Source organism: Tyto alba, unplaced genomic scaffold (genome assembly GCF_018691265.1).
Source record: "Tyto alba isolate M040663 unplaced genomic scaffold, T.alba_DEE_v4.0 Super-Scaffold_20, whole genome shotgun sequence".
NCBI lineage: Eukaryota > Metazoa > Chordata > Aves > Strigiformes > Tytonidae > Tyto > Tyto alba.
In genome coordinates, this window is record NW_024881283.1 from 3,753,881 (window position 1) to 3,897,027 (window position 143,147).

Sequence of the window (143,147 nt, forward strand, 5' to 3'; positions counted from 1 at the left end):
GGCACTGGGACCTGGCGGCTCCGGCCCAGCCAGCACTGGGACGGTGCTGGTGTTTATGTGGCAACGGGGTCCTGCCAGCGCGGGGACCTGCAGTGCTTCCCTGCCAGGGATGCTGCTGGGGGAAAAAAAAAAAACCCGGTGAGCAGCAAAGAGTTGCTTTGGACAGAACCAAGCCCCGGTTGAGGCTTCTGAGAGGCGGAGCTGCAAAGAGCAGGAGCCTGGGGGTTGTCGGTGGGGCAGAAGCCGATGCATCTCACTACTGGCACTGTTGGTCTGTTTCCCTCAGCCCACGCGTGGCCCGGCCTCCCACGCAGAGCCCCGGAGGGGCAGGGCAGCAGCAGCCGGGGCTCGGCCTCACCGACACCCCGCTGCCTGCCCCCGCGCTCCCGTCAGAGCACACACACCCATCAGTGCGGAACGCAGTTATCCTTTTATTTATAAACAAATCAACGTAAAATAAGTGCAGAGGAAAGCACTGGCTGACCCCGGCACGGGGACCTGTCTGCAGCGGGATCAGCGTCGGGTATAAACGAGGGGTGTCCCCGGGCCAATGCTGTGAGCGATGGGGCTCAGCGAGTGGCCAGAGCCCCACCTCCCTCCGCCCACACTGCTGCAGCGGCCGGGACTGCAGCACAGCCTTTGCTCTATAACAAAGAGCTTTTTTATTACTTTGGGGTTGTGGGTTTTTTTTTTTTTTTTTTTTTTTTTCTTCTTTTTTGCAACTTTTCCCCTTAGGGGTAAACCTGACCCAGTGCAAGAGACTGGAGGGTTGTTTGCCACGGGGGCCCGCTCTGCGGCTGGCCAGGGCCCTCAAGGGTGGCAGGGAAGAGGGTGCGAGCCATTGCTCTGGATGCGCAGAGGGTGAGCTGAACACGGGGGAGAAAGAAGTGCTTGCAGCCGAGCTGCCCGGCCCGGCCCTTGGGGCACTGCGGAAGGGCAGCGTGTGGGAGGGTGGGAGCCGGCTGGGGGGGGTGGGTGGGTGGGCACCCGTGGGCGCCAGCCCTCGCCTCTCGCCCCCCGCCCTTCCCCAGCTGGTCCCAGCCCCGGCGGGTGACGCTGCCCCTGCTGCCCCGGGGACACGGCGGGGCGGCCTCCGCTCCGAAACTCCTCTCACAGCTGCAGTAACACGTCTGGGACAGCAAGTTACCGCTCAAGTGCCATCAAAAATAAATACATTAGACTGTCTGAAACAAACAGGTGCCAGCGGGCAGGGCCAAGCCCTTGCAGGAGGAGCAACGCAAGGACAGGTCACCGTGCCGTGCCGGGACCCTCTGACTTGCCAGAGCCAACACCCTCTTGTACGCGCTGAGCTGGGACGGACCAAAACTCCAGAGGACTGGGAGGGCCCCTGGGAAGACGAACCTTTGCATCTCCGGCTGTTAATCTCCAAGAGTTGCAAGTTTAACGACAGGTAGAAAAATCATTTCATCGTTTTAAACAGACAACTCCTTATAAAAAAATAAAAAAAAAAAAAAAAAAAAACTCAAAAAAAAGGAGAGAAGGATCAGTCGAGTCCTACAGCATCCAGCCAGCCTCTGGTGCCGACCCAGGCCCATCCTCACCACAGGAACGTCAGACCCAGCCACGCTCCTCAGCTCACTCCACGCTCCCAGGCAGCGCTGGGTGCTGCCACACGGCCTCCCCACTCAGAAATAAATACAAAGGGCTCCATCCCCGGCCCAGCATCCGCAGCTGGAGGAAGGCTGGGAGCTGAGGGGCAGAGCTGGGGATGCGGGGGGCCCCAGGGCTGGGCAGCCGGGCTCCCGCCAGGCGTGGAAGAACAGGGCTGGGGGTGGCCGTCGCTCGGAGCTCACCCAGGCGCTGCGGGAGCCAAGCGCGGGTCGGGGGCACCGTCCCCCCAGCCGCCCCGCGAAGCACAAAGCATCCAGCCCGCTGCCCCCCCGACGGGATGGGAGCCGAGGGCAGCCCTGAGCAGGCGAGGCTGGGAGCGCCCGAGTCACAGCGCGAGGGAGATGAGCCCAGGGCGAGCGCCCAGTCCCTGCCCAGAGCTGCTGCTCCATCCCGGGGAAGCGGGACTGGGAGCCCCACGGAGAAACGCCGGCTGGGCAGCAGGGAGAGAGGCTCCGCTTCCAGCAGCACGCCCACGGCTCCAGTCCTCTGCCAAGCCCCGGGGCCAACGGCGCGCCAGCCTCTGCCCGAGTGCCGCCCGCGCCTGGCCGCGGGCGGGGGGCCGGGGGGGTCCCTGCAGCGGGGCTGGGGTGTCAGCGAGGCGTCCGTCTGCGGCGTGAGTGGGTGTGTGTGCATGCGTACCTGTTGGCAGGCGAGCGTGGGTATGGATGGCCGGGAGCGGAGCTTCCAGGATCCGCCCTGCCAAGCGTCCTCTCAGAACTTGCCTTGCTTTAGCTTGTCGATGTGGTAAGTGAGCTTCAGGGCTGGCCCCAGCTTCAGCCCCATGTACTTCATCATCATGTCACTTCGCAGCAAAAGCAGGGCTTTCCCATCGATCTCCTGCGAGGAGGGGAAACAACAGCACTCGTGACTACACCTGCGAGCCCCACCGCTGGGCCGGGCCGTGCCCAAGGTGGTGACGGCTGAAGCAGCACGGCTGGGTGTGAGAGCGCTGCTCAAGAGCGGAGCTGGGCTGGACATCGCTGCAGCATCCCAGCGCAGGCCTGTGGGGGGGGTCTGGGGAGGTTTGGGTAGCAGGGAGGGGGCTCCGGCGGTGGCCCCGGTGAGAAGCTTCTCAGAGCTCGCCCGGCTCCACGTCAGACCCAGCTCTGGCCAGGGCAGAGGCAGTTAGCGACGGTGGCTGCGCCTCTGCGAGAGCGTATTTAAAAAGGAGAACCTGAGAGGGGGGTTGGGACTTGTGAGGAGGAGTCATGAGAAGGACGAACACCCAGAGCAGTGGCAGGAAGGTGAAGGAAGGTGGGGAGGTGTGCTGGAGCAGACCTCTGTATCCCGTGGTGAGACGGCAGGGCTGCCCCCCCGTCACCCACGGAGGTCACCGGTGGAGCAGAGGCCAAGCTGCAGCCTGTGGAGGAGCCTGCACTGGGACAGGCATCTGCACTTAAAGGAGGCCGGGACTCTGAGGGGAGAAGCGGCCCCCGCTGTTGTAGTTCGGTGCTGGGAGCACTGCAACACGTGGGGGGGACCCACAGCAGAGCAAGTTGGGAATGGCTGCATCCCTGGAGAAGGTTCGTGGAGGCCTGTCTGCAGTGAGAGGGGAGCCCCGGGGAGCAGGGGAGGGATGTGCGGCGTTCCCCCCACCTCCTGAGAAGGAAGGAGTGGCGAGCTGACTGTAACCACCATCCCCTTCCCCTGGCTTTGCTGGAGGGGGTAGGGAGATGGGGAGCAGAGCTGAGCCCGGGGAGAAGGGAGGGGTGGGGGAAGTGGTTTTTTTTGGATGCGGTGGTGCTTCTCACTGTCCCACCTTGTCTGTTAAATGTTGCTTTTGTTAACGTTTGAATTGATGTTCTTTTTCTTCCCCTAACGAGTCTGTCTTTTGCCCATGACCATAATGGGTGATCCACTCCTCCATGTCCTTATCTCAATTCCAAAGTCTTTTGCTTTCCTTCCCAGTGCTGGGTGGGAAGGGGTGAGTGAATGGCTGCGTGGTGTTCAGCTGCCCCCTGGGCTCAGAGCACAACTAGCATCCCTGCATCCCGCCCTGCCTGCAGCATGGGGCTTCATCCCTGGAGCCCTGTGTGGTGATGGGAAATGTGCTGGGTGATTAACACCATGCCCAGCTGGCCAGCAAATCCTGAAGGGAGGTGGGGAGGAAGAGAAAGTGGGGGGTTTCCCTGACAGGGGAATGACGGAGGCAGTGGCGGCGCAGGGGAGTGCTCACTCGAGGGCCTTGTCATCCCACTGCAGGAGAAATCTCCTGGTAGAGGATGCGCTGGCACCGACAGCAGTCTTGCCGTGGCACATGAGCCCTGAAGTCAAGGTTGAAGAAGGAGGCAAGGGACCAAACTCTGTAAACCCAAAGAGACTGCCGCTGCGTGCAAAGCAAATTTCTGGAGTTTCTAAGCAAAGTCCCAGCAGCTGGCAGAGCAACAGTGGAGTATCATCTCCAGCATCACAGCTTTCAAAAGTATGTGGTGCTTTACAGCTGAGCCAGATGTGTCCCTCACCGAGGCCTGGGAAGGGAGAGATCGCAAAGCTCGAAGTAACTGGAGAACAGCTTTGCACTTAGCATCTGCAAATGGAAGTTTTTCAGTCCCCTGTAACACTGTTTTCCTTGACGTGGTCCAGGCTTGGCCCAGAAGTTTGCAGTGGACAGGTTTCCACGAAGAAGATTTTAATGGACTTATAAATGAAAAATAAAAATCACAACTTCAAACAACAGAAAATCATGTCCTATGTTGATGCACAGTTAGGTCTCACACTTGATAAGATCTCCAGTAATTTCCAGTAACAGGTTTGTTCTGTTTCTTCTTTCTTCAGATGACAGTGAAGTTCTTCCTCAGGACTGGCAATACAGGGGACTTTCATCCCTTAGCAGAGTTGAGCACTGTGTTGCATAATTAAAACTAAACATTTTTCAGTTACTGGTGGTTCTAAAATAGAACTAATAACAAAAAAAAAAAAAAATAGAGAGCGTTGTCTGTCTCAGCCCAGCACAAAGTAAGAAGCATCCCATCTGCTTCTTCTGCCCGGGGAAGACAGGTATTTTCTCCTACTGCTCTTCTGACTTCATGAGCACCACCAGGTATAACATGGACTTAATCAAAAGGCAGAGGGAAGATGAACTGTGTGGCAGAAATCAGGACGTGGAGCTGCCAAGATTTTTGTAGCTTTAGTTGTACAAACTCCATGCTGTATGTCTGCAGCTATTTCACACTTAAAGGCTTGCACAAGAATCAGAGCCTTCGGAGACTTCTTTTTATAGGAAACGGGAGTTTAGCAGCAATGCACTCAATGAATTCCACTTGAAACATGTTTCTTGCCAGGAGAAATTTGCTGTGAGGTGAGTATTAAGACTCCAGGATGAAGAGGGTTTTGTGTTTGCAGCGCTAGGGTTCAAATCCAGCTAAGAGCTGAGCTCTCTGTACGCACAAAGGCAGTGGTGCTTGGAGCTATAGCTGGGCTGCGATGTCCTCCCCTCAACGATTTCTGAGTAAGAGGATCCCAAGCCTGAACACAACACGAGCAGGATTTATGAGGATGTTTTTCTTAGCACAAAACTCCAGCTGGTACAATCTGCTGCTGATCTTCTGACTCTCCTAGATTTTCCTTGTGTGATGATCTGCCCCCTCCCATATAGAATATACACACGTATATACACATGTACATACATATACAGACACACTTACATGCTTTCGAAAGAGGTCAGCATGGGGTCCCAGCTGTGGATCTGATTCTCGTATGAACTGCATCACCTCCTCCACCGTCCAGGACGAAGGGTCGCGGCTGCTGAGCCGTGAGACGTCTCGAGATCCAAGGTATCTATCGGAACCTGGGGGGAATTGTGAGACAGCAGCCATTACTCCGGGTATCCCCGCAGCGTCGCTCCAGCAGTTATTCACCCTGAATCTACCACTCGGTCTCCTCTCTCAAAACAGAGGCAGAGACAATGCAAAGGGCACGTCCCAGTCGTGCCCGAGAGTCCTGCAGCACAGGCCTAGCACCAAAGCCTTATTCGTTCTTCTTAGGCCTTACTTTTTGGGGCAGCCTTCTATACTGAGCCCTTTCCCTTACTCTAAACCCCAACTTCCCCTTGATCCCCTCCAGCAGGGTTTGGCTCCCACGTTCCCACTCTTCCTCGCCCATCTACTGCTGGTTCCCACCTCTGCAGAAGACAATCCTCTTCCATTCCCACTTCTCTCCCCACACACCGTTTCTGCCCTCGCTCCCCTACTCCAAACACCTTTAGCAGGGCTGTTTTACGTTTTCATCAGCTGTGTTTTCTGACTGACTGAGCCCATATGTGAAAATCTGTTGTCTTGAAGCATCACCTGAGCTACCAAAAGTCCTGCTCCCAACGTGCCGGCATCGGCCCAGCCCACTCTTACAGCTCTCTGCCTGCACACAGATGTGGGGGAAGGCAGACAGATCAAGGCATCAGCGGCATCAGCAGCATCAGCTTTTTAGAGGCTTATATAGATGCCGTGCACCTAAAATTACAACTTTTTTTGCAAACACCCGAGTTGACACGTGCTGATTTACTGCAGCGAACAGCTCTCCAGCCCCTGTCCCTCCACACAGACAAGTGCCGGTCACACATCCGCCGGTCCCCCTGGCCACCCCCCTGCTCCCAGCCTCATCAGGCAGTTCTCGACTCCCTGGCCATTCCTGATCCATCCTCATGGACTCAGACACCCCTTTATCACTTTGACAGTCCCCTGCCCGTGCTTGCAAGTTCAGCTCCTGCCTACCCCTTCCTCTCCACTGACTCCAGGTCTACCTAATCACCACACCAAACAAGGGACCCTGCAAGCATCACCTCTCCGCATTTCCACCCACCCCTCTGCCATGTCTCTAGAGCTACCGTTAAACCTAACAGACTACCTGTTTAACAGTGTAGAGGCCAGTCTCTGGTACTTGCTGAAGTTAGAAAGGTGTAACTGGAGTTAGAAAAGCCCTTTATTGCCAAATTTACAATCGGCGGGCTGGCTTCTTAACTCTCTTACCCCCAGAGCTAAGCCTACGCAAGGCAGAGGTACTGCCCTGGGTGAGGCTAGAGGGTTGGTGCAGGTGCCTGTATCCTTGCAGGCGATAGTCTCTGGAGCTCCTGCTGTGGCTGGATGAATTGACAGAGTTCAAGGCAGAGTCCATGGGGTCCAGGCGAGGCTCCAAGGGCCCTGGGAGGCCATCTCCCAGAACAAAGGTTTCACCTGGAATGCACCAAGCTGCAGTCAGTGCACCCGAACGCCACGCAGCCCGAAGGTACCGCTTGGCGGCACAAAGCAGAACCGCGGCACAGGCAGCGCGCGGCCGCGGGAGCAGGGCCGAGCCACCCAGGCGGTGGCCTCCTCGGAAGCGCAGACATTAAAACAGGCCCTGCTAAAGCGCTGCAGCCTCGCATCCGCCTGGTCATTGCCAGTCTAACCAGTTAGCAGCGACAGTGGTCGGTACCCAGGCCGGAGCGACAACCGCGCTGTTAATGCCAGCACCAGCTCAGGGTTGCAGTCCCGTGCCCTGACGGCTTCCAGAGGCCCTTCCACGGGCGCGGGGCACCGCAGTGCTGGCTGCCCGAGGCCAACAGCCCTGAGCGGGGAGAGGAGGCTCCCCAGGGGGGACACGTGCCGCACATCACTGGCGTTAGCGCGCAGGGTGACGGGCCAGGAGGTTGGGATTGTGGGGAATATTTAGCAAGACTCACGCTGTAGCCTGGAGAGCAGCACACGTGCAGAGCAGGAGGGAGCAGCAGGCTCCTCGGAGCAGCTCAGGTGCACTGTCACAGCCCGGCAGCGCGCTCACACCGTGCTGATCCTCTGGCCCCCAAACGCAAAGTGCTGGTGACCTGCTTGCTGCTCCCCCCTCCTGACCTCCTGCTGGGCCCTTTTTCATTCCTAACCAAGTTGGTGACCAACACCCTTTGCTGGGACATGAGCAGGAGGGACAGGGCAGAGGGCTCTCCCCAGGTAGGGGTCCCAGTGCGAGTCTGGCTTCCTCACATTCTCTTCCAGAAACACATTTAATTTTCAGCTGTCAATAGCAGCATTAAGATGGAGGGGCTGAGAAAATTATCTGGGGTGCTAAATGGTATGGTGGAGCCCACAAGATCCCCCTTTGTTGTTACACCATGACAGCTTCATCCTAGGACCACGTGTTTGTAGATTTTACTACAGCACGCACAACCTAGTCTCAGTCTAAGTGGACTCGATGCTTCCTGAGTCATCCTCAAATATCTGTGTTTTTTATTATGAAATACCTGGTAAGTTCATACAGCCGAAGAAGAAAGCAGTGCCTACAACAAGGGGTATTGCCTGCACACTCTAGGCTGAGCCACCACATCTGACTGGGAGCTGAAGCTTCTCTACCAGCAGCTGTAGAGACCCTGAGAGCAGCTCCCAGTCCCAAGCTGCTGTCACTCCAGCACCACAGCAGGTGACAAGGATGAAGAAACCTGAGCAACTGCCCCAGCCAGGCCCTGGGTTTCTTCCCTGGGACTTCCCAGACCACAGGAGCAGCAGGTGAGAAGCCAGCACAGTGAGGTTGTGCTGAACTGGGATGGTGGTGAGGGTGCAGAGTCGATGTGGCAGCCCATGAGACCCAAAAACTGTTGAAAGCTTCCCAAACTTTCTTGCTAGGCTGATGCTGCCGTGCTCCACTGGAGGGAGGTGCAGCTTGCCAGAGCCCAAAGCAGTATCTGAGTGTTGCAGAGGCTGGGCCCCACCAACTGGGGCCACCTCTCTTGGAGGCACGTTATTTTCTTTGGTGTCTATGAACTGTGGAACTATTCTGTGAACTGGGATCCTCTGGTTTCAGTGCTTCTGCCATCTGTGTTTGAGCAGAGATCTCAAGAGGTGAATTCAGGTGGAGGCAGCCAGCCCATACCTCCCCTGGCTTCATCTCATAAGGTTACAAAGTGGAAGCATCCCTCTTGCCTTTTTTGGGGGGGAATTCAGTGAAGTAGATGTGAGGTTATCATCTGCGTTACTGCAACATTCCATCTCGTGGGCTACGTTACTCTGCACTTGATCCATTTCTGCCTTTCTTTGCTTCTTAGGTCTCTGGGATGCTCTCAGAAAGCAGCAGCACATGCTTGAAATCTCATGTACCAACAGTACTGGTGTGAAGACTCTCCTGGTGACTCGTGCTGTGTGCTGGCCCGCATGTCACTAGCTTCCTGCGTGGGTAGGTGTGTTTTCACCTGTTCTCTATGCATAAAAGAAGGCTTTCTGACTCATAACTATTCCTGAATAACTTTGGATGCTTTCCCAGCATCCCATTTCAGCACAAGACTGGATGCAAACCCAGCACTGAGCTGGCTGCTCCGGCCCAGGGGTGGATAGAGATTAACTGGCCCAGGCCCAGACAGGCCCACACAGTGGATGCGACTTACACCAGTGGCACCCCCAGAGGACCTTCTTCACATCAACTACATTTGGTCTCCTTGCCAACACGACCGTTTTTCTTAAAACCCAAACCACTTCCCATTAAACAACTGTGCTGATGTCTGACTCACAGGAAAGTGCAGAAGCATGAGAGGGGTCAGTGGGCACAGCCCTGTGCACTGGCTGGGATGCTTTGTAACGGGACAATGGCTGTGGGCAGGGGAACAGGTCTGTGCTGCACATCTCCATCTTCCAAGGAGGCCCAGCACCCTCTGTGAGGTGATGCACAGCTTCAACTTGCCAGGAAGCCCTGGGACACTCACCCCAGATGGGCTGGGTCAGGAAAGTGTGCGTGTCTAACTGCTCATGAAGATCCCAAAGCTCACACAGAGGGGATCTGAGGCAGCAGAAGGAAGTTCTGGGCTCAGCTAGTGAAGACTACAGCTTGGGAGGGTGGGAGACCACATGCACAAGTTCATGTCGGTGCAATGCTACGGAGACAAAACTCACCCTCAGAAAGTATTTAACAATTAACACACTGTCGTTACTCTGATGTGAATGCACTGTGATGCTTTCTACAAATATGTGATCATGTTCTCACACATGCTTATGATGATACATCTGAAGAAGAGGACGGGGCCATACAACCAGGGAGCACTACTTTGCTTTGCCCAAGAGGTAGAATTGAAGCTGCATGTTCGTCCTCAGGTTACCCATCTCTGGACTGGTGAGTGCCTGGTTGTGCTGTAAATATTGCAGCAGAGCTGGAGCCTTCCCGGTAGGGTCAATGCAAAAGAGATTAAGGATTTTCTTAAAAATGCAAACACACAGAGAACTACTCAGATGAATGATACCTCCGGAAAGGGGAGAAGGATACAAGACAAGAGGGGAATGATTACTAGCCCTGTGAATCATCTGCAGCAGAAGACAACATGCTTCTGGAAGTGGCAGAGCACTGTGTTCAGGCATATACACGAACCAGAATCCTTCTGTCCTTGATAACTAGCTTTGGAGTGAGAAGGAGGTGGTTAATTCTTAGGTAGATTTTCTTATACAAACTGCTAGTTTTAAATAAAGGCTTGCATTTAGAGCATTGTAGGAAAACATGCCACGATTAGTGGCGGAGAGGCAGGGAGCAGATAATTAAAGTTTAATTAAACAAATAGTGCTATAGATTAAAGAGTGTTGCTTTACTGCTAAAAGATGGAGTTTGGCCACAAGCATAAATCTGATTTGCACAACTACTAAACACCCACTGTTTCCAAAAAATTATAGTCTTGGAAAAGCAGGTCCCCACTGTGCTGGAACTGCAGCTTCTTAGCAAAAAGCTACATAAATGCCACTGGATACAAGACGAAAAACAATGTAAGAAGTGAGATCCCCTCCTCATCTTTCTGACTTCTTGCCAAAGGCATGATGAACAAAGACTTCCCACTGCCTTCAATTTGGCAAATTGCAGGTACTGTTGTCTATCACACTGCTGAAGCCAGAATGTGCTCTGCTGGGAGAGTTCATCACCATGAGAAGATGTACGTCCTTGCTCAAGAAATATTCAACATCTGAGTATTTCAAGCTCATATTCTTAAAATATATCCTCTGAAATGCAAATATTTCTGTTTGTACTTAAATTTCATGGTGGAAGAGGATGAACAGGCTTTTAGCTGTGGGATAAAAATGAATTTCTAGATGGAATTTGGAACTGTACCTCATCTTCCCCTGCCCTGTACACCCTCTCCTTGGACCAAGAACTGAAGAAGAACAGAACAAGTTACTGTAGGAAGTTCACACAGCAACATGATCATCACTGTCACCTGGAGGCACACTTTCTGCCCACTTGTCTCTACTTCTACAGAAGAAGCTGGAGTATTCCGGGCATCCAGATGGCATGACCCATTCAAAGGCCAAGAGATAACTGAATAGACTTTGAAGCAGCCTAAGAATCAATCTTGTAGACAACCTAACATAGGTTTCTCCTTTGAATTGCCCATGATGGAAGCCTTCTGTCTTCACTGACAATACAGAGAGTGTACAGTATTCACCACCTTAATCTTTAGAGCACACCACCGCGCTTCACGAACAGGCTGAACACTTCACGTTCTGCCTGCTGGTAGAGGAGGAGCTGACAGGCTTTGCTAATGGTCACCCAAGTGCAGCAGCTGATGTATTAGAGAATATCAAGGAGACCAGCAAGGACGTGTGTCTAGAGGTGAGAAATAGACTGGGCCTCAGGGAACAATTTTTGACTTGTCAATACACTGGAATAGATGAGAGACTCCCACAGGCCACCTTGTTCTTCACTTCAGCTATGTGACAAACCTACAGTTTTAATCACAGTAGATACTAAGGTCACTAGAAACTGTCCATCACAGGGTGCCAGTTCAGATCAGCTGTGCTTAGATATGGGGTCAGTAAATCTGAAAAGCACAGGGCACAGTGATGGATGGAGACTAAAATGACACCAGAGTGTGTGGGAGGCTGCGCACTCTCAACTCTGGGCTCAACAGCCCAAGCCCAGCAAACGGCACGAACCAGGGAAATGGGCCTTCTAAAGGCACAGACACAGAGCACAAAGCCACCGAACTGTGAGCCCAGCCAAGAGTCTCCAGCAATTTTTCAGGGACATATTACAAAGAATTGAGACTATCACCTTGGCAGATTTCACCATCAATTAATTAAAAGGCTTCCGTAAGGCTAAATCTCCAGGCTGCATTATGGACTGTTTGCAGTTCAAAACAAAAGGGAAGGTGGAAGTGTATTTATTGAAGACTCCTGCTCAGGCAGTCCTCTAGCTGCCTGGACCCCTGGAAATCTCCCACCTGCACATGCAAGGGGACCACACACCAAAGAGGACACTTCTGCAATTGCTTTTGAGAACGTGGTACAGCAGATGTGCACCAGCGTTGCCCAACGGACACTGCAGGAAGCAGCAGCACTGTGCGATGCGATTTGATCTGGTTTAGCTGGTGGAGCACAGGCCAGTGAGACCCTCCCTGCTATTTAGGATGGATTGGGAGGAACAAGATGGGATCCTGGGAAAGGGCAGCAGGTTCTTGGCCGTGCAGCTGCATGCAGCATCTGTACAATACACTGCTGCAAACCATCAGGGAAAAATTCAGGGGAAGATTGACTGAAGCAACTGGGCAGTTTTATGACTGCTAATACCACGCATAGCAATGGAAGCTAAAACACGGGTAAATAAATCCCAGATTATATGGTATTAGATGATGACTATCAGGGTTAAAAGGAATTCTCCCTGCGTTCCACGTGCATTACACAACTGCTTGGGGAACCTGTCTTGGCATAGAGCGGTTTCTTCACTTCTCTCTGAAACTCCAAGCACCGACCCATGCCAGAGACAAAGCAAAGTGGCCTTCTTAAACCCAGGGCTCAATTCGGCATGGCAAATCTAAACCTGCTGTATCCGTTACAAGTCACTCTAAACAGCCAGCTTTGGGAAGAGACGCTGTGCTCACCTTCCAAAGGGTGACGGTCATTCTTTGGTAACTTGGGGGAGAGAGGAGCACTGTATGGAGGGGAATCTTGGGAATATCGCTTTGTACCCCGGCCTGGTCCCTGCAGAGTGCCGTCTAACGAACTGCTTCTGTCTAGGAAAAGAGAACAAGCCCTATTTAGGAGCGGATACTTTCTGGGAAATTCAGTCTTGCCAGAGTCACTTGAGACTCGCATGCATTGCCAGCCTGGTAACAGCCTGTTAAAACTGCAGTCCAGCACATCCGTCAGTGCTTAACATTTTATATTTTGCTTTGCAAGTTTTATCAGAGAAAAAGGGTGGCGAGAAACCTAAGAATCTTAGCCATGTTTTGCCATATTTCACCCCAAATATCACCTCTGATTGACTTAATTCCATTTCTCCTCGTTCTACCCCTTGGCTCATCCCACATGATTCCTGCTCCTCCCCGCTCTTCACCTTTCAGACGCACATAACCCTTTGACGACTTGCAAACAACCCTTGGATGATCTGCAAACACTCTCTGCCGTGCGCAGTGCTTGATTAAACCTCAAATTTTCAATCTTCCCCCAAATGGATCCCTCAAGCGTCCCAGCTGTCGCTGCTGCTCTTCTCCAAATGTCTCCCAATGGTGGGGTTCTTCATACTGCCCGCAGCAGACGAGACATCAGGCTGGGCTGCGAGAACGTCTCTTTGCAGGCGGCTAAGGGCTGCGCACGAGCTGTCAGTGGGTGGATGAACATGGAGAATGGAAGCACCAACAGGGATGGGAACAGCAGCCGGGCAGGCGGTACAGTGGGTGGCAGACCATGGCCCATCTGGACAGGTCATGGTCAACTGAGCAGCAGTGAAGAGGTTACCCACCAGCCGCCGCCTGCCCGGGCTCCTGGCTGGCCCCTTCCAGCTGCCCCAAGCACGGCGACACGCGGGAGCCCGCAGCGTTCACGGTGTGCAGGGGCAGAGCGGGGGGAAACGCCTGTGAACAAATGCTGGGAGCTGGACAACAGCACAGAGCAGCCCCGACTGCCCGTGCAGGGCAGGAACGGGTGCTGGAGGAGTGACAGAAATACGGCGGGGAGCGACTGGGACCAGACACCAAGGGAGATGCATCACACCAAACAATGAAACAAAAGTACAGACGGGTGAGAAGCGTCAGATGGTCACAATTTAGTGAACTAAAGAGAAATACAAAGCTAGATAAAAGTATCTGTTCTATTAAAATCCCTTGGGGAAACAAAATATATGGTGCTTATACCGAGGCCCTCCTACGAGTATGACCAAAAGTCACTATAATGCTGTCAAAAAGACAAATCCTGTCCTCATGAAAAGTCACTGTAGGAAACATTCACTGCCCAGACAGACGGCGAACAAATGTTCTTACTAGCGTCTCTGGATATCTCTAAATGTAAAACTGCATGATCTTCTTCACCAAACAGTCCAGAATCACAACAAAAGGTGATGCATTTTTCAAGTTTTATCAGGTTTTGTTTTGGGTTATTTTTAAAATTGGTTGATTTAAAAAGTACCACAGACACAGAAGGTCAGGTTATAGAAGATAATCCAGGGAATCGGAAGTTAGGCCAGTCTAGATTAATAGAAGGATAAACCAAAAGTAGGTCTGTACTTAAGGACTCTGATTTTAAAGGACAAATTTTAAGAAAATAAAGAAATGGAGTAATATAAATAGCTGCACTCAGCAGTTATGATGTGGATCATTAGACAAAAAACAAAAATACCTTCAGTTCAAAAGGTGCCATAAGCGTCATGAATGTGTATTATCAGTGAGAAAATAATCTGGGAAGAAAGGATGCCAGATCTAAGTGGATAAATGGTCGCTTTGAGAAAGATGCTGAAGAAAAAGCAGATTATTTACTGGAGATGAAAAGGACCTGCTCAGCATGGAGTCGTGTATCTAAGAGAATGGTGAGTACAGGGACGAAGTGAACTTCTTAACTCATTCTGTTTTTTGCCACATTGCAAAGGAAAAGACAGGATCACGTTTTCAGCTACAGAAGTAACAAGTGCATGGGAATGGAGTGAGAGGATACTGTGCAGAAAGGTAAAGATTGACAAAAAAAAAAAAAAAAAAAGGTTGACCTCTCCTGCAAATAATGAAACAGCTTTGAGGAATATTTCACCTCATCTAACTTGGGGGGTTCTTGGGAAGGAAGAGACTCACATCTGCCCATGCCTGGGTCTGTGCTGCTGGCCACCCCAAGGCAGTCAGGATGGATGCCTCCACAGTCAGTGAGTGTCTGCTCACCCCGTTTCATATCAAGCCAAAGTCAAGGCTCCTACTTTAGGATGCTGTAACTTGAGCTGACTGCACCAGTACCTCCTCCCCGACTGCAGAATGTGCCTACACAACTAGCTCAGGTGTCGATCCCTCTGTGACATCCACCTGCATTCAGTACAACAAATCCCACCCTGCAGTTCCAGTCGCAGCCATGCTGAACACCGAGGCAAGGCTCAAAGAATAAAAGAAACGGGACAGGAAGGAAAATATACACCATTGACTAAGAAGTGGAAGTCAAATAACTGACCGTATTCAAACTGGGGATGTGAGGGTGCAGAGGAAGCCAAAAGGTAACTTAAGAAAGAAGGCGCACATGAAACCCTGGGTCTGTTGCAGCAAATTCTAATAAAACTCAGTGACGTGCTGCTCAGAGTGACTGGAAACACGGTGCTAACAATTAAAAGAGGTGGTGAAAAAATGGTTTTGGCAACACAATGCTCACATCTGACCTGAGCAGTACCACAAGGCTTGTAAGAGGTTCTGAAGGAAAGGGTAGGGAAAACACTGCAATTACACATGGAACATACTGCAGTAAGCATTTACCAGAGGAGACTAACCCAAAAGCTTCCTTATCATAGGAAAATAACTGATAGATCACCGAAAGGAAGACTGGTCAATCTCAGTTACCTGGAATTCAGCAAGGCATTTGATATGGAGAACCACCATCTGAGACAGAGAACACGAGGATTACCAGAATCCTTGTTATATGCACAAACACCTGATTTGAGGGGAAAAGCAGTCAGCAGAGCACTGAACAAGAATATGAAGTTGGAGAGCAATTGCTAATGAATTTTCTTGAGGATCATTCTTGAGCCCAGTGCAATTTAATATTTTTATTAATAACTTTGGCACAAATTTTAGAGATTCACCGATGAAATCTGCTGATGTCTTCCCACATCAGCCCAGATCTCATTTGAAATTACGCAGAAAAAATATATATAGAACAGAGTACCCGAAAGGAGGTAAATCCAGCAGCAAAACACAGATGTGTATTTGAAGCATTGTCCCATAAGCTGGGACCCTGCAGTTGACAATAACAGGTGAGAAGAACAGGTATGTGACCAGGACAGGTTGATCATCACCTGCTACAAGGATACAGCGACAAAAAGAAGCTTCCAGAGATGTTTCTTGCGAACATGGTGGTGCCAGTGCTGTGGCACCAGGTCCCCACGAGCTCTTCTCCAGAGTGCTGGGTGGCACTCTGGTCACCTCATGAAGTTTAATTCAAACCAACACCAGATGAGGAGAGTAGAGAGCCTTTTTTACCAGAGCAGCCAAAAGGCAAGCTCCCCTGAAGGATATGACTGCTCTCTAATTTCTTCCAGAAGGAGGAGAACTAAGTTAAGCTAAAATACAATGTTAAGACAAGGAGGCACAGATACCAAGTTGCCCAAGAATAAAACTGGTCTGGAAACTACACCATCGTTTCTAAAAATTCAGCAAAAACCTTGGAGCAGCATCCAGTAGAAAAGCAAAATCCCCAACTCCAGAGTTAATTAAACCAACACTGTACATTGTGGAGCCTGCAATAACAGGCTCAATGGTCCAGAAGGTCCTTCCAGTCCTCTGTTTTCAGATGGCTCCAGATTAGATCTACCTGCTCACATTTCACAGCCCAGACCTGTTCCAATTAACAGCAATCAAATTCTGTTTTCTTGCAAATCCCTGATGTGCAACTTGATCTATTTCCCCTGAATTCCATGATTACGGTTTACTTAGCAAGACAGAGTGCCAGGATGCAGCTGACCTAAGGGCTGCTGCAGGCCTTCCTTCTTCTGCCCCAAGCACAAGCCTGAATTCTCCACAGCATCCACAGCAGCGCTCCTGTAAAATGAGTTTGTTCTGGGAATTAAGACCAGCTCCCAGTCCTAACCAGTGATCATTTTCTGGAAGAACCAGCCCCATTCAGACACACGAGCACCTGTATTGTAGAGGAGACAAGGCAGGACACACAGAGCTGGAGGTCAGACCATAGCAGCCTTGACACTTGGTGTGATTTAAACTGATGCACAGCTGCATCTTCATTCTTCCATTCTACCAGCCCTAACCTCTCAAAAACACCGGTACTGTTTCTTTGTCCTCATCCGAAGCCACTGTAATGTATAGATAACAACGTTTATCATCTTCTTTCAGTTTCTTGAGAAAGGCGTTAGATGACCAGACGCTCAACAATCCTTGAGACATCAGTATGAACCACAGGACCAGGTGTTATCATTTCTCTGGACTGTGGTTAATCTTTCTTTAATCCCTGCAAACATTCTCAAGAAGAGTTCAGGATGGGCAGGTCTCAGCATCGTGTCATATCTGGTGCTCTGCCTGACTCTCCCTGAATTCTGACTTTGCTCTTTATACTTTTCCACCCTGCCAGGCAGCCCAGCTCTTTGCACAGATGCCACTGACAACTCATGGTGGCTAGAAACCACATGTGTGAGCTACAGGACCCTCTCCATCCAAGCCTGCCGCCGTGCCCAGACCCTGGGTCCTATTCCTCCCATTCTGGTTTTGCTCTTTTCTCATGACAACAGGGTACTTAGCCACTGAAACATGGGGATTTCTTCTAATTGAGGGTTCCATAGAGGGGTAACCTCTAGTCACAGTAACTAGACCCGCTGCTCCTGTACTTGCCACAGCAGCCAACCCACCTCCCACAGCTCCTTGTCTTACAGCACAGCTCCCTGCTCCCGGCATTGCTGGCTCCAGCACAGCTCTGCACAGCCCCGGCCTGCAGGCAGCTGATCAGCCATGGAGGAAGCAGAGGACAGTCACTCTGAGATCCTCACACCCTTTACACTCTTGCTAATCCCTTCCCGAGTATCGGTGCTTTCAAGACGCAATGAAGCACTGTGGCATTAGGCTGTTGCCCCTAAGCTTCACACTTAGCAACTTCTCCTTAGGCAGTTCCTTCTAAGTGCTTATCCTTTTACATTAGAAGTTTCTGCTTTTCTTGTCAGAGCCATAATTATCCAAAAGATTAACTGTGGAAATAACTCAAACAGTACAACAGCTATTTGCTGACTCGGGGGCAGAAAGAAGCAAGACAGGAGAGCAGATCAGCACAAGACACTTGTCAGCTACCTAAAGAGGGGGCAGAAAGCCTTTATCCTCTCCACGACTGGCATTCCCACTGCAGCAGTTCCCCCCGAGCCCTAGAGCCAGCCCAGGGAAGCAGCTATCACCCCCGTGGCTGCTGCTACCACACAGCACTGCAGGGCAAAATATCGGTCGTCTTGTTTTCCACCGCTTTCGCTTAAGAGCAATTTTGCAGCTTGACGATCTGCATTATGGCATGAACTATCTTGCCAGGGGTGTGTTGCTTCAATACAGTGGAGTGTTAGTCATGCCAAGAAAAACAAAGCCACCTATGCCTCAGATCGCTGCAGTGTGCATCATCCCTGAACGGGCTACGCTTTCACTGAGGGCTGGTTGTGCTGTCTGCTGGCAGCAGATGCACAGCCAGTGTGGAAACCGCTTTCCTAGGTTTTAATTCCATTTCTAATTACAGTTTACCTGCTGTATGTTACCCTTCTTCACATGCAGTCTTTCACCTTAATTCCTAACTGGATGAAGTCACTATAATCAGATTACAGGAAGCGGGAAGGACTGGGGGACAAGGAGAGGAGGGAAGACAAGGAGACAGCACGGATGAGCAGAAACCTACAGGTAGAGATGGAAATCAGACCAACAGGCAGAAAATACGGCAACTTGAATCCTGCGCAAAGAGAGCCCTGTGGACACGTGTATGACACTAGGTGTGATGCAACTGAACCCTTTGGAGAGGGCTCTGAAACACATGCCTGCCTCCCGAGATAAAGATAAAATCTGGATTAAGACACAGAGCACCTGGGGTCCCTACAACGCCACCCCCGCCCCAGCTCCTACCTGGTAGATACCTGTCGTGGTCGTACTCGTGTGAGCGCTGCATGTGGCTGTTCTGAGTGAAAGGCTGGTTCCCAAAGAGGTTGTCACTGCGAAGATTGTGGCAGAGCTTCTCCAGGAAGCGGAGGACGTAGGTGATACTGTTTACTGCTGGCAGGTTCAGAGTGTGCTGTTCCCGATCAAACACAGCTGGAGACAGAAACAAACAGAGCCCAACACGTAAACCCCCAGCAAAGGCAGGAGACTACGCCCAGGGCTGCACAGCCAGCTTCTGTATCTCAGCATCGCTGGTCTAGACTAGAGCAAACAAAAGCCACTGCCTTCCGCTGGCTGAGCGCTGGCGAGCTCGCTTCCCCGGGACAGGCTAAAACCAGTCTGCTGCACCCAGCATCAGGTACGGGGCTGCAGCGCCTGGGAAGCTGCGTTCAAGGGAATGGAAAGGCATTCAAGGAGGGGCCTGCACGCCCAGTATCTGGGTAAGCAGGGGCTTAAAAGCAAAATTAAAAACCGGGGTATTTCTTGTCTTTCTGTCAGGAGCTCAGAAAATCCCACCCGTTCTGCCTCCTCCTGGGGGCTCGAGCAGCGCTGGGGGACGATAGGTGAAGCATAATGCTGCCCAGGCTGACACCAGGGCTTCGTGCTGCCTTCTCCAGCAGCTGTGCCTGGAGGCCACACTAACTGCTCTGCTCTGAGTCAGCCGCTCGCTGTTGCTTCACTGACACAGATGTTTGGCAAGAAAGAGAAGACAGAAATCTTCTGTCTGCCCCTGGCCCATGACTGCACCAAGCTTCAGGAGAGACATCTTCCAACAAGTGAATTCTTGCAATGACATCTCTGAAGGCAAAGTGCTGCAGGCCAGTTCTCACCTGAGATGACCTCTCCCCCGTGGCCTTGTTTTAAGAAGGAGAAGACTGTTTTCTGATGATAAGCGCAATCAATGCAGGCCTGTACTGCTTGCTGCAGGACAACAGAAGCTCGAGCTGGTCCAAAATGGTCTGGCAGCTGCTGAACTTTCTTCTTGTCTAGGTGGGGCCCAGTGCTGCCGTTCTTGTTCAAATAAATGCAAACTGCCAAGATGAGAAATGTGTTTGCCATTAACCCACTCAAGAAAGCAAGAAACAGATGCCTAAAATCCAACCTGAGAGATGCTGAGATTTTAAGACTGTCAAATCACTCACAAAGGGGAATCCACCACGACTGCCTATCTGCATCCTAACAGCAGAGCCACTTATAGAGGGGAATCACCTCCGAAATCTTCCTGCCTCACACTGACCTTCCAAGCTGCTGCTGTTTCTCCTACACCTTCCCCAGCACTGAGGCTCCCAAAGACAAGGCTGCAGAGTGGTTCCCATGCCAGCCAGGTAACGTAGCTGCGATGTTCAAAGGAGATGAAGGAACGCCCACTTTTTAGGGAAACTAGGTTCATTAGGTTCCTCTGAAAATGGGCCAGTTATGTTCTGAGGAAACAGAGGGCTCAGCCCGTATCCAGTGCTTGACCAAACATACAAAAAGCAGCTTTGCATTAGACTTTCCTGCTCAGATTCGTCTTCATCTACATCTCACAGCTGTAACAGAGCATTTAGTTTGCACTGCCACTCCTACTCCTCCCCTGCTCCTTCTTGTCCCTGTTTGCCTCCATATCCTGGCTGAAGCAGAACAGATCATTGCCACTGTTGTTCAGCAGTTGTTCTGCATCTTGCTGTAGCTTCAGCAGCTGTGCCTGGCATGGTTTGGGAGAGCTTGTGCTCTGGACTCACGAGAGGTGCTGCACACCATACTGCCTCTAGGCATGATGGGCCACGAGAAATGCCCTTCGAGAGCTGTGGAGTCACTAGCGTGCTCGTGCTAACTCAGGAAAAGGGGTTCCTGCACTGAACAGATGGACTTGCAATCTTCCCATGACTTCGTTATTTCCAAAACGGACAGAGAGAAAAACAAACTGTTGACTTGAACTCGTGTGCCTCTCTTTTCCTCCTGACATACTCTCTATTAGGCCAGCTTTTCTGAAATTGTAACCATTTGCTGGTTTACAGCTTTAGGAATAAATGCGGGTGCCTCAGTGTGTTGCTCTCTGACTGATGCAGCTCCTAACTGTGCAATCTTGTCAAGAATGTGGTTTGAGACCCTTACCTGTGGGAGCCTGCATGGCAGAGCTGGGGATTGTAGCAGCATCCTGGGGAACAGTGCTTGTGTCTGGTTCTGGGGTACTGGTTGTTGGAGAGGTGGGTGCTGGGTTCAGCAATGTCCTAGGTTTCCTCTGCAGAAAAAGAGGAGATATTTCTCCTTTTATCCCTGCTCTCCTTTACCACCCGTGATCACTACACTCTCTCCTCTGCATCCAACAGACAAGGCACTGTGGAACATGACACACTTCTGATGATGATGACGGGGAGTCTCAAGAACCTAGTAATCAATATATGTGTGTTTTATAAACCACAATCCTGAAAAAAAATAACAAGCCTGAGATCTGCCACCTCTGCTTGACTTAAGACTAGCTACACACGACGGATGGAAGAGCTTATTCCACTGTTTGGCCATCCTGTCATGATCACAGCATCTGCCATGCTACTTCACAGCTAATGAAGCTTTGCAGCTCCAAAGACACAGTTTCTTGATGGAAATGATCTTTAGGACACAGACATTCTCTACAGCTCTGGGGCTGGACTCTGAGGAATATTCCCAGCCCACATACCCCTCTGGTCTCCTACTTGCTGCAGTCATACAGCCAGAGGCTGAGACAAACGTGCACAAACACACGCATGCACCATCCCATGGCAGAATTTGCAGCACCTGCTTTTCACCCGCCTGCATCAGCATCAGCTTTTACCTTACTGCCAGGCTTGGGGCCTCTCTTTCTGGGGAATTTCAAAGGCTCCACTGACTTGGAGGGTGTAGGCATGGGGTGATGGATTAGCGCTTTGGTCGTTCGACCACGCTTCTTCCCTGTTTTGCGACGCCTTTGCCCTTGTTGATGCCCCAAAACAGTCTTTGTGCTACTGTGCATGCTAGGTTTCTCCGAGTTTACTTCGGAGGCAGGTAAAGGGCTCTTTGGAATCACAACTGAAATAAAAAGAGAAAAAGCAAATATAATTAAATCAGGCGAGAATCAAAACAAGAGCAGCCTCCATCTTTATACAGTGTCACATGGAAAAACCTGGAGTACTCACAGCCCCCTGAATGGAGGCTATTGCTCTCCATGTCAGAATAAAAACCAAATGCACTGATCCTTGGTTGTGCTTGAGCTGTGGGACACTGTGGCTTAGCCTGGATGGGCTGAACTCCAGAAGGATCATGCTTTCAGCCATACCTTCCTTCCTGAAAATAACTGGCACCTACACCTCTTTCTTCTGCAAGTGGTGACCTGTCAGCGACCATGTAAAATGCACAGAAAGCATTCCTAGGGGAAGGATCAGTCAAGACCTGCCTGACAGTCACAGAGCCAGTGCTGTGCTGGAAATCCCCTCTCTCAAGGCAGGAGTCAAATTTGCCCTGTCCCTAAATTACCAGTGAACTGCAGTGGAAGGTACCAGCATCAGCCTCAGTGGCAAGGACTATTGCTCCTGGTCCTCAGTAATAGCTCATCTCAGTTGTATCAGCTGACCTGCTCCTCTCACGTACTGCCAGAGGTAAGCCAAGTGCCAGCACAGAGCCTGTTCCTTCTTATCTTCTCATGCTTTCCATGACAAAACCAGGTTTCCGGTGTATTTAGCCACAACTCCCTTGAATTTGGTCATTCATCTTTCCCAAGTCCTGCTAAAGGCTAGAGATGAGCTGATCCAGCTCAGCAGACCAATATTTCCTTTAAACTTCTGCTAAAAAGAAACAAAACAAAACCCTCCTAGAGTTGGAAAAATGCACAGAGACCTTTAGAATATCTTGTTTCTTAGACCTGGAAACCTCACTGTGTATTCAACACAGAGGCTCTGAATTTGAAAAAAAATAAACACTTTTGAAGTGAGGGGCTTTATAGTTAAGGAGAAAATCTTGGCCAAGGAAACAGTGCAATAAAAGATTGTTACCAGGATGGCAAGCAGCCTTAACAGTGGCACAACTGTGGGTATATAAAGAGATTTTTAAGGTTTTTCTAACGAGGGTTTTATGAGCAGTTATTGTGAGCAAGGACTCATTCCCTTGGCACAAAGACACTGTTTCCTGCTGACAGCTCAGAAGCAGCAAACCAAGCCAGGTCCAACTTCCTAGGGGTCTGGAGAAGATCAGTGGGCTTCGAGGTGACAGCAGCAAGCCCTGAGTCAGGAGATACTCCAGGGATGGGGCAGTGAGCTGATGGCTCTGTTAACTACTTCACTGCTAACCAAAGCACAGATCAAGCCAACAGTATAGAATCATAGAATCATTTAGGTTGGAAAAGACCTTTAAGATCATCAAGTCCAACCATTAACCTAGAACTATCAAGTCCAACACTAAACCATGTCCCTAAGTGCCACATCTACGGGTCTTTTAAATACCCCTGGGGATGGTGACTCAACCCCTTCCCTGGGCAGCCTGTTCCAGTGCTTGATAGCCCTTTCGGTGAAGAATTTTTTCCTAATATCCAATCTAAACCACCCATGGCGCAACTTGAGGCCATTTCCTCCTGTCCTATCACTTGTTACTTAGGAGAAGAGACCAACACCCACCTCACTACACCCTCATTTCAGGTAGTAATAGAGCGATCAGGTCTCCCCTCAGCCTCCTTTTCTCCAGGCTAAATGCCCCCAGTTCCCTCAGCTGATCCTCATAAGACTTGTTCTCCAGCACCTCAGTGTCTTTCCTGTAGTGAGGGGGCCAAAACTGAACCCACTCTTCGAGGTGCGGCCTCCCCCGTGCCGAGTACAGGGGATCGATCCCTTCCCTTGCCCTGCTGGCCACACTATTCCTGACACGAGCCAGGATGCCACTGGCCTCCTTGGCCACCTGGGCACGCTGCTGGCTCACCTTCAGCCGGACGTCACCAACACCCCCAGGCCCTTTTCTGCCCAGCAGCTTTCCAGCCGCTCTTCCCCAAGCCTGTAGCGTTGTGTGGGGTGGTTGTGACCCCAGTGCAGGACCCAGCCCTCAGCCTTGTGGAACCTCATACAATTGGCCTTGGCCCATCGCTCCAGCCTGTTCCGACCCCTCTGCAGACCCTTCCTACCCTCGGGCAGAGCAACACTCCCACCCAGCTTGGTGCCATCCACAAACTCACTGAGGGTGCGCTTGATCCCCTCATCCAGGTCACCGGTAAAGTTATGAAACAGAACTGGTCCCGGTACTGAGCCCTGGGGAACACCACTCGTGTCCTCCTGCCAGCTGGATTCAACTCCATTCACCACAGCTCTTTGGGCCTGGGCACCAGCCAGTTTTTACCCAGCGAGGAGTACACCCATCCAAGTCACGAGCAGCCAGTTTCTCCAGAATGCTGTGGGAAACGGTGTCAAAGGCTTTACTAAAGTCCAGGTAAACAACATCCACAGCCTTTCCCTCATCATAGGAAGGAGATCAGGTCTGTCAAGCAGGACCCATGCTGACTGGGCGTGATCACCTGGCATGGCTGATATGGGGAGTTATGTATAAGGTCCCATCAATGGCAGTTCATTTTGACCTTATGTGGACAGGCCACTGGAGGTGGAGGATCCTGCTCTGCTCTTCTACTCTAACTCCACTCATCAGCTTTGATCTGGGGTACCATATGCTCTCCATGGGGACATTGGGCATGAACCTGGCTGCCAAGTCCAAGAAAACCTGAGGAAATGGTTCATTCAGGCAGCTCAAAACCAGGACTGGTGTTACCTCACAGCAGCACTAGGCCACTTCACGCGGGTGGACACACTGGCCAGGCACTCCTCCAGGCCCACGCAGCCACGGGGACTCCCAGCCCCATGCCACATGTGCGTTTCTGTCTTGCTGGCAGCGCCAAGGACGGCAGTGCCGGGGGCAGGAGGGCAGACAGAGCTGACCCCCAGGAGCCAGCTCAGTGTCACAGTGTGCCTGGCCGGGGCATGTTTAGGATGTTTAGGACGCAGAGCCAGGCCAGGAACAGCAGACAGCACTCCTCCCGCAGCCGGGAACGGCTGCTGCCACTGGCAAATCCTGTGTTCGCTGCCACTTGCCGCGGCCAGCGGATGAGCTCTGCTGCCCCTGCCCTATCACACTGAGCTCCGGGGTGTTGCTACAAGTAACTTGCACAAAAAGTGAAGTGCAGAATGTCCTGCAGCTGTCTTCAGGTGGTTTACACCCACCCTAACCTCACTTTGCACAGGTGGAAACAACACAGTGCGTGGTGCATCCAGGAACCAGCCCCATTCTGCTTGTCATGGGGGCAGGGTAAGATTTCTGATGCCCTCATTTTTTTGTTTAGTTTTAATTTTATTTCCTTGCTTTTGTGCATTAATTCTGTATCAGCTGCGGGGGAGAAGTACACAGTCATTCAGGAATCTAACTTCACAACTAATGTCTTTTTTATTGTGTGTCTGGCAGATACAGAGAATTGCAATCGAAATAGGGTTTTACTACTCCTTGTTTGAGGTGTTAATATTAATGGCAAGGCTACTTTACTGGCAAGAAAAGGAATACAATAGCTTAAGTGCTTTTTACAGTTGATGGTTTTCCAGGACAGCAAGTGTCACCTGCTACGGGTGACATCTGGCCCCGAGCTGTCCTAGCAGAAAGGAATGGCACAGATAGCACAGGCACTGATCACTGAGCCGCTGTGCCTCCTGCCTTACATGGGCACAGCTGATCACAGAAGAGAAATATTTACATTAAAGGATTTATTGGAATCCCACAAGTTGATAGAACAAGGATAAACACAGGTGAAATGCTCTGTACTTCAAAGAAACTCTTAAACAAAGGGATGTGTAAACCAGTGCAAGGGCATTTCGTTTGCAAAGTACCGATTTGTACCAATGCGAAGTGTCTATACCAAGCTGTGCCACCAGGTTTCTCTAAACTGGAAGAAAAATTGAGGACTCTACAAACAAGCTGTGAAGCAAACACACGATCTCAGTTCTACTAGTGAAAAACCCACAGAAATGGTGCATTTGGGAAGTTGGGATGCAGTAGACAAAGCAGCTGAACTGCACCCTTGGCTTCCAGGCTAGAACCACCTCGCAGAGAAATCCCAGGGCCAGGGAAAAGGAGAACAATGTCAGGTGAACTCCTGACGTGTAACCTTTCAATGTAAAATTTTATAATAAAAAATTATTTCATCTTTTGGTACAATAAATTCTAGAAAGATCTATTGTCTACTTCAACCATAAAGATATTATGGGTAATGTTAATTTGCCAGGGTTAAATAATCAGTTTTGGCTTTAGGGCAATAAAAGCCCATAACTTGGTGCAGGCAGACTTCATTTCATTCAGCCATGCCAGAGGAGTTTCCACTGCGCCTGCTGTCCCTGGCAGCATGTCCCTGCCACGGCCACTGCTCCTGCAGGGAAGGAGGGGCTGCTACAGCTCAGGAGACCATTCAATGAAACAGGCCAAGAAGTTACATCTAAATATGCAGACAGCTCAGGGCATAAATACACAGAAAATTGCCTAGATTGTTGCTTTGTGCCTAACAGTATTGCTCAATACAATGCTGAATACATCACTGAATATGCACTAATATTTTTTCCTGTAGCTGCTTCAGTGAGACTGATACAATGCACAGACATTTTTCTGACTCAGAGCAATTTAATGAAATGAGGTATTATAACCTCACAATCCAACACCATTCAGCATACTTGCCTGGCTTTTTGTTTGATTTTAACCAGAATCTGAGAAGACACCAACCCATGATAATTCACTTCTCTTGCCCTTACCAGATATACTGAGCTGCATGCAATCAGCATGGTGAGGAGACACCAACCTCCTCAGAGCAGAGCTGTCCCACCACCTGCACCCGTGCAGCAATGGCACAGCCCCAAAACCACACAGTTATAGCTGGTCACACTTCTGTCTTGTCACTGAGGCATTTATAACTACTTCCAGTGACTGGATGCTTCCTAAAGGAGCCTAAGTTTTTTGCTAGTTGCCTGGTAATTTTCCTTCAGGATTTCAGCCCCTGATGTTACAAGGACATGGTCAAGAAGCACAGGATTGCTGTGGCAAGGAGCAGTGCAGAGTGCTCAGCACTGCTTGTACCCAACCCGACACCCACCGAGCTCCAGCAGTGGTAACAGCTGTGTCCAGCAAGCAGGCTCATCCTGCAGCTGCAAACCATTCCCCACATGCCCTTTAACTGCCAAAAGCTTCAATTTACTGCATGTTATTAAGCTGTCAACAGTGTCAGCCCAACAGTGAGCATCTGCCAGGGACATCCCCATCTTCTTCTTCCTTGTACCACTGTCTTCACCCCACTGTGAGCCACTGGGAGGAGTCAAATTTTCAGAAAATCAAGTGGGGCCCTCTTAAAAAAATCAACAGTTTGCTGTTGCTGAGAAAAGCAACATGTCTCTGCCCTGCAGTTTTGGTGCCCACATGAGCTCTGTGCAATCCAATGCAACTCCAAAGCTGCCCTTGCTTTAGGCAAGGAGTTGGGCCATACAACCTCCAGAGATCCCTTTTCACCTGAACTTTTCTGCAATCTGAACTTGTGGTTAATCATTTCAGCTCACTAATGGCACAGAAAACTAACCAATGAAAGTTTTCTGCTGGCTGAACTGTCTTGTTTTGGGTCATCCAGCGCAAGCACGGACACGGAGGAATGGGCCAGCTGCTTGTTGGGCCGGCTGGCATCAGATCAGTTTGGCTGCAGTGAGAAACATCACCCTAAAGATACAGGATCAAACAGTGCTGAACTTAGAGCCAAAGAAAAGACGGGCACTACTGACTGGGCTATTAATCACTGAAGGATTAGTTTAAACAAGAGTTCTGCGCTTCCTGCAGAAACAAAGAGACTTGACAGAGAATTCAAGACATGAGGTAATGACAAAACATCCCTTGCCAGCTGACACAGCGCACCAGTAGCACCTGCAGCTGCCCACCACACTGACTCAAACTGTTACAGAAGACCCTGTCCACGCTTTGAGGGTTAGCCAATACTAGAAAGCAGCATTTGTCATTCATCAGCTTATCTCAGGCTTGTCACAGCTTGAAGAAGACAAAATAATGTCCAAAATATGTAGGCAAATATAGAACAGAAGAGTTGAAGATGGAGAACAGTTTCTTCCCTTTCTCTCTAATACACCACTATTTAACAGTCTGCATTTACTAACAGCTGCTGGACATCAAAACCTGCAATCTCCATTTTACGTGCGAAGGGCTACTACTGTACTCTCAGATGCAGCTGTAGCTCTGTCCCTTCTCTCTAGAGACATCAGTAATAACCATTACAGTGTCCCAAAACATAGCGGGTGGTTTCTGAGAAGACAAAACACCATTCATATCCATTTTAAAGCACTTATGAAGAATGTTCTGTAGGCCACCCATCCAGTGGTTCTTTGGTGCTCCAGCTGCTCCTTGTCCCATCTTCAGCACAGCACGGTCAGAAGCATGACTCAAAGAGGTGGGTTAGAGACACACATTTAAGATAAGCACATTTGCCAGAGAACAGAAATCTTGTCGAGATCCAGTTGAACCCTTCCCTGAATGCAGCAGTTCAAACCTAGATATCCTGAACGCTGGGGCTGGACAGGAACCAGAGCTCAGTGCCTGTCCAAGAGCAAGACGTGAAAGCTTCAAACCTCTGTGATTCTTCCCAAAGCACAGACCATCATCACTGGCCACCACAAGCATCACTGAGATATAAATACAGGCTCTGGGAAGGCTCAAGACTGGGTATGTCCTGAGCTATCAGCAGGCCAGGCAGACAAAACACAGGAGAAAAGGTCAGAGCATGGGTGGGAGACATGGGCTACCTGCAAAGGCGGGCAGGGTTTAAGAACAATCCTCCAGATCCTGGAATTTAAAAGTCAGAATGCAATTATTTTGATAACTCAGTATTTCCTGCAGGGATTTCTGCTCTCTAGCCTAAAATGTCTGCTTGAACTAAGCCTGAAAGATCACAGGATATATCTAATAGGATAATACAGCAAGAGGATTCACGTGCTGCATGATTGGCATATTCTAGAGACTCTCATGATCAGTTATCTTAACTCCCAAAGAAGCATCTTCTTTTTACACAAGATTTGTCTAGTTTCAGTTTTCAACTACTGAAACTTGCAGTTTCCATTACTAGAAGCCATGAGGTGCTTTATTCACTGATTCCCTCCCAGACCTCACTGGCCAGTGGTTACATGGCAGCATGCATAAAAATGCAAACCCATGGTCCCTAAAACTGTCTCTGTTCTGCTCATCCCGAAGATTGGGTTGCATTTTAATGACTGGTTTTAGGCAGGACAGCCATAGGCACGTGAAGAAGAGTGGTTACTTAAAACTTAACATAAAGCTTGGATGAGCTCTGTGCACTCCAGATGCCACTGTACATCCTACTAACACAAGCTGTGGCATTTTTATAGTTGCTTTATTTCTGTAAATAAAACAACTAAAAAAAAAAAAGAAGTCTCAAGAGTGACAATGACACCAGCAACTGCTATTTGCTTTTTGGACAAGTCTTACATTTACAGCTCTCAAGGCAGCATTCCTGTGTGCCCTAAGCTATATTGGTAATTAAACTCAGAACTTTCTAAAGGCAGTGCAGCCAGGGATCTTAAAAACCTTCCCTTCACTGCACCTTGCAACACATCTTGGAGATGCTGGGCAGCACAACGACAGCCGGAGCTTTAGCGATTTGCCTGAACTGCCAGACCAATAACAGTATTGCACAACATTCCAAGTGTCCTACCTCTATATTTATCCACATACGGATACATGAAAAAGAACTACTGAAGATTGCAGCCAGCACTACTGGAGCTGAAGACCTGAAAACCTGCAGGGTCTGCTTACATGAATCACAACCCGAAGAAACCTCTCCATTACCAAAGCTGCCATTCTGTGCATCACTGTGCACCACATTCAGCCAGCCAGTTTCTAAACACAAGTAGCTAATTTTACCCAAGCACAAAGTGCATCTGGCTAAAACATTTTCTGAAACAAAACTGAGGCTTTATCCAGTAACAAAGGCCCCCCAAGAGGAATCTGACCTACTTGAACAGTGTCAATGCATCTCCTGTAACAGAAACCTGGCCTTGTGAACCTGGAGGGGTTTGGACTGGTCAGCGGCCACATGGATGAATGTGATACAGCCTACCTGTCTTTCCACAAAGGTTTTGAGATCCTCACCAAACTCATTTATAAAAACTAAAGAGCCATGGGATAAGAGGAAAGGTTTCCATACAAATAAATCAAGGGTTAGAGGAAGTAGGAGCAAACAGTCATTCTTGCAGAGGAGAGAGATTTACGTGGAGGACACAGGGATCTGAACAGTGAGAAAGTTTTCTAATTATTCGCACTTCCCAGGACAGACAGGATGGTGGCAGCCCATGAGCAGCTCCAGAGAGAAGCCAGGAGACTTCAGGGCAAGAAAGCAGCATGCCAATAAACTGTCATGCCAATAAATATAAAGCAGAGAGTGTGGAGAAAACCACTCCTACCTTCAGATGCAAAATGGTGGGCTCTGAGCTGCCTGGTGCTCCTTCAGGAGGGAGAACTTGGGCTGTAACATTCACTGCACAAGAACATCAGCTCAAAGCACAGCAGTGGCCAAAAAGAGCAAGGGGAAAAGACTGCACTATGGAATAACTAAAGATCAGGAGGTTGGATGTCACGGTAGAAACCAACTGAATAGAAACCCTCATGCTGGCTAAACATCAAGCAAAAAGCCCTCAAACCTGCAGCTGATCCCTGGATTCTCACTTTCACAAAGTTCCAGCCTTTCTGGGGTTATATTCAGCCAGGGGTAAGCTCTGCCTTGCCCCACTGCATGCTGAGAGCCACCCCGAGCCTGCTCTTCACTGATCCTATTAAGAAAACTCTTTGATCAGATTGAGTTTTTTAAGAGTTCCTTCACACTGCTTTGCCTCTTCTGCTTAGCATACAACGTAAAATATCTTCTAATGTTTTTAACTGGTTTCCAGCTTAATTTCAGATACCGTAACTCTTATTATTATTATTTATCAGTTATTGATGCTTTCAAAATATAAACATATGTGTGCAGATATTCCTCAATGCAGGGAGAAAGTGCTTTGAGATGTGGCATAACAAGTGTTATGGGTGTGCAACACAATGGACTTATTCATCAAAATGCCCTGGGGGTCAGCACAGTCCCCATTCTGCTGATGGCAAAATAAACAGAGATAACTGACTGGCTCATGACCAGAGACAAAGACAGTGACAGTGCTGTGAAGAGCAAGGATGCCAAATCGTTGTCCTCAGCAAAAGTAACTTTCAGTTTAGTGCTGAGCACACAGATTTGCTTGGTCCCAAAACCCTGGGTTTAATTTCTCCCCCATACAGGAAAGAAATTAACTGCTTTGTATCCACTGGGTAGCATTATAAAATGAATGGGTAAATTGAGTTACACATCTTTATTTATAAAATACTGCAAAGGCTAGCATTTGGATAAAGGAAAACAGCATCATGCCTGCCACCACTGGAGCAGTCAAGTAAGCTTCTCCCCAAATAGCAGCTCACAGGCCCCTCATCTCTCAGCATGTTTGTTGTGGAACATCTGTACAACCAGCCATAAACCTCTCATGCTGCCAATTATTTGTCTGGAGCTTGGAGAAGCAGCACATACCAGCCTCTTCAGCCCCTCTTTTACCTTCCACCCCCTCTTCCAGCTCCCCGAAGGCAAAACAAAGGAGCAGAAAGACCATGCTGGGAACAGACCTGGCACAGGCATTAACACCACAGAGAAAAATGGGAGTTTTGGACAGTGGGGCTGATTCATGGGATTTAGAGAGCAGATCTGTATTGCACAGGAAGACTTAAAGAGAATTACAGCCCATACTGCAACAGCACTGTTAACTATTCTATGCAGAGTATCCCCACCACCGTTAGAGAAATACTCGCTTGTATGAGCCAGCATCCAGCAATCTTTGCAGCCCATTTTTACAAAGCTGGTGGCCTTGGCTTGCAATATTTGTGCCAGCATAATTTTTTATTTCTCCAGTGCTCAGACAACTTAACTCTGGGTTCAGGTCTGCAAGGCCAGTTAGATACTCCCTTGCAGGTGCAACCAAGAGCAGATGGCCCACCAGCTCCTCCAGCCTGTCTGGAGCACACTTTCTCCTCCTAGCCCAGCTACAAGGTTGGACAACAAGGAGCTGCAATGAGCCCACTGGGGCATATGGTCCAAATGCAGAGGATAAGCAAATGTCAAATTTGTCTATAATCACCGTCCCCATCCCACTACCTCTTTTTCCAAATAAACTGGCTGCAACACAACCTGGATTCTTGATTACTATCACCCCCCTGCATCTTCTCCAGTCCACTGCAAAAATAAAGCTATTGTAACAGTGTGTTGTTTTAATCAGCTGTGAAGAAGCTATGGAATTAAAACAGAGAAATTCTGAACTACAAAAAGGAGACGAAAGCTGAGCTGGGCAGATCCATCATGAGAAACACATCAGCAGAGTTGAAACTCAAGGTCCTCACTGAGGGGATGATGCACTAGCAGGTGAAAGAAGACATACAGTAGCAATCAGGGAGCTCCAAGAGAAATGGCAATGACAGTATTTATTGGCAAAGTCAGAACAAAATCAAGTAAAAATGTGAACTTCAATACTCAAGCTTCATTTGATTACCCCAAAGCCAGGCCGAGATGGTCTCCTGCATGAGGGTGCCCACGGACACATGGTGAGTACTCCAGCAGCAACTGCAAGAGCCCACCTGTAATCCCCTGGAGCAGTTCAGGAGATGGTACACGAGCAGAACTGGCACCTTTGGTCTTGACACAGATACCAACAACATAAATAAACTCATCTCCACACCTCAGAAAACCATTGTACTACTGCAGCTCTTCCAGGCCGAGTGCTTCAGGAGAGGCCGTGAGCAGAGCATGTATCCACAGAGCGCTGCCAAAAGCACCGGGGACAGCTGCTATGTGTCTGGCCCATGTGGCAAGTCTTCAAGAAAATCCCAGAGCCATGGTCTTAGGAAGCAACCGACCTGCAGACTAGCTAAGATGCAAGCATGCCCAAGCCAACCCGAACAACACCTGCAGCAGGACAGAGGTCACTAGTTTTTTCACAGATTTACAGCCCATAGGAAGTGTGCAATGGCCTGGCTATCTGGCTATTTATATCCAGCTAGCTCAAGGACATACATTCTGTGAAAATATGTGGCATGAGAGGCCACCACACTGAATCTACTGACTTCACATCTTCTGCCCCTGCGAGTTAATTACCAGTGTGTTTCCAAAACCTTATGTTGAGAATGGTTCTGTACTCTTGCCGTATTCAGGCTATTCCGGACTGTTTCTGGGGTTTCTGCTTGTTTTGATCTTCTCTGAAGCTCTTTTTTTAGCTTTGGCTTCCTGGTTAAATATTAACAGAATACCTTCAACATATCAGTGCACAAAGAACAAGGAGACTGCTAGGTGGGTGCGATTTATTCCACATTTTGTTCTTTTTTAAAGCTGTTCAGAAGTTATAAAAATACCAAAGATCAAGAGGAGAACCATGATAAGTTGCAAAGGGTCTGACCTTTATAACAAGTGAGGCCGTATGATCAGTATGAAGTTCCTAGATTCAGTAAAAATGCATGCTGTGGCAACATATGCCTGTTCACCAAAGCCATGGTCGAAGCTGGGCTCAACAGCATTTACTTTCCCTCTCCAAAAAATGGGGAGGAAACAAAAAAATTAAGAAACTACCCAGCAGGTCACCAGCAGGTGATGTAATGTTCTTGCTCCCACAGAGCCACTGTGAAAAATCCCACACAAATGGGCGCATTTCTCCCTTATGCACATGTGCTGCTCCAATCACAACCATCCCATTAACCATGTGAAGCCTTTACAGACCTTTCTGAGTGAGAAGAGTCTGGTTGATCACTCTGGTTCTTCCAGCACTTGCCCACATTGGAAGCAGCATCCCTACACAGGACCAAGCCCCTGTCACCAACGGCTGGCATATGCGTGCTGCTGACAGGCAGAAACTAGCCCTAAACCCTTGATGCAAAGCTTCTTAGTATTAAGTGTTCAAAACATTTCAACTAGATGGTAAACTGCTCTCCCCATGGCTCTCTTAAACATATACAAATTGTTACACCGACTAAATTTTAAGCTTATTTAACTCTGCTTCCAAACCTGGTAGCAGAGGACAGTTAGGCAGAGACGCCAGCCCTCCTTGTAACCAGCCACTCAGAACATCCAGAGGCAGACACTTTCAGACCCCCAGAAATAAAAGCCCTAGACTGTTGCTCTCCCTTCAGTTTGTTCAATTCCATCCTGAAAGCACTTGGACCTTCCGCCTACACAAGCACAGCCCTGCACCATGTCCCATCAGCAAAGCTGTTGTTACTGGTCAGAGATCTTGCAGAAACAGAGCAGCGACCCCAGTGCTATTCACCCAAGGAGAGGAAGGTTTCAACAGCGAGGCTTCTGTAGAAACATCCTGCCAAGACTCCGTGATGCCCTGAGATTCTGAAACGCTGTTTTGGGCCAGATATCCTGAATACAACCCAGCCTCTCTGTGTCATGAGATATTTTAGAATAAAACAAATGCGGAAAAGCCTAGCTGAGAGGAAGGCCTAGACACTGATATTAAGGACAGGCTGGGGTATGGTGGAAACTCTGCCTTTCTCAGGTCATCTCCTCTTCTCAGAGGCTCTTGCCAGCCCCAACAGATCACACAGTAACATCAGGTCTCAGATATGTCAGATTCACCATTCCTGCTGAGCCACGGATTTGATATTTTCTGAGCTGTGGGCACTGTCAGCATCCAAAGAAAGTTGGGGGAACAGCACACCCTCCTTCAGTGCAGGGCTGATCTTGTCCAAGCCTCCACATCTCCAAAACCAACACTTATTCCAGGACACACATCTGAGCCAAGCCAGGATTACTGCTAAGCACCTTGGCTCGGTGATACAAACAGCTCAAGAGCTTTTTCTTGGGATCTTCTGATAGCAGTCTCAAAGGCAGTGACACCCAGGCACCATGCCTACACTTGCGTTAGACTTGTGGATAAAAGAGAAAATGCTGAGCTCCTTTGCATAACGTTCTGCCATTGGTATATAAGCTCCACTTGTGTGGTCCCAAATACAGCCACCCCAACACAAACAAATGTCACCCAGCTGATGTATGAGCTCCAAATCCCAGCTCAGTCCTGAAGTGACAGCAATTAATATTTTTCCATCTCCTCCAAGGAGTAAAGCACAGGAGCTCACCTGAGTGTTACCCTGCCAGCTACTCCTGATGAGGCTCCTCCACCCACCACCATGTTCTCAGTCCAAAGGAGGAAGAGAATCAAAGCAATGTCAAAAATAAAGAGAAGTCATAAAATACACATTACCTTCACCCATGGGCAGAAAATCTAGCATCTGATCATCATCTTCATTTGAAGACACCAAGCAGTTAACCAATAAATCACATGGCAGCAACAGTAGCGAGAGGTGAAGAACTTTATAAACTTTTTCTTCAGGGCCAGCATTTTGTGCCTCTCTGTTACCTCCTGGAGCGCCGGCTCCTGGCGCAGCACCCCGGCAGAGCCAGACCAGGCTTGCTCGGGTCTCTTCGGCGATTCAGGCAGGCTGGGTAACGCATGCAACAGATGGCGAGTCCAGGAGTGGACGTGAGCTCCACTTCAACATATCCCCATGGTAACTATTTAAAACTATCAACTCTGGCTTGCTTTGCAAGCAGAGGGAAACCCTCTCAAGGCAGCCAAGCCCAGGGAAAAGGAGCAGTGTGCTGACAGCTTGCCAGCAGACCTGGGCGAAGGCAGGCAGGGCAAGTGCTGTTTAACCGTGCCGAGCACCAGGGTCCCCGGCGCCCTCGCTGCAGCTCCCCATCAGCCCCGGCACCGCGGCCAGGAGGACGTGCTCCACATTTGCTCTCCCAGCCCTGGCTGGGCGCGGGGGCCTCTCCGCCAGCTGGGCTGGTGCCAAGGCAGCTCCACTCCTCCAAATTCCAGTGCTGGAGCTGCTTCCAGCTCTGACCGCCCAGCCTTAACGCTTTCACTGCTGCCCCTCTCCCACCCCCAGCACGGCGTCACCTCTCTCTCTGTTGCGGAGCAGCCAGAAGGGTGAAAAAGGGTGTAATGAACCCACCACGGAACTCCAGAGGGACCTGGCATCAGCCGGAGGCATAGCCCAAATGGCACAAGGACCTTCTGAGTCACAGACTCTGGTGGCTGTACCTGTGACTGTGGGCAGGTTGCTGTGGGCTGCAGGTGTGTCCCTGCATCCTTGCTTTTCAGGTTACAGTATTTCCCTGACCTCCAGCAGTGACGTACTAAACACGGTCAAGCAGACTTACGGGACGCTATTACAGCGGAAGAGATGTGTGTATGCATGTGTACGTGGGGAAGGTCCCTGTGCTGCTATGGATTAAATTTGGATTTCTCAGTACCTGGAAAATGTGCTGCTTTTCAGGAGGCCAGGGAAGACTGTCTTTGACACAGCCATCTTCCTGCAGCAGTACTGCTGGGATCATGCACAGAGCCACCAGTGATCAGCTATAAGAAGAGCTCCTGGGGGGTCCTGTAAACATCTTACACTTTTTGGGGCAAATCACAGCTCAAGTTCCTGACATTGTAGTATAAACCCCAGAAAAAAAAAAAATGCATGCATTTCTTTGAAATTTAAAGCTAATGTTTAAATAAGAGAGTTCTACATACTTTCTTGCGTGAAGTCCCAGATCTTGCAGACAGTCCCAGGTTCCCTTGCCCACAATCAGGAGGCAGAGAGTCCTGATCCCATCTGCTCGGTCTCTTTTTCCCAGCCTGTGTCCCTTTACTTGGTGCAGATAGACTCTTCAGTGCAGCACCTGCTTGGGTGAAGAGCTCAGAGCTGGAAGCTGCCTTGCAGAGGTACCTGAGAAGACCCCAGTTTGGTTTCTCTTCCCCCAGGGGCTCACAGATCTCCATCCCACAAACCACTTCAGAAAGGAACAAAGATCTCATGGATCCTCTTCCAATGTGTCTTTCCCTAACTACAAAGAACTGAACTTTCCTCTAATCTGTGACTGATTGTGAAAACCCAAATTTCCCATGGGTAACAGAAGCAGACACATCCCCTCTCTACAAGACCTTGGCTGATGGGGGATTTCCCTCATCCCACCTCCCTGCTGAGGGCAGGTGGCCCCGGAAACTACAATCATTAACCAGGCTCTTACCTGATTCTTCTTTCTTCTCAGTGATTTTTATCACAGTCTCCTATTTCCCTCTTCAATTCATTTTGCCCCGAAACCTTAGCAGCAGCACCTCCATTTGTGTGTGCATCTTTTGCTTTCTTTCTCCCCAGACGTGATTTAAAGTAACTGAGCAACAATCCTCATTCTTTAGGTCGATACTAAGTATTGATTTTCTGTGCTGCTTATAATGGAGAGGGACTCTCAAAAGCAGCTTTCCAAATACACTCTCCACTTATGTCAGTGAACTGAGAGCAGGACTCTTTCTGTCCTGTTTAAGAGCCATGAAAGCTTGAGTTGCCCACAGACTTCCCAAGGAGCAGTAAGTTTAGAAAAAGTAAAATGCATGCAAGGAGTTTTTCAGAAGTACTGTACTGGTTTTGTCTGGGATAGAGTTAAATTTCTTTAATTATAGCTCATATGGTGCTGTGTTTTGGATTTGTGACCAAAACTGTGGATAACACACCCACGTTTTAGCTCCTGCTCAGCTGGGCTTGCACAGTGTCAAGGTCTCTGCTTCTCACTGTGCCCCGCCAGCGAGGGGCTGGGGGGGCACAAGGTGCTGGAGGGGGCACGGCTGGGACAGCTGACCCCAACTGCCCAAAGGGCTATTCCACACCATATGATGCCGTGCTCTGCAAGAGCAGCTGGGGGAAAGAAGCAGGCAGAGGGGCCATCGGAGTGATGCCATTTATCTTCCCAAGTCACCGGTACGCGCGATGGAGCCCTGCTGGGATGGCCGAATGCCTGCCTGCCATGGGAAGGGCTGCATGAACGCCTGGCTCTGCCTTGCAGGCAGCTCTTGCTTCACCTGTTAAGCTGGCTGCATCTCAACTCATGAGTTTTTGCACCTTTAGCCTTCTGATTCTCTCCCCCATCCTACTGAGGGGGTGAGTGAGCAGCTGGGGGGTGCTCAGCTGCCTACCAGGGCTAACCCACAACAGCTGACCTGCATATTTCACTTGTTCAATCTCCACTTTCCTCCCAATTTACATTTCCACCTAACATTGCTGCAGTGCACAGACTTGTACACTCCGTATGTGCATCACAACTTAATCTAAACCTTGAAGCTGTCAGCTTGAAACTATCAGCTACCTCCTGCACTGTATCTACTACAATGTCTGTTGAGTCACTTCATAATTCAAACAGAAAAGCAAATAGGCCTGGCAGATGTGGATAATTCCCTCCCTACCCAACACACCTTCAGAGTCTTCTGTTGAAAAAATCCATGTCTTTAGTAATGTGTACGCAGTGTATTTTGGCCTCACTTTTGTGTGCTGAAATATCTGAAGATGGGGAAACACCATTCTCCTCTGTTTTGCCCTAATGCTGAAACTCTGATCACACCATGCAACAGGAAAGTCCAAAACCTTTGCAGTAAGTTTGGGTTTGATGCCCCACACAACCTTAATTCAGCTGGTTTACATATACATGCTGTGACAGATGAACATTTCTCAACCAGTATTTCTCCAGGATAACTGCTTGACCCAGTAAGAATGGACATGCAAACAGCTCTTCCACAACCAGTCAAAAAAAGCTAATTTCTAAAACTCTGAAGTGAACCCACAAGTCATGGGCAAACTCCTGTGGAAGGTAACGGCAGAAACTATCATTAACACAATCTGCTCTGATCAGAGCTCAAAGCTGCCATCCAGTACGCACATTATATTCCTAAAAGCCTTGGATATTCGTTTGAGGGTAAAAGAGTACACATGTAAGAGGCATGAGAAGATATACAAGATGCTGTACACTACACGTGAGGAGTGCAGCGAGTATTTCTGGCCAAGAGACAACCCTGGGAGCGCCCTGCTGGCGCGGGCAGGAAGACAGAGGGAGCTCTCTGCACACCCACAGAAATCCCCCTCCCTTTGGGATGGTCACGTCCTGACTTCCCCGACTGCTGCCAAGCTGGCCCGTACAAGCTGAGAATGCCCAGCGCCAGCTCTGCCGCGGTTCACCTTGCCCTGTACGCCCAGCAGAGCCCAGCTCCAGCCCCAGCCCGCAGGCTGGTGCGGGGCAGAGAGGATCGGCACCGGCCGCGTGCGTAGGCACCCCCGGAGCTACGTTTCCCCCGTGGCACGCGTTTATTTGAAGCCTCCAGCTCCAGGCTGTGCTGCATGGAGAGACGAGCTGCAGGAGACGCCGGGGAGCCTGCAGCCATCTGGCCGCCGGCTGTGGCGGAGCTCTCCCCACAGGCCACAGCACAGGCAGCACATCCTGACAGCCATGTAATTACCAACCTGGCGCACAGAGAGCTGTTCCTCCTCGCCGTTTGACCTCTCTTTCCTCCCTACACACACCCCCCCCCGCCCCTCCTGAAAGCTCCCAGCTCCGCCAGCACCCTGCCCAGCCACCCCAGCTAAGCAAACACTGGTGGAAGTGGGAGGCCCTGGAGCTGGAAAGGGGTTGTGCCTGGGAGAAGCCCTGCACTCTACCTCTGCTGGCAACCAGCAGAAGGGACAGATTAGAGCTGAATTAAGTTACCAGCATTAAATAAACATGCCTGGCCTCTTTGAAGTTCTGCTTCCCTTGAACATGAGCTCATTTCGCTCAGCCCCAGGAAGGCATCAGTCTTCATGGAGTTAACTCTTCACACAACTTCTCAGCTCCCCCCAGGCACCTCACCCTGCCGGTACTCATCTGCTGAGGGCAAAATAATCAGTCCGGCATGTGTCCTGCATATTTCCTCAGGTATCCCTGATTTAAGGGGAGTTCCCACCAGGAAATGGAATGGCCTGACTCCACCATTTGGTCCTGCAGGCTGGCACAAAGGGAGGCTTTACTGGAGCTGAAGGAAAGGGTGATCCCTCTGCAGTGAAGCATTCTGTAATCCTGCCAAGAGCAGCACTCTCAGGTCCTGGAAGGACTGTGCTCAGCCCTTCTCCAAAGCAGGGCTGAGGAGTAAAGGAAGAAGGGAGGAATTTAATTGCAGACAAGGAAAGTTCCCAGCACTCCCTTCTTTTGGTTTAAGTGGAAATCCGAAAGTCTGGGGCAGGAAAGGGAGGGGGCAGCCACAGAGAGGAAAGTAAAATACCACAAAGACAAGGCTGATCTTGACTCCACAGCATTTTTGCATAGCTCATGAAAACTCTGCCATTCCCTGTTCTTCCCCCAGTACTTGAAAAAACAGCAGAGAGAGAAGAGATCTGCCTGACAGCAAGGGCTGCCTCTGCCTGGGAGTGGGGAAATGTGACTTTCAGGGTTCACTATTTTTGTATGTGAGCAGGAACTGCACAGTCACTGTCAATGGAGCCAATGAGAGGGGGAGAGCCTGTCACTGCTGCCTGCCAAAAGGGGAAGCAAATGGTTCTCAGGATGGCTCCAAGTTACCAAGGTGTCACCCCCACGATGAGTCGTTATTTCTGGATGCTCTGCTCCCGCACAGCTTCAGCCCCTGCCACAGGGAGGCTGGAGAGGAACAGAGCTGCCTGCGCCGGGTGCCACGCGTCAGACGGAGGTGCCCACTTCACCTGGGAAGGTGGCTTCCACCTTGCTCCTGAAACCTTCCACACCCAGTTTACTGCCAGGAAAGTTCCCACCCAACACAAACATGTCTTTAGCCCCTCATGCAATTCCCAAGAAACACTTTGGAGACGCTGGGCAAGAGCCCCTGACGCCAGGGAACTGCTGGAGAGGTCAGCCACCGGCTGGGAGTTCCCCAGCAGCTTTGCGGAGCCTGCAGGGCAGCGGCAGGCAGGACTCAAACAAACAGCAGGGAGTGAGGGAGAAGCTGGGAACATCAAGGCCAAATGCAGAAATCCAAGACAAACAGTGAGAGTGCCTTTCAGTTCCCAACTATAAAAGAAATCATCTCTACCCAAGGGGAGCTCACAGCTTGGCTTGCACACAAGCCACAGGAGGTGACCTAAAGCAATCTACCCCAACACCAGCCTTGCAGCAAGAGGACAGAACTAGCTCACATCAAGGGACAGCAAGAAAGCACCAGCCTGATGGGTTAGCACAAGCTGACCCTGGATTTTCAAAAAGAACAGTCTCATCAGAGAAATGCCTTCCCTAAATAATCCTTCAGCTCCAGTGGAGAGGTTGCCTTCCTGCTTCTCATTTCATTGCCAGGCATGTGCCAAACTTGCCAGCCAGCAAATGCCAGAGGGATGTGCATGGGGGCAGTGACAGCTCCCCTGGTCCCAAACACAAGTGCAATGCCAGCAAGCTAGAGACACATCTGAAAATCTCAACAGCCAATGCTCAGACCTTTGCAAGGCAGCAAGTTCCCCAATACCGTTCCTAACCAACCACCATAGTTCTAGGAACAAGGCAAGCACAATGTGATTCAGACCTAATTTTCCATTTTCGCAGTAGAGATCACAGCATAAGGCAGAGCAGGATAACTGTTAGAAGTACAAAGAGGCGCAGTCCTGCAACTTAATAGCTCTTATTATTCCCTTCTTATATCCACAAATAGCCCAGTCACCCTATGAAAAAGTCCATATGAATGTGTGTTCCAAAGACGCAGGAAAGACTCCGCAGAAATTCCTGAAGAAGAGCACAGCTCAGCAACGCTGTACAGCACCACCATCCCTCCAGACACACCATCCTACCCATCTTTATGGATGGCTGTTCCTTAGCACCTTGATGCCATTACACTGCTAGTAAGTATGACCATCTGTACCTTTTACCGTGCATGAAGCAGCATAAGAAAACCAGGCAGGGCACCCGGATGTCCTTGCTGCTAGCCTCTGCCTGTTTTGCTGCTCTTTGAGAGACGAGTGGAGGAAGAAGACAGCTAAGCAACAACGTGGGCCTTACCTTTTGTTCCAGGGGGCTGCAGATTATCTCCAGTCAGCGAGCACCAGCCTACGGGAAAGATGTCCCGGGAATCATATCGGCACCAGTAATCGAAGGCACCTCTCCAGCCATCAAATGTTATGAGGACCTCAGAACCTCTCACCTCCCCAATGGTGGCCGGGCAGATGAAGTGAGGGTTCTTCCTGTCCACTGCCTCCAGCTTCATACCTGTCTTGAAGAAGTTTTGGGATGGAGATGGTGGTTCCTAGAAGGAGAAGTTGAAAATGTGCTCAAAGAGGATTATCACAGTGCCTCCCCAGACCAGGGCTGTCCCCTCCATCATCAAACTCACCTCCATGAGCAGATGAAGAAGGGAGCTAGTGGGCTGGATCTGAACCCCAGTAAGGTGTGCACACGTTGGCCTAGTTACGCAACCAAGCGCCATTTAAGTCAAGAGGCCACTAATTCCACTACTGACTGCTCTGCCATCACCTGGCTGCTGGACTAAATCCAGACAGGGCTACATTAACACTGCAGACTGTGACAACACTGTCACGCAACAGAGGCAGAAATAAAGCTCAAAGAAATAAGCCTCTATAGGATACCCTCACCTTGTTATCTCAGAGCAGGAACACCTGAGATATGACAGTCTCTCTCCATCATTCTTCCCCCACCTTCAGCTTTGCTAGACCTCTGAGATCCGACATCCATCCTTATCTGGGGCTCGCTCTTCTTAGTCTTTTATACTTGAGATACACTAAATCCACTCCAACCATCCCATACCACAGCACATACCTCTAGACTGGCTTCTGTCTCTCTCTGACTTCACTAAGAGTGTGAGAATACAAACTACAAAATCATATTTGCAGTGTTGACTCATGGCAATATTTGCACTCCTTACAAGCTCTGGTACATTAAAAAGAGAGAAGTGCTGACTTCCACATATTGCATTCCTGACTTTGAGTAGCGCCTGCAGCCCAAGCAAAAAACAAGCACATCTCTCAAGCCCGACATTTCCTTAGTAGACCTCTGTCTGCATCCTCACACTGCTGCGATACAGCCACAGAGGGTACAGGTCTGTCCGAGAAACAGCACCGCGGCAAAGCTGGGCAATGCTCATCTCCTCTGGGATTAGCATATCTCACACAAGATGCCAGCTGTGATTTTGGTGCTCTGCAGTAAAGGGGACAAGCCAGAAGCATGTCTTCATTAACAGTACAGTAAAATACCTTGTGAAAAATCCGGACAGGAGCCATCTCTGCTCCATTCAGAGTCTTCAGAAGGAACATGGGCCAAGAAGAGGCATTCAGCCGAAAGCCTGTAGAGAAGGAAGCAGAGATGGAGACTTCAAGGCTGTGGGGACCACTGGATTCAACAGCACACACAGGCTCTGATAGCAACCTTGCAGCAGGCGCACACTGTGATCCCATACCACCCTCCTCCTCATGCTGGAGAGTCAGCTTTGACCTTTTCCTGATACTCTGAATGCAAAACATTATGTTGTTGAAAATAAACATCTGGAAATGGATGTTTGACTGCAATATTCCCTTATCATAACAAAAGTCTGTACCCTGACCATACAGGCAGAGCACTTTGTGCAGCACTAGTGCTGGCAGCTTCAGTGATCTTATTACAGGGGAGACATGAATCAGCAAGTGCACACTCAGGCTATGAAATTTCCTCCTCCATAGGGAATCTCAGCTTCTCTGTGGCCTCCTCCACCTTTTAGAGTAAGCTGCAGACAAACTAACCTGAAGAAATAAAGAGGCTGTGACTTGGCTAGGAAACAGATTTAACTATTACAGGAAAGGACAGAAGCTTTTGGCTCAACACCTTCTGTGAAAAAAAGTAGAGAAATAATAGGAAGGGGCTTAGGGGAAGAAAAAAAGCAAACTCACATGCTCTGAGTCTACAGCACTGAGCATGACTGCACAACTGACAGGAGTCTCTAGATATCATAAAACATCCTTGCTAAATGTGCATCTTCCTGCACAGGCAATTTCTGTTGCTCAGCTGAAGAAGGCATTGCACTTTCTGTATTTGCGGTGTTGTGAAGGTAACCCCGGGACCGGACCCAGATGGAGAGCAGCCCACGATGGTTAACATAGCAAAGTTTTGCCAGTGCTGGAATGCCAGAGAACAACCAGCTCAGTGCCACCCTGTCAGTCCTGAAACTCTGTCAGAGCAGCTTGGAAACCAAACAAGCTAGCCACAACAAATTTCAGGGGACAGGAGCACTAAGCTCCCAAAGAAGCAAAGATAACCTTTTACATGAAATATCTTTACAAATAAGGCGAGCAGCAGCAGATGTGTACGTGGAAAATACTACAAGCAACACAGAAAATCTTTGCTGGGTTTTCTGGGCCCTTGCACTCTGCGGGCAGGAAGGACAACTGCAGAACTAGCTGTTTGTAACCTGGCTTTATGTTGAGAGCAAGAGAAGCACTTTTGTCTGGCCCAAGATTAAGCAGGCGATACAGACCAGGGCTGGGCACGCAGACTTATTTCAGAGTTATGAACCCTCTGGCACAGTCAGAAATGAGTTTTGCTCTGCAACTCGATTACACTTATTGCCATCTGCTGGCAAAACCCAGGCAAGGCACAGGAGAAACTGATCAGTGCCAGCTAGGACAAGTACTCACACCTCCTGGGCGGCTGCAGCAGAGCTGTGAGCTGCACCTTGGGACCAAGGTTTCAAAGAGATGTCAGCAAATGGGCAGCAGCATGCATGAAAGTAACATCAGAAATGGCAGCTTTAATGTTAATAGCTGCAGCAGGTTTTGTCTAGAGAAACTATGAAAGGAAAGGGTATAATTAGACTTGCACATACACAGCTTCATGTGGTATGATGTGCCAAAACATGCACCTGCTGATGCTTCTTCCTTCTTCAGAAAGGTCAGTCCCAAGTGTCCCATTGCAATTTAGACTGTACTTCCAGAGCTCACAAATAGTGCTCCGGGAAAAAACATGAATAAAAATATTCCTACCTCTAGGTATCCTATTGAAGGTTTCTTGCATGACTATAGATTGGCTTGGTATTATTTGGGGATATGCTAATTGAGAGAGAGATTTATGAAGCCACTTCAAAAATAACAGGCAGCGGAATGCAAAAGCAGGTTAATCATGCTGCTTAATCAGGAAAGAACCACAGATCAGCTCATCATTTGGCCAGTGTCAAAAAAATTAAATAAAATAAAGTATAAAATAAAATAAAATATAAAATAAAATATAAAATAAAAAATAAAATAAAATAAAATAAAATAAAATAAAATAAAATAAAATAAAATAAAATAAAATAAAATAAAATAAAATAAAATAAAATAAAATAAAATAAAATAAAATGTGTTTAACTGAAGACAAGCCTGGAAGAAGCGCTCGACTGCCCGGGTTACTTGTAAAGCTGCAGCCAAGCAAAGTTAAATAAATAAATGAAATACCGCAAGCATCCCTTCACATGAGACAGGACTCAAATCACTGGGAACCTCTGCAGACATTATGTTTCCCCATCAGATGGGTCTCCAGCTAACCTGCTATTGCCCCAAAGACACTTGGGCACAAATACACTTAGACAGCGTGAATGAAAAGTTAAATGCTTTTGAAACCACAGTGTCAGGATTAGGAGTGATACAGCAGATGCCTCAGCCCTAACTGCTCTCTTGGTTATTCTCTGTATCAAGTTTTACAGATCCCCAGCAAAGCACCTTCACCCAGACACCAGTACTGTGCTCGGCGTGAAGGGGGAAGCACTGACGGGTGGCAGTCGTTCCATGACAAGCCCACCTTCGAGACGACAGCGCTTGCGAGCAGAAGCCTAAAGCAACGGGCAGTGGCCAGAGACGGAGCCATCGCTAGAGCTACGTGCCAGCACTGCCTGCGTGACGTCTCCCAGAAAAAAAACAAACCTGGATTCATTCTGTCCTTACACAGGCAATCACCCAACAAAGGCCATCAGAGTCGCTCTGCCTTCAGTGCTACTGCCCATGTCCCTTGGAGACCAGGACTTCGGAGTGCCCCTTGATTCCTTGTGTGTCCTCTGGGAAAGAGCGGCTCTGGCATTCCTTCACAGAAATGCGTGAAAAATGTCCTTCTCCTTTGAGGAACCCAGGGAGAATTTCAGAAGGCTTAAGAGCATGGTCAGCATGTGCTAATCCTGAGCTTGAGCTGCAAACAGTGCAAGCAGCTCACCTAGGTGCAGAGCTCTTTCATCTACACCCTAAAGCATCTCCCTATCCAGGCCACGATATCCACATGCAAATACAGAGCTGGTGTGGGACCCATCTGTCTGACAGCCCTAGCTAATAGGGCTGGCCTACATCACAGTGGTAGACAGGGGCAGCCCATGGGTCTCTCTCCCAACCACAGAAATATAAAAAAACCCTAGGGTTTTCCCCACAGTTCATGTAGGTGCTTGCTGGACACTTGAACTTCAGCTCACCCAGTGGAGGCTGCAGCATCCCTCCGTTCTTCTCACAGTTTCCTATTGGCTGGATTTCAGCAGAATCCACCAGCCGCCAGAAGTCATTTTTGTTATCGCTGCCATCAAGGCGCAGGCGGAGGCGTGCGCCTGTCAGGCCCACCACCGTGGCAATGCAAGTGGAGGTTGTGTTCCTGGGGTCCTGGGCTTCTAGTTTCATACTGATCTTGAATTCATTTGCAGGGGGAGTGTATGACTGAAAAGAGAAACATAGGGACCCAGTTAGAGCCAGGATTTCCAATATATGCATGCACCACCTCAGTCATAAAGCTTAAGCCCTAAGAGCATCAAAACTGATTCTACTGCAGTCTGACAGTGTCCTCCAAGCACAGCATGGGAGCAGACACCACAGAGCAAAAAAGAAAGTCTGGCAGATCTGTAACCCAGACCACCATCTTTTGGTACTGTATCATCTAGACAACTAGACCTATTCTTTTCTCTTAGCCCTCTTCTTGGAAAAATCACCCAGCTGACCCAAGACCCAAACAGACACCCCTGTGTGCTGCTGCCCCTCCATCCAGACCCAGGTGTACCATGCCAATTCACACCTGTATCCCCTGTACTCAACACGACCACCTCTGTGCTCATGTACCTGATGCCTGGGGGCCTGCTATTCCATTCACAGAGATCAGGTGAATTCTGCAGAAAATCTCCTTGCTGAGCAGGGTCCACCAAAAGATGGATCACAGCCTACCCAGAACATTTTCTCCAAGGGCCTATGCTTGGCAGAATAAAAACATTCTCCTGTTCCCATCCATTCACATCTGAAAGCAAAATCTTCTGTACTACTCTAACATCTGGAGTGTCAAAATGTATCTTTTTTTATCTTTGCTTCAGTGCACTTGGATTTGTATTAAGGTTCCAATATCCTTAAGCATCTTGCTTGCCAAAAATGGGGCCCAACCTAAGCACAGAACTCCTGGGTCACCAGTGGACCACTGCCCTTGACCTTTCCTGTATTCATCCTCTTACCTGCTTGAAGCAATGGGCAGGAGCTGGGATGGCACATGTCTCCTTCAGGTATTTCTCCCAGGTGAAGTGACCTGAGAAGAAAAAACAAAAGAGTCCAGACATCTCTTTTTCTGAGATTTTTGCTCATCAGTTCCTACTTGAATCCTTAACACCAGCAGTTCTCAACTTCTCACAGAGGAGGTGCTCACAGGCAACACATTCTCATCAAGATCCTCTGATGTTTGTGACCACAGAAGATTTACAACTGCAGCTGACAAGCAGAACAAAGCATGGTGCTGCCTACGGCATCTTACTGCCTTCGTGCTGCCGAGATGGGTCTGCAAAAAGCGAGGATAACAACCTACAACTTAATATATAATACCCAGCACAGATGGGAATCCGTGGAGTCTTTCAGGCAACTGCCCCTTAAAAACCATTCGTTAAAATACATTGCTCAGGCTGGGGATTAAAAACAGTCACTGTGGGCTAAATGCAGCCCAAATCAACGGGGAACTGCTCTGTGCTGACTTTACGGTTCCCCTGGTCCAGCATGCAGAGAGCCTGCCCCACCAGCCAGCAGCGCAGAGCAGGATCTGCCCATCCCCAGCAATTAGTGGACAGGTCAGCAATTAATTTCCTGAAGAGGACACAGAATCCATAGCTTGGGCAGGATGGAAGCAGGGATCCTCCAAATGGGGATTTACTGAACCCAACAGTTCACATCCAAGACCAAAGCCCCTTCCACTGAGTGCTGCTGCTAGGGGAAGTGCATTTTATCCTTGTCTGCACCTTTCCCATGTATAACAGGAAGGGTAAAAGCAATATGCCATGCAGGGAAACCTGTTATTAAATGAGGAATTAAAAGCTCCTGTAATCTGAGCAAATCATGACTTTTGCCATTTAAACAGAGCAGCTGGAAAAGGATCCTTCCAGCATGACATTAGCTTGTATTCATCTGAATGGCTCCCGGGAGACCACTGTTTTCAAGTCATTTCAAGAGCATTGGTGGCAGCACAATTAAAGAGTCAGCTACCACTTCCCCTATTCATGTCAAGTTTTTAATCAGTCTATTTTCAAAACAAAAGCTACATCAAGAGCCATTTTAGCTATGGCAGCGCACACCACACCTCTACAAGGTCAGGCATTAAGGTCAGCACACATTACTTTAGTTCTGCCTCGTGCACAGAGAAGAGTTACAGGCTCGATAATCTACTAGCTTCAAATAAATAAAAGAAAGGCTGCTCTCTTGCCACCTCCCGTGCAGATGACTAGCACACTGTTAAATACAGAACAAATGAACATAAAAAATAGTTTTGTTGCCACACTGGCTAATTATGTTTCTGTTTAGAGACTGTGACAGCAGCTCTCCACTCCTCAGAGTACACATTTCCATTCATTGGCATGTATTTCCTTTCCAGCCAACAGTCTCACACCAGGGTGAATGAAAAAATTCACTGATTTACTGCAATGATGCTCTCGCAAAACCAGAATTCTTTTGCTTTAATTGAAGATATGATTTTATACTTGGTTACGCCAATGAAACTCTGTGTGTGAATAATGTGCAATAAATACCCAGGCAGAGCAAACCCAGGCACTCCTAGCAGGGAAATGCCTTATGCATCCCACCCCTTAACTCTGATTGCTGATATGGGCTCATCTCAGACTGGGGTGGCCCTTCAGAGGCCACGAAGCACAGAAGATTCCTACGGTGACAGCACTGGGGCGAGGAATGCAAGCCCCAGCCCCACGACCTGAGCAAACATCTTGAAAAGGATCAGCCGCGCATGACAATTTTATTTTAAAAAAGAAACCTCCCCTCCCCTCAGCTTGTTTCAATCCCTCGCTATTAAAAGTAGTCATTGTTTTAATCCTTCCACTTTTCACTCATTCCACACCAAGCGAGACCGTTCTGCTCCCTGCAGCCGCTCACGCTGCAGTCAAGATCGACGCTGTACAATCCCTGCAGGAGCAGTAAATTTCCGAGACAGCTGCGTGCCTCTAAAAATAGTGTTTGAGCATGGAACTTATTTGAGATTAATTCTAGAGCCTGTTGAGACCCAGCCACCACACGAAGACACACACACAACACTAGAACTGCAGCTACTTACAACTCACGGTTCTGGTGACTTATTTTGCAAAGAAAAGCAGGAGCAGCAGAAAGACTTCTCTAAACACTAAGAAAAGACAGAGCCGATACAGCAGAGATAAGCCTTCCTTCCTTTTCTCTTTGCTATCCACCATTTCTTTACATAAAGATGGCATGACAAGCACAATTAAAGACTGCACTTTTTTTCAGGATTACTCTCTAACCAGGACAAAAACTGCATACTGAAATTGGAGGCTGCCACCATTGCCTTAGCATGAGAGAAAGCCCTGCAGAGAATGTAGGGAATGGTTTCAAATTAATTCAATAATAATATTTAGCTCATGATACAACGTTTTTCAAGCAGGAACTTCAAAGTACACTTAACCAAATACGATCAGCTTCAACCTAAAAACTGCAGGACAGGTTGGGATTTTTTTTACAACAAAGGGAAAACTGCCAATAAAATAGAAAAAAGCAGGAGGCACTTAAGGCTTTTTTAATTAGGGAGCAGAGAACAAGCCCTGAGCTTTGCTCTTGAGAAAGAGCACGTATGGCTGAAGATGGACACATCACACTTGGCCCACTCAACTGTAGCTCCTCTGGACCATACCCAAATCCTGCTCACCACATCGATCCCCACTCAGCTCCCAGTGGATCTGCTCTGGAGCCTCCAGGCCAGGTGTGCTGTCGGCCAGGACACTAAGGCTGCCGGGTGCCGGCTGATGCCACTTTACTCACTGCACATGGAGGCTATAAATCCACAGGGGAAACATTGGGATATCTGGCTCAGGTTTCTCATTAGCACAAATCAACTCTCCTGTATTTTATATTCTCTCAATATTCTCATTCATATTAATAAATTGGATGCCTTACTGTAGAAGGACAGGACGTTTTAGTCTGCAAGATGCTCGTTTCTTATATGGCCTAGGCAGGTAACACCAGAGAATGTTTTCTGATTATTGGTCAAAAAACCCTGGTGGCTTTTCTCCAATTGCCAGTGAATCACTTTGCTTCGTGAAAAAACAGCACTTCAGCCAGTCCTAAAGTGTCTCTTTTACTGGTGATGGACCAGGAATGTCCAAGGACAGAGCTGACTGCAGGGACTGAAATCCTCTCGCCCTGAAAAGCAAAGGGGAACGCTTGCTCTGCTGCTGCTGCTGGCTTCCAGTACAACATGCAAGATGTCCTACCAGTCCTAAAACCACCCTCTATTTTGCCTGGTCTCTGTCTTCTGTGTTCCCTCCTCCGCCTTGCAGAGCACACCATATTCCCACAGAAGGATTATCGTTTGAATGGACTGTGTTCCTCTGTATAACATACATCAGATCTTCTTTACAGGAAGAAACGAGAAGGACACTTAATGAGAAACACCATGTTTTTGTAATTACATCTGTGAGCTAAACAAAAGCCAAGGATTGTAAACCTATATGACTCCCTGTGATTTGGCTGTGAAAATGCCTACTAAGTGTGACTGTCTATCACTTTTGCTTGCCTTTGGAAAGCTCCTTACCATGTGCTTGTGCCAAAGGGAGATATTACTTGCAGACAGAGTGTCAGATTTGGGCTCTGATATCTTAATCTTCAAAAATATTTACTACAAACAAAACATGCCACACACCCAAGGGGTCAAACTACAGTAGTTGTGAACAATGTGACTCTGCACCCTTGTGTTTGGATTCTCATCATGTTGCATTTAATGTTGATCTTTTGCCCAGAATTTAAATGAAGATGGAGTTTCTGTTTATATCTTTAACTGAAGTCTGGTTTGGGCTCCATTAGCATTTCAGCTCCCGAGGGGTCATCAATCCAGCTGAAACGATACATGTGTGTTTCAGGTCACATCTGTGAAGGAGAACGTGCCCTACCCAGATCAAGGCATCCCATTAAAGTCTGCAGCCCATATGTGTGTCTGCTAACGAGCATCAAGGCAGCACATGAAAGCAGCACAGTTTGAGCCAACTCAGTATGAAAATTAGCAGAGTACCGTCTCTGCTTGCAGATCCAAAGGCAACAGTGGCCTTCTCCAACGTCTGGGCGCAGCCTCCCAAGGGGTCAGCTCTCCCACCGTGACAGCTGAGCTCCTGCATGTCCTATCTATTATAATTTCCAGGCACTTTCCTCAGCCATCAATCCGGCTGCACATTCTCCATTGGTAACAGCTACAACCGATAACATGATCCCACTTACTCACTGTCTTGCTCAGAAGAAACGTGAGAACGTGTGAGCCAAAACTAATAGGTTTCAAACACCAGGACTCTGTCTGCTTTGCTTCTTCTCAGAGGTGTCCCAATTCAGTATTAGCTTGGAGCAGAAATCCTTTCAGCCTGGATTAGAGGGTGCTCTGTGCCAGGAAGCTGCCGCAGTTTCACCCCCGTCACTGTGTTCTGTACACTGCTTAGGGCAGTGATGAGCTGCTCTGAGAGCATCCCCGATCCTCGCTGCTACACCACATGCTTGTTGAGCAGACACACACATCAGCCTATCTGCAGCATTTCCTCCCTAGGCCAGCAAGCCCTGGGATGCAGCACGGTGCTGAGGTTGGTGTGCTGGGTTACCATGAGTGCTGATGGGAAAAGCATGCCTCTGAATTTCACAGAAAGCTCCATTTCAGGTCTGTGTTGCCACTGAACAACAGCCAGTCCTCTGACATCTGCGAAAGGTGCAGTGCATGGAGCAGAGGGAAAACTGCAATGGAGCCCAAATACCCTGAATGCTGACTACACACAGGCCATGTGAGCTGTGACAGTGCCCTGTAACGTCACATGGAGCTCAGCACAGGGTGACAGAGGACCCAGGACGTTATTGGAGGTGCTAAGAGAAGGTCCTTCCCAACCTGTGATGCACATTACTTCAGCATAAGAGTAGACAAAGACGGATGAGATGCCCCAAGAGATAAAGGTGAGGGCTGATGGAGGCCACCCACAGTCCAACATGCCCGAGAACCACCACCCTGAGTCCCAGCTCAGGGTCTAGGATAACCAAGCCTCCAAGGCACAGCAGCCACTTCAGCTTTCCCAGAGGCTCTAAGAAACACAGGAGAGCCTTTCATGAAGACAAACATGTGTTTCCTGTTAGAAATTGCTTAATTCAGGCAATCGTTTAGTTTCTTGTTGCTCTGTACTTGGTGGGAAGTATGGGCATCACCTTCTTAATACAAGGGCATGGAGAATATAAGGACATAAGGACATCACCTTCTTAAACTCTGTAAATAAAACACAGGCCCTAGAGTCTTTTACTAAATTATACAAGCCTTACACAAACTTCCTAAAGTTATAAGTCACCTGCACATCTCCCCTGAGAGACAGCAGGAGCTGCCAGTTTTATGAACTCAACCTGCAGGTGCTGTGCACAGGGCCACAGCCCACCCCGCCCATGCACAGGACACAGCATCTCCAAGGGGAGCAAGAAGCGACCAACTCCTGAGCTGCTACCACCAGCCCTCGCCCTGGCACCACCTCTGCTGGGGTAAGGGCCAAATTCCTGCCACAGGGGAAGAGGAAGCCCAGGTCACACCATGTCTCTCCTATAGCAACGAGGACTGAGCTAGCTGCTGCTGTCAACGTGGAAGAGCAGCTCTAAGAGGAGTAAGAGGCTTCTTATGCCCAGGACACATGTGAAAATGTGGGCAGTCACCCCTCGGCACTCATGCCTGGACAGTAAAAAACAGATCTGCTCAAACCCATCTGATTTAAAAATGAGCTGGCTCACCCTTGTGCTTACCCTGGTGTCTTCCCAGCCATTTTTGACTGTGGTCAGAATTAAACACATGAGGACTGTCCAAAAGCAGTTTTTATCTGTAAATGAATTTGGCATGCTGCAGTCTCCCACATTGAAGAAATTCAAAAAGCTTTTAGAGGGAGAAGGAAGGAAGGGAGAAGGAAGGAAGGGAGAAGGAAGGAAGGGAGAAGGAAGGAAGGGAGAAGGAAGGAAGGGAGAAGGAAGGAAGGGAGAAGGAAGGAAGGGAGAAGGAAGGAAGGGAGAAGGAAGGAAGGGAGAAGGAAGGAAGGGAGAAGGAAGGAAGGGAGAAGGAAGGAAGGGAGAAGGAAGGAAGGGAGCAGGAAGGAAGGGAGCAGGAAGGGAGCAGGAAGGAAGGGAGCAGGAAGGGAGCAGGAAGGGAGCAGGAAGGAAGGGAGCAGGAAGGGAGCTTACTTACCTTGGTACTGGGATGGAGACTCTGACAGGCGGCCGTACTTGTGCTTTTTACCATCTTTCCAGTCTATGGCTGAGACAAGAAATAAAGCATTTGTGTCAGTGAAAGAAGCCAGCTAATGCACTCTCTAACGTTATCTGCTCATGCCTCCTGCTTTACAGGCACTTCAGAAGAGAGGAGTGTCCTCCCTGTCATGACCCCAGGTAACATGGATGATTTGTCTAAATCTATGGGGTGTGCTCCCTTCCTCCACACAGCTCACAAGAACACCTGACCTGAGGTATCTGCATTTGCACCTTGGTCTCTGCCTAGTCCTCACCAATTAGTGCTCTCCCACAATGGCAAGCAATAATATACAAAGCATCAAACTGCTAGAGCTTCATCATTTTAACTATGTGAAGAGGTGGCAAGGCTCAGGTGGAGCAAACATGAAAGCCACTAAAAACAGCTCATGTGGATCTTGTACACTGAGAAGTGGAGCCTGAGTCTCTCCTTGTTTATCCATTCCAGGTTATTGCAGCTGGCCTTACTCACACAAACAGCCTCGACCCTCTCTGATGATGGGGAAAGGACTTCTCCAAAAGCCTGCACAACCACCCTTTCCACGCACAACACCAGGTTACAACGTGTCCTGTGCGGCTCATAAAAGAGCACAGCAAAGTAGCTCCAGCACTGAAGAGCATCTCATCTGAGTTGTCTTTGCTCACGACAGCTTTGGGCCTCAGAGTTGCAAAAACATAGTTCCCAAGACAGCTCTGGAAAGTGATAGAGCGAGAAGTGGGGGGTGTCCATCCCTGCTGCTGGCAGCCTTCAGCCCCGCGGAGGGATGCCAGATCAGCGTGCCACAGCAGAGCTCACCCCGAGCGAGCTCCAACACCCACTGCTGCCTGACCGATGCGCCCTGGGAGCGCTGCTGCACTCCAGCTCATTTACTTTACAAAGCATTTTTAGGGCTGTTATAAACAACAATTTGGTAGTGCTCTACAAAACATGCCTTGCCCCCACAAAAAGCAGCTCCTTTTCAAAGAAAGAAAAAAGAAAGCAGGAAAAGTTTTGAAGTTTCCTGACAAATAGCTGAAAGAGGCAGGCCATGAGCTGCTGCTAGAGTGGCTTGGTGGGTCACATGGTGGGTCTTAAGATGTCTGAAATTGCTTTTGGACCATTATTTTTGCAATCTTCTCTTCTTGACATGTTCTTTTCAATACAATGCACAGGAGGACGGCATGTAGGTCTTATCCCTTAAATGAACATGAAGGACATATGGAGCGTGGCCACAGCATCACTGGACATGAAGACAAAGAGCCTCCTCAGACAGACACAAATGAACAAAAAAGATGGAAGGACATACTTCCTATAAATGTATTCCCATGAAGGACAGTATTCTGCTATCTCCTTAAGAAAGAAAGAATAAAGGACACAAAAGTATTTAAGTCAGAAGCAAAAAAGCTCCCCAGGATGGGTAACACTCCTCTCAGTGTGGCAGAGTAGTGTTCTAATAGCATCTGTGCACGCAAAGCAGCCTCTTGCCATCCTCTGTAGGTGAAGTTACATTTTATTCTTAACCTTTAACATGCAAAAATTCTCATTAAACAGGCTGCAAAAGCAGCCGAGAGAGAAAGAAACACAAGAATTTCTGCAGACAAATAAAGAAAAAGTTCAATGCATTATTAAAAAAGCAGGTAAGTAGGACAGAAACCCACGTGTGTGGGATGCAGGTGTTGCTTCTGCAGCCTACGGCACGGCATTCACAGCACAGGTCACACAGCCACGCTGGCCAGAGGCAGCCTGCTCCACGAGGCAGAGAGGACAAGCTGTGTGCGAGGCTAAATTCAGCCAGCCCTGTCCACAGTCACACTGCTGACTAATCAACCTGCCTCTTTTATTACCAAGCCCTCCAGCTGCCTCGCAGCAGGCTCTCCCCATTCCCTGCTTTCCCTCATTTATTTTCACTCCATTAAAGGACATGCAGCGTTAGGAAGAGGATAATGCTTCTGTAAGATGAACCGCCAGAGAAGCAAAGGAGACGTTTAAAAAAAATAAAGGGAGGAAAGAAATCGAGCATAGAAATCTCCTGCAATAAACCTTGTGAGCGTGTAGCAGATGTGAACAAAGAACTGCGGAGGATGCTCCATCCTCTACACTTCTCCCTTCCCCCACCCTCCAAAGCACATGTGATGAGCTCACTCCAGTCGAACACACATGCATGGCACAACACTAAAGGAAATCAATATTTTTGTTAAGCACAAGGAGTCTGAGCAGCTCAGTTGCAGGCAAGCTGCTTGATTTCACCCTTTTTGTTGGGGCAAGCAGGGCACAGGTAGCATGCGTGTGGCTGCCGCTGTGTGTAACGGGACGAGACGCTCAGGCAGTGAGAGGTAAGCGTCTGTAACAGATTTTGTCTCCACGAGGTAGGCTGGTCTTGGGTTTCACGCCTCATTAGAAGGGGGAGGCTTGTGCCAGCGGAGCAGCAGTTTGCCTCACGCTGGGAGCACTAGCAGATGGTGTGTGCCAGGGGCTCCGCAGAGCCCCCTCGCCGCCTGACACTGCGCCCCACAAGCCGCGGGGCTGCGCCCGGCGAGGGACTCTTCCTCCTCCCGTCTCGGGGGTGGATCAGCGAAACGTTCTCTGCACGCTGCCGGAGAGATGAGCAGCTCTGTTTTGAGCTTGCACAAACACACATTCCCCACGTGCCCATCCCATTGCTGGCCTCCCAGTGTGCTTGGTACTTCGGTCCACAGCAGTTTGCTACCGGGCCTTTGGCTGTGCCAGGAGTCACCGCTCACCTTTCTGAGGGCCTGGTTTCCGCATTATATCACCTGCTGCTGTCCTTATCCTGGGACTGGCTTGCTTTTGGATAACTGAAGATGTCTAGGACAAAAGAAATAAACATGAGAAAATTCCCCATTCTAGAGCACACAGTCATCTGCAACATTAACTAATCACACAGCGGGAGAAAATAGATGCTCTTTCACCCTGGGTTGCATAGAACGTCTCCTACTGAACACAGACAATTCATTTCAACCCCCCTGAAACTACAAGTCTTTCTCCAACATGTGGACAATTTCAAATTTATGGCAGCGGGAGCAGCATAAATAAGCAAGAGGAGCATATGCCACAGTCTCTGTGCTAACTCTACATCAGGTCCCGAGTGTGTGCATGGAAGGGGGGGCTGCTCTTGCTCACTAACAAAGGGAGGCAGAGCTGAAATTTATGAAAGAAAACACATGGAAACATAACATTAACTCTGGCAAAGCAGCACCGCAATCCCCAGCTTGCCACTTGCAATTCAAATTGCTCGCAGCAGTTCTGGGTAATAAGGATGAGAAATTGGACAATGACCCAGGAAATATTTTTGCTATTAGTACTGCAACGAGCATCCAAGTTGTACTGAATGGGGTTTTTTCCTGGTTGGAGGAAAACTGGCTAGACTGTCCCTAGCAAAAAAAAAAAAAAAAAAGCATTTGCATTGTTGTTATAAGCAAATGTTACTGAAAATCAGAGCTCTTGGGAGATGCATGCTGGACACATCCATGGAGACCAGTGCTCCGGCACAGCCAGTCTTGCAGGGCAGTGCCTACTGCATGCACCCAGCCCTGCCAAGCCCTGACAGAAAATATCTAAACGAATGGCTGAGCTGCAACAAGCCCTTAGGAAAGCTAGTAAAAGCATGTTTTGACACTACACTAACTAATGAAAGATTAATTGTGTCAATATAACTCCATTTTGTTCACAGTGGGGCAGTCAGGCTAGAGGACGTAAGAGGAAGCTGTCTCAGGACGCAAGGCTGAGTTTCTGCTTAAAAGGTTATTTACAGATCCAACTTGGCATGAAGTTTTGATTTTGAAAACCAGCCTTCTTCCAAACTTAAGAGAAATAGAGTTTAATTTTCTATTAAAAGTGCTACAAACTACAGCCTTTACATGCAGTGCTTGCAACACTGAGCAATACTCTGAGAAGGAAAATACTATAGGAATATTAAATATTAAAGGAAAAAAACCCTAGTTATTTTTCAATCCAAATGAAAAGGGACACAGTACTCTCTTATTGCCCCTCTCATAAATAGTGTGTTTGTTTGTGCATACTTGTGAAAGGAGTAAAGTTTCTTCTCCTTTCAATAGTGGAAGGTAATCTACATGTGAAAGCTTATTTACAACTTCTAATGCTTCTGTTCATAATTTTCTTCAGTCATTTTTATTAAAAGCTAGCAGTCATGGTAGGAAAAGTCCCCCAGCTGTAAAACCCAGGGTGAAAGGTGTTATATAAAGGCACCAGACAAGCATTCACCATCTCTGGCTCTGCACCTTTGCTGTCTGCTCAGCTCCCCTGAACGTGGGCCTTTCTGAAGTACCCAAACACGAATCATAAATCACACACGTTTGGCACAGGACGGGTGCTCCTGTGCCACTCAGACAGCTTTTGAAAAGCTGCTTCAGCCTGAGCACTTCAGAGCCCTATCTGGCAGAGATGTGTAAATCTTCCCTGCAGAGTATTTGGAGGAAAAATTCATGACCATGTATGAAATGCTCAGATACAATCTGTGGAAGGCTGCAGCTCAGGAGGAGAGGTGAAACTACTGCACCCTCCATCCTCACACAGATGGCAATGGGAGTAACCCTAAGTACTTGTCAAGCACACCGATGACTGCTGGTGTCCCTCAGCCAACGCTGTAGTGGGCTCCAGCAAAATCTCATGTCGTGGAAAAGCATGAGACATTGTAAATGTTGCTCCTATCAAAAAAAAAAAAAAAAAAAAAAAGTGATTCTTCCTCAAAGGAGAGCTCTTAGGCTACACGGGGACTCCCACTCTGCTGAGAGCCATGTGGGTGCTAGCCTGGGGAAAGCATTCTCCAAAACATGCTTCTAAGAAACTATCCAAATGAGATTGCCCCAGTCTGACTCCTGCCATCCTTCACAGTCTTCCACCACAGCTTTGCACCATCCAGCTCCCCTGTATGTCCTCACACCACAGGACGGCAACACATGCTTTCATTCTGCAAATTCATAACCTAAAATTTTTTAAAAAAAAAAGGCAAAATAATTAGCATGCTTCAGGGCCATGTAATGCTCAGAGAAGAGCCAGAGCCAAACTCCACGATGAATTGCTTCAGCCTGCCTGCCCTGGCAGCAGCTTTCCCTGTGCAGCCAGATGTGAGCCACCAGCCTCACCGCATCCCAGGGATCGAGACCGGTACCTGCCCCTCTTCTATAGCCATGGACACAGCCTGTGTGCCCCAGCCCTCCTGAAACTGGTATAAGGTGGGCTTGGGAACTAGTAATTCCCACTGGCTCCAATTTCATTCTATAGATGCCCAGAGAAACTAAAATCTCCATCCTTGGAGACATTCCAAGCATCACTAGCTACCACCCTGAGCAGCCTGATCTAACCTGGAAGTTGAGTCTGACTTCAAAGCCAGCCCAGCTCTGCCTGTGGGGCTGGACCAGACAACACCCAAAAGTTCCTTCTGACCTGAAATACCCTATGATTTTATTTCACTGACAACTGATTGGAAGGCAAGGGGAATCGTCCTGTAGGCCTGAACCACCCCAGTGAAGAATACAGACCAGTCTAGAGAAAAGAATGTGAACAGCAGAACAGGCAAGTTAACAGGCAGTGCAGGACAGGGAGAAATACAGTACAGATGTATGTGGTCTTTATGCTGTTCAGGGACTGAAGACTAAAAAAAATAATCTTAAAGTAATAAATAGCAGAAGGTACAGTTTGGTATCTAAGGGGAAAAAATGGTCTATCCACACAGATAGATCTTTCTGAATGACTTCAGACACAAACATACCCCTGAAGAGAACTTGTCAGCTGGGTCAATGGCATGAAGGAGACAATCTTACTTTTGAATCAAATAAAGCATTTGAGATTTACATAGCCCAGCACATGCTGCTATACTCCATCTCCAGAACATGACACGTATACAAAGCTGCATACCGGAGTTAAAACTCCCCTCTTTTTCATAAGCTGTATTTCTCATGCTTATGGATATCAAGATAATCTTGCAAGCATGGATCACAGTTTTATGTGGTGTTGGTTTCCAGAATTTATACCCTGAAAGGACAGATCAGTGTGCAAACTTGTTTCAGCAGGATGCTACTTTAAAATCTAAAATGGCCACCTGATTTGCTGACTTTTGTAGCAGATGAAGTGCCTTTCCCACAGTTTCAAACAACTTCCACTCACCAAGATATCAAAAGTGCCAACGGCTCCACTGAACTGTCATGGGCTCTAGTTCCCCATCATTCCTACAAGAGAGCAAAGTCAGTACAAATACTGCGGCATATCAAAACCTGAAAGCATAGAGACAAAATGAAAAAGTTTGCATTTAATTGCAGAAAGGCTAGGTTACCAGTTGCATTATTCATGTTCATATTTAATTCATTTAAAACATCCAAATTTAAATTTAAAGATAGCTGCAACAAACATTCCCACTTGCCATAGCAAAGCAGCACAGAACTTGACACAATTTTAAGTTCAGCTTGCAATGATTACACGGAACCATAGCTGTTAAACACCTTTGATATGAGTAAGATCGTATCAACTGAGTTGATATAAACTAGTTCAGCTTTTGTAAAATGCAACTATCACACAAAGAAGGATTTAAAAGACTAGACCTGATTAGTAATAAAAAGGAGAGAGACCACAGGAGAGGCATATGAAATAATGAATAGTATGGAGGGAGTGAACTGGGGAATCCAAATTATCCTTTCCACAGTGCAGCAGGGCAAAGTTATAATACTAAAAAAAGCCCCAAGTATATACCAGGGAGAAGGAAATTTTGTTTATTGGAAACTAACAGACACACAACTTCCTCATGGAGGATGTTATCAAAACAAGTAAACAAGTAACACTAAAAAAAGGACAAAGACATTCATAAGCAAAACAACATTTATAACTGTATCAAAGTATGAAACTCACAGGCCAGTGGCACTCACACCTCAAGCAAAAGCTGACTGGAAGGTAGGGTGACCAGCTGAATCCTACCCGTCACATTACCATGTTAGCTGCTGCATTTTGGCAAGGAAAAGTCAAGCACTTGCCTTCCTGCCAGGCTGCCAGCACTGGGTCATGGCTTGAGACAGTTTTGTTAGCACCGCAGTGACCTCCTGCATTGGTTTACACCTCAGATTATTTTTTGAACAAGAAAAGAAAATATAAGGCAGCACAGAGGCAGCCAGGGCTGGGAAGAACATCCCAGTGCCCCCCCAGCTCTGACTGCTGCTCTCTCTGGCAGGCACACCACACACTCCTCAGCACAAACACCGCCGAAATGCATCTTAATCTAATTATGTTCTCCCCCCACTGCTCTTACCAACCAGCTCTTCCAAAAGCTCATCCTTATCATCCCTAAGGGGAGAATAATTCAATTTACCTGTGCCAGATTGGAAGGGGCCTTCAGGGTTATAGGGTAGCCTGCTCTGCAATATTCTTCCATGAAATGTTGCAACTGCAGTGTCAGTAAAACAAAAAGTGAGAAAATATGGGTGGAAGATGCTGTCACATCTATACAGACCTCATAAGATGCATGTAATCTCTTTATCTACAAAGCCCCTGCTTCTTCAGAGTGCATAATTATGAAAAGAGTTAAAGCTGAGGTTCTTAATGTCTCTTCTAGGAAATTCTTTATTCCACTAAAGGCACTGCTCGCATCTGAATTATTTCCTGGGGTTGTTTGGACTTTCTATTATATGAGGAAGATTATGGTGAACCTTGGGATGGAGGCCAAGTCAGTTCACAGTGCTACCATGTTTGACTGAAAGGGTAACTGAAGTTTTGCTGACAGCATGCCAAGCTTCAAACCTCTCTGGACAATGCAGTTGCCAGCAGGCAAGATGTTTTCAGAAAGAAGAGGGAGAAAACTAACAACAGCGAAGCTGAAAAATGGTTTTATTAGGTCGGATACATACCACACAGATTAGGATCATGAAAAAAAAAAAAAAGAAGAAAACTCTGCATATTGCCAGAGGACTGTGAGAATGACGCTTATTGGAAATCCCATGGGACAGCAACAAGAGAATCCTGATGGTTTCTCATAATGCAAAATGCTTGCAGTCATCGATTCTCTTTTGTTTTTTTTTTCCCCACAAAAGCATGGGTCTTGAACACCACGACTGGTCCAGCTACTAAGAATCCCTTCCATATAGCTTCTCCTTCAACTGAGTTTTTCTTCACAGGTATCTTTCCATCAAACACTATCAGTGTTTCCAATAACAAAGAGCTATCCCTTACAAATTTCCTTGGGAAATGTGAGGGCAGCATTCTAAGTTCCTGCCAGTCAAGGGTGATGGCAGTGCTGTCATTTCAGCCTCCCAGCTGCAGGGTCAGGCTGTGCCAGGTTCTGCTTCAGCATCTTTCTGGAAGCCAATACAAGCACCACAGGTTACACAGAAGCATCAGAAAACCAGGCAGAGAGACATGATGAGCAGATGCATATAACCACCTCAGCCTGCTCATTTAAAATCTATTTTTTTGCCATTTCAAATGTCTATGGCAGAGAAAGAAAGGCACTTTCAGTCTACTTGAGAAATTAGAGGACTGCCAGCACATGATTTGAAACACTTCTTCTCTCTTTCGGTTTTCACACCAGACTTAGCTCCTCAGATTTCTTCCTGACCTGCAGACACCATAACTTTTGCTGGTCTAAAATCATGGTTTTCCCCCTCAAAGCGTGCTCTGGTGAGCCAGCCAACTGACCCCTCTTCTGGGTAGAGGCCATTGGCCAGCACACAGCTCCCAACACCAACCTGAACGCCAACCTCCTCGGAGCCAGCCACAACCTACAAGGAGTACTAAAACAAAATGACAAATGTTCACATGGGACCTGAACAAAACTCTCAAGACTGAGTACCTGCAAAGTTTGAAGAGGTGTCAGAATTTATCTTGATCAACAGGTTTATTTCCTTCCACCTCCCTGTTATCATCCTCCTAGACAAGACTGGGATTTTATTTCTCCTTGCCTGTGCAAAGCCATGTTTTGGCAGCTCTGAACAAAAGTTGATGAAGCCATAGCACCTCTGAAAGCATCTCCCCTTGTTAGGTCAGAAGGGTCCTTAAGTTCATACTAGAAAATTTTTCAAAGAAACACTGTAACAATGAATGTTGGTATTTCCATCTGGAGTACTGATCTCCTCCTGTGATCTGAAATATCTGATGGCTGCAAACCATTACTCCTCTTTCTACCAGAGGGATTTTGTGTCATTTCCAACATCTCTCTCTCTCTGGAACTAATTTTATCTTTCTACCATGTAAGAAGTGGACTGATAAACTCCAGACTTAACAATTGGCTCCTCAGAAACACATTCTTGTGAAAGATGTTAAGACACTGAGGTGTCTCAAAGATGTGATCATGAGCAACACACTTCCTCAGGCCCTGAGCCAAGTCTCAGGGGAGAACATATTTTAAGAGAGACAAAAACATGTACAAAACTTGGATAGACCATGTCTTTACAATGAAAATATCAACTTTATGACTTCCTTTTGGACACCTTCAGGTTGGAGGGGAGAGGAGAGGGGTCAACCTCCTAGCAAATGACAGCTGGATCATTGGACACTGCTGAGTTGAACTCAAGGGAAGGCCAACGGCTCAGGATGAGGGTGAAAACCAGGGACCACTGGAAGAAATCACTCACCACAGCAAGAGAGGCTGCAGCAGTTACCACCTCTCATGAATGTGGAGGAAATGAAATAAAACCTTGTGGGATTCCAATAAAGGTTTCCTCCTCTCTCAAAAAAAAACCCAGCATGGGCTTTGGCTCAAAATAGAAACATCTTGCTATATATCACTGAAAGCAGACCTTGCTCTCCACAAAGACTCAAGAGGTTGCAATAAAAAGTATTTTTGCCACACTCCAGGAACAGGATACCCAAGCCCAGATAAATGGGCTTAAAAAAAAAGCCAGGTGAGATACTCTGGCTTGAGTCTGCTGAGAGGAAGTCCCTTAACATGCTGAATCTTCTCAGTACAGAATTTTCTACCAATGAGCCAGGAGTTAAAGCTGGCATGCTCTGCATCTGCCATTTCTGTAGAGAGGGGAGTGAGCACTCTGGCCCTTCAAATCTTCTTTAGAAAGACAGGGGTTGACTGTTGTAAGGAATTCACACATTGTTGAAAAATCAGAACTGCTTTTGTTAAGACCAGTGTTGCTTTGCTTCTTAAAAATACCCACAAATAGAAAGAAAACACCGCAAAACCTAAAGCCTCCCCATGCAAGGCAACATACAATGGTCTGGGTTGGAAGGGACCTTAAAGATCATCTAGTGCCAACCCCTCTGACATGGGCAGGAATAATCATCAAGCAAAGGATCCTGTGCTGCTCCTCCTGGAGGCAGTACAGCGCTCAAGGCTTAGAGCAAAGCCCTCGGCTGCCTTCCATTGACAGGAAGACAGGGAGCTAATCATACATAACCAATCCCCTGTCATTACAGTTAGGGTTAAGAAAGCTTCATTATGCTCTGGAATTATTTCAGCAGATCCCATCATCACTGGTCCTGTTCCTGAACTGACTTTCAGGTTTTGCACCCCCCGCTGTTTCCCCTTGGGTGAGCAATGCCCGTGTACTACATCCCAACGTGAATGAGCCCACCATGACCAATGGCTCGCCATATATTTTCCCAAAGCTCCTTTGGAACAAGCAGCAGGTCTCTGTTTCTGGGTGTTAAGCAGAGACATTTCTGTACCACCACTGTACCTCCAGTGGAGCTCTCCCAGACGCACTGTACCAGAAAACAACAGAGGACTGGCTGTTTGGGCAGGTGAGGCACCTTTTACATGTAGGAAGCCAAGGGACCGATGGACTTACTAAATGCTGTATAGGACGAACATGCCAAAGCAAAAAATTGAATCTGTGTGCTCTAAGCTGATGTTTCTCCCACTGAACCATCTGTTGCAACTATTTAGTGTCAGTAGGACTCACAAGTCAAAAGTTGAAGTTTTCTGCCTTTAGAAGGGGAATGGTTTGGGCTACAGCAGTGGAAGCTATCTAGAGTGGTGTGCCAGTGTACCCACCACCCAACCCACAGACATCACCTTTAAGTAGAGGAGAGAATTTCTCTCACATGAGGCACTTTGTAGTCCTGACTCCATCATATCGTGACCATATCCTGACACGCTGATGGTTGGCAGCCAGCCCACATGCTAGTCTGGCACATACCTGGGCTTCCTTTCAAAGCAATCCCAGGAGCATGGACACATGCAGAGATATGGTGCATCCCAACACACCTCTGCACTGAGTCCTGCATCCCCCACCAGCCGAGGACAAGCTGGAGGGTACACACTGAGAGCAGGGTGCAAGGCAGAGCACCCTCTCCTGTAAGGGTGCACCCAGGCTGCAGAGGCTCAATGGGAAGGCCAAACAGAGGCAGGCAGTAAAGAAAGTTTTGCAGCAGTGTGGCTATTTTAATCTGTACTGAGCCACATGACAAATCCAAAAGCTATTAATGAACGCAGATGGCTTACAGAGGACCTTGAAATGGGATTCTGCCCATGAGTGTTACAAAGTCACCCCGTACAAAACCACACAGGATGCTTCAAGGTCTTTAAATAAGAATTTAAACAGCAGTACATAAAAAAAAAAAAAAGCCCAAAACCAAACAGTGCATGGTTTCCGTATCATCACCAGACAGTAAGAGGCACAATCTTCTCTCCCAGCTACATGACAGGCTAATACAGCACCCCTCCCCTCAGTAAATCACGATGCTTTTCCAGACAGCAGTTACACACATGATGTATGTGGCCCCAGAAATGTGCCTCAATGTGTAAACTCTTTATAAGTCTTTGTTCAATGCCCAGTATGTATTCTACAAAAAAAAAAAACCTGCTTAATCAACCTTATACTCTGCTGGACTGTATCTTATTAAAAACTAAGTTCTTTATGGGAAGGGAGATATGGGAAGGAATTATCAGGTGGATAAATATATACATAATTTTTAATACTAATTGATGGAATTAATGTACCTTAACTCCAGGAAGACAGTATATACCCATGTCCCTAGCAAGGGGAAACAGAAGGTAATCCAGAAAGAAAGATCTGACTTCCAGTTGTGTCTCTATTGGAAATGTCACAAAAGACTGTGAAACAGTGCTGCAAGCTGGATGGGAGAATTCCTGAAAGATTTTGCATTAACTATTTCTAGTAATGTAAATTTGATAAAGTTTCCACATAACACCCTCAGGAGACCACAAGCAGGAAAAGGCAGATTGAGAGAGAATAAATAAACCAAAGGGATGGTAATTAAAGGACAACAGAAACGTAAATGAGGAAAGCCTTGGAAAGATAGGGGAAAGAGATGACCCGATCCTTTACATTTCCCTGTATCTTGAAAGCACCCCAGCACAAGGGAGGAGGATGGTCCCCAGGGACAGACACACAGGGCAAGGTGGCTCCACCGAAATGGCAGAAAGAGGGACAAGAGCCCAGGGAGCAGACAAGAGCAAACCAGCCCTGAAGAAAAGGTAAAGGACCAAATCACCACCCTCTAATGAGCTAAAATACTAGAGGCATGGGGGCTGATGATGGTTACATACACCTAGAATTGCCTTTTCCTGTTTTTTGCTTTCCTTCTGTAGCCAATCCTAACAATTAAATTGAATACTTAGCCATAACCCTTGGGAAAACACATAGGATGAAAACTTTCATCCTTCAGCCTCACACGGCATCAAAGCAATCGCTAAACATGTTACTTAGTGCTCATCCAGCACAAAGTAACAACCTTTTCTGGAGTTAAGTATTTCTTAACTTCCTGGGGTCCAGCACCAACAGTCACATCCTTACAGGCAAGCAGAACTCAAGTCACTCTCAAAGGTGAGTTCTTCATAGATCTGTGTACAAAAACCCGTCCCTGACTCAACATCCATACAGTCAGCCTTCCCAGACCTGCCAAATACAACTCTCTCTGCCTCCTGAACTGGTTTTCTCAGAGAAGACAAGGTATACTTTTAGTATATATATCTTTAAAGTGACAAAACTCAGGGTCTCTCCTGCCAAGCAGTACAGCCAGATTCAGAGTCAAGCTTTTCCCTCCAACACTCCCAGCACCTGATTCTTGTGCAAACAGAGGACAGATGAAAAAAAGTTCCTACTCATCTGCCCCATCTGCAAACGAAATAAATAAAAAAAAAAAAAAAATAAAAATCTGAACCCTTGCAGTACGGAGTGGAGCCACACAAACCTGGATTTACCCCTGCCAGAGCTGAAGAGGAGTCAGTCTCTGCTGCTTGGAGCATGGAGGCAGAGATAATCCAGTCCCTGATTGAGGGAGTGATGTCCAGCAGGGCGAAGGGAGAGGCTGTGCCATTACTCCTGCTGTCTGGCCTCCCCCAGCCCAGCAGCAGTGTGCCAAGGGAACAGGGCTGCACGGGAGAAGAGAGCTCACAGAAACTCACTGTACCTCAAGGGGAATGCAGGAAGCAAACATCTTTGTTTTATTTTCTCGCTCATGCGGAGAGATATTAATTCATCTAATTCTTAGGGAAAGGAAATGAAATTGCAGCAGTGCAACATGTCAAGAGAGACTAGGAGAGCCAGGCTCACTGAAGATGGGTATTAATTACTGCTTTCTATTTTTATCCTGTGTATAACTGTGGTCTCATCTGTGACTTAAGGAGCTAAAATCCCAGGAGTCAAAACTGTAAATCTACTGAAATAGGTGAAATATCCTGTGCAGGCTGCAAAGTCTGCATACAAAGAAACAAAGTGCCCATCAAAACTTCTGTAAATTTTAATATGAAAAGAAAGAGCAATGTAGTATATAATACACAGAAATAGTATCTCAAGAGAATTAGTCCCAGAGAAGAGAAATTACTAGCCAGTTCCTACAAGAAACCCTGAACAGATTGCTTTTAATTATGTAAAGTTGTTAGTCTGCTTTAAATTCCTGAAGGGCCAAGAGTTTGGAAAACTAAAAGATACATTGTGAGGCCCTCCACTGTTTTCTGTACAAGACACTATGAAATTTCTTATTTTGGCAACAACATGTACAAACAGTAGACACCAATATAAAAAAAACCCAAACATAAACCATGACCACAAGCAACCAAAAGTCCATCCTGCAGCTATGAAAGTATGTTCAGTGTCTGCCAAAGAGCTAATGAAAAAAACGCACTTACAGTCTGTATCTGCTAGACATTTAACTACCTGCTGGACATTTTGTACAGCTTATAAAGCCATAAAATATCACAAGGCATTTACAGATTTCCCAGCTGACAACAATATGAAATAACTGAAAAGATCCAGAACAGACCGAGTCCTCTGGTCAGGCACAGTGGATAATGCTGAATATATACTGCCACATACACTACTAGAAATTGTGCCAGCTATGCACAAGACAAGAGTAAACCTCATGGTGAAAGAAAACGAGTCAAGATAACAAAGCCATCCCTCAGCCTTACTGTAATGCTGGAACAAGAGTGGGACTGCCCAGATTTACAGTGCAGGTGCTTGGATAATGCCCAAGTGGAATCAGTTCCTGCTGCCCTGTGTGGGGCACAGGCAATTCACTGTCAAGCGAGTCAGTACCTCCTCCCATGCTGGGGGACGTGTGGCATTGTACAGCCACCCAAAAACCTCCATTTGGGGACTGTGGAAATGACAACATGGACTTCACTTCTGGAGATGCGATAAGCCAGGAGGATTGGCCATCTGCCACGGTTTATTTCCCTTATGGTAAGAGTCAAGGGCTCCAGGTGAGCAGCGAGGTGGTGGCCTCACTGGTTAGAGCTGATACCTGTTGCCAATCAGTCACCAATATTTTCTAGATGAAGTCATGTCAACTGTACATAACATGAGGTATATCAGATATTCTGCTACAGATGAGAAGGAAAAAAAAAAATAAAAAGAGCATTTTACTCAGTGATCTGCACACAAGAAATACTAATAGCACCAAAACCTGAAAGATGTAAACTTCCACCACCTTGGGAACAACACTGGAACCACACATTATACTGTTACTGAACTTGTAACAACTACTAACACAGATGTAAATTAATGACACTAACATTTAGTGGCTGACAGCACATCGCTACATTAGCAGTCTCCAATCTTCCATCCACAGCTGATACTCTAATGGAGACCCCCACCTGAAAACATTTTTTTAATGATGCTGCACTACCTCAAGAGTTATTTTCTTTAAGAGTCTGACTAACAACTCAGGTCACAAGCTGATGACAAGGATGTCTCCACAGTCTTTTTGCAGGCAGGCATAAACTCACCAAACACCAGAAACTCCGAGCTGGAACTGTGCAATTGCAGTCAGTCCACGGCTGCCCAGCCCAAACACAGCATCGTGCAGCTACAAGACTCCCAGCACAGGGCTGCCTCACACTGGGCTTGCTATCAGCAAAAATCTGGGAGTATCGCTTTCCACCTGACAGGTATCTTTCACCAGCCTTGCAGGCCTGGAGAAAGAGCATATGCACACACAGAAGGGCATTTCTTATCAGAGTGTAGAGACATCCAGCCGTCAGAAGCATTCAAAACAACACAAACACGCTCTAGGTACATGAAAGAGCGGAAAGTTTCACCAAAGACTTAGGTAGAAGAAAAATGGAAATACACAATGAGACTAAAAACTACAGTGGCAATGATTTCCAGGAGCTGAGCAGGCAGGAGGGCAGAGGCACCTTAAGGGCATCGTGCACATTTGTTGATGCAGTCTCTCCTTGCAAGGCTGCAGAGCCAGTCAGACACTGCCAGTACAAAAACACAATCCGGAAAAATTTATGAGCCCCAGAGATAACAATTAGCAGATACTAGTGGCTAGAAAATACAGTAAGGAATCAAGATAACTGTGTTACAGAAATCTTCATGCAATGTAGAGAGCTTCAGTATCATTACTGCTTTATGACTAGGAGTCCACCCCAGCCCATCAGGGCTTTGCAAGGCAGTAACTCTCATCCCAGGAAAGAATTTGAGTGCACAGCCTATTTCAACTGTAGATCTCCTCCTAAAAATGCATCGTAACTATTTTATCAATGATTGAAATGAAGAAATGTTATGATGACACCTTGAATTTATCAGGAAGACTTGTCACAGCTTGGAAAGGGATGGGAAATCAGCTGCAGATGATGAAGTTCCACAGCAAATACACATTTTATAAAATGTTCAATGACAGGCAAAAGAGACAAAAACCCACCCCGTGACAGAGAACAATATTCTGTTCTTTCCTATTCAGCAATAGTTTTATCAGCAGCGTCTCTATGTGAAGTTTTGAAGTAACAGAACTTTTAATGGAATCTTGTTGATTTTTGTAAAATATATTACTAACCAAAAACTCTGTAAGATGTTAGAGAAGTGCATTTTGCTAAAAGTATGAGACAACTGGGGAATTTGTGATACACAATTTTAATAAGACACACATTACCCCAAGCACCACATTTTCACTGGCATCAGCACAGATCAAGGACTGTTAGTTATGGCCAATACAACATGAGGAGTCAGGACTAGAGCTTCCTGGCTGCCACACACATGTAATTAAATACATGGCCATGCACACGAGCCAGCAGATGCTCTCTGAACACAGAAAGGAAAGGTAGAAAGGAAGATCAAACTCTACACGAATTATTGTTTTTACATTTACAGAATTTTTCTTCTCTTTGGTAGCTTGCCAGAGAGAAGGTGAAATGTCAGAATGATGGGGTTAAAGTACAGCAATATCGGCCTGAAATCAAGCAAAGCTCCTTAATCATCCAAATAGTCAGGTACTGGAGTAGATTGCTGAGGAAAGCCTGAATCGCCATCATTGGAAATCTTTAGACAAATCTCTAGGAAACACTACGTGTAGGTAATCCTTCAAGGTCACTTCATGAAACACTGGAACAACCCAGACTTTCTTCATAAGCATATATCTGATCACACAGCCACTGCAGTGTTTTGATAGACAGTAGCATCTTTTTTTTTTTTAAACTTGCCAGAACAAGACCAAAAAAAATAGCAACCATACTCAGTGTACAGAGAGCAGCAGCCTCCTGGCTGCGGGAACATTTGCTTGATTTATTTTTAGAAAGTGGAATTGGTGCAACTTCCTTCTCGGTCCACATCAGACTTCATCAGCTCTCCTGCCCGTTCACTGCACCTTCAATTAAATAACGCTCCACGTGCACAGAGCAAAAATTTCTCTTACCTCATGTGTGCCACTTGGGCAGGAAAGGCCATGCTCCGGCGAGAAAGGGGAGCAGGGAGGCGAGGCCCAATTTGCAGCAGCGACAGCAGGGAGGGGAGAACCTGCTAGCAGATGCCCAAATACGCTGCAGAGCCCACCAAGCATGTCCTACCCCAGCTTGGGGAGCCGACCTCACCTCTGCAGACTGTCTGGTTTCAGGGACATAAAGCAGCATAGTGTGGACAGCATTTCGTGCTGCTGGGAGCCAGAGCCAAGCTCGGGTTCTTGCCTCAGACAAGTGCTGCTCGTCCCCGTCCCCCCATGACGTGTGTGCAGCCCAGCCCCGCTTGCCAAGGGCTCTGCTCGCTGGCTGCCCGCCTCTCCTGCAGGCAGCAGGGGATGCGGGCAGGGCAGGCAGCCTCAGGCAGGCAGCCCTCCGAGGCTCTCCAAGCACCAGCAGCCAGGAGGTAGCAGTGAGGGAACACAAGCCACCCTCCCAGCTTGCTAGAGATGCAGCTGGATGCGCGTCCCACCTCTTCAAATGCGGGTGGAGAGGGCTCAGCATGGTGGGAGGAGGCAGGGGCTGACTCAAAACAGGGAAGGGAAAGAGAGGCCCAGGAGCAGGGGACAAGGTGAGGCTGTCACACAAGGGGGGGGGTGGTGGGGGAGAGTGGGGGGGGGCCGGAGGCCAACACAAAAGCTGGCCTTGGTTTGCAGGAGGTGTTGCAGCACTGCCTCTTCCAGGCAGGCGGCAGGCAAGGCGATCGCAAACAGCATCTGAAGAGGCCGTGGCTCACTCAGTGCAAACTGGCTGTGGGCCGAAGCAACGCTGGGTTTCTCACCTTGCGCAGCGCTCTGACAAAGCTAAACTGGAAGAAACAGCACAACTGTCCTCCAGCTCCCCCTCAAGATGCAAATTCCTTGCTGCAAAGCAACTGCTTCTCCCAGCAGGACCTTTCCCTGGAGCCAAACATCAGCAGTAACCTGGGGGAGCTCAGAAGGATGCACCTACCCCCCACAGCCCAAGCAAACCACAGCAGATGTAGCTCCAGCGATGTGTCAAACATACTTGTTCCCTCACCACAATATCCAGAAGGGACCTGACACAGTGTCTGCTGCAGCACTGGAAGGGCCAGGAGAGGGGCGGAATCGCATGTTTCTCAATGGGCAAAGACGGAACTTCACAAATTTCCACTGGCATCTACTCCTACAGTTTCCGTTGTTAAAAACAAAACCGAGCCATGGGGGAGGTTTCTGGACTGTTCATACTGTGTCAGTCTGGAAAACTTAAGAGCTAACTGAAGTTCAGTAACTTGGAGCACATCAGCTAGGAGGAGGTACCTCCAGAAGGAGGTAGGCTTCTGACTGGTGCTAATACTATTTGACTGACAACACATACAAAAAAAACTTCTGAACAAGAAATGGAGAGGGTTGTATGCATTTCAGAAGTACAAGCTGTCCCAGGGAAAAAGCCAGTCCTGCCTGTAACTCTCACATCAGCTCCCTTGTGTTGGTCATGGACATATCAACTCATCTCTGCTCTCATTTCCTTATCTCCAGTGACCAGTTACCAACAAGACAGCGGAGCTGCAAGGGTGACTTACCACTGCTGATAAAGTCAGATTTCAGGAAGATGAGTGCTGGTAGATTGCTCTACAGCAGCTTAAGACGTCACCCCGTCCATCTGGCCTGTTGGACGAGGCTGCCATGAAAGCAGCAAAGGCAGCAAAACGGACGTTCATCTTTTCCTTCAGTTCACAGCCAAATTCTTGAAGTTTTGCTCAGGATGAGTCTGCATAAAACCACAAGACTATGCACAGTGAGAGCATAGGCACAGACACAGCCTCTGCTTAAATCCCTGCAACAGTGGTAGAAACATTTGGTAAATGTCTGAGCAAACCCTGCAGATTGCAATACCGTATATCAGTGTCTAAATCTGCTAGAGGCTGTCTGTCAGAAACCTTTGTAAAAGAGCCAAGTATTATTCTGATTTTTTTTTAAGGAAATTTAATGCAGATGGAGATCTATGGGAATTAAAGTTTTCAGCACCAGCCAGGCTGCAGCGACGTCCCTGTACTGAACTCTCCTTCTGTTTGGTGGGAGCTCACAATTGAAGCTACCTCTGAAATGCTATGCAGGACAATCAGCAAAGAGCACAGCTTCACAAACAAGAGACAGTGATCTCCAGTGCTCAGGTGCCCCCCACTAGATACTGGTTTGACACTACCAACTCAGCCCACTAGACATGGACAAGTCTTGTTTGCTCCCAGTCCAATGAGACCTGGTGATACAGATGGAAGATTTCATGTGCTTCCTGACACTTTCAGACTTGCATTATCACTTTAGACGTTGAGCAAGCATTTTAGAAAAGTTTCCACTGTTAGCTATTTGAGCTTGGTAAGAAAGGAGTTCTTTACAAATGTATTAGAAAAAAAAGCATTTTCCTTTAGGACTAGACCCTGTCATCCTGCGAATAAAGCGGGATGAAACGTTGTTCATGTCACCCAGCTTGGGGTGCACATGCTACACTAGAGCTTATTGCTGGGGCGAAGGAGGGGGTCAGAGTTATAGTTCCATTACACTGGGAGCTTAACTGTGTGGATGATTTTTTACCTTGGCATGTTTCTGATTTATATAAAATATGCAGGAGATCAACCACCTTGCAAAAGAAGCTGGCAGTCAGAGCTGCTGTTCTGTCCTCAATACATCTTGCTTCATTTCTCATGGACCCCTCCTGGCTATCTTGCTAGGAAACTTTTCAAACACAAATGGACAAGTAAATGACTCAAAATCTGCGTGTCTCATCACAAACTGAATTTCTGTTTCAGCCAAGAAAAAGGAAAAAAGACAGGGGGCTAGATGCAAACATTACAACTTTGAGAGACCCAAACATGCCAACCTTTAACTTACACCAGCTCTGAGCCCTCTAGCACGCTATTCCAGGTTTTGCAAATAGGAGTTCACTGAGCGCGCCAAGTCCTCTGCCACAAACACACAGTTCAACATGCAAATATGCAAATGTCTGATCTGAATTCTTTTTCACGTAACAGTAGTTAGACATAACCAAAATGGGGTCATCATCTCTGGAGAACAACTGCTCCACAGAAGCTCAACTATCACCGTCCTACCAAGCCCAGCCTGACCACAGCGCTTTAAGGGAAGTGTGGATCCATAGCAGAGTCCAGAGAAGGGCAGAGATCAGCTGTGGAGACAACAAGCCCATGCAAAAAGAGAAGAGAAACAGAGTTTGTTCAGCTTAGGAACAGGAAAAAAAAAGTCTTCAATCACTTCAGTTTTAGCTGCAGAGATGTAGGGAACAGCTTTTTCCACGTGCCCTGGAGATCAGAGAAGGAACAGACTTAAAATGTAAGACAACGATTTAGACTAAAGACCATGAAAATCTCTCTAATGGTGAGGAGGCCCGAGTGTTGGCACACATCATCTGCACAGGATGTGAAATTGCCAGCAGGAAGAGCCTTAACAGAAGAAACACTACTCAGGAAGGGTTTTAGATGTGTCCCTGACCTTACCCCTGTGCTGGGAAACAACGATGACATCTCTGGAGGTCCTCTCTAGACACACTGCCTCTGAGGCTATGAAACAGAGTTTCAGAGATTCCTTTAAATTAGATATATGGCAAGGACACAAACCACAGACCACTTGCATCCAAGTCTCAAACATAGCTATTTGATGAATAACATCATCATTTTATACCCTAACAGCATCTTTCATTTAAAGATTCCAAACTGTGCTGCAATATTCATCAAGTTTCCAGAGAAGTAGCTCAAGAGTTAAATATTAGAAGCTTGGACACAGGAAAACCAGGGGACACAGGCTCACAACTTGCTGGGGATGCCACTCACTTGCACTCTTCTTCTAAACTCTGAATTTCCTTTCTTTTAGTTAGCTAATCACCTGAATTATTTAATAACAAATATTTGACTAAAAAGCAGATTATCAAGATGTAGATTTATCATTTCTTAAGATGTAAATACTGAAACAGGAGGACTGAGGGTCAGTGTATCTCCCTAATAAAACACACTTTAATAAAATAAATACTTTAAATAGCACAGAAATACCTGTATTTCCCTCTTGCAGTTTGTAAAGGACTCCCCTATTTCTGCCTGCATTTTCATACCATCTACTGGGCAGATCCTGAACTACCCAACTGCACAGCACAGGCCCTGCAAGGCTGCAGCCCGCAGCAGTTCGTCCCGAGCTGAGCCCCCCATGAGCCGAGTTTTATTCCCCACATTAGCGGCAAGCCACAAGCCGGTGCTTGCTACGAAGCGCAAGGGAGGTATGAAACCACTATCCCATACTCCAAATATTTCCAGCAAGCGTATGGGGACACCACAGCCCTGCCAGCAGAAGGGTGAGGGTAAGAGAAGAGGAAGGCAGAGAGGAGGAGGCGTCCGTCCTTCCGCCAGCAGCCTCGGTACAACCCGCCGCACACCATCGTTCAGGCAATTGAACTGAGGTGGGAGAATATTTTTCCCCAATATTACTGGCTGCCGAAGAGGAGATACCACATGGCTGTTCTCAGCCAGTCAGTGCGCGATGTTTACTATAAACAACAACAGTAAACAGAAACAGAGCCAAAATCAAAGCTGGGTACCCCGGAGCTGGGTCTCCACATCCTGACTTTACCCATGGAAATAATTAGTTTAGCATTCAGATGCGGAGTGAAAAACACCCAAGGCCAAAGGGAGCCAAGTTGCTCAGTGCATCCAAAACTTAGGCTGCCCGTTTAGATTTGCTATCTCTACCTTCAGTCATCAAGACTCCAAACTGCTGCCACGGTTTCACACAGGATCACCAAGGAAGCTGCGTATTAAACCTGAACGACATGCAGCAGAAGCCAGCCTGACACTGTATTTATTTTCAAACGTCTTACTGTACACAAAAAGCTCAAGCCTTGTTTTACTTCCAGCTCTACTCAAACACCCGACTCGGGGGGGCTGTGCGGGAGGCGCAGATGCTTCCCTGGGGACGGAGTTATGGGATTTCTCTGTCCAGCCCCCAGGATCACCCTTGACACCTCCAGCAGCAGGGGCATCGTGGCAGATCCTGCTGAGAGCACTGTCACCCATCTCCAGACCACCCTGAAGTCACAGGAGGGTTTTGCTGATGTCCTAAAGGGCTGGCCGGGAGGCAAGGGGACAAACCTTCCCCAGGCACAACCCGCAGGCAACAGCCACCTCCTGCGAATCCGCCGGCAGCTCGGTCTTGCTTCCCTTTTCAGGCAAGGAGTGTCCGGTAGATAATAACGGCGCCGGCGAGGAGGGCAGGCTCAGGCGGTCCGCAAAAACCGCCCCGAGGCCTCAGGGTGAACATAACCACGGCCCGGTGCTGCTGCGCCCCGTCCCCTCCGCGACCTGCCCGAGGACACCTGGAAGAACAACAAAAGCCCCTCGAAGGTGCTTTACCGGGAGCTACGACCCGGCCGGGAAGAGGCGGGCGGCCCCCGGGCGGGCGAGGGAGGCCGGCGCAGCCCCCCCGGGCCTCTGCCCCGCTGCCGGCGGGAGTCGCGGCAGCGCCGCCGGGGAGGCCCCGGAGCCGGGGGGGGGGGGGGGGGGGCCGGTCCCTGGCGGGTCCCAACAGGTGTCGGCGGTGACAGGCCGCCCCCGGCCCGGAGCCACCGCGGCCCCGGGCCCCGGCCCCGCGGGGGAGGCGGCGGCCGGGCCGCACTGCCACCGTGATCCGCGCCGCGCCGGGCCTGGCCGCGGGGCCTAGGCGCCCAACCCCCGCCCGGCCCCCGGCAGCGCCCCGCCGGGCCGGGCCACAGCGCCCCGCGCCCCTCTCACCTGCGCGGCCGCCGAGCGCGGGGGCTGCTCAGTGCCTCGCCGCCGCCATGTTTCCGCTGCGCAGGGAAGGCGGGGAGCGGGGGAGGGCACGCGGGCTGACCCGGCCCCGCCCCGCCCCGCCCCGCCCCGCCCCCTGCCGCCGGGGATGGCGCCGCCGCCTCACGCTCGGGGCGGGGCCGGGACGGCAGCCGCTCCGATCGGCTCCAGTCGGCCCGGCTCGGTTCGGCTCGGCTCGGTTCGACTCGACTCGGCTCGGCTCGGCTCGATTCATTTCGAATCGGCTCGGCTCGGCTCGGCTGGGCCCGGCTCGGCCCCCTCGAGCGTCGCTGAGCACTGCGGGCAGCCCCACGCCGTGTCCACTCGGGACCGGTGCTCACGCAGGGGTAGGCCCCCGTCTTCACCCCACACTCTGGGCACGGGGCAGCCCCTCACTGTGTTCCCCACGCCCGGGGGATTCAGCCCTGTTCCCCATCCAGCTGTGCCCACCCGGGACCCTCTGGGCATGGCGCAGAGCCCCACTGCAAGCCCCAGCGTGGGGACGGACCGCCCCCATGCCCACCCAGGACACACTGGGTATGGGCAGACTCACACCATGATCCCTGGGGACAGACCCCCCGTGCCCACTCAGGACCCTCTGGCAGACCCTGTGATCCCCAGCCTGGGGATGGACTACCCGTGCCTACCTGGGACACACGGACCACGGGGCAGACTCCCCACCATGGTCCCTTGCCTTGAAATGGATCCCCAAATGCCCACTCAGGACCCTCTGGGCACAGGGCAGACCCCCACTGTGATTCCCTTGCCCGGGGATGGACTCCCAGCACCCACCAGAGACCCCCTGGGTACCCGAGAGCGACGTCCGTCCATGCTTGGGTCCCCACTGGGGACGGCCCTGTGCCTGCCCCACTGGAGACCCCCAGGAGCGGGGTGTACCCCGTGCAGCACAGGCAGGCCATGGGGACAGACAACCCCCAGATGTTCCCTGTCCTCCCACCCCAAGCAGGACCTCGCCCTGCATGCAGCCCTGCAGCGCCCTGCCAGCCAGAGGGACCACAGATGCACCTCCGTGCCCCCAAATGCCCCCTGACGGAGGAAGTTCCCTTTGACTCCCCACTAAAAGGATACCTCATGCCACTGTTGTATCTCATGGCCTTCACAGCACCATCCCCAGCTTGCATACAGAGTGTGCAAGCCAACCCCATCAGCACCCATGACCCTTGGTGACCTCTCCTGACCAGAGATGGACCTCCCTGCAGACCTCCTCTGTCCTGTAGAGCAACCAGAGCTTACACACAATACCCCAAAAACATCCCTTAGCTAGGGAACCCTCTATGTGACACACGGCTACTGCAAGGGCCACCTTTGCCCTCACGAGCCCCATCAGTGTTGTCTCCCCTCACACAGCTTTGGGCCCCTTGCACCAACACAGCCGCCTCGCCAACACATCCACGTGTCACAGAGCCCACCATCTGCTCACCCCAAGCCCTCCACCCTCTGTCCAGTGTAGCCAGCTCCCACCCTTGCCAGTCAGCACACAGTGTTCCTGGAGCCAGGGTCCCAGCTGAGGGTATCATTTCCCATTTGCTCTACGCAAATATTCTGGCTGCTGGGTTTGCTGTGCTGAAAACCCTACTTCCACTGTAAGGTATCACAACTAAAGAAAGCCATTCCTCTTAAATAGCAACCAGGTCATGCTGCAGATGGATACAGAGCATGACATCATGTCCTCTCTCTGCTTGCTGGATTGCCTGGAGAAAAAAAAAAAAAAAAAAAAAAACAACTTAGGTTCTGGAGATTCAGTTCTCATCTTCTAAGCTGCTCATGTGAATGGTCAGTGGATCTACAGGACTCCTGCTAGGTGCCAGTGACTTCTCATGACCCAGATATTTCACTGGGACAATGGAGACATCACCTTGGAGTGACTCACAGACATATGTGACAAGCCTTCTCAGGGAGAAAGCACCTGAACACTTTCCAAAGTGTGTGTAGTGACATGTCCGACATCTGAGTATCTCTCTGAATGATTTCTTGTTCTGGGGGATTACATGGAAACCTGTGCATTTTAGGTCAAATCTGAAGCAAAGGATCAGAAAGAAGCATTCCTGGTGCAACAGGGCTTGGTTGATCTTGGAAAGGTTGTGTCTGAGAAAGCTCTGCCAAATGCAGGGCTTCCTACAGTAAGTAGCTTTGTTATATGCGATGGAGGGAAGGTAAAGCCATGATTCATCTGTTTACTGCCCACCGGTAGATCTGCAGTACCTCCTGGTCCTGGCCAGAAACTCATGCTGATGATGAGCAGAGGCACACGGTGAGCAAGGGCTCTGGTGGTGCAACAAGAGGGGGGACCTTCCCCCTGCTGCCCAGGGGACAACCTTTCAGCAAGGCCTGCAACCACCTCATCCAATTCCTGTGCTCTTCCCTTTTCCTTTGGGGAAGTTAGTGCCATTGCCTGTGTTGGGTTGAAGGCTGCAGGAGGATTCACAAGGAACAGAAATGGATGGCTGTCCTCTGTCTACTGAAGGCAAGTGACAACACGATGTAGGTCCTAACACTGTCCTGGTTCAGGTGCTAGACTTGGTCCAGCCTATGCAACACTTGAAGATCTTGCCCAAGGCCAAGTGATTTTCTGCCTGGCCAGTGGCTAACTTCTGGGGTCCAGCAACTAGTCTGCAGCTCTTTGACCCATTTCAGGAAAAAAAAGGGATCAGTACTCTCAGAGCAAAATGCAACCTGTATTTGCCTGTTTCTCCCACGACAAAAAATACAGACAGACATACAGTTCATCGAACAGGGTGGGATTTCTAAGGTCTGGGGAGAAAACTCTTTGAGAGGGAACTGTTCCAGAATTGCTCTTTGGAGGTTTCTCATGTCTTTTGCTGAAGAGTGGTACTGACCACTGCTGAAGACAAGCACTGACCTGGAAAATCTCTTGTTCCTAAAATATTCATATTGAGGGGATGGACAGCTGGAAATGCTGGTGAGGACTTCTGTTTTAATATGTGGAGTACTCAGGTATAGTAGGACACAGAGCTATGTTTACTTCCATATCAGGGCTTCATGGTGCTGCCTATCGACACGGCATCTGAGCACCTTCTCTATAAATTCAGAAGTATTATCAATGCTCCTCATGGGTTTCATCAACTCTGGAATTTCCTCATTTCCACAATAATCGGGTTTTCATGAATGGAATAAATGCGCAAGAGCTAAGATCTGCAAGATGGAGACAGGAGAGAAATTTTCCCATTGACTTTAATTTGGAGTTAGCAGCAGCTGAGTTCAGAAGGATTTACATATGACATCCATATGAGCACCACAGGAATTCAGTTTGATTAATATTACAATGGAAACGAGCCACAGAAGTGGTTTGCCGTTTATTATGAAGTGTTGCCAAAAAAGCTCAAGCACATTTGCAGTCTGGTTTGGGCCAGCTCTCAGTGAGTGCCAGCACAATAAATGACTGGGAGCTAATGACTACAAAAGGGCACCGATACCCTGATGCATGTGGTGTCAGACACACCGGAGCAGGATCTTCAGAAGGAGAGGATGAGGGTGAACATAAGGCAATATGACTGAGAAGAAAACCTCCTGGTGTCTGTACTTCCCTCCCTCTTCCTCCCTTGTTAGTGCCTCAGCAATCTGGGACCGAACTTCCTCCTAGGCTGGTTCCCACTATTTGCAACGTTCCCATTGTATCAACTTTGTTTTCTGTCAGAAATTGATCTTGGATCTGGCATGAATGATATAAACATGGACCATATTCTGCTAGAAAAAAAGCCTAATGTCCCATGGTCCATGACCTTCTTATCCTGAATCTGATATTTAATACAGAGGTGAATAATAAGGCACAGGGATAGATGCAAAAGAATATGTGCACACAGTAATCCTCTCTCATCCATGTGTTTTTTGACCTAACATCTCCCTCAGAGCGGGGAGGTGGGAATCTCCTCTTCATGCCTTGAAAAGGCAAGAGGAAAGGTTATTTACAGACTTTAAAGCCCCAACAAGCAGCAGATCACCTTTCGGGACCTCCCATACATTCCCTTCCCAAAAGCAGTCTCATACTGAGACCAGCTGTTGAACTTACTCAGGGTACATCTTCCCAAAAGGGTCCACTTTTGTTTGGGCTTTTGTTCTTCATGGGCTGGAAAATCACTTGTGTGAATACAAGTAAGCTCTACTGGTAGTGGGAAATTGTCTGGCTTCATGTCTCAAACATTTGCAGGCAGCTCTGCCTTTCCCTGACAGATTGCCGAGTGACCTTCTACAAGAAGGCTGCACTGTGCAAACCCATGCAAAGTTCCTTCCCTTTCAGTCTCCTTACAAAGCAAAAGAACAAATTTTCTCATTATAACACATTCCTCTCTCTCCTATTTCTGATGGCTCTTTTCAACTACTTCTATCTTTTCCACATCCACTGTGGACACTAAGCCTGGGTGCAAAGTGCCAAGGTGTCACCATGCCATGTTCAGGGCTCATACCCCCTCTATTCATCATACCCCCTCCTTTCCAGTATATGCACCCAAATTTAAGCCAAACCCCCTCTGTTAAAGAGTTGTTCCTGCAGTTCAGGTCTGCTTTGCTCACCCTTATCTTCTTTCCCAGAATTGCTTCTCTCTTGAGCATAACTGTCCACCTCATCCACCCCACCTTTGGTACTTAGCACCCCACCAAGCTTGGGTACATATGTATCATCGTTCTGTTATTCTAATATCAAACTAACCAGCCTATAATTATCCGATTTCAGGCTCTCGTGATAGCTGAATACCAGCACCCTTCCTGTCTCAGCAGTTGTCTGGTATTTCAAAAGCCTGCTATATACCTCTGTCAACACTTTAGGGATGCTTCCGTTTGGACTATCCAGAAAATAAATTTATTTTGAGTGTAGGTTGTTTAAATTTCTTGGCGAGTAGCAGTCTTGCAAGTACCTCATCAGCCTTCTGTATTACAAGAAAAATGATCTGGTTTCTCTGCAAAAGCAGAACTTGGGAATTTATCGAACACCTGATTTGTTACCGCTGTTAACAAATTCCCTGTGTCTATTAATAGACACATGGGTTTGAATTTCCTTTGTTCCTAGGTTATTCTAAACATTTCCTACGGTTGTTCTTCAATCCCACCAGCCACTAATATTTTCCCTAATAGCTCGTTTCTTCTATTTGTACCCTTCACGAATTACTGCACGTCCCAATCCAAGCCAACCTCTCATCCTCTCGCAGGGATTCACGACTCAAGAGTCCTCGTGGATCCAGCTGTGGGACAGAGGAGCCATTCCGCAGGCCGTGGCAAGCTGGTGGGCCGTGGTGCTGCCACTGCGGGCTCGCAGGCTCCCAGCCAGGCCAGTCAGTCCGTCCGCCCGCGGGGAAGGGCAGGGTGAGCTGCCGTGTCCATGCCTTGGCTTGTGCCAGGAGAGCAGAAAGAACCTTCCTGATGCTCACGGATGCAAGTGGATGTGGGAGAATATAAACCACGTCTCTAAGTCTTGTCCTCCTGACATGCAGGAGTAACACTAAGCATGTCAGAGCTGGATGAAAATTTTCATCAGTTTTCTCTTGCACCAAAAAAAGAAGAAAAAAGAAAAAAAAAAAAGACCTTTTCCCCCCATCCAAATTTTGAAACTGATTGTTTGAAGTATTTAATTTAGTAGAGAAATTCTCATGTTCAATCCTCCTCTTGCACTCTCTCCCTTCTTTCCTTTTTGCCATTTTTTCCAACGTAACACCTGTTTTGCTTTTCAAATTATCGTAGAAAATTCAAACAAAAGATTTTTCTTTTCAGAATCACAATAAACTATTGGAATGACAAAACAGCTGAGGTTATTGATTCAACTTGATTCATCTTTTCTTTGATCATCCATTGCATTTCTGGCATTGCTTAGATTCAGGATCATTTCGGACTCACTGAATTTGGATCGATATAAAATGTTGTTATTTATATGTCTTGCTATTTGTTTGCCCTTACTGCTCTTTGACACATACATATCAATTTGGGATCATCAATTTGCTATTTTTTCCCCTCCTGTTCCAGTGAAACAGGACGGGATTCCAGCTGTTGTTCTCCTTCCAGTGTTGTGACCATTCTGAGTATCTGAAAAGAGTTTCTCCAGGAAGTCCTCATCTCTGTTCCATTTTTCTGACCAAATTTTTCCTCTCAAAAGTCTGGCCAATAGCTTGCAGCAGCTCCTCCAAAGCAACAGGCTCATAGACTGCTGTCTGTGATCACACTCCCAGTGAACATGGCACCTTTCTAGTCCCTTCAGAATAAAATATCCCTTTAGAATACAAAAAAAAAAAAAAAAAAAAAAAAAGCTAATTTAATGAATACATAATCAACAAACCCAGATGTAGAGTCCACAAGTGACTGGAGGTTGTATGCATCTTTTTGGGAAGCTTTTCTTTGTGAATCTGGTATGAGTTCATCTAGGTACGGCTCCAGCTTGACTGGTTGGCCTTGGAAAATCTGTCATTTTGCACCGAGGAGGGTGGAAGCTCAATGACATTGAATATTTTAAAGGTGACACTCTGGAAAGCCTAAACCTGGGACTCACAAGGGATTTAGCTGGGAAGCCATATGAGTTGTAAATGGTGAGATTTAGCAAGCCTTACAAATTTGGAAAATCCCAAGGGACTAGGGGATTACAAAATTTTCATGATCCTTTGAGAAAGGAAGCCACAAACCCAGATCAAATGGTGGGAAGGATAATTGAGTTTCTACAGCTAAGCGTTGGTGAAACAACATAATTAATGGCTTTTGCCATGGAAAGTAGGTCTTGCCAGACAAACCCATGGTCTTTGCTGTGAGAGATTGGAGCTGGTTGAAAACATCCGTGCTGGTCCAGGCCATGCCTGAGCAGTTTTAAGCAGGCACCTTGGCACCACCATGAGACAGGGAAACTGAATACAAGTCAGTGTGGAAATGGTATCACTAAGGAAATCATTAAATGCTCTAAACTAGGAATGTTAAATGTTAGCTGTCTCTGGCTTCATGACAGAGCTCCTTACCAACATCAGGACCTTGAGATGAAGGCGAGAGGCTGTTCTTACTGGGACTAGAAATTGGAAAAAGAAAGCTATGGAGTCATTTTATTAAAGATGTAGATGACAGTCCTAAAATCTATGGTAATGTTTGCAGATGACAAAAAGACTGAACAGGACAGGTTACTGCTGTAAAACCATCAGGATCATTAAACGGTCCCAACCCAGCTGCTCTGTTTGAAGAGCCGTCCACAAAACTGCACCTGAGAGTCAGGAAAACACGTTCCCCAGGATGAGAGACTCTGTCCCACAAAGCATAATTCAGGGAGGCTTCAGAGTAATTCTGTGCATTTGCCTGACATTGGATTTATAAAAGGGGAATAGCAAGAAGGCAGGAGTGACCTAGATCCTTCACACAGCATTGGAAAATCTATTACAGGAACACTGCGGCAGCTCTGCTGTCAGCCTCCAACGAGGCCTGTAGGAGCACAAAAGAGGGTTGGAAGAAAAGCTATGAAAGTCTTCTGGGAGCTGGAAAACATCCTTGACTTGAGCTCAAGGAGCTCTTCATGCTCACCGCAGGAAGCTGGAAGATCTCTGCCATGGCGTGCCCCTGTTGAGGAGAAGCAGCTGGACGGTGCAGTGAAATGGAGGGGGCTGAGGGTGGGAACGGGGTGACGCAGAGCAGGAAGAGCTGCTGGTGCGCGGGGTGGCCTGACCGGCGCCAGGGAAACGGAGCAACTCGCTATGAGCAGTGCTCTGGGTCATGATTTTGGGCTTTACCCCTTCATTGGTGACCCCAGCGGAACAGGGGAAGTCCTGCACTGACTTAAATATTACACGCTGAGCTGCTGATTTGTTGTGCCTTTCTGTGTTTTCCTTTCCCCAAATTATTGCAGGCCTGTCCCACCCGGCGATGGTGCATGGTAGAGCCTACTTTTATCTACGACGGAGAGTCTCCACTGGCCCTGACTGATGTCTTTGAATCAAGCATGAACCCTGGGAAGAACCTGCTCCTCAGGCTGACAGAGACCTGAGGGGTTTCAATTTCACGCGAAGCACGTGGTTTGCCATGTTTGCCCAGGGGGGGATCATGATGGATCCCACCCAATCCAGTGGCTCTGCTGGTCCCTTTCTGCTGGCAGCTGGGTCTTACAGGACTGAAGTATTTAGCCTCACTACAGTCTTCGGGCTCAGTAGAGATTATTTGGGTGAGCCTATGGCCTATGAGAGGTAGAAGTTGCAATAAATGGTCTCTAATGATTACCTTTTACTTTAAATTTTGCAGCCCCTCTGTGTCTAGAAATAGATGCTTAGTCCATTCATCTCTTCCAAATTAAATAAAATTATTTGCTCTTTGCCTGTGCAGAGCCTCTCACAGGTTGACAAATCTCAGATGCTTTCACTCTCCCCATGCCGAGCTGCTGCAGTGCCAGGGCCCGGCAGAGGTAGATCCTGTAACTAGTGATGGTGGGAAAGCAGGGGACAGCCCTCGGCCCTTCCCATGGGGCTGGCACTGCTCTGAATTCCCCTGCTTCAGGTGTCCTGGGTTCGAGTGAGTGGTGGGGTGTTTTGGTAGCAGGGGAGGGGGATTTAGGGGTGGCTCCCTGGGAGAAGCTTCGTGAAGCTTCCCCAGCTCCAAGTCAGCTCCACCTCTACACCAAAACTGAGCCCACCAGCTGCGCCTCTGCGATAACGTATTTAAGAAGGGACGTGGTGATGAGCAGTTGGACTTGTGAGGAGTTGCTGCAGCTGCGTGAACACCAAGGTCAGTGGAGGAACGGAGGAAGAAAGGAGGGGGGAGGATTGCCAGAGCAGAGACCCTCCTGTATCCTGTGGGGAGATGGCAGGGCGGCCCCCCCCGCCACCCATGGAGATCTACGGTGGAGCAGACAGTGATTTATGGCCTGTGTTTCACCTGGATGATCAAGGTGCTGTGACCGAAGAAGGCCGGGGTCTCATGGGAAAAGGCAGCCCTGCTGCTGTAATTCAGCGCTGGGAGGATTGCAGCATGCGGGGGTGTCGCACACCAGAGCAGCTCAGGAAGGGCTGCAGCCCATGGGAGGGACTCTGGTTGGAGAAAGTTGGTGTCCCACGACCGAGCAGTGTGGGGAACACTGTGGCCCGTGGGAGGGACTCATGTCGGAGAAAGTTTGTGGAGGACTGTCTCCTGTGAGAGGGGGACCACGATGGACCAGGGTGAAGAAGTTCCAGAAGCTGCCCCCACTGAAGATGGAAGAAGCAGCAGCACTGACTGCACCTCCCATTCCCTGCCCCTGCACCGCTGGGGGAGGAGGTAGAGATATCGGGAACAGAGCTGAGCCCGGGAAGAAGGGAGGGGTGGGGGGAAGGTGTTCTCAAGATGTGGCAATGCTTCTCACTGTCCTACTCTGTTATGTGTTGTTAGAGTCTGTAATAAACGTATGTTCTTTTTTTTCTTCCCCTAATGAGTCTGCCTTTTACCTGTGACCATAAAGGGTGATTTTCCCCATCCCAGTCCAATCTCGAACCCCAAGCCTGGCTCATCTGTCCCTTCTCATTGCCAGAAGAGAAGGGGGAGAGAGCGGCTGTGTGGTGGTTGGCTGCCGACCAGGCTCAAACCACGACATCAGGGAAGCCCAGGGCCTGCATTTGCCTTTTTCTCATCACCTCCTGCAGCAGATCCTCAAGTGTATTCTCTGCTCAAAGCGGGTTGGAAAAATCATTTGGGGAAATTAATTTGTGTGAGTTGCTCATTCTGATTATTGATGCGTGGCTGGGCTCTGTGGGGATGCAGGTCCTGGCGTAGGTGGGTGCCGGGAGCCACATGGATCTTGTAAGAGCATTTTCCAGGCATCATTTTGTGTTCCTACAGGTGTGTCACTTGCTTATTTATGGCCCATCTATAGATATAGCAATACAGAGATTGCATTAAAGAAAAGGGGAGGTGTTCCTGTGCAATCCTGCGGGTAAATGGCTTACATGGCTATTTCAGGATATGAACTTGGAAATCAGGCTGTTCATTATGGAAATGGGGCTGGTTTTGCTTTCAAAAGTACTTTTTCCTACATAATGTCTTAGCTCTCCTCAAGACATTGCAGTCAACCCTGGCCAGCGTACCTAGGAGACCTGCATGAGATTTTTTTTTTTTTTCCCCGGGCTTATGCAGGATTTGCATCTGCCCAAACCGGGCACCAGACGGTCCCACTCTGCCCACCACGGGCTGTGCTGTGCAGGATATCGACCGGGCAGCAGCTTCCTCCCGCCGACCCGACGGTGCCAGGTCCCGGTGCCCTGTGCTTGCCCGCGGGCCCGTCACCCCCGAGGTCGGTCCCGGGCCCCGTCCCGCCCGGGGCCGGGGGCTGCGGGCAGCGCGGGGCGGGAGCGCGGGGAGAGACGCGGCCCCGGCCCGAACCGGCGGCGGGAACAGAGCCGGGACCCCCGGGGGGACCGGCCTGGAGCCCCTCCCCCCGCGGCGGCAGCGCCGGGCACGGGCGGCAGGGGGCGCCCCAGAACCGGGCCCCGCCCGCACCGGGCCCCGCCCGCACCGGGCCCCGCCCGCACCGGGATCCGCCCGCACCGGGCCCCGCCCGCACCGGGCCCCGCCCGCACCGGGATCCGCCCGCACCGAGACCTGCCCGCACCGAGACCTGCTCTCACCGGGCCCCGCCCGCACGGGGATCCGCCCGCACCGGGACCTGCCCGCACCGGGCCCCGCCCGCGCCGAGACCTGCCCATACTGACACCTGCCCGCACCGAGCCCTGCCCGCACCGGGCCCTGCCTGTACCGAGACTCTGCCCATTCTGGGCACTGGCTGCCCGCACCGGGACCTGCTCGTACCGTTGTCTGCCCTCACCGGGCCCTGCCTGCACGGAGTTCTGCCCGCACCGGGCTCTGCCCGCACCCGCGCTCCCTGCAGCGTCTGCACCATCTCTTCCTGCCCTGCCTGCAGACCCTGGCGCTCTCTGCACCTCCCGCAGTCCCGGGCTCTGCCTGCAGCTACGAACGCTGCCCGCGCTTGCTCAGCCTGCATCACCCGGCACTGCGGGCACCCGCAGCGCCCTGTGCTGCCTCGGAGCCCTGCCTGCCCTGCGCCCTGCCGGCAGCACCCTGCGCTGCCTGCACCCGCTGCCTGCACCCGCTGCCTGCACCCGCTGCCTGCACCCGCTGCCTGCTGCCTGCACCCTCCGCGCCGCCTTGTGCTCTCTGCTCTCTGTAGCGCTATCGGCTGCCTGCAGCGCCGCGCGCTGCCAGCCCTGCACGCTGCCTGCAGTGAACTGCACACCGCAGCCTCTGCAGCGCCTCACGCTGCCTGCAGCACCATGCAGTGCCTGCGCTGCTGGGCCGCGCCTTCTGCCCTGTGCACAGCCTGCATCGCCGTGCCCCACCTGCCCGCGCTGCTGTGCAGAACTTTGTGCTGTGCGCTACTCGGCGGGGGAGCGCACAGCCCCGCATCAGGCAGCGCCTGCAGCGGGCGCTGCCGGTGGCTCTGTGTGGCAGGTTGCACTGAGCGCTGCCTGCACCATGCATTGCCTGCGGCAACGGCTTCTGCTTTGCGCTGCGCGTCCCCTTGCACTGCCACAAATTGCACTGCCCAGAAGTGCGGCACCTGCAGAGCTCAGAGTCACGCTCCCTCGCTGCAGGGGAGCTGCGCTAAGGCTGGTAGCATTTCTCAACTACTCCGAGAGAGGCTGTGTAGCTGAGCACGGGAAGGCGCAGCAGGGTGGGGAGGAGTGCGCCGTGCACAGCAGCATGCAGGAGACGGAGCCCTGTGCAAGTTTGGAAGAAGGGGCGAGGGAGTGTTTGGCAATGGGCTCACTGGGGTTGCTCCGGTGTGTTGAGGAGTTTGGCCATCCACATGCACCCAAAACACAGACGGGCTGTCCCGGTGCTGTGGCAGCTGCTTTTTGCACCCTGCAGCACTGCATGGAGCAGCAGCTTTCACCTCCCTCAGCAATGTGTCCCACTGCATTTGGGGGGATCCGGCCTCCCTGTGCTTTGGGAGTCGGGATCTCTTTGTCACTCCAGGCTGTGGCTAAGTTTGGAAATGGTGTCAGAAAGCACGAGAAAGCTTATGGGCAGTATCACAGCCTGACAGCTCTGTGGGACCAAAATGACTTTGCAAAATGCCACGTCAGACTGACCGTTGTGTTTGCTGAGGCCTGGGCAGGAGCCTGTCATGTTGTGGTGTGGGCAGGCAGCAATGAGGAGCCCCAGCCTTGCTTTTCCTCCGTGCTTGCAGCCAACGCAGGGGATCCACTTGATCACAGCCGGATTGGGCATCTCTGCCGTCACCTGGACCACTCGGGACAGCAAATGCCAGATGCATCACAACAGGGAGCTGCTGCTGCAGCGTGCCCAGTCCTGCTCTCTTTCCACCTGAGTGGAAATGCCCAGGAAAACATTACATCTTTCCTTAATATCTGACGTCTCAGTCCGTCTGCCATGTTGCATATCCTCAAGATTGTCAGTAGACTGCCTCACGGGAGGGAAAACCTTCAGCAGCACCAGCCTGGCTGGCGAATGAGCCATGAGTCCTGGGAGAGCTGAGCAAGGTCCCATGTGCCTGGAAGCACCCACTGCATGGGGTGTGCCTGCCGATGCCAGCCCCAACGCCAGGGGAAGGGGCTGCAAAACAAACCCCGGGCAGAAGAGCAAGGCCTGGAAGATCCCCGGGTCAAGGATGCAGTGCCATGAGCAGCTGGAGCTTGCACAGGCTTGGAGGAAGATACGAGCAAGTACAGACCCACTGACATCACAGTGCTGTTGGGACCTGATGGCACATTTGCAAAGACATTTTTTTTGCTTAAAAATGGCTGAAACAGAAGTAGAATTTCCTCTAAGGCACATTATGTCCATTGTGGTGTGCTGTACCTCATGAAAACAGACCTCCAGAGAAGAACTTGGCCATGCACTGAGAGATACCCCAGCCCATGCCCTGCAGGGACATTTTGGCATAAACACAAGCTAAAAAGGAAAAACTTTCTCTGCATCTTGATTTGCGAGTGGTCGTTTCACACATTAGAAGTGAAGGACTTTGCCTCTCTCCTGAAATACCAGCATCTGTAAGAAAACATTTGATAGCAGTCATCCCCTGTTATACTCCAGGATGGAATAAGTGTTGCAAAGTGCCTGGGCTCAGCTTGGAACCATCATGATAATTAAGCAGCTGGTTTTAATGCTGGTGACTAAAATGATCTATGCAGTTCCTGGGAGGAGCCTTGGGGTGGGCTTTGGAGAGCCAACCTGGTGCTGCTGGAGAAGCAGAGAAGGGTGTCCCAGCAGTGCAGTTAGTTTTCTGGAAGGTCTTCTCCATGTGGCTAGGTTGGCAAGGGCAGCACGGGCAGCAAGGTGACAGGACCACGCTGAGCAACCTGCCAGGCTCAAATAGCCTCAAACCTGAGCCTGTTTGGGCTATTCAGAGCAGAATAAAATGCTGTTCCCCCACACCTTCCCCCTTCCTCCACACCCAACCTCACAGAGCACCAAATCAGGACCGTTTTGAGCACTTCTGGGAATTTGTGAACAGATTTGGGGATTAATTTCCCTCATCCTGGTTTGCAGCGGGCTAAGCTGAGCAATGCTAACAGGCCCTTTGGCTCCAGCCAGCCGCGCTGGCCGCGGGCTGGCAGGCGGTGCTGGATGCAGCTCTTACCTGGGAATCCTGCCGGCGGCTGGGAAACGTGAAGTGGGGATGAGCTGCTTTTTTTCTCGCCAGCCAGCAGTCCCGCATGAGCTGCGATGGTTCTCCAGAAAGACGACGTATTGCTTGTTCTGCTGTAACGCTGCAGCCCGCAGGTCTTGGGTGGGCTGTTCCCAGCGTCTCCCTGGCCGTGGTCACGGTGGAGGAGCTCGGTCCTGCTCTCATAAAGCTCTGCAGGGTCCTGGAGCAGATGTACCCCTGCTCCAAGGCAATGCAGTGTCCTGCTGTGGTGGTTTTTGGTGGTTCTCCCAGCTCTGGTTATGCTGCTTTGGCTGCAGACTGGGGGAAACGGGGCTGCCAGTGGGGAAGTGGTCCACAGGAGTGGTATTAGGCTTGTTCCTTTCTCCTGGCACACGTTACCAGGATGGTTGTTTCTGAAACACTGGGCGACAGGAGTTCTGTGGTGCTGGCATGTGTCACCTGAGCTAAACAGGAGCAGAAGACTCCTGTTGTCTTTTAAGACCAGCTCTCTTGTTATGCTCTTTAATTGCAGCGTCCTACTGCTTCTGTGAGCATAAAATCCAATGGCCACATGCACAACTGAGTAACGTCGTCTGGTTTGATTCATATTTTAAAATCTATAGAGCCCAAACATGATGCACTTAATAGCAGGCAGATTTACAGATGAAGTGTCATGCTGCACCCCACTACCAGTTTCAGGAGGGGTTAAGTACTGTTATATAACACAAAGAATGTTTCAAGGTACATCTGAAGTCTCTCCCTGGTTATTTAGAAGATTTCTGTTTCTTGCCTTCATCCACTCTGAGCTGTTGACAAGGGCTGTGCAAGACGTTTCCCCTTTGTGGGAGCTCACTTTGCTGAGAAGGGAAGGACTTGGGGATGCTCATTTGCCTCTCCCAGAACATTAATTGAATTGCAGATATAAACTGATATTAGAGTATTCTGGAAATAAGATAGAAAAAGATTTCCTGGCATGGTGCTGCAGATTTTTCTTTATTAACATTTTGTAGAGAGCAAAATATGGCTTACAAATACCTGCTATTAGTTTCACTGTTTATTACAGTATCACCAACTGTGCAACAGGCATGGGATCTGCAGGATGCTAAACATGGAGTCTCAAAGCCTGTGGTGGCCTGCAGGAGACAAGAGGATGGGCATTGCCAGTGCCTTGAGTTCCTGATCCTGCTTTGTAATGATTAGGTAAAATAAACCAGATGATTAGAAGATGAGGAGTGCTCCTGAGGTGAAAGAAGCAAAAACCCCACCGGTCCTTGGCAGATCAGGGAAGGGTAGGTCCCTTCTTGACCCACACCTTGTGGTGGAGAAGACACGGTAGTAGTGGTCATGTAATGGTTGGAAATGACAAAATTGCTCTTTTTCAAGAGCCCTGCCTCCGGCTTAGTGACCATCTTTTATTTTAGGGACAAAATAATGCTGAGCTCAGCTTGTGGCTGCTTGTGGCATCATCGAGCGTGGCTGGTGGTGATTTCCCACTGATGATCCTGAAGAGAGGGACATGTCTAGGTGGCAAGGGCAGTGCAAGACGGGCTCCAGGAGGGGCCCAGAGGAGATCAAATGTTTTCCAAGAGAATATGGCTGTAAGCAGCTGTGGCAATTTAAACATGGCAAGAGATACAAGAGTGTGCCTGAGCACTGAGCAAGAAAAAACCTTGGGGAATTTTAGCAAGGGAGAAGCAACAAGCCCATAAAAAAAAATGCTAGAAAAAGTGATCTGCAGATGTGTAAGTTCATATGAGAATACTGATGGTATATGGGAGAAATGACTAAAGAGGAAGAGCCAACAAAAAACAATGCCTGGGACAACTCCCATGGGACTTATGAGTCTGGAAGATGAAAGAAACACATGATACTCATGAGAAAGAGAGAAAAACAGATAGGAGAGGAAAGCCTCACAGGTACCATGGTTTTCCATCTGCTTTCATAGGTAGGAGACATGCCAGTGGTGCTAAGCAGCCTGGAAGCACAGCTGCTCAGAGTTATGTTTCCCCTGCAACAGTGCCTTTTGTTAAATAAGAAAAAAAAAAAAAACGGAGAAGCTTATTTTTTACATTTCAATTTTGACAAAATTGGAAATGAAGAAAAGACAGTTTTGCCATCTTGCTTTCATCCTTTCCAGTGTACAGTGTTTCAGTGGCCAGGCACAGAATGGAGCAAAGGGGAGAGAAAATGCTTAGAAGACAAAAGGAAAACAACATATGAAATATAGGGTAGGAAAAAAATTATTTTTTTAAACCAATGGAATTAGTGATATCAAGGTTTTGAAAATAATTCTGTTTTCCCTGCCAGATAAAGCATTCTTCAAAGGCCTGGACTTGACTCTCCTCTTAGTCCTGGAGAAGGAAATAAGTAGGTGAAGCTGTGAAAACCAGACTGTGAGTAAATGAGGGGGATGCAAGAGAGACAGGGGTGCAGCGAGGGAGCAAGGGCTGCTCCCGCATGCCCTTATGGTCAGCCCTGACCATGTCGGGCTGCGCGGTGGAGGCAGCCCTGGCTTGGAGTCTCTTGGTCCGTCTCCTCACGGGGGCACCCAGGGATGTGGCTCCGTGATGGGTGATGCTGCCCGGCTGAGCCCCAGGCAGACGGGCTCCTGTGGTGCAGCTGGGGCTGCGTGTGGACACCCAGAAGCCAGGAGGGGCTTTAGGGTGCCGTGGCCGTCCATCAGCCTCCCTTGGGAAACCAGATAGCTCTGCTTGTGCTGCTGCATTGGGGCTGGGGGAGGCTTCTGTTCCTCAGCTTGTCTGTATCAGATTATAAGGTAAAGGCTGAGGCAGCTCCTTCCTGGGGTCAGCTAGTGCTCAGGGCAGTGGAGAGACGATCCTTCTGCAAAACCAGAGAGGTCTCTGCTTCTTGGAGTGGGACTGAGATGAAGCACTGTTGGAGTTGGGGGCATTTTTTCAGCCCAAGCAGAGAGAAGGACAATGTTGAAGCCCTGGTAAAAACAGCAAAACTTTGCCATCCCACTGCTAGCTCCGCCATCCAGGAGGATGCTCTAACACACCCAGCGGGGACTAACCCCGGCCAATGTGTTAAAAACCAGTCCAGTACTGACTCAGCACAGCTAGGAGATTGAAAACTTAACCACAGCAGGTTAATTTATTTCCTGTTTCTAAGAGTTCCACTGCCTAAGTTCCTGCCATGCTGCAGAGCTGGTGGCGTGGGCACTTCACCAGGAGGGAGCAGGATGGAGGTGCGGGTGATACTGGGGGGGACCCCAGCCCCTGCGTTTCTCGGTCCCTCGCCTGGGCTTGGGCTGTTCCTTTGCTTTTGGGGCCAACCGTGTTTGTTAGGTAATGGAAAGGCTCCCTCGCTGCTCTGAGTCACTGCTGGAGCGTGTAAGCCTGAGGTTCCAGCTCTCCAGCATTAATTAGAGCCAGCCGGATTTGCAGTAAGCTCATGACAGGAGTGACATCAGCCGCTGATTTCTCAAGTCCCTCTGAAACCTGGAGCTGCTTTTGCCCCGCGCAGGCCTGGGCAGAGCCCCGTGCCGTGTCACCTGCCCAGCGCCTGGCCGGAGCTCCCCCAGGCTCGTTGTGATGGGGTGCGCAGGGTCCTTCACTTGGAGGGGAGGCTGGTGCTTATAGCAGTATTTCAGAAGGCTATTTCTCTCAATCTTGGCGAAAACAAAGAAAACTGCTGTTTTCCTATATTTTTTCAAGGTGTACTTTAGCCTTTTCATGTGCTAGCTGACTTTCCATAAAATTACATTTCCCTTTATCTTCGTTTTAGCCACTTCAGCTACTTGCTACCCATGCTCCTGCCTTGCTAAACATACCTGTGCAGTGATAACCTCTTGTGCCATTGCTGCTGGCGGTGAGGGAAAGGCTCTTCATGGGCCTGGGGACCACAATGCTCTGGAGGTGCTGCCTTCAGCAGATTTCATATCCCAAGGATCTGGCTCCTGACCCAAATAGCTCCCACCTATCTATCTCCTCTCCTTTTTTCCAAAAAGACCTTTGACTGAACCCATCATCAGGTGCAACAGCCTGGAAAAAGATCTGGGCTGGCCATGAGAGGTGGGTTAAGTTGAGGCTGGTTTTTGCAAAGCTTAGGACATGGCCATGTTAAAAGACCACTGTGGGAAAGGGAAAAAGAGATGGGTTGGAGAGCTTGTTCTGAGATGGGGCTAGGGATGCTTTTTAGAATATAGTTTGTCTGAGTTGTCGGTGCTGGACAATTTTTAGTGGACAATTTTTCCCCCAAAAGGGGGAAACTGAAGCAGCATGAGGATTTGGAGAGCTCCCTGCTACACTTCTCATTGACTGATCCACTCCAGGCTCTGCACCGTCCTGTCATTTTGTTCTTGATTCACACATTTTATTGCAGAAAGGCCAGTTGGGAACATCCAGCACAGACACTCCTGATGCAAAGTCTTCCATTTCTGCTCTTTGACTCAAGAAATACCGAGAGTTGACTGTTTCAGCCCTACAGTAGCCAAAGATGTGGCATGGATGGTGTCACTTTTAATACGGATGTTTCATTTATGATAATCCCCTCACCTGGAATTCAGAGAAGGGGTCCAGGGCTGGGCTGTGCTACGTCAGCTCTCTCCATATCTGAGCTCCTGGAGCACAGTGTGATCCTATTTGCTGTGATTCTGCCCTCCGAGGGCACGGGCAGGCTGGCAGCAGGAGGAGGACACAGATGCCCTGGAGAGGCTTTGGTCCTCTGGCCACCCGGTCTCCTCGCTCCCTCCGGGCTCCAGCTCCGTGGTGCTGGGCACTCCTGGCACTGCGGGCCCCTGTGCCCAAATGGAGGGGCTGAGGCTGGAGCTGTGCAAGCCCAAGCTGAGCTCTTTCTGCCCTGTTAGGCTCTAGCAAGGGATGGCAGCAGGAACCCACTGGAGGGGGCAAAAGCTGCAGGTTGCCGGGGAAGAGAAATACAGCCTTAATAATAGCGAGCATCCACCTACTGCCCCTTTGTAGGAAGCAATAAATCCTGCCAGACCTTTTCCAGGTGGCTCCTGCTTGGAGTAAGGGGAGTAAGGTGAGGTCCTGCTGCCCGGCTGGCCATGGGAGCCCCCTCTCCCCGTGGCAGTGCACTCGCAAGATGAAATATCTCCAAATTACACACACTTGAATGTGGCATGAATTATTTGCAACTGTTGTTGGAAAGCGTGGTTCATGTGAGAGAAGCAAACGGTCTTTCTCCGCAGTACAGGCATTTTTACAGCCAGCTGAAACCACAAAACGCGGGCAGGAATTCAGGCTGTTGGAGGTAAAAAGAGACACAGTTTCCAAGAGCTGATTAAAAAAACCCCAAACTTGCAATGTGTGTTCTTTCGAAACCAAGCAAAGGAAGGACTAATCGCCATGCCGGCTTTGTCCTTTATTGCGCACTGCACAGCGTAGCCTCCTGCCATGCCTCTGTGGCAGACTGTATCTGGGCATCTGGTCCCAAGGTCTGAGGAGGCTTCACCTCTCGGTCCCGCTGCAGTGCCCAGGCTGAGCAGCATCATCTCCTGAGCAGGGGTAGAGGGCTGGAAAAAGGCTGACATCCCTGACAAATGCTATGGGGGAGTTCAGATGAGTGAGGCCCAACTCTCCCCAGTGCACACAGGTCTGCTTCGTGCCCTGGGACGCTCTGCTTCTATGACCAGGCTGGGGATGCGGACTGTCCGTGGCAGCTGGGTGTGCGGTAACTGGGAGGGCTCCAGCCAGAAGTTATGAGCCCTGGTCCTGCAAACCTCCTTTGAAGTAATTGAAAGCCTCCTCTGAACAAGAGCAGCAGAACCTGATTTGAACCCAGGTTAGGAAGCAACGTGCTGGGCAGGCATTGGGTGTCTGTGAAAGCCTCGTGCTGGGAGGACGTCAGCGATGACACCAGCAGTGTCAGACCCGCTGGCTCAGGCTCCATCTTCATTTGCAAGGATTGCTCAGGGGTAACGCTGCACCCTGCTAGCTCTGAGCCAGCCAACACCCCCGCTCCCAAAGGAGCACACTCCAACTTCAGGTTAATCGCGTATGGAAAGTTTGCAGGATCTGGGCTATAACTGTTAACATCCCGATGTTTATTAGCAAGCCATAAGTAGTTTAAGGAACTGCTGCAGCTAATGCCAGAGGTCACTTACATTCATTTTTTTAGATGTTCGTAATTGTCTGAAACATCCAACTGAGATTCCCACATGCTGTCTGTGCCAGAGGATGAGCTGTTTTGGAAAAACCAAAGGAAAATTACCATGATACTTCTGAGGATATGAGGAGACAGATATTATTTCCCCATTGTTTATAAACAACTTCTTGTGCCTTCAAGAAGTTAAGCTCTACAGCTGGAAGAGCCCGTGGGGAGATGCTGGAGTTCAGAAGCAATGTGGTCTCCACTGAGGCTGCCCTAATGGTGGGCTTGGTGTTCCCAAGAGCTCCAGCACTGAGCCCTGATCCTTGAGATCATGGTTTGGATGGGTCACCAAGATTTGAAATGGGAAGTTGTGGGGAGCACTGGTCCTGAGCACCGGAGCTAGGCAGGCAGCATGGGTAACGTGTCGGGGAGGGTGCAGGAAGGTGCAGGCAGTGCCACTGGTGCAGCAGCTCTCCAGAGCGCAGGAGATGGTGTTCACAAACCCACAAGATGCACCAGGCATTTGGTACAGATCTTCAAAGGCCTGGATGGAGATGCGGTTCAAGGATAACTTTGCAATTGCAGCCTGGAGAATTGTGATTTCCTGATGGGCAAGGGATGGTTCTTCCCTAGGTTGATTTCCTGAAACACGAGAGTGGCTCAGACAGCATTTGGGGCTCTCCAGCTCCTGCCAAGCTTGCTGAAACTCCTGGCAGTGACCTGCGGGATGCTCCGTCTGCCTCCCAGCTCCACCCCACTGGCACTGGGAGTCAGGGATCCTCCGCTGCCCGGTGCTTGCCAGGCCGGCAGATGGGCACCCGTGGCTTCCCGGCTCGCTGAGTCCTCAGCAGCTTGCCACACAGGTTGCTGCAGAGCGAGGATTGCCAAACCGCTCCACAGCTTGCCAGATGGACCACCAGGCTGGCAGGAATCGTCTGCTCCTTGCTGCCCGCTTGGCAGGCTGTCGGCATCCCCGGGCTGGCCTGCTCCCCAGGGCGCCTTGGCCCAACACTGCAGCAACCTGGAAGGATGCTCAGCAGCTGGGACCATCAGGACTCCCAGGTGGCTGCCTGGCCAGCCGCCGCAGAGCGGGAAATCTGTGAGTTTGGGGAGCCCCAGAAACTAAATCCCATCTCTGGCACTGCAGCACTTCGGGGGGTCTTCCTCTGCGGCTGCATCTAGCAGGGTGTCACCAAGGCAGGGACGCTGTTGGTCCCACTTGCTGGCACCCCTCATCCAATGTCAGGGCCCTCCAGGCTGGGATGCAGCTCAGGTCCCCTAGCAAGCTGCTGGGGAGGGGTCTGGGCTCTGCACCGACCTGCTGATGGGCATTAGGGAGCTGCACGCCACTGAGCCTGGGGATCCTGGCTCCTCCAGAGCTCGTCCATCCTTGTGGTGTTGGACTGAGAGGTCATCCCATTGCTGTGCTCGCCCCCTGATCTCCTCTGACCTTCATTCATCTGGGCTCTGAAAATGGGCTCGGGTCTGCTGCAGGAGATTAATGGGTCTCTTTTCACACACACCCTCTTGTCCAAATGTACAGGGGCCCGAAAGTCTGCCAGGCAATTACATCCAGGAACATAAGCAAGTTATTGAAAAGCCTTGCTGGCAGAAACATCAGGATCTAATTTCAGTGTGTGAGTAAAAATATTATTCTCCAGTGTGAGGGGAGAAGTGATGAAAGAACAAGAGGCTTTTTGAGACAAGTCGGGAACACCAAGTTACACCAGGACAAAAGTTGAGCAGTGACTTCCCAAACCCCAAACTTCCTGCAAAAAGGTTTTGGTTGTGATTAAGCCATTGTCAGGAGCTTCCCTCTGGTTCAGGGTGTGATTTCTGGTCTTGGGAGACTGCAGAGGAGGTTAGCCAAGGTTGGAGAAGGAGCTGGTGAATAGTTGGGAATTTGCAGGGGCTGGGGGATGCCACTGGTGGGAGAGGCTGGGGCCGTGCATGGTCTTGTGCAGTCACTGTGAGTATGGCCTTGTCTGCTGTAGGTTCAGGAAGGAGAACTGTGCTCGGGCACTGTGCTGGGGAGCACAAGAAGAAGGTTGCATCATTCCACACGTCTCCTGGGTTGTGGTCAGTGCAGCCAAAGCAAGTTTGCAAAGCAGAGAATTTGGGTTTAGTGGGTGCATCAGCCTGTCAGGGATGAGGCTTGGCACAGCCCCCATAGGTCTCAGGGCTCAGTTGCCCTGCTGGGGGGTGGCCTGTGTCTGCTTCAGTGCCAGCCTGGAACGGCGGAGGGATGGGGCGAGCTGTCCTGCCCCAGGCAGGGTACGCTGCCTGCCCTTGCCTGCCGCAGGGGAACTGGGGGCTGCGAGTGCTGGTCCCTGCAAAAGGCCAGGACAGGGACAGGAGGTGTCAGGGCAGTGCCAGGGGGCCAAGACCCTGCTGCTTTTCCTCCCCACATACCCACACACAAAGCCCTTGGGGCCGATGTTGGCACGTGGCAGCTCTCCCCGTGGCGTGGGGTGTGCGGCATGTGTCTCCAGCAGCTCCCTGACTCAAGCCAGGCCCCTTCCCAGGCACGCTAATCCTCTCAAATGCTCCCAGCCCCAGTACAATAGCAGCCTTTCAAACCCTGCTGCCCAGGAGAGCGGGGAAGATCACACGTGTCGCAGGAAAAGGCTGGGGGTGCGTAGGACGTTTGTCTCCCTGAGCTGGGCTTTGGTTGCTCACGAGGTGCCTGCCTTTCATGTGCTTTCAAAGGCAGCACTGATGTCTGGAGAAGCAGCTCTTTCAAATTACAGAACTTCTCTGCCTGCCTGCATTGTGCTGAGAGCTGTAATCCCAGGCAGAGAGCTGCAGGGGGAGAGACGCTCACATGGACACACATGCACATGCGTGCATGGGCAGGCGCTTGGTGACACACACGGGTATGGATGCTCTGAGCACGGCTTGGAGAAGACCATCTCCAGCGGTTCCTTCCAACCTCAGCTGTCGTGTCACTCTGTGAATGGTTTTATCCTTTGCAGGAAATGCACGGAGATACAGCAACACTGGCAACCACACACAGCCTGGCTTGGGCTGTCCTTGCAGTGTCAGGCTGCAGGGAGATCTTGTGGGATGAGCCGGGCCTCTGAACAGGTCATATCTCTGCAGCTGTCCTGGGCAGGACCTGTGGTCCTGGTGCAGAGCTGCAGGGGCAGAACCAGTCCAGCCATCCCACTGGGGCTGTGGAGCAGGGCTACGAGCCTGGGCTGAGATGGGAGGGAGTGTGGCTTGTGGACGGCAGTGCTTCACCTTCCTGCCCAGCGTGTGGGACCTCCACACCGGGACGTGCCCGGCACTGTGCACAGCCTGGCGAGCAGCGTGGGGCTGGGTTGCCTGTGGCCGTCCGCGCCCCCACACAATGTGCAGAGGAGGTGGCATCTGGGGATGCTCTGGGGCAGCACCAAGCCCTGGCCGGCGTCCTCTTCTGCAGCCCACAGGCTGCTCCCACCAGTGACCCCATGCTAGCAGCCAGGCCCAGGGGGGCCCTGGGGGCTGTGCTTGGCTCTCGCTTGGCATCGCCTGCCCTGGCCCGATGCCTGTGCCAGCGGAGCCGTGGTGCCGGCAGGATGCAGCTAATGCCGAAGGGCTCCTGACCAGGAGGCTGACCTGCCTCGGCAGCACACCTCACGTGTCCCAGCATGGTAGAGGCTGTGAGGGCTGGTCTCTCCACCCCATTGCTCTGGATCCATTTCTGGCCCACAGGGTAGTAACAGAGGGCTGCCAGATCTGGGTGCAGGTTGTACCTGACTGGAGACAGCGTGGGGTGAAAGAGATGCAGGTGGGAGGAGAATCCTTGGGCTAGAGCAGCGTCAAAGGCAAAGGGATGAAGTCCTGCATCCTGGGGACCAAGCTAGGTCTGGGTGAGACACAGCGTGCCAGTCTCAGACTGAGCATCAGGCAGGGGCAGCAGGCATCTTCCTCAGACTGCATGGAGGCACGGACCTGCTTGCTGTCAGTGCTGGGCAGAGGAGGGGGTCCTTGCGCTGAGCCCTGCTGTGGCTCTGCCAAAAGCAGCAAAAGGGAAAGAAGGGAGGAGACGTGGAAGTGCTCAAGCACCAGTGAGCCTGTAGGCCCTTCCCCCAGGTGGCAAAAATTTTGGAGCCCAGTTCCTTTTCTTTGAGTGCACTTCACATGATATTTTATTTGGAAGAAGGCGAGAAGATAGGAGTCAGGAGTGGACATGCTTATGCCTGCTGCCAGCTATAATTGGGACTGTCCCAGGGAGCAGGGTGCTGGGACCCCCCCGCCCTGGGCTCTTGGCTGTCAGGAGGGCTTGGTGGTGCACACCAGCCTCCAGCACGCCTGGACCCTGCTGGGCAGGTCTTGGCTGAGGATGGCAGTGCCCTGCTCCCTGTTCCTGCCAGTCCCAGCCCAGGCCCGTGGACTGGTGGGCAGCGGGATGGGCAGGCGGAGGAGAAAGGCTCTGCAGGATCAGTAAATCATCACTTTCCCCTTCTCTGCCCGTTCTCTCTGCCTTTGCACCCCTCCTGTGTGGCTGTGCCCACCCACTCTGTGGTGGATGCAGGAGTTATGCTGGGCATGGTGGTAACAGGGTCACTGTGGCTGTGCTGGGCTGTCACTGGAGGTGGGATGGGATTGTTTCCTCCTGTACCTGCCACGGGCTGGCTCTGCCCTGCTGCATCCTCAGCCCCTGAGCACCGGGCTGGGTCTGCGCAGGGTAAATGAAGGAGGTGTCCAAGTGAGCACCCAAGCCCCGCAACCAGCTCCCTTGGAGGAGCAGATCTTCACAACAAGATGCGGAGAAGGTGATGGAAACAGGATTCCTCCTTCTGCAGGGCCCCGGCACAACTCCAGGGCCTTCCCAGGAGCGTGTCCAAGCACCAGGAGAGCTCAACTGCCCAGAGCAGCCTAGGGCTACCCTGACCCCCATGTCCCTGGGCTGCTCCCAGGAGATGGAGAGGAGGCCTGGGCAGGTCCTGGGGATGGGGGAAGCTGCTCCATGGGCAGGGGAGAGCTGTGGACAGGCATGGAAGCTTCACTGACTTGTACTTGGGAGCCTGGCATGGTATATCCAGGTGACATGTACAGTGTGAGGGGAACAAGGCTTTCCTTTGATGCCCTTTCTTGCTGGAAGAAGGTGATTTTAGGCCATGGGAGGGCCACAGTACTGCCTTGGCACTGCAATGAAGGGCAGATAGTGACCGGAGGGACCCCAGGAGCTGGTCCCTGGCTGCCACCAGGCCACTGCAGAGCCATCCAAAGGCCAAACGTCACACATGGGTGTTCCCAAAACGAGCAGGAATGGCCTAGAAGGGCTGAGGTCCTGAGGATTGGGGACTTGCCCCAGAACTGAAAAGTGTTTGACCTCCCTCTGCACAGTGCCAGACCAGGGGAGTGCTGGAAAGGAACTGGGACACCCAGGTCCAGGGGGCTGTGTGGGAAAACTGTCGGAGGGGTGAAGATGGGGCTGGGGGTGGGTTCATGGTGGGATAGGCAACAGGCAATCGTGCCCTCCCCCAGCTGTGTGCCTTCCCCGCGCCTCTGGCACCAGCATCTGCCCCTTTGCCCGTGACATGAGGACACGGGTGGGCGCTGCCCTGCCCTCCCCTGCCCCTCGGTCCCGGGGCCCCGAGAGCCACCGGCATCGCTGGAGCGGCGCCGAGCAGCGGAACATCCCGTTTCCGTGGCAACCGAGTGTCTCCTGGCAGTGGGAGCATCCCCACCAGAGGGCAGTGGGCACTCGTGGATGCGCCGCGGCCCCGGGGAGGGGCCGGGCTGCGGGGGGGGGGAGCGGGGGGGCAGCCGGCCCTGCGGCCAGCCCGGGGCCCCGGGGTGGGCTCCCAGCCCTCATCCCTCCGCACCGGAGGCTTCTGCAGCCCGGCGTGGGGAAGGACCCCCCGGGGATCGGCTGCCAGCACCCCACGGGTGACTGGGCTCCTCCTCGGGGCTTCTCTGCTGTGGCCCTGGGGTCAGTGCGGGGACATGGGCCCGCTGGGCTGGTGGCCATCCTCTCCTCCTCGCGGGTCCTCTGGCTCAGCCGACGGCAGGCACCGACGTTGGCACCTCCAGCGCTGAGTTGTCACCTCCTCCCAGTCCACTGCGCTGTTTGCTCATTTAATCTCCCTTTTATTCCTTCTGAAGTGAGACCCACACCACTCTGAGCCCCGCTGCCTCCCATGGACCTTCCCTAAAGCCTCCCTCGAAACTAAGGTGCTTGATCAGTTATTTCAAGTGAAATCGATGCAGATCAGAGTCTGGGTCGTCCCTCCAGCGGCTCCCAAGGGAGGAGCTCAGGTCATCCCAAGGGAGCCACACCATGCTGGAGGGGGCTGACTCCTCTCACGGTGGGGCGAGACCCCTCTCAGCTCCCACAACGCATCTCCAGCTCCATCGTGCTTTGGCACTGAAGCCATCTGAACCAGTGCCAAAAGCACATCACCACCTCAGTAACGTTGCTAAGACAAGCCCTCTATTTACATATTTTATAGCATTAAATGTGCACTGCAGCTCACACCACATGCCACAGGGGCTTTGTGTCCCCTCAACAGCAACTCCTCTGCTTGGTGGGGACACCAGCTGTCTCTCCCCATGGGTGACCCATCCCTTCTGAAGGAAAACACCAGCAGGATCCCCCATCCTGGGTGTTACAAGGGAGGATGATGACTAATAAACCCTCCTGCTCTCACAGAAAAGCCTGTTCTGCTCTAGCAGCAGGATGGCCAGGAGCTTTCCCTGCCTTCCAGTCCTGTGCCTTTATATGATGCTGTGCTCAAAATTTCTACCCTTTGCCTGCTTTGCCAGACCTGGCTGCACTGTCTCCAGTCCCATCATCTCCCAGTGCCTCAGCCTTACTGGGGTGGCTGCGTGTCTGGGTCTGTGGAGGGAAACTGGGGGATCTCTGCAGTACCTTGTGGCCCATGGCCAGAGGGTGCCTATAATGGACATCACCTGCCTGCATCGGGGAAATGAGGAGACTGGTGTTTTAACCAGACTCTCTCTGAGTTTGCAAGAGTCAGAGGGAAAGCGTGTGCAGATTTCAGTCCTTTTCTGAATGCAGCTCAGTGCCACAGCATTCCCAGGCTGAGAAGGAGTTTTCCCCAGTCCCTTGCATGGCTCTGTAGCCTCAGGCACACAAGCACAACAAGAAACATCTGTCCTTCTTTCATGCAATCAGTTTCAATCACTAATAATTATTTCTCCTCTTCCTTTTTCCTCCTCTGCTGGCTGTTGTCCTAGTGCAGTGTGGAACTACTGGAGACCAGGTATCCACCTGCTCGGTGCCAGGGCTCACACAGCATGGGGACACCGAGCCCTGCTTCTTTTTTTCTGACCAGCCTTGGCCAGGGTTTAGGCTTGCTTGGCAGAGCTTGCAGTCTTGGGGATTTTGTTGGAAACCCCAGCTCTTGGAAGCAGGTGATGGGAGGATCTCAGCTCTTTTTCCTGGATAAAGGCAGTTTCCTTCCTGATGGGGAAGAAAGCTGTGAGTACAGACTGACAAAGCAAAGGCACCAACATTTCTTACCCTTTTTGGAAGAGATTACCAGGCAGTCCCCTGGGGTTTTGGGGGCCTGATCTGTAGCCCTTGGAGCAATAATTCATCTTCTCCCTCTGGAGCAGGCAGGAAAGTGAGGATGGTTTCCTAACACTGCAAGAGAACACAACCCCTGAACCACGCTGTTCTTGTGGCAGGAGCGAGTGCTCAGCTGGAGGGGTCACCCTCCTGCTTGTGGGCAGATTTTGGTGTCCGCTGTCCCGGGAAGTTCTGCGACCTCAACCCGGGCAGCAGAGCAAAAGCAGGCTGTGAGGAGCTGGCAGGGCTGGGGCTCGGCGGGCTCTGTGGAGCAGCAGGCTCCGAAATCTCCCTGCTGGGCTCCAGCCATGCTGGCTGCGTTCTGCAAATGGCAGCGTAACAGGGTGATGTTTGTGTGGCTGGCAAGGCAAGGTGGCAGGTTAGATCTGGGTTTACACTCAGCTTATCGGGTTAGATTTGGGCTTGTTTTAAACACTGGCAAATGGTGAGCTCCTGGCTCTGAATACCTGTGAAGATGAGACATATATATATTTACGCATCTGTTATTAACCTAAAAATATAACAAAGTGGCAGATTACCTGTCTTCGATTTTCATGGAAATTCAAGGCTCTGAGTCCTTGCAGAGAATAAAAAAGGACTGATCAACCCTGCAGGTTTCCGGAGATGGTCCATGCCCAGCTTGTTGGTGCCAATGCAGCACAGGATGACCCTGTGAAATGGGCATGGTGGGAAGAAACCCCCGAGAATGCCCAGTCGGTGTTTGGATGTACAGCATTTATCACAGCTCAGCTCTAACCCCACAGCAGGACAGGGGGTATTACACAGGTCTCCCACACCAACTGACAGATCAGGTTCCCCTGCTGCAGACAGACAGAGCCCTGGGGAGTCCCAGTCCTTGGCACCCCCTCTTCTGCAAATGATCTCAGTGCCCATCTGAGTGCCTGGCTTCCCACAAGAGGGGAGGATCACTCATTTCCAGGGCTGCTGGACCATGTAGTTTGTCCTCCCACCACTGAAATGGCCCCAAGATGTCCTGACAGCACAACTCCCCAAGAGCTTCTTGTGGTGGCAGGTGGTGAGTATTCACCTCTTCTTTCCAATCTGCTGGGAGAGAAGAACGGGTTCACCCTCAGCGCCTGGCTCCCTTCCAGAGCTGGTCTCTGCTGGAGCACTCTACAACAGCTCATGGTGTTCCCTGCACAGGTGCATCAGTGCCCACCTCTGGAATCACTGCACTTGGTCATCGAATCGGGTGCATCTTGTCCCCTACAGCCTTGGCCTGGCAGGGAGATGCTCTCCACGTGCTGTGAGCACCTCAGGGACAGTGGGTACCCGAGCACCAAGCTCTGGGAACTGTTCCTCTTCCAGCTCCGCGGCTGCTTGTGTGGTGTCTGGGCATCCCTCTATTTCCATCACCTGGAGCAGATTGCCAGGATTGCTGCAGTTATGGCACCTACCTAACTGGGCAGCTTTCTCTCTCAACTGGAAATTGTAAGCAAATTATGAACTGCAGTGGTGGCTGAAGGTGAAAGCTGTGCAGAGACACGGGGATCTCTGGGTTGTTCGTTTACTGCAGGTTTTCATATTTGGGATTTTGCACTCTCATCCTGAGGGAAGACTCCTGGTGCCAGGATGACCTGCTGGCTCTGCTGCCGTGATGTCCAGTGAGCCTTGCTGCCGTGGCTCTGGGTAAGTCCCTCACCCAGACCCACTGTGGTAATCTTCAGGAGAAGTAACCTTTAGGGTACAGTAGTCTTCTGGAGAAGAATGGACAGGAAATATTTAACCCACCAGAGCAAGACCTCCTCCCAAACCTACCCATCCATGCCCCCATTGAGAATCCTCATGAAGTGCAGCCTCACCCACTTGGAGCCAAGGTGTGCAGAGCTGGGACTCATTCCCACCATCAGAACCCAAAGTGGTGTGCGCAGGCAAAGCCAACCACGCAGGCTGCCTTTCAGGCAGGCAGCAAAGCACCACCCCTGAAGGTGGTGGCTTGTTTTACCTTAGACACTGTCCTGGCCCTCTCAGAGAGCCTGCCTTGCCCTGGGGATGATGATTTCCCTTCGCCGGGCTGAACTATCTCTGTCTTTAGGTGACCACAAAGAGACGAATCCCATCCCAACGTACATGCTGAAAGCATCCAGATGGAGAATTAGCGTAGAATATCAGATGCTCCTCACGTCTTTCCAGAGAAACCTTTGAGTCATTTGCTCCGAGGCTGTGTGGGTGTGTGGGTATTTGTGCTCATGCACGTGGGCTTGCACCTGGCTACTTGTGCAGACAAATTCATCCTGCGCCCATGCGTGCACCCTGTGGGCATACTCAGGCCCCACGTTGTGCCCCTCGATGCTCGGGCACCTGGTGTGTGTCTGCAGGGAGGGGGTTGCCGAGGAGCATGGGCAGAGCCCTGTGCAGTCGCTGGATTTCCTTGCAGGCAGCAGCAGACGAGGTGAGGCTCCCAGCGTGGCCACCGTGGCTCTGTGCACTGCTGCTCGCAGAGCAGCGTGCTGCCTGAGCAGAGCAAGCTGGCAGAGACAAGATAACATGCCATGGGGAGCAAAGCCGCTTGGATCACCTCTAAAATGCCTTATGCGATCAGACACTTATCACCTTAAATCCCCAGCTTGTCCTAGGTCACGTACCACAACTGGTCTATTACTAATATCATTAAGATCCCTTTGCTGGCTTCTAAATAATAAGCATAGGCGGGGACACTGTGATTAATGGAGGGCTGATGGATGAAACCCCCTGTCACCATTTAATACCTGTAACAATAGATTCATTAACTAGGATTAGTTTCAGACATAAGCTTTCTATACCCATGGCTATTACTCACTCAGTTCATTAACAGGACAGCATTAGTTCTGGTACCTTTGAGCTAGAATACATCCTGCATACAAATGATGCCCGGCACTGTAACTTTCAGGAAATCCAAAGACTGTTTATAAAAAGCTGGAATCTCTTAATTCAAACCTGTCAGCAAAGGCATTTCTGCTCTCATTTTCTGCATGCCTCATTTCTGAAGGTGAAGGATGGAGGTGATGTGCCAAAATACAGCTTTCCACTGCCCCGGCTCTTGCCCTCGGTAGAGACTGCGGGCTGGGCTGGCTGCCCGGGGCGAGCCGTGGGGTGAGCTCTCTGCTTGCCAGGCGCTCACCACGGCGTGGCACTCTCGTTTCCCAGGAAATAACTCGGGAGAGTTTTACACAGCGATTATTTCCCCGTGCCACCAAATGTGCTTAAAGGCTCTGGCTGTGGGTTGCTGTGTCCTGAGAATTTATCCACACGCAGCATCCTCCCAGGTTTGGCCAGTCTGTGGGAAGAAGGAAAACACCTTTTTACCATATCTGGTGTGTTTTTAAGCATATTTCTGCTCATGGTCCCTGGAGACAGGTGGTTGGATACTGCTTGGTGGGTATGTGATGGATGAAGTGGATGGAGGATCTCTGCTGTCTGGAGAAATGTGCAACCAAGTGTCTGAAAAGGTGGCTGGGGGAGGCTGAGGTAGCACTGGGTGAGTGCAGTCAAGGAGATGCAGAGACTTTGGGATGTAGCTGGTCAGTGTGGGATACAAGGGGATGTGTTTGCTGTCCTCACTGATTGTCACACAGGGAAATGCTCCAGCTGCAATTCCCAGATGTTTGCTTAGCCTGGAATTTTGCAGCGGTGGCTTAGCTGTGATGGGGCATTAGGTGAATGAGACTTCTTGTCTCATCTTGCTTAGCAAGAGAGCAAAGCTACAGGGACATCTGCCTGACTTAGTTTTCCAGAGGCTCTCCCATGCCTCCTGGTAACTGAGAACCCAAGAGACAGTATTCCAGAGGGGGATGGTTGCACAGGCAGGGTGGGATGTCCTGGCAGGTGGAGGGCTGAAAAGCCCCTGTGCTTTCGGTGGTCACAGGGTTGGAGCTGAACTTACCCCAGCGTTACAACATTTTCCAGTACTTTTAGATGAGTCCTGTGCAGGGTAACTAATTCCCTGGCACTGCTCTGGGAGCAAGGACACGGCATCAGCTGCCCCCTCTCAGCACACCGAGGAGCAACGAGAGGTCCCATCGTTTGGGGCTTAGCTGCTGTGCTCACACAAAGACTGGCTGCAGACAGGATACTCCCCGTGTCAGAAAAGCCATGGAAAAATGTACGTGTATCCAGAAATATTTGAGAGCTGAAGTCAATCTGCAGGATTTTAGTCTACTGTGGAAAGTGCCTTCTCAGTTTATCATAATAAGTGTGATAAGTTCATTGTTACAGAAAATGCACAATATGTTTGGCCCAAAAAGCAAAATAAGGCTTCTGAGGATGCAAAAGCAAAGCTGAGTACTTACATTTTGATACATTTCAATCTCAGCCTCCTCCCTATTAGTATGCAGTGCTGAGCCAGGGGGGTAGGAGCTGCGATTTTGCACATATGGAAAGATAGGAAAGATAACCCATTTCCTCCAAGAACATTAACATGGGCTGGAAGAAATCACTTTGGGATTGAGAGGAACTGGGGTGGGAGGGGGAAGCAGGAGAGATAATTACATTTTATAGATAATCATTTAGATGGCATGAACCAAGACCACAAATCCTGGCCCTGTGGTCAGGAGGCAGGAGGGATGCAGGGGCAGCAGCGGGGCTGCAGGGCATCCCTCTGAGCAGGACCCAGGAACCACAGAGAGGATGAAGGTCTTTGAAGACGCCGTGTGTGTGTGTGTTTGCAACACAAAGTGGGAATGGTGCATTTGACTAGAGGTTATTTTGAGGGGCAGCTTCAGGTCAAGTATGGAAAGAAATTAGGAGCTGCGAGCTCTGGTGCACACCAGCTGGCTTGTCCAGCTGCTGGTGAAAAGCGGTTCAACCAGAGTTGCTTGATTTCTCTTGAGGGCAATGAGGAGTATAGTGTACCCAGGACAGATTAATCCTGTGCACTGGTCCAGACTGGGACACAACTGGCTGAGCAGCAGGTTACAGAGGACCTGGAGGTTACGGTGGAGTCTGGACTGAGTGCCAGCCAACAGTGTACGCTCGCTGCACGTGGGGAAAGGTACCATGCTGTGCTGGGCCAGCCAGCAGGTCAGGGGCAGTTATCCCCTCCACGCAGCATGGGTGAGACTGCAGCTGGAGTACCGTGTCCAGTGCCGGCCCCCCAGTTCAAAAGGGATGTGGGGAAACTGGAGTGAAGGGATGGTGAGGGGCTTGGGGCACACAAACTGCAAGGAGAGCGGGAGGGAGCTGGGCTGCGTTAGTCTGGGGAAGGGTGAGCTGGTAAGGACCTGCAGCTACCTGAAGGGTAGATGCAAAGATGACGGAGCCAAAGTCTTCTTGGCTGTGGCAGACACAATAGCAAGGGGCAGTATCCACAGATTGCAGCTTGGGAGGTTTGTGTAGAAGGGAAACCTTTTTCCGCAAGAGGCTGGCGCAGTTCAGAAAAGGGTCGCGGTCACGCAGGCATCTCCAGCCTTGGTGAGACTTGGCCAGGCAAAGCCACGGCTACCCTGATCTAGTCCTGGTGACAATCCTGCTCCGAGAGGGAGGATGGACTGGGACCTCCAGACGCCCCCACCGCCAGCACTGCCGTGACTCTGCGGAGGCTGGGAGCGGTTGGACAGGCAGAGCCGACGAGCCGTGCAGCCAGACACAGCCCTGAGGAGAGCCCACCAGCGGGTACCGGCGTGCCTGCTCCTGCCGATGTCCCAGCTTGCTCACGGCAGCCAAGCATGGCAGCAAGCACCATGTCCCTCATCTGAACTTGCCGTTAGCCTTCACCAGTACCTGTGGGGAGGGTGAGGAGCCAGCATGGCTAGATGATGCTCCTGCTTCTCTCTGCCTGGGAGCAAGGAGCCCCTGCTCCATCCCACACAGCAGGCAATCCCGCAAATCAGCAACAGGAATTTTCTGTAGGGAGCATTTGAATAAAAATGGGAAGAAGGGGTGGTAAGGGATGGAGGAAAATATATATATGTGTATATATATATATATATATATATATATATGTTTTTCTTTTTCCACTGTAGATTTCAGATTTTAATCAAAAACCAGAAACAGACTTTGACCATTTTGGCTCATTCTGGTGAAAGACTTCTCTTGAAAACTGAAACTGCCCATAGAGAATAGAAGCTTGAAAAAACCCCAAAGTTCATCAGCTGTCCAACCACATTTGAGCCACAAACAAGTTTAATAAGAAAGTGGGAAGAAGTGGTGTGACAATGATGGGAGGGGTGTTGGGATGCATGGCCATGATGGAGAAAGGGGTGGACAAGTGGTGGTCAGGAAGATTTGGGACACGCAGAACTGCACTGGGTGGTGTGGGATGCTTCCCAGGGCTGAAGGGTTTGCTCACATCCCATCGCTAGCCGCTGTCCTGTCTGGCTGTGGGAGGCACGGGGGGACACTGGATGTGCACAGCGCCAGGGAGAGCGGCTGCGTTGGGTGCCAGGGCAGCAGTGCGGGTTGTCTGAAACAAGAAGTTTCCTAGCACGTGCATGTTCTTGGTGCACACACACGTCCATGCACATACATGTGTTTATGTACTGAAGGAGGGGCGCAGCTCAGCTGGTTTCACCACTAAAGGGGCAGATACCAAAGCCAGTGAGAGGAAGGCGACCGTCCCCTCAGAGACTGGGCATGGAGATGAGGGAGGAAGCTCTGGCATCCTACCCCAGCAAGCGCTGCGACACGCACGCTTCTGTGAAATGAGCTCAACACTTACTTTTGAGTCTTTGCACGGAAAAGGAAAAGGATCAGAGCCCAGCCATGCCTGTCTCGGATGCAGGTTCACTTGGAAGCGATGGAAGAAGCGAAGCTCACACCTGACCCTGGTCCTAATCCAAGAAGAGCTGAGGCAAGTCAGAAAGCAGGTCCCACCCATGGTAAGTGGTAGGTACCCTGTGTTTATGGTAATAACAATAATTTACCCTTCACTATCACCTTCCAGCTGAAGAGCATAAAACCCTTTGCAGGCATTAATTATCATTAGCCTAATGACACGGTTGATGAAACGGAGGCTGTGAAAGCTGGAGTGATTCACCCGAGGTCCCAGGGCCCCTGCGGTGGCAGAGGCAGGAGTTACAGGCAGGTCTCCTTGGTGCGGGCAGGCTCTGGGCTCGGGGTGGGGGGGACACCAAGAGATTCCTCCTTCGTCTTGGGGCAGCCAGAGGTCAGCTGGCTGGTTGTGGCTGGAGATGTGCCACATTCCCACCTCCTCCCTGGGACGCCCTTGCGGGCTGGGGGCTGCTCCCTGGAGGTGGAGTGGGTGTGGGTGTGGGTGGGTGAGCAGGCAGGCAGTGCGGGCTGCTCCGTGAGCCTGCCCGTGGCCGGAGGGGCCCCACGGTGTTGGGGACCCCAGTGCTGGGACCCTCCCGGGTGTGCCCAGGGCTGGTAGTGATGGCCGCAGGCACAGCCGAGGAGCTGGGGAGGTGTGGGCAGAGCTGCTGGAGCCCCCCCGGGTGCAGAGGGCAGCAGGGTCGGGGCAGAGCACCCAGCGTGGGGTGCAGAGCCCAGCTCAGCATGGGGCTGGCAGCGAGGGCTGGGGCGCAGGAGGCTGCGAACACCGCAGAGAGATTTTCTTTCAAGGCGTGGAATGATTTATGGGTTATTACTGGCTGTGACAGGGTTGGCTGCCAGGCCTGGGTGATTTGGGGTTGGGGGGTGCAGGAGGATAATGGGGACAAATTGGGGCCCGAAGGAATGTGCACTGTGTGGAGCTGGGGGAGGCGGGGGGGCAGAGAAGGTGCTGCCTTCTCCTCCATTCCCAGACACAACCTGCTCTCATTATCCTGAGCCACCACAGGCGCTAACGCACACAAATATATTCTAATTTATTAGAGCTGGCAAAGATCTCTTTGCAGAGAGCGAGCGTTTTATTTTTGAGGCTCAGTGGTTCAAGTGTTTGAAAGGGCAGCATTCTCTGTGCCTCCAATGTGGGGCTAATGATAATCTAAATTAGTTATTGGAAATAATTACCAAGGCTTTATTGTGCCAAGCATAGCAGAGCCCTGGAGAGCAGTCGCGCTCAGACACGGCCATGCAGCTAAAAGCTTTGATGCTTCATTAATATTCAAGGGGAGTCTTTGGCTGTTTTCCCTCCTCCCCTTGCGAGCTGCCGCAGCTCTCTGAATGAACCCAAGGCCTCCGGTGACACCGGCGAGGGGCCTGCCGATTGAAATTAGCAGTGGTACAATATCAAAGTTCACTGCACTCCTAATCTCAAATGGAAAAGGTGGGTTTCGGAAGATGCTATCGCTCCACACGGCAGCAAGAATTCAGTGCCGAGACGGCTTCTTCTGGCTCCAGGCACCTGGTTCCGGGCTGAGATAATGCTGGAGAGGTAGCATCTCCAAGGTTGTCCTACACAGCTGGGTTTTATGATATAATGGACCAAACCGGCTGCATAATTAATCAGCCTATATTTTTCCCCCACTAAATCTTCCTGTGATGGGCAAACAGAAGCCCTGGAGCTGTGTTTGCCTGCCAGATCCGTGGTGGTGTATGTGTGTCTTTTTCTTTTTCTTCTCCCCATCTCTCTTTTGGAATAAATGCTGTGATTTGAAAGTGACTCCAGCGCTGTTCATGAGGATGCAGGGATCTCAGGGCTGCTATTATTTTTTGCATGCGAAGCAGCTGCAGCCTCCCTTCCAAAAACCTTTGGGCTTGGAGCAGGACAGCAGGATGTATTTTTGGATGCGGACTTGGCCTGGCAGGGCTCCAGGGAGAATTTCCTCTCCTTGCTCGGGATTCTGCACTAATCAACAATTCAGTCCCGATGCCTGCAGGCAGGGCTCAGAGCAGAGGTACTGTCCATCTCCGAGATGATAACCATGCTCAGCACATCTCCGCAGAGCCCTGCGGGCTCGACCCGCCACTGTCAGAAGCAGCGCCAGGATTCCTCTGGTTTAGCGAGGGCTGGGTGTAAAGAGCAAATCCTTCTAGCTTGCAAGATGGGTGACAGCCGCTGTGCCTGTTTTCCGGCCATCGTAAATTGGGGCAACCCAAGAATTTCACCCCCCCACTTATAACCTGGATCATCCAATGGCTAAAAGCACCACGAGCCCCATAAATCTTTGAGCAAATCCCGACCCGTTCTGCGAGGCTTTTGTGCCACCCTGGAGGTGCGGGATGAGGATGGACCCCCCGCCGGTCCCGGGGGCCTGCGGGGGTGGTTGGCGTGCGGGGAGCCCCGGCGCAGGATGCGGTGTGCGGTGAGTCATTCCCCGCTCGCCGGGTCGTGCTTCCATCCCACGCCGTCTCAGCGGGTGAGTTATGGGACTTCTCCTCTGCTGAGCAGGCACAAATCATCAGGGCCTGTCAGGAGTCAGGATGAAGTGGGCTGGCTGGAGAGTCCACACTAGTCCTTTAACAAGATTGATGCTTTGCCGCTTCCCAGGTCTGAGTTCAAGAATCTATATTTTATTCCTTCCCTTCTCTTCCTTCTCCCTGCCCCGTTTGCCGCTGCAGAAACCTGCTCTTATAATTCCTGGTCAGGTTTGTGTGTGCAAGGTGGTAATGTGTCTCCCTGGGAAGAAAAAAATTGTTTCTAGGAAAGATTTATGAGGAATGAATTATTTAACCTCACACTCCTGGCTACCCCTGTGTCTGCCCACCAGCACAGACTCTGGGACTGGAGAACTTTGTCTAAGGGAGCCCAGGTCTGGGTGGGCCAATGTGTGACCGATGCTGCTCAGCACGTGGTGTGGGGCTCACTGGGGACCCGTGTGGGGAGAGGCCAAAGCCTACGGTGGGTCTGCGAGCTGCAGATGCAGTCGCTCCCCCCAGGTGCTCCTGCCCAGCTGCAGCCATCACTGCCTGCCCGTCCTCAAGAGCACTGCGGAGGCCGGTGGTGGCACTGAGAGCAAGGAGAAAACCAGAGGTGAACAGCTGGTAGAAGATCTGGAGTGGCCTTCTGCTGAGGCAGGGCATCTCTGTCCTACCAGGGCGGGACACTGGGGTGGAACTCTACCAGCATGACCCCTGTCTCGGCCAAACCCAAAAGTCATATCCATCACCCAGGCTTGGAGCTTCCCTCCACGTCTTTGGCTTCATGGGAGCCAGACAAACCCAGGCTGAGCCCCCCGGGAGCGGTGGAGCAGCACGGGGAGGGGTGTGCTGGGCGTGGAGGGGGCGCAGGCGGGGCTGATGGGGAGCACGGAGCCGGTTGTTGCTGGTGGATGGTGCACAGCAGGGCCAGGAACATGAAGCAGCCCAGCCCAGGGTTTTACAGACCCTGGGGCAAACTGAAAGGGACAAAATGTGTCTGCGAGATATTTTTTCCATTGAAAATGACGATTTCTGCAGGAAGTGCCTGTCTGCAGTGAATTTCCAGAAAGAGAAAAAACACACACACAAAATCGGTTTGTGCGAATTGAAAACAAAAACCTGCCAGACGTTCCCTGCTCCTCGCTCGCCCGCCCCCTCGAAGAAATATTGGCAGAAGATGGAGAAGGGAAGGGAAGCCAGAAAACTTTTGAAGAAAAATATTAATGAAAACCAAACCCTTTCTGCTTCTTTTTTAATTTCCAAAGGGGAGATAAAGGGCTCCCTGCCCTGCCCTCCGGATTCATTTCTGACCTGGGGCGAGGGCGGGAGTGATGCTGGTCCAGCCCTGTTGCTGCTTGTCAAAGAGCCAGCCCAGAGCCTCTGGACCTGTGCGTGGCCTTCTCTCCTGACCCCTCTCCCATAGGCCTGGGGTCCTGGAGCAGCTTCTGATCCCCAGGAAGCATTTGGGAATGGGTGCTGTCTGGGGAACTGGGTGATGTCCCAGCATGATGGGGAGCTGGGCAGAGATGCTGTGTTTGAAGAGGAGTAGATGGAGAGTGGAAGTCCATGTTGGATGCATGGAGCAAAAGAGAACATGGGTTGCTTGGGGGTCTGGAGAGCTTTAGCCACCATGAGAGCGGTATGCCTGAGCAAAAGACCCTGGAAACTCCCCAGAGGAGTCCTAAGTGTCAGCCTGCCCAAGGACACGGTGCACAGCCTAGAGACAGAGCCACTGTCAGTGTGTCCCATGGCCTCAGGCTCGCTGCACAGCAGCAGCAGGAGAGGTGGGAAGGGGTTTCTTCTAAGAGGGCAGGGAGGAGGTCAGACATGAACTCCACAGGAGAATTTGACAGGGGCAATGGAGTTTGCAGTGTTTCTCTTGCAAAATATGCTGAAGGACTCAACACCTGCATTCTGGAGGCTGCTCCTCTGTACCCCAGGGCCCTTGCCATAACACAACACTGTGATGGAGGGGAGACCACCTTGACTGCTGGTGTCCTTAGCATCAGCTTCCAAAAAACCTGACTTTGCTGTGGGAGGAAACACCAGCCACAGACAGAATCAGGCAGATTCCCTGCCAGGTGACCGACTGATGGACAGAAGTCACTTCCAGGATGGCCATCTGGGTGCAAGGAGTGGGGAGAGGAGGGAGTAGAGTGAGGAAGAGTCTGCTGGCAGTGCTGTGTACAGTGGTATAGTGGGATCCTGCACAGGCAAACACTGGAGTGGAACAGTGCAGCAGGGTCCAGCGGGGCCCTGCACTGCAGCAGGGTGTTTGGGGCATCCTGGAATCCCACCATGTCGCTGGTGGGGCAGACTGGGATGCTGGAGTGCATAGGGGGTTGTGTACTGGGTTGCACTGGTTTTCCTTGGAGTCTCCTGGGAGGATGAGACGTGGTGTGGGAGTCCCTCTGGGGCGGATTTCGCCGAGCAGTGGCACAGTAGGACTGCGCGGGTAGATGGGATATACCAGGGTCACTGGGACACGGTGTTTTTTCAAGAGATGGCAGGATGCGCAGGCAGCGCTGTGCAGCAGCTCTCTGGTGACAGCAGGACTGTCACGAAATGGCATCTCCTCTCAAGGAAAGGGCAAGACAGACAGCTGGGGCCTGACCCTTCTCAGTTCACAAAGGTTTGATCAGGGAGATGGTGCCCCTCTGGCTTGCTGTGCAAGGGCAGAGTCAGACCCTCTCACTTGATTTTGCAGGATGCTTGTTCCTCAAGACAAGTCCTGCCAGCACTGGCTTTAGGCTTCCCAGCCAAGTGTCATGGAAATACAGAAGCAGGTCCTGCGAGGGCACTCCGGGACCAAGGGGGTTTGGGGGAGGGCTGTGGAGTACCGGGGTGGTGAACAGCAGCGGCAGAGATTATTGGCGAGGTCTGAACAGTCAGGATGAAGGAGGAGGTCTCCCTATTCCTCTCTTTCACACACGGGGTGTGGGGTGTGCACTTGAGGTCTGCACTCATCTCCACTCAGGACTCACTGACCCCCTTCTCTGTGCAGCCACCTACCTCTACCCCTGCAAAACACAACCACCTTCCTCCTGCAGCTGCCCCTTATCCCTCTCCTGCAGCTCCCAGGCTCCTTGGGAAAAAGAATAAGGAGTCAGGAGAAGACGTGGCCCTACTCCTATGTGGGTAGAGGGGAAGAAGCTGGAGGAACTGGTCAAGATGAGCTGTGCTCCCACTGCTGCTGGGGGTTCAGTGACATGGCTGTGGCAGCAGTTGCTGCCCCGAGGCATGGTACCCACAGCCAGCGCTGGGGCGGGCAGGATGCTGTGCTGGTTCACGCAGGCAGCTGCCTGGCGCCTCTCTGAAGAGATGGGGTTGCATCATGTAGCTCTGTCTGGAGTGTACCACTCCCCATCCTCTCACAGTAATCCTCCCTTCCCCCAGAGAAGCCCAAATGCTCAGTGGAGATGTCACCTAGCAAGCAAAGGCCTTGGGAAAGGCAGGAGCAGGAGGGGCAGGAGGAATGCAGAGTAATTCTACCCCACACCCCACAGCCAGCCAGGTCTGCTGGAAGGGCAGCTCCGCCACGGGGAAGCAGCACAGGCTGGTGCTGCCTTGGCCAGGGTGAGCAGAACCCATTTGCCTTTATATGCCATGAGTTCATCAGGTCTCTCTCACCCTTGCTGCCCCTCAAACCCGGCTCTCCTGGCTGGGCTCATCCTGGGAGCAAATCTGCAGGCACGAGCGCTGCACCAGGGCAGGACCTGTCTCCGTCACACTGCTGACCACACACTGACCACCCCAGGACCATAGCAAAGCAGGGATTTTTAAATGCCAGAAAACCTCTGCAAATGCTGTTTTGCAGTAACCAGCCGCATGGCTTCAGCCCGCAGAGATCTCTGAGCATGCACAAAAAGAATTACAAGGCACACAAGCAGGATTACACTTTACAATGTGCATACATGCGCTGTATGCACACAGTCATGCTTACGCCTTGTGCATCCAAAACAATGCTCAAAGACACCCACAATAATGCCTCCAGCTTTCAGTTAAAACTAATTTTAACCAGCGAACACCTGCCAAATTGATTTTACGGGTTTGACACCGGTAAATCACTTGAAATTTCAAGCCTCCACAAAATTTGCATTCTGCTATTTTCACGTCTCTTGGAAATTCTCGACTTTGGCTGGTTTCACTGTGGAACTTTCTTCCGAAGCAGCCCAGGGGCCAGGAGGCAAGGAGAAGAGAAATGGCAACACAAACGACTGCTGGGAAACGCTGAATGGTTTGCACTGTATTTCTGGGTCTGATGTCTGGGTCTGGCTTATCCTGAGTTTGATAGACTTGTCTATAGGTGAACAAAGCCTTCATGTGATGGAATCTGGCTTGTGGATGGGGTTCCTTGTGTTTGTCTCCCAAAACGAATTTCACTGTTGTACGTCTGGGTGGCTCAGGATGACAGCTTTGCTGAACCCTGTCTGTAATGAGCTTGGAGCCTGCACTTCATGTATTCCGTTTTGTTCAAGAGAAGGATGAGGTCCACAAGTGACAGTGATGGTCCTGACTGATTAAACCACCTCACAATGGTCCCTTCTGTGGCAGTGGTTACAGGGTTTGTTATATCACTTGGATTTTGGTGTGTCTCTGCATAGCTGGATGAGCTGGGCCCAAAGAATAGCCATAAACCCGGGTTTTATTCCTTCTGGCCCCGATGCGTTAAGTAGTTAATGATGCTTGTGTGGAGAGCTGTTCTGTTGCTTTTGTGTAACAAGGATATAAGAAATGAAAAATCAAAGCATCTTTAAGGTGTTCCTGAAAACAACAATGCCGCTAGAGGAGGATTTTTATCTTTGAGCTTTTTAATGGGATGGATATCTTGTACTTCAGTATCCCAGCTGTTGTGTGGCTGAATGTGTCCTGCAGTTTCTTTATTTTCTAAGTGGGCTGCTTGTGACGAAGGGTCAGAGTGGTATAGCCTTTGCTGTATATATTATGTGGCCTGATTCCCCTCTCACTTGCAGCCACACAGAAAAGGAAGAACAGAGGCGATGTATACGGGATGAGGCTGATATAAGCTAGAAAAGAACACCCTTATTCTGATCCCAGAGCTGCCCACTGCCTCATCCTCCCAGCGCCTGCAAGTAAAACAGGGCTGTGTCCAGAAAGCATGATGCAAGAGAGACCCAAAAGTACAGAAACAGCTGGGTACTGTGATGGAGAAATTTAAAGCAATGTAGAAAAGGAGAAGGGAGGAACCATAATAAACCCGAAGAACTGCAGATACCTGCTGTGTGAAAAGATCTGAAGGGCAGTCTGAATAAGGATTGACACCCTCAGAAACAGGGTTAGAAACCCAAAGCAAAAGGAGGAGGCAGATAGTAGAACGTAAAATGGAGTGGAGACCTAAGTTTGGTGCACCAGAGCTCAAGGAAGAGAAACAGAAGGTAGGCCATAAAAGAGAAAATAGTAGCTAGTCCTAAAAGAAGAAAGAAGGAGATAATATTGTTAACCAAGAAACAGAGATTAGAGTGAAAAGGGACATGCAGAGAAGACTGAGAGAGGACAGAGCAGACAAAGAGGTGGAGACTCTCCTGGCAGGGACAAGTGGTGGCCAGGTTTCTGCTTTGACATGCCCAGGGTGTCTAGGCCAAGGTGGGGAATACGAGCAGAGAGAAGAAGGACTTGGGTGAGCTTCAGAGGAGTTCTGCGGTTGCCTTTTGGAGAATGGCAAGGAGTGAGCACAGTGGAGGCTGGTAGGTGGTCTGAGTTTGCGAAGAAGGCTTTGCCACTGGAAAACATTAGTGAAGAAAAGGTTGTTCTTAAATGTGGGATTTTCCCTGGGAACTTTGGGAACTAGTCTTCATGGGCTGAAGGTGGCACAGCTGGTAAATGTCCATTATGACAAGAGGTCTGGGGTGAGTATGGGAGGATGGGGGGGAAGAGGCTGCTGCCATGCCTTCTCACTGCCTGAATGCTCTGCACTGGCACTGAAGATGCTCTTTCTGGGTAGGGGAATGATGGTGTGGAAATGGAAGTGACCACTGCCTTGATGGGGCGAAAGCTCCAACAGTTTAATGCACTGAAATTGTGAGAAACCAGCTCACCTCTGCCATAGTCCTGGAAGAACTGGTTCATGAAGGAGCAGAACTAGTAGCAAGGAGTCAGTCCAAGGCGCTGCTGCCATAGTGAATACTGTAAAGCAGGTATCTTAACATGTAAATGCAGGGCAGATAATCTGTCCTCGGTCATATATAAGGTTTTTGAGCTTATGTTAAATGGGACAACAGTTAAAGTCACTGACATGTATGGAAAAATGGAATAAAATGCAACATGGGCTCTCCAAACGTAGATTGTCAGAGACTAAGCAAGCTATGTTTTTTCTGCACAAAGGCAATGTACTGCATTGCATCTGTCTAGATTTAAACAACCATCGGATAAAGCACCCATGGGAAATTATTAGCTAACCTAGAGAAGATGGGATCACAGAATTAAAGTGGATAAAGAACTTGTGAAGGGTGAGTTTGCAGTGGATAATATTAAAAGGAGGTTATCAGGAGGAAGCGAGATAAGTAGAAATGTTCCCTCTGGATGGATCTTGGGACTGTCTCAGTGAGTGTTTCCTTTCCTGGCCTTGGTTGCACCCTGTCTGGAATACACATAAAGTGGGAGGATGACCATGTCAGTAGGATCTGGGCAACCAAGAAAGGAAGAGCAGAGAGCAGCAAGGAACGGGAGAGCACTTACCTTGCCAAAAACCAACGTCAGTCAGGCCTTCCAGCCAGCAAATGGACGGCACCTCCTCGGCTGAGAGCTCAGATAAGACCAGGCAGAAACAGTTCAAGTATTTCTGTACTGATGCCAGGAACATGAGCAATAAAATGGAAGAATTAGAAGGCCTCATCCAGGAGGAATGAGTAATCCTGGGAACTGTGGATATGGGAGAACTTATCTTCCAGGGCATAGATGAGAGAACAAGTGCTACAGATATCCTTGATCACAGTTAGATTGCTCTACCAGCCAGAAAAGGGGAGATGAGTTTAGAGTCTGTTTTGCTGAAGAGCGAAAAAAGGAATTTTTGTCCTGACAATAACCTCAGATTGAACTGCCATTATTCGGTTTGGTGTCTCTTAAATGGGCTGGGGTGGACATGAAATGGTCTCTGCTCGAGGTTTGGGTGTTGGCATGCAGACTTTGAGAAATGGAGCAAATCAGATAAGGAGGCTGCCTGGCCAGAGGAGCTCAGACGGTGAGTGCGGACAAATGGCTGGTTCTGCCTGGAGCCTGCATCCCTGCGGGAGGAAAGGGCTGGAGGGAAGGGCTCCCGGTGCCCAGCACCGACCAGCCCCACACCAGCACAGCCAGAGAGCTGGCAGGAAACAGCAAGGCTGGGAGGGGAGGGAGGCTGAGGCCAGGAAAGGTGGGACACAAGTAGGAAGGGTCGATGTCAGGCTTTAGTAAGGAAAACCAAGAGGCAGGAGATCTATGGCTTCTGTGGGCAAGAGAAACACTCTGGCAGGGGGCTGCCTGTGTGGCACCATAAATATGTTCTCCCACTGCATGATGAGGTTGCCCAGACTGGAGGTGACTACTGGTCTGCTTGATGCTGGTGTGCTGATGGCACTTGGCTGGTGAGAGTTACTCACAGGTTCAAGGTTAAGATGGGACAGTCACCTGGGCTTTGCTTTCCTCTTGGCTGTGAGAGTTTCACCCATGCTGTTGCTCGGGGGCATGCTGTAGCCTCCTGACTTTCTGTAGGAATTGGAGGTGAACCCGAGAAGATGTTGGAAGGGAGGAAAGGAGTAGCCCGTCCCTACTCTTTATTCTCCAGTTGCTTGCCAAGGTTGTGAACTGGATTCAGTGGCCCATCCCTGTTCCTTTGGGCAGGGCAACAACGCCGGTCCCCCTGCTCCATGGGGACCACACTGCTCTGTCGAGCCAATGGCTGCAGAAGCTCTTGCTTGCTGGCACTTTTACTAGCATGTTTCCTGGAGCACTGCCCCAGCCCCTCTGCCCTGAGCCGGGCCAGCTCGGCAGCACCTGCGGCAGCCCCCCAGAAGGGCTGGAGAGCAAAGCATTGCACCGGCTGCTTGTCCAAAGCCATTAGTGCTTGGCACCCTACTTCTAGGCAAATGAGCCGGTTAACCTGATCAACTGAACATGTGGGCACAAACACGGGCAGCCAGCAGAGCATTACCTTCCTTGTCCTACACGTGAGGCTCCTGCTAATACAGCCCTCTCATGTGACAGCGTCGCAGGGCTGACTCAGAGTGTGTCACCGTGCCAGCCCCCGGCTCCCCGTCTGTGCAGAGATGCTCTCGCCCAGCTCCATGCCTTGCTCCGGGAGCCACTCTGCCTTCCACTTCCAGCAGGATTTGGGGTTACTTCAGTCCCTTCCCCGGAGCACCTGGGAGAAGGCTGGGTTCGTGCTGTGCCCGTAGAAGCGTTTCATCATTCGCTTCCTCTTCTCCACCTCCTCACCCCACTGCTGCTGGGCAGCACCTCTGCATCTAGGTCAGGTGGAAGATTTTACTTCACCTCCTGACTTCTACCACACCTTAGGTGTGTGGGCAATTACCCAGTAACTCTGCACACACCCTGTCAGCTCTAATTACCCAGCAGAGGCAGCGCAAGAACAGAGCAGCAAACTGCATCATCTTCCAGCTGCCCTTTGCCAGAGGCGGCTGGCGCGGGGGATGCAGTGGGCATTGCTGACTCAGCCTCCCTCTCCTGGCCTGTACCGGCGCCTGGGGACCGTAACACCATCCCTCAGTCCTGCAGGATCACCGCCCAGCCAACGGGAGAGCCGATGGACCCGACATGGACCAGGAATGCAGCAGTTGTTACAAGAGGTCCAGGGCGCCCAGTGTTCCTTTCAGCAATGGCAGAGCCGCCCCAGGGCCCCCGTGTCTCCTCTTTCACGTGGTAAATGTGGACACTCTGCAGGTCACTGTCCCCCTGACCAGAGCTGCTTTCCCCAGAGCATCTCCAGAGTTGAGACCAGCAGTCTGATGACATTGTGCATGTCCCTGCATGAGGCAAAGCTGCACCGTAAAAAAATATGTCCCCTCTCTGCACATCCCCCCCCCCCCAGCTGCACAAATCTCTTCAGTCTCCTTTGTAGTCATTCCCAGAACAGCACAAACCTCCAGGTTTGCTCAGCTCACTGCACCCCAGCATCTCCATAGGCTTTCTGGGGGCTGGGATGGAGCTGGCTCATCTGCCAAAGTGGGTTTTGCCTTAATGCCAGACCCTCATGTCCCTGTTCAGTGTCTGGGCTTTTGTGGATATTGGGAGGGGTTTGGAGTGAAGATTATAGTCTGAGAGAATCCCAGCTGATATAGTACAGATTTTTTTTGTTGCTGATGGCTGGTAAATGAGCCCCAAATGCCATTTTGATCGGACTGAAGCTGGGTGTGAGGGCTGCTGCATTCAGTGTACAACTGCAGGAAAAAAGGACAGCTAAAACATTTTCTTTGTGTGTTTTCTAAATAAAACTTTTTTATTGTAAAATCCCCCTAAAAGAAGGCATGAAAGAAAAAAGAAAGGGAGAAAAAGAAAGGCTTGTAAAACATTTCATTTCCTGTAGAACGAATGCTTTGGCATGACCCAAATTCACTTTTCTGATTTCCATTTCTTGCAAGTTAAAACGCTTCTCTTTTGATTTGCCTCGGCCTGTGTCTCCCCCCTTCAGGTTCTCTGTTGGCAACTGGCCTGAGAAATTCCCCCACATCCCTGCCCCAATAATGTTCTTGTTGCTTCACTCTGGCAGCTGCCGGTCTCCGATTCCCCCTGAGGCCTCCCGGAGCTGGGTGCAGGTGGGGGCTGCCCCACTGTGAGCCCACAAAATCCTTTCCCGGGGAGGTCCCAGGAAAGCTGATGGGGAATCTCTGTGCCCAGAGATGGGAAATGAAGGAAAGTGGTTTCCAGCAGTGCATATTCCGGACCCCATCCGAGACGGCTGGCTTTCCTTCATGGGAGAGGGGTAAGATGGTGGTGGGTGGTAGGTGATGGGGCAAGGGTCCAGTGGGCTCTGTTTCTTGCGATTTGAGCACGACTGAGCCCAGATCCCTGGGTAGGAGCATTTCTAGAAATGCAAATAAATAAAGGAAGTAAATGACAGTCATTTTGGACGTTTTCCTGTATGTAAATGCGTTTCCTTGGTAATCACATCTCTAGTATTTCTGTTTATTTTTATACATCTGTTTTCGGTTAGCCCACAGAGCTCTGTGCTGACATACAGCGATATCCTTAGATGTCCCTCACCTTGGCACGGGAGAGGGGCCACGCACTCTCACACGCGTACGTGTGCTGAGGCACAGACACCACCAACCCCCCCCGCCCCAGTGTGTCCACTTGCACACGTGTGTGCATGCACGCGCATGGGGGGGTTCCCTGCCACCACCGGTGACCCCGCGTGCACTTGGCAGGGAGATGCAATGCCACAGGTAGCGGGGTTGCTGGAACCGGGTTTTTGTGGCCCTGCCCTGTAGTTTGTTTGTGGCATGCTGCTGCTCTCAATGACACATTTTTTAACTGTGCTTCTTAAGTTGCCCGGAGGCTTTTCAAACCCTGGGATTTGGAACACCACATCAATATCTGAAGATGGCTGCTGGTCTGTGAGTGCCGGACCAGGACACTGCCAGGTCCCCTGCTGATACCCTGGTCTGCTTTGGGCTGAGCAGGGTGAGGGCAAGACACAATGCTCTGGCTTCAAGCCCAGCTGTGTCAGGCTTTTTAAGCACCCAGCCCATAACTCAGCGCTGGGATCTCCCTGCCCCACAGCGCATCACACTGCCCTACTTCTGATGCTCTGCTTGTCCCGGGCCCCCAGCACCGCCCTGATGAGCTGCGAAGTGAGGGTGAGAAGTGGTATAGACAGAGGAGGATGGGGGGTTGCTGGCTCTCTCCTCTTGTTCCTGGTATGCCTGTGACCTGTGTGAATGGCTCTCCATCAATGGCCCCAGGAACCTGAAAGCCACCTTGCCTGGACCAACATGTGTTTTGGGGACACACCAGCAGGTTGGATATTTAGGACTGCTTCCCACAGCCCCAGGCTGGTCCTGGAGCACAGAGATCAACATGTTCCTTCTAAGACACCACCCGTGAGATCCGAGACAGCCAGTGGGACCAACATGTCCATGCCCTGTGACTGTCACAGCAGGGTCTAAAGAGTGCCTGTGTCCTTCCTGTGACAGCACCCCACACCAAAAGTGCCAAAGCCTCCAGAAATTGGCCATTTTGGGTCCCCACCATTCTGCAGCACACCAGTGGACCATGAACTGTTCATGGTCCCCATGGTCTCCCCTCATTGCCACCCCTGTGTCACTACTGGGAGCCCTGGATGGACTGAGCTTTGCCTCGTGGTTCCACTTTGTGACTGTGTTTGCAGGTGTTTGGCTCTCAGCCTCTGAAAGAATACTGTGAATGAGCATGGGAGGCACATCCTGGGCTCCCTAACCCAATCCTCACCACACAGTGGATGAACGTCTCTCTAGGAAGACATCAATGCCCAGGATTGTCAGTGCCATGCATCATTAAACCGTATTACACTCTGCAACACCACGTGGCCAGGAAGAGGTATGCCCTCATGTCTAATGGGCTCTTTATCCACTGCCTGACTCTTGGGGGATAGTTTTTCCACTATTACTGGTGTTTTCTTTCACTTCATCTGTTCTTACAGCCCTCCTGACTCCAGGAGTTGAGGTTTCCCATCCCCTTCCCTCCCAAGCATAACACAAAATGAGGTGTGCCCCCAGGGAGAGCCCTCAGGGATGGAAAACCTCCTGTGTCTCTCTTCCCTGACGGTCTTTCATCATCCATCTGAGCAGGCTGTGACCCCCCGGGACAGGCTGGGCTTGCACCGGGATACGGCGATGGCCATGAAGCGCTGAAAGGACAGCGTCCCACGGAGGGTAGGGGCTCGCCTGGCCACGCTGCTCTGCCAAGGGCCCAGGCGTGCAGGGCTGCAGCTGCCTTCAGCACACCCCGAATAGCAAAGCGGGTGCTGGCTGGCACCCCCGCGTCACTGCTGGGTGAAGGGCCCCCACGGCAGGGCAGCTCCTTGCTGATGCCCTGAGCAGTGAATGTGGTCCCTGCTCATTCTGCTTTGAGCCCACTCACCCTCTTCTTGGATCAGTCTGTTTTCTGAGGCCGGAGGGTTGAAGAAAAGTCTGCGAGGTGGGCAGGGACCGTGTTGGGTCGGTCCCCAGAGCCCAAGTCCATCTCTCTTTGACACTCCCCTGGGGACACCCCAATTGTTTTTCAGACATTTGCGATGCCTCAAGATTTTTGTTGCTCAATTGAGAGCTGAAATGCAGCTTAGATGCTGGCTGGCATCTCACAGAAGGACTGGAGAGTAAACCTTTCTGATTTTGTTAAGGATTTTGTTAAGGATTTTCCCCTAATTTAAGCTAAAAAAGAACATCCTTAATATCGGCAGTAGCTCACAAGCATCTTGTCGCTCCACGCGCTCTGTCTCCTGACAGTCACAGCATCTCAGAAAGAAAGGCGACATTTGCTTTGTGCCATACACATCCCCCTCCCACATCGTAACCTCGCACAAGATCCATATCCAGCCAAATAAGGTACCACCTCTGAGTGATAAATAAACCGTGGAGAACTCGCCAAGTTAAGTGGCTGTCTTCCTACCCCGCAGCACCTGATAAAAGTTACTGCTGCGAGCATAATCTCAACCAGCACATGGCATTAACCCAAAGAAAAGCAGCATTTTCTCATTCACCTAAAATTATCCACCCACTGAAATAGGTACTATATTCTAGCGTTAACAGGAGCCGGCTGCTAGTTTAAGCACATGTTCTCCTACAATGCAGCACAAAAAAAGCCTGCTGCTCAGTATCATCTGCATGGCTGTAATGTCTTCTGCATCTCCATGTAGCTAGTCAGCTGGAAATAGCTGGTGTTCTGTGTTCATTTCGGATGCGAGCTCTTTGATAATGCCCGTACACACGCCGATACACATATTCACACTGTTTCCAGTCGCTGTTTTGCTTTTTCATTACCCCTCAAGCCCAGTGTTTATTATTTGTGAATTTAACTGTACCCCAGCTAGAGACCACGACCCTGTTGTGTCAGGCGCTGTACAAGCCCTCAAACTGAACGGGAGTTCTTGCCTCTGAGAGCTGGCAGTCTCATAACCATTTTTGGATAGAAAAATATAACACTGCAAGAAAAAAAAATAAAACCTTGGATTGCATGTAAAGAAATAAAGCAAAATGCTATTCCCCCACTCCTGCTGTCTGTGCTCGAGCCTTCCAAGAAGTTCCTGTCCTCATCTGTTAGGGTATCATTTTACAGCTCGATGACAAACACAGAACTTGCCAGTTTAAACATATAGGTCTCGTTTTTGCTCTCTGGTACACACACACACTTACCTTTGCATTTCAGAGGGGGGTGGGAAAGCGGCTTTAGCCCCTGTCTCCTCGCAGTCTGTGGACAGACATGCAGCAACATGCTGGGGTGCCAGGGGTGTTGCCTCCAAGTCCTTTCCCACGTGCCCCCCACCAGCCCCGTGGTGCTCTCCTCTGACCTGGCCCCATGCGTGTTCACACTCGGCTCCTGCTCATGTCCAGCCTGTTCATACTGACAGGGCTCCCGATCTCCCCCTCCCCGTCTGCTTGGGGGTGTGTTTACCAGAGCCCGAAGGGTGCTGCTGCTCACCCCCCGCCCCGGGGAGGCAGGGAACCCAGCGGCATCCCAGTCCCCTCACAGCCTTACCCGCGGAGAAATCCAACCAAACCATTACAGTAAATAAATCGTATTAAATGTCGCATTGCCTATGAAATGGCATCGAGCGCGCAGCGCAGCCGGCTGGGCTGGTGCTAATCACACAACACGGGGGTGCTCTGGCCGGTTGGGGGGGGGGGGGGGGGGGGCTGCGGCTCTGCTCAGCCCCTCCCGCCAGCCGCTCTCTGCTGCTCCGCAGAGTGACTTTGCCCCACAAGTCGGCCCCTCGGCGTCTCCTCACGCGTGGGAGGAAGGAGCGTGCGGGCCCCGGCGCCCTGAGACAGCCGGCCGAAAGCCCAGCGCTCCCCGGACACCCCCACGCCAGGCTGGGGGGGGGGGGGCAGCGTGCAGGGAGCAGCAAGAGTGCAGGCAGCACGCAGCAAAGCACATCTAATTGCAGCGATCCCTGCAGCATGATAGAGAGCCTGTGGATGCATTAGCCATTACAGACTGCAAGGCGTTGTTCTGAGATAAGGGGCCTTACGTTAGCGACTGATTTATGCCTCCCTCACTTTCTTGTCTTTTTTTCCGGGAGCTTAAAAAGGATGGAGCAGGCACGCCTAAATGTTGAGCCATCTAAACTCTCCTCCAGTGTGTCAGGTGGGACTTTCAGGGAGAGCTGAGCAGGGGCGTGGGCCAAACAGCATTTACTATGGAATAACTCCGTGCCCAGTGATGCTGGCCGCAGGAGGTGCAGAGTCCTGACGTCCCAGTGCGGCCTCGGGGCACAGTGAGACGGGAGGTCTCTGCTGGAGGAGATGCTGACCCCAGGGACCTCCAGGGCTGGGCGACGTGAACAGTCCAAATGTTCTGCTGAAACCCCAGCAAACTAAATTTTCCACATTAGTTTTAGTTCTGGGTGGCCAGTATAAACGTGCTGTGTCACTTTCATGTAGCAACAGTCACAGTGTTGAAAAATGGATTATTTCAGTGGAGTTGTGCTTAAAAAAAAAAAAAAAAAAAAAAAAGAATACATTGTCCCAGGTCTAATAACAAGCCAGGGTAAACTGTGGTGGATGCAGTGGGGTTGGGACCTGCTTGTTTTAGGGGGGACATGGGGTTGTGCCTGTTTCTCTGCTGCGACTGTAAAATCAGTGTAGCTGTGCTGGCAGGATCCGTGCTCTCCCTGTGTGCAGGGCGATGGATCCCAGCCCCTTCTCCTCACCCTGGCATGAGCCCTGCGGGCTGCAGTGAGGATGCTCCTGGACAGCAAGGTCAGCAGTGGTTAGAAGAGGGTGCCTGTCCCTGTTTTCATGCATCTCGCTGTTCAGTGCCAGAAGAAAGTCATACTTTCTCTGATCCTCTCATGAGTCACTCCATAGCGAAGGACTGATCCAGCTCCCACAGGTCTCAGTGTGAGGATTTTGCTGAGAACTGGGTGCTCAAAGAGCCAGTTGGTGGCTGGGGGTTGTTCTGGGGAGGCATTTTGTTGGGATGGTTAAGGTAGAGCAAGACAAAGTCACTGCTATTATGCGGCCCCCCCCCCCCCTTTCCTCTGCTGGACAAAAGGCGGCTGGATATTCTGCATATTCCTGGCTTTCTGCAGAGGGAAATGGCAGGGGTTATGGAGAGATCACAAGCACTGCCTGCCTGCAGCACAACCGCTCCAAGGACGCGGTCACGGCTCCACGCCACGCGGCACGTCAGCGCAGCCGCCCTCGGGGCGGCGAGGGCAGGACGCAGGCAGCTGCCTGCCCCCGAGGCCGGACCCCCTGCACGGGCCAGGGCCGCCGGGCACGGCACCGAGCTCCGCATGATGCCCGCCGCATCCTCGGCAGGACCAGCACCGCCGGCAGCTCACGGGGACCCGCCAGCACCGTCCCGGCAGGTTTTGCTGGAGAGCTGGAGGAATCCAGCCCTGCGACAGGCAGTACTCCAGGTTCCCAGCCTGCTACAGCAGCCAAGCACTTGGATAGCTGGCACTAGGCTCTCTCCTTGAATTACTCATCTTTTCCATTACGAGGCCTCCCATACTCCAGCAATCCATCTGTTTGGTGGTGCAATTTCAGGATCATGCCTTTTGTCAGTGATGTTAATTTTGGCAGTCAGCAGCAGACGCGGTGCTGAAGCTCCCCGCTGAGGCCTCGCTGCCTTTTCCTGGGCATCTGGCAGCGTGCGTGGAGGTGCCAGTGAAGATGGCAGCCTCCTCCCCTGCTTGTCTGGGGTTTTGTGCTGGGTGGTGACTTCTGAGACCACCGAAGGGCTTGGCAGGGTGGATGCTTGTTGCTGGTAGCCCACACATGAACATGGGGAGGTTTGGTGCCCTTCACCCGGTGTCAGACTCTGTTCATGTTGTGCTCTCTAGCTGCAGCCCTCTGATGACATGCCAGATCTTTCCCCGTTTCCCCAGGATTTAACTGCCTTGTGTCCACCTTGGTTGTGGCTGATGCTGGAACATTCATGGGCCAGACTGCAGACCCTGGGCTACCAAGTGACTGGAGATACACTGCTACAGCAGCTGCTCAGCAGCTCACAGGGACCTTACACGACCGGATCCCATAGATGTGTGGTTGCACTTGAACTGTCTTTGGGAGCTGGACAAACACCACGTCAGTTGCTTCCTCTGCCTGATTCTCCTCAGTGATCTGCCTCATCCTCTTTGGGGTCCTCACTTCATCTCTTGATCCCCTCTGCTCTTGGATGGTTACAGACTACATTTCCACCTAACGCAGCTTGTCTACAGGACCCACCAGCAGACCATGCCCAGGATGATGGAACCCAGAGAGTGAGGAACAGGGTGCAGAGAGGATGAGCAGTCAGCTCCACTGACCTCCTGAGCAGGGCTCGCTAAAGAAACATGTCACACCCCCGCCACCATGCCACAAGGAAGGTGGCTCAGCAGGGACCATGGGGACAACCTCTCTATAAAAGGGGAAGCTCATCATTCTCAGCTTCAGGGTACCTGGAATTGGAGTGGGGATGTCTGCTGCATGCCCATCACATTGGTGTCCCACACTGCAGGGCTCTCAGCTTTAAAGCTGACCTATTGATAAAGAGCTTTGCTATAGGCTTGCACCCAAAATTATGCTCCTGTGAGGCTCATCCAACTCCCAAAACTGGGGTGGGGAAACTGGTCCTGGAGCGTTGTTGTCCAGAGCTGAGCCACAGGCTGCAGGGATGTCCCCAGGTTGCTAGTCTGTAGCCACCAGTGTTACAGATGCATGAGGTCTGAGGAGCCTATTTCTCACTGGGCATGCAGTCAACATCGCCCTGCCCAGGTGGCTCCACAGGGAGGGTTTTTGTGCGCTTTTGTGCAGCCACATGGCAAACACTTGTCCTGGGCGTTGCAGAACCTGACAAATGGGGAAAATCCTTTCCCGTGACACCTGAATGCCCCTGGCAGAGCAAGGAGGAGAACCCAGCTGTCCTGCCCCAGTAGTGCCCCACAGAGGGGTCAGCTCGAGCCCTTTTCAGCTCCCCACGCCGCTCCCCACCAGACCCACGCTGCGAGCAGCCCGGCTCTGCTCCCGCGCACGGTGCCTCCCACGGCCGGGCGCTCCCTGCACGGGCTGACTGCCAGGCAGATAACCGGGCTGCTGGCAGCCTGCCTTCCCCTCCGGCCCAAACAAGCACCGAACGGGCGAGAAGAGCTGGTGTGGAGATGTGGCGGTGCCGTGCAGAGCCCGGGCTTCGTGCCGTGCTTGTCCCTGCTGCAGGACTCGTGCCCTCTCTCAGCTCAGAGACGATGCTGCTGCCACGTGACTCACCCGGATCTTGCTTGCTCTGTGCCTAATGCACTAATTGTGTTGCTTTTATTTCTCACCTGGTTATGGCATTCCTCTGGGGCTTGTCATCAGGGCAGCTCTTCTCAGTTGCTTCCTCTCCCCTGCTTGTTGCACAAGTCTTGAATCGACCCAGCAGCAGCCGCCTGGGCATTGGGGGGCAGCAGGACCTTGACACAGCTCTGCTCTCACCGTTTCTGCCAGTCCTTGGTTACCTCCCCAAACCCCTCTACCCCTTGACAGGGGGCTTTTCCCTCTCAAGGACTATTCCCTGCCACAGCCAGGGGCACTTTTGTCACCACTGGTGCCCATATGCTCTTGGCTGCTTCCAAAATCTGAGGAAGAAATATCCCTGAGCAGGGGGAAGGGAGAGGGCCAGCAGAATGAGGCCAGCAATGCACGGCACAGTGCATGGGCTGGGGAATTGCTGGGATGGACCAGGCTTTGATCCACAGATCTTGCAACACCAACCCTTTCCAGATGCCTGTGGGGAAGGTGTAAGAAGCCCACAGTGGATGGTGGGGAATGATTTACCCTCATCCGTGTCTTTGGTAAATAGAAATGAGCCTAAGCTGATCACAGGCATAATATCCCAACTGTTTATGGTTGTTAGCTACTATCAGGCTGCATATTCCTGCTATTTGTCTCAATCTCCTGCTCTTGCTACAGCCTTGCCCAGAATCTAAGCCAGGGGTTTGCTGTAGTCGATAATGTGCATCTGAGGATGTTCATCTGTGTTGTGCTGTGCCCTGGGGGAACAGCAGAAGTCAGGTCTTATGAGTGTAGGATACCCCAGGAAGACCCTCAACATCACCAACCCACAGCCCCCCCCCCGCCAGCTTATATGCCATATCACAGAGCTCATTTGGGCCCCAGCAGTGTTTGCCCAGAGACCTGCAGCATGGCCAGAGCCTTGGCTGGCAGCAGCAGGGAGCCAACAGCAAGAAGCAGACCTGGGGCTCAGGCCTCTGGTCCCACCTTTTCATGCGCCTGCCCTGAAGCCTGCGGTACTCATGGCAAAGGCTGGGCTGGCACTGCCAGGGTGGTTGTAAACTGTGCCAGCCCTCGTTGTCCCCATGGCATGGGTTCATCCCCTTCCCACTGCTGCTCCTGGAGCAGGGCCTGGCACGTGGCTGTGTGTCTTGGAGTGACCCTCCCGGACAGTGGCTTGATCTTCAGCAATGGCATCCAACGCTGGTGGATGCTAAAGCCACGGCTCCAGTCCAGGATACTGGGCAGCCCTTTCAGGCACTGCAGCAGGGCATTTTCCTCCTCTGTGCATTCGGTACCTGATATCTCCAGCACGGTCCCACTGTGGGTCTGCCCATCCCCTCCTGTAGCTGCCAACACCTCCGTCCATGTCTGGTGTCTTTTTTCCCACCAAAGTTCTCTGGCGTCCTGGATGCTTGACTACTATCTCCTCCCCCAGCCCCCAGCCTGTCTGGCTTCCCCTGCTCGCTGCACATCAGCACCTGAGAGCACGGCTGTAACCAGGGGCGGGGAGAGGCTCTCTGTAGCCTAGATCCCCGTGGTGGCTCTGTGCAACCCAAGGGGGGCTGGGGTGGGAGTACAGGACCCGTGGTGGGGATGGGAGAGTCAGAGAACGAGGTGTGCAGGGACATGTGTGCGTCTGCGTGTGCGCTCAGCGCGGGACGTGCGTCAAAGGTCTGTTTGGGGGTGGGGTGTATCCACGTACGGCAAGAAGTCTGAAGGTGCCCGTTTGTGTCTGGGAGCTGCATGTATATGAGAAGATGTAGTTCCCATATGTCTGTGTCAGCGTGTGTGTGTGTAACAATATGCCTACGTAGCTCATGTCCTTGCATGCGGTATGCGTGTGTCCTGCCCTATATGTGTCCAGGGTGTTTCTGTTCAGTGTGGCATGATGGCTCTGCTGCGTGTACATCGTGGGTACGAGTTTGTGTGTAAGGTACTGGATAAAAGGGGAAATGGCTGGAAAAGCTATCCCCACTCCCATTTTAATCAGAGAAATGAAGCAGCTGTTGGAGTGAATAGACCCTGCACTAAAGCAGACGTCTTAATATCTTTTGCAGAGGAGGTGCATTGTGATTCATTCTGTGCATCTCTATTACTCAGCTTTTGATAGGGGCTTACTTGTCTCAAGTGCTTTTCATTATTGCCCTAATGCTATCTATTAACATACTGGATGGAGGCTCTTTTCTCATCTGGAGCATGCATCACTGTGCTTTTAAAGATTATGGGGCTTGCAAATACATAACACTTTACTGCCGCCCTGACATAATTCACTGGGAAAAGAAATACATGTAAATAGATAGGTAAATAGATAACCTAGTTGGAGGGCTATGGGAGACAGAGAGGCAGACAGACAGACCGACCCTGGCACAGAGCTCAGCACACAGTTAGTTCATTTGTAATAAATGAGAAAAGAGCTGCTCTCAGTGTTTATTTAGAAACTCTTGGCCACCGTTTGGTCTCACTTGCTCCCAGCCTCTGACTTCAGGCTGCGGGGTAGGGCACCCATCGGAGATGGGGAGCTGCTGACAGGGAAAGGTTTCTGTGCCCATGAGTGGGGACATCCTGGAGGGATGGGGAAGAGGAGAGGACTGTGATGGAGAGACGAGTAACAGCACGTTGTGGAAACGTGTCCTGCGGATGGAGACCCCAGCAAAGCCCACAGCGTGTGCAGGGCACCAGCAACCACAGCATGGACCAGAGAAGTGGCCGTGCTCTGCTCTGCTCTGACCTCCTCAGCAACCCCAGGAACACCACTGCAGCTTAGCTGGGTCAATTAACTACTTTAGAGACTGGCGAGGCATTTAAACACTCTGATGCGATGTATGTAGGCAGTCTTCATCAGGGGAAGATTACAGGTGTGGTTTTTTGGGTCAGTGTTATTACACAGTTATCAATCTCTATTGCATGGTAGATGGTGGCTGGATTTCCTGATGAGAACGATACTGAGACAGGACAAGGACAGACCCAGACCTGAGATCAGGCAGTGGGATTTTTCCATCCTCTTTTTTTCTTCAGCAAATAACTACACCTCAAAACTAAAACTTTTTGAAATAAATAAATAAATTGGAATTATAATTTAACAACATCATAAGTGCTTCTTTCCTCAGCTCAGGATGACTATTTCTTTCAAATTTTGTTGAACTATGGTAAGAAATGCAATGTCACGAAAGCAAAATTAAACAGAGACTGGCAGAACTGAACAGTTCAGCTGAGAACGTGCATTTTCTTTCTTTCTTAATTTCTAATTTTTTTGAAACCCATTTCCCTGCCCTATGTCTGTATTACAGACACCTCTAGGCCTGAAGAGAGCATGGACTTCATACTTTCCAGACTGTTCCCCAAAACCTGGCGGGTGATGGTCACATTGACCCTCCCCAGCAAATCAGTCAGGGCAGGGCACGTTCCCCCCAGCACAGCTGTGCTGACATGTTTAGGGTGGGATACTTTGGGGCACAGTTTTCATGTCATATGGACACGGCAGCCCTGCAGATAGCCCAGCACTCTCTCACCAGCTGGCTCACCCAGCTGCATCAGGGCTACTGGTTTAAACATGAGCTTAGCTGCTGGGGTGCTGAGCAGCAAGAGACCAAATGCAGGTCTTCATCTGGCCAGAGGGACCCACAGCCCCAGGATCTTCCAACCTGGGGTCTGTGGTGACCCCACAGAGTCAGGGGAATGAGCAGGAGCTGCTAGGACGTGCCAGGAGGACATGCCACACTGTGTCCCTCCAGACCAGGGCTGCACATGTGCTTTGGGAAATGCTTATCCCTGCTCAGGGTCAGGGCTCGGGCTGTCTCCTGCCATCACAGCAAACCAAGGCAGAGGAGCAATCAGGCACCCTAGGTTTATCATCCTCTGGTCTAAATAGAATGGAGGGGAGCTCAGCCTGCCCTGGTGGGCAGGAGCCCCTGTTTGTAGGGCACACAGGCAGCTGGGGTTAGCCCTGGCACCAAGGCACGAGATGGGGATGAAGGGTGGGTATCCTGAGCTCACATAGGTCCCACTTTTGTTGGCCAGGTCCCCATTTCCCATGCTGGTTCAGGAAGGGGGTTAGAGAGAGCCATCCTGTGCCATCACAACCCCCTGCTCTGAAGCACTGTGACTTTTCCCTCCAGCCTCACTCAGAGCCTGGCCTCAGGGTTGCCAGCATCTTCTCGGGAGCGCTTGACAGCAGCACCCAAAGGTGTGTTTCCCTGGGTACTCTCAACCTGTGAACGCAGCTTCACTCTATTCAATAAATAACCTACAGGATATATTACAACTTTTTATAAACTGAGACTGATGCTGGCTCCTAGCTATGGTTAATCATATAAACTTGCCTAATTTTATTCTATCAGCCATCTTGTTGCTACATGCCAGATGCTTGCCTTAAATGAATAGTGTTGGAACAGCCAAGCATCAAGTTAACAGAATACCAGCAAACATTCCCGACAGCATGAGCAGTCTATAAAACCTGGCACTAAACTGTATTAGAGGGAGAGATAAGCTCTCAGAGAGGAGCTGGGAAGATGGTAGGCTTGTTTTTTTTCCAAATGGCTTCATGTAGCATGCGTTGCAGGTGTCATAGGAGAAATCCATCCAGCTATGGAAGTATCTCTCTATCTAAGGCTGGCTATGCTATGAATCTTCTAATGGGATTAAGGCTTAATGTCCTAAATAGAATATGAAATAGTGCTTCCTCTCGCTGATCTGCCAGCTGTCTTGCAAACAGGGCAGAGAAACTTCCACTTTTTGCAGATCGAATCAGTCACTCTCTGAATTGATGGCAAGAGCCTCATCAACAAGATATAATGTTTTAATGATGTTGTGACACAACCTGACATGCAGTGTCATTTGATGGATTCTCTCATGTCACAGCATATTTCTGACACAGAAAAATGTAACCTCTCTCCCCCCTTCCAAAAAAAAGAAAGGGGATGAAAAAAATGTTCATTTCTCCAGTGCCTAAAATGCTTAGATCTCCCGTGGCTCGCGGTGCTCAGTGGTGCCCCATTTCAGCTCTGCAATTACCTTGTGCTGGAGAAGATGAATTTCCACCGTGCTTTTCTGTATCTGCTTTTCACCTCTGCATGGCACATTATCACTTGCTAATAACATGGAACAAATAGCATGGCATTAATAACCGGCAGAAATCATTCCACCCCTGTGAATCCTCTTCAAGTCACTTTGGACATTTTGAATTGTTTTTTTCTCTGCCACAATTCCCCATCAGCCTCCTTGGATGCTCCCAGGTCTACAGTTGCTTCTCCCCTAGTTTAGTGCAAGGAGTCAGCTCTGGGAGCTCAGACAGGGACTGCTGGGCTGGTTGCAGATACCTGTGGCACAGGGGTTGTTTGCCTGGAAGATGCAGCTCTCCTTAATCCCAGAAGCAACACCAGACATGGTCTTCCAGAGGTGGCTGTTTCTGGGTGCCCCAAAAGGAAATGGAAAACCCACGCAGCACCCTGATGAATAAAGAGAGCGGGGATCTTGCCTCTGAAAGGGTGCTCAGAGTTGACAGTTTCATGCACACCCTTGGTGTTAGGGATGGATGCGCTGAAGCTGCTCTCTGGCAGAAGGAAGAGATGCTGATGTCTCCTGTGGGTGAGGGACACCCAGGGATGCCAAAGCCTGTGCTGGGAGGAGCTCTGTGGAGCTGTCAGCACAGAGGAGCCGTGCAGGCATCACAGAAAAGTCTCGATGCATAGAAAGGCTCCTTTTTGGTGACCCTAGCCTTGCACCAGCTTTTCACGGGCTGCTTAGCTCCTAGGTGCCTCTGAGCCTGGGCAGAATTGGGCCCTGGCATCTTGGGCACCTCATGCCTCCCTTGCCCAGAGGAGAGGTACGCTCCTACCTGCACCCAGCATCATTCACTCCCGAGCATTGGTGGGGAACTGGGGCTGGTGGTCCCTCAGCAGCATGGCCAACCCTGCACTGTCCCAGCAACTGATTCCAGTGACCCTCAGAGAAACTCGCAATAATCTCGTTAGCTTGTGAATCCCCTGTGTGTGGGGGGGTGTGTGGTGGTGGGGGCTGTTTGGGCTGCCCTGGCCTGTCAGCCCAAGACTCTGCTGCATATTTGGGAAGCCCTGACACCTCCCAGGTTCTGTGGGAGCCTGCTGTCCCCAGCGTTGTGTGACAGTGGGGGCACAGGGGGATGTATGGACACCACTGTCACAGCCAGGACCTGAGGGGACGAATCTGGGGAAAGGGAGCTGCCCAGTCGTCTGTACGCCAGCCCACCCCATCCCAGGGCTCAGCCAGACCCCACAGCTCTGGGGTGCAGCCAGCCAGCCCCAGCTGCCTGCCCAGGACCCGAGGGAGGGATCTGAGCTGCTGCCCCCGATGCCCCAGGGCAGCAGCATGGATTTGGAAGGGACACAAGGTGGTGGTGGGGGGCATCTGTCCCCCAGGGACATGTGAGTGGGTGTTCACCACCCATCCATGCTTTCACAACACCCACTGGGGTGCCCTCTGCTCTCCCCTCCCTGTTCCCCAGAGCTGGTGATTGCAGTTTGGGCAGTAAATCTGAACCATCCAATCCTGTTAAATTATTTTCCAAATGACATGATTTCCCTGGTGCACATAAATGATCAATTTCATGTTTTATTCCTAGCGCTATTTTAGAAAAAAAAAAAAAAATCTCATTAAACTATCTTGATTAGAGAAAAGGGGCTGTCATCACTGGGTGGACAAATGGTGTGAGGGCACTCAGCTATTTCCCTGAACACACAGACACCTGCAGAAGAGGCCTTCAAAGACCTGAAGGTTATTTGCCCATATTACAAATGAGGTGAAGGTTAAAAAAGGTGATTAAAAGCATCTGGAAACCAAAATGTGACAGAGTCTTGCAGTAACCTCCAAGCAGCTTGATTTATGACAGGCCGGTCCCACCCGTAACAAGATTATAGCTTCTCCACATCAGCCATTGTGATAAATACCAATTACCTACTTGAGTATTGCCATTCAAATTTGCCTAAGTAAGGAGCAGAATCATACATCTATGTTGATTACATATCAATGATGCGGTGGAAGCCTTTGCAACTTTTAGATCTGCTTAAGATATGCCGCCCTGATTTAGACAGCGATTTGCATACAATTTACCCATAAAGCTTTAGTTTGAAAAGTATAATTACTTTTTTAATATTCTTCCTTCTGATTTGAATGTTAGAGAGGCCATATAATGAATTACTGCACTAATGAAGACAAACATGCTCTTGGGGTGTACAATGGGAGCATTGTTAAATAAACTTCCCGCATGCAACACATTTGTTGTGGTTAATCTTTAAATGGAGGCTCCTATTAATACCAGCACTTTTCTTCCCATAATTATTTTCAGAGGGATGCAGATCCCTGCCAGTGCCGCTCCAACGGTTTCACCTGCGGTGGCAGGCGCTGCAGGGAGGCGGGAGGGCTCCGCTCACCCTGGGGTCTGGGCACACCTCGACCTGGCAGCCCGGCTCCAGCCGCTTCAGAGCGAAGCAGCCCCTGTGCCCTGGCTAGGAGCAGTCGCTGCCAAGATCCTGCTGGGCTTTCTGCAGGAGGCAGGGGTGGCTTTCATCACACGGAGCGGGGACAGCACGAGTGGCATCTGCAAGGGACCTTAAGCGTCAGCAGAGCTCTGCTGTCCTGGCGCATCTAACGCTGCACAGCGGGTCCTCGGAGCTCTTCCTGCTCTCCTTGTTTCCCCTAATCTGAGGATCCTCTTCAAAAATCTGTTCATATCCAGCATCCCCAGGATTTCAGGTGGATAACACCCTCTGGGCTGCAGATAAGGGCTGAGGGACTCTTGGTAGACAAAATAGTCAGGTTTGGGCAGAAAGCTAACCGTGTCCTGAGCTGCACCAAAAGAAGCATGACCAGCAGGTCAAGGGAGGGGATTCTGCCCCTCTACTCCTCTTTGGTGAGATCCCACTTCAAGTACTACTTCCAGCTCTGGGCACAGGCAAGACATGGACCTGTCAGAGCGGGTCCAGAGGAGGCCATGGAAATGGTCCGAGGGTTGAAACACCTCTGCTGTGAAGACAGGCTGAAAGAGTTGGAGTTCAGCCTGGAGAAGAGAAGGTTCTGGGAAGCCCTTATTGTGGCCTTTCGATACTTAAAGGGGGCTTATAAGAAAGATGGAGACAGACTTTTTAGCAGGGCTTGTTGTGATAGGAGAAGGGTAATCGTTTTAAACTAAAAGGGAATTGATTTAGACTAGATGTAAGGAAGCCATTTTTTATGATGAGGGCAGTGAAACACAAACAGGTTTCCCAGAGATGTTGTAGATGCCCCGTCCGTGGAAACATTAAAGGCCAGGTTGGACAGGGCTCTGAGCAACCTGCTCTAGTGGAAGATGTCCCGGCTCAGTTCAGAGGCCTTGGACTGGATGGCCTTGAAAGATCCCTTCCAACCAAAACTATTCTGTGATTCTATGATTCTATAACTGAAGATCTTGGAGATTTCTGTTGTTCTCGGGAAACAGCAACCAATGAGCTCTGGGAAAAGGGCTTGCTGGGAGCAGCAGGGGGAACTGGTGATGGGAAATGAGGTCTACCAGGCCCAAGGAGGGGTTCCCTGGCACTGGGACTGGTACCCTCGTGCAGGGGCATGCTCTGGGGTTTCTTTCTAAAAGCAAACCCATGTTTCCTTTGCAGTTTACACGCATGCACGTGGTGATGCTGAACAAAAGGACAGGGCTGGCTCCAGGCTGCGGGGTGAAGGATCATGGGGACAGTGGCAGCATCCTCTGAGATCTTGGTTGTTTAACCCTTCCGCATTAGTGTTCTTATTGCTGACCTCATCGAAGGGCTGAACATTAGGGGCTCATGAAGTTTAGAGAAGGGTTGTTCCTATGGATTAGGAAGGGAGAAGGATTTGGGGTTCAGGTTAGTGGCCCTTGGTAGCCCAGTCTCCACATACCTTCCCACAGTTGTGACCCATCCTGTGCCCCCCCCCCCCCCCCCCAAGCACACCCAGTGCACCCGTGCACAGAACTGGGTGCTGCCCAACATGGACGGGGCTACCAACCTCGTGTCTACAAAATCCTGCTGGTACGGCCACTTCACCTGCGAGGAGGAGGGAGCTCCAAGGGAGGATTAAATCCCAGGAACAGGGGCTCTGTCTGGCAGAAGGACAAGTGGAGATCGGCTGCGCTGCCCCGCAGGGTCGTGGAGTCATGCTCCCCACTCCCTGCCTGACAGGCATGGGGCACGCTGCCAACCAACCCCACTAATACCTTCTCCTTGTCTTGCCAAATGTTAATACTGATGCTCAACAGGCTTACTTAAAGAGTCTTAGCCACTGTCTTGGAGATACTTAAAATCAAAAGGCTCTTTCCCAGGAGAGTGATTTCCCAGCCGGCTGCCAGCAGCTCCCTGCTTTCGGCTGGGGAGGACCTCCTGGTACCCCTGGGGAGATGCACCTTCCCTGGAGGGGCTGACTCACCCCAAAGGGCTTGGGAAGCCTGAGGGAGAAAGGGTCAGGGTATTAGGCAGTGACTTTTGGACTCGGTCTAAGGGAGGGGAGACACTTAGACCAGCTGCTCTCACCACCTGGCATAGCACCCCATTGCACCCCCGGCCAGCTCTTCTGACCCAGACAAGCCTGAGTGTTGCTCCTCAAGGCACCTGGTCCTGGACACTTATAAAGATGGAGATGCCACCTCTCTGGGAAATGTGTTCAAGAGCCTTTCTATCCATGCTCCGGATGCCAAGCATGATCTCTCACTTGAGCCCATCTGCCTCTGTCTTCCAGCCAGTGCCCCTTGGTTGATCTCCCTCATCCAGGGTGACCCCCCTGGTACCTGAGAGCCAGCTGGGACAGCATCCACACACATGTAAAGCTGCCTGCTCTCTGATCACTTCTGGTTGCTTCCTTCCTCTCTGCGTTTTTCTAGAAGCTCTGTGTGCAGGACAGCAGTGACCTGCCCTCCCTTGCTGCTGGTCCTCACACATGCTGCATCCCAGGGAAAGCCACTGCCCCTCCCTCTGGGTCACTGCTTCATATGGAGGGGACTCAGGTAGCTCTGGTCTGCAGACAACCTGTGCCAGGGGTCCTCCAGTTTTCTCCACTTGTGAGTCCCCCATACAGTGCCGTTCAGCTCCTGGTCCTGAGCTGCCCCTAAGCCTCCTGTTCAGGCCCGTTGGATGCAGACAGACACCCCCAGGCTCAGTGGTCTGAAGCCTCGGGTTGTACCTCAGGTTGATGGGTTTGTTTATCCCAGCGTTTCTCCATCCAGGTTGTTGCCCTGCTCTTGCTTGGCCTGGGAGGTGATGCACATCTTCACAGCCTCCAGATCCGCGCATGGCCCCTGCTGCCAGGGCTGGCCCCAGCCTCCAGGCGCAGCCCGCAGCCCTGCTCCTAGGTGTACTGCTTCGCATCTGAGGCTATTAAAACATATTTTGTTGGAATGGGCCCAGTGAGGGAAGCAGTCCAGCTCTGTGTGACTGCCTCATTATTCACCACTCCGCCAATCTTTATGTCATCTACAAATTTTATCCGGAGAGATTGGGTATTTACTGCCAAGTTATTGATGGGATGGTGAATAGCATCTGGCCAAATGCTGACATCCCTTCAGCGCTAAGATGATGTGGCCAGCCTGGGATTGTTTCCTAGCTTGTGTGCTGATCTCCTCACTGACCTTCAAGATGTCACTTAGCTCCGTATCTGCAAAGGTATTTAAGCACATAAAGCTCCACACCAGTGACAGTAAGTGCTAAGCTTTTTATTCACCTGATTTCCTGGCATCATGTGTGTCCTGGGTACTGCATCAAGGTCCACGGGGAAGCACCAGTATCTCCACAGAAGCATCATGAGAGCCATCAGATCTCATCTTTTCTTCCCCCAGGTAAGACACAGACCTCTCCAAACACTTAGCTTTCTTCTCCTTAGAAGAAGAAAGGGGATAGTTCCTGCCTGAAAGAAGGTGACAGGAGAGCCCTGCAAAAGGTGAGGTGAGGTGGGCAGTGTGCTGGCCACGGGCACCAACCAGCAGCATCGCACTGCAGAGCAGAGAGATGCTGGGGGAAGTTGCCACCGTGTGAGTAACAGCAGTCACTGCCTGTGTGTCCACGCTCACAGCCAACTCTGCACCATGGGACAGCATTGCCTGAACCCAGGTCCCCCGAGATAATTGTCTTTCCCCAGCCCATCTCAATCTGTCTGCCATGTGGGGTCTTTCTAAGAGGCCCACAGAGGTAGCAGGAGGCTGCATGAGGAATCCACCTGCCTGCTGCAGAGCCAGGCTGACATTCACCCTGGATGCTACCTGCTCTCTCATATGCGCCAGCACAGCTCTTCCCCCAGCACTGGAGCTGTGCTCAGATCCCCACTAGCAGCTCCCAGTGCCCTGGTGCTCTGCCGCTGAGAGCAGCAGCCTGCAGCAGCGGCAGGGAGACAGGCTGCATGCTGGAGGGCGTCTGACATGGCAGCAGCCTGTCTGCAGGGGCAATCAGCTGTACAGAGTGCGGGGCTGGTTAATGAGCGATGTGAAAGCATCGGCCGTGGGATTGTACAGCCCTTCCCAGCCCTGCTGGAGGAGAGGAGGGGCAGAGGAGGAGCAGGCCAGATAATGACCTTGCCCAGCTTGTTAACCTTCATCTCTCCCTGTAACATACTTGGCTGCTTGACTCTCTTTTGTAATTAAAGTGTAGTGTTGTTTAACAATTAATAGGTCTGAAGGAAGTGCTTTCCAGTGGAGAGCTGCAGAAACTGTCCAGGGCTTGTTGAAGCAAGAGCTGTCCTTGAGAAGCAGAGCCAGGTCATGCCACCCTCGATCTGCAGCCCCTGTCAGCTTCTCCTGTGTCACCAGTAGTTGTGGTCACTCAGTTGGAGGGGCTGGATCCCGGCAGGGCAGCAAGAGTCACTCCAGCCACCCCAAAATGTACGTCCTGCTCGTGCCTCTGCCAGACCATTGGGATCTGATGTGAATTACGCAGGTCTGGGCTGCCAGGGAGAGACACTGCGAGACAGCTGAAGACTCTTCTGGAGGAAGTTGAAACCAGATGCACTCCAACAGGAGATCAGGTCCAAATATTTCACAGCACGGGGACTGAGCAGCTGCGTACACTGCCCGAGCAGCTCTGTGTTCCCCATCCCTGATGCCTCCTGGTCCAGATCTGAGGGATGACTGAGGAACACGTTACCTGTAAGAGGAGCCTGAGTCATGGCTGTGGGGTCAGACCTATGCTTGCTCCTGGCCCTGTGCTCAGTGACATTTGGAGCAAAGATTCTCAGAGACCTGCAGACCCATGGCTGCCCCAGTTGACCGGTGGAGCTGCAACAACTCCATCCATTTGTTATGGTCTGCATTACCCTTCCCGGCTGCTCAGTACAGGAGATCCCTGATGCCCTGGCTTGAGTGAGTGGTGGGGTTTTTTTGGTGGCAGGGGAGGGGGCTATAGGGGGGGCCCCCTGTGAAACAACACCTGACCATGGGATTTGTCTGACCAGGCATGGGTTTCTGCAGTCCGAATGCCTCCATGGGACCTGGCCACCCTGGGGATCTGTCCTGCACCTGGCAGAGCCCAGATCTCCTGAGGCTGTTGGCATCTGCTCTGGGGGGGGATAATTGCAGGTGGCATCTGCGTCACTGAGGGGCAATGGGCTCTGCTGGAGGGGACTTGGAGGCTGACCCTGATGGAGATGCCAATGGGCAAATGCCCACCTTCAGCCAGACCTTCCCTCCTTCAGACCTTGCACAAGGAGAGCAGGGGAGTCTGGCTTTCTGTGCTGAGAGGATCACAGTTTTATGGAGAACAGACACGAGCGTGTGACAACGGTCCAACAGACCTCATGCCTTGCTGCTCGGCAAGCAGGACAGAACCAGGGCTGGGATGCTTCCCGCTTGTGGTTTGTGACACATGAGATGTGCACGCTGATCTGTGCAGTGAGCCTGAGGGAGCAGGATTGGTGAGGGTTAACCTGGGAATCATCCAGGCAGCTGCCAAGGCACTATAGATTTTGGAGCAGTAACTCTTCAGCTGGAGAGTGAAAAGGGGACAGCTAATGAGGCTCATGAGATCTGTTAATACTTAACCTAATGCAACACCTACCGGCCTTGCCGATAAATCAGAGATGAGCCCCAGCGAGTCGCTGGCCACCCAGTCTGCCAGCAAAGCCCCAGCATCCGAGGGGGATCCTTCCTTCTCACCATCACAGGGGCTGGATTTCCCTTCCCCACTCTCTTTCCCAGGAGCCTGATGAAGACTGGTGTATCCAGACCCGGGTTGTTCGGACAAAATGCTTCAGAGA

At 50.7% G+C, this 143,147-nt stretch overlaps 1 protein-coding gene across 5 annotated transcripts; it reads right to left on the reverse strand.

Annotated features, from left to right (window-relative positions):
* Window positions 1-411: 411 nt before the first annotated feature.
* On the reverse strand, window positions 412-76,214 carry SCMH1 (Scm polycomb group protein homolog 1). 5 transcript variants are annotated; one of them, XM_042793786.1, is made up of 17 exons: window positions 76,109-76,176; window positions 71,906-72,093; window positions 59,391-59,452; window positions 55,988-56,072; window positions 53,208-53,276; window positions 46,990-47,060; window positions 45,979-46,213; window positions 42,773-42,861; window positions 41,565-41,808; window positions 21,432-21,664; window positions 20,735-20,861; window positions 19,471-19,671; window positions 18,608-18,793; window positions 12,437-12,568; window positions 6,594-6,797; window positions 5,277-5,419; window positions 412-2,469 (listed from the first exon to the last, which is right to left on the reverse strand). In XM_042793786.1, exons 4-17 carry the CDS (start codon window positions 56,010-56,012, stop codon window positions 2,344-2,346), a joined length of 2,085 nt encoding a protein of 694 aa, XP_042649720.1. In that variant the 5' UTR covers window positions 56,013-56,072; window positions 59,391-59,452; window positions 71,906-72,093; window positions 76,109-76,176; the 3' UTR covers window positions 412-2,343. The 5 variants fall into 5 exon arrangements, with proteins under 5 accessions (XP_042649720.1, XP_042649719.1, XP_042649721.1 ...); XM_042793785.1 differs by lacking the exon at window positions 71,906-72,093 and having other exon boundaries at window positions 76,109-76,214; XM_042793787.1 differs by lacking the exons at window positions 12,437-12,568; window positions 71,906-72,093 and having other exon boundaries at window positions 76,109-76,214.
* Window positions 76,215-143,147: the final 66,933 nt, after the last annotated feature.

Excerpts from the sequence above, each read along its gene's own strand:
- SCMH1 (XM_042793785.1), bottom strand. The coding sequence starts at position 56,012 with ATGCGGAAACCAGGCCCTCAGAAAG. Across the intron at positions 53,277-55,987 it reads GAAACCAGGCCCTCAGAAAG|CCATAGACTGGAAAGATGGT; the intron begins GTGAGCGGTGAC and ends TTCTTGTCTCAG. Across the intron at positions 12,569-18,607 it reads CCACGACAGGTATCTACCAG|ACAGAAGCAGTTCGTTAGAC; the intron begins GTAGGAGCTGGG and ends CTCTTTTCCTAG.